Source organism: Pseudophryne corroboree, chromosome 11 (genome assembly GCF_028390025.1).
Source record: "Pseudophryne corroboree isolate aPseCor3 chromosome 11, aPseCor3.hap2, whole genome shotgun sequence".
NCBI lineage: Eukaryota > Metazoa > Chordata > Amphibia > Anura > Myobatrachidae > Pseudophryne > Pseudophryne corroboree.
In genome coordinates, this window is record NC_086454.1 from 259,764,411 (window position 1) to 259,908,589 (window position 144,179).

The window sequence follows — 144,179 nt, forward strand, 5'->3', positions numbered from 1 at the left end:
GTAGGTGTGGTGTCCTGTATACGGCAGCAGACGGTGGGCTGATGAAGCAGGAGCTGCAGATCACCGCTGTCTCTTATACAGCAGGTGAGGGAGGGACACCTGGTAGAGTAGCCAGACCCGGGAATGTAGCAGTAGATGCGGTGTCCTGTACACAGCAGCAGACAGTGAGTTAAGGATGCAGGAGCTGCGGGTCACCGCCGTCCCCCGTGCATCAGGCAAGGGAGGGACACTTGGTAGAGTAGCCAGACCCGGGAGCGCGGCAGTAGGTGAGACGTCCTGTACACTAACTACGGAAGGTAGTACACCCCTTGGTAGGGAGTGAAAGATGAGCAGAGGCAACGTGCTCCTACAGGGAATGCAGCATAGGGAGCAGGGCTTCAGCGGCGCGAACAGAGATGGAATACCATGCAGGTGTCTCGATGCATACAGGACACCAGACACGATGGCCGGACTCCGGGGATTAGAAGGTGGGCTCCACACAAAAATAGGCTTGCTCGTTACATCATTTTTTGGAGAGTTAAACCCTACACATAGAATCCAATTTGGACATAAGTAGAAGTAGGAGGACAATGGATAACGATAGTCTGTGTAAGAGCCCTGTAAAACGCGGCCATGCTGGATGCCCCATCCACCGGAAGTCGTTTCTGTTTCTTAATTGAAACACTATTTATTATTGCCTATGGCATGGTTTAGTTAAATTCATTGGTAGCTTTTAAATGGTGATGAATTTGTACATATATTGTTTATATTGTGACAAAGACTACAGATTGATTAACAATGGCCTTAAGGAACAGCTGGAGGTCAGCTGTTAGCTAGGTGGATAGAGAGTGACCTTACATACCTAAAATGGCCACTGCTCCTCCCCCTTCCCAAGCCATGTGCTTGGACAAAATGGTGTCCAGAATACAAACACCCTATCCTTTGTCACAAATAAATCACAAATTATACAAGCACTGGAAGTAGCCCAAATGGACAATTCCCACTGCATGGTAACAAAAATTTCCACACTATGCTTTTTCAGTACGAACAAAGCTTTGCTACTTCAGGCCTATGTTAGCAGTATGCGAATAGGACGTAGCATGCTAACACAGCTATAATCCAATCTGAATCAAACACAATATGACTTATTAAACCTTGTTTAGCAACAATAAAAATACGCTGTAGCATTTATAATATTGTGCGTTTTTGTCACACTCACAGCAACAAAGAAATATAGTGTCCCTTGATTCATATCAGCGCCTTACTGAGGATACAAAAAAAATGGATGTGGTTCAGCAGCATCTAGACGCGTCCATCCTTAGCTGGTAGACCACAGCAGCATCTGTTCTGCGCATCATTAAGTATGTGATATCGTGGACATAGCCCCCAACTGTGAATTTCAAGTTATTTCTAAATAAACATTTCAAATGCCAGCGTTAATATATACTGTGGATGCAAGGCGCATCTTATTACCATGGGGGTAATTCCAAGTTGATCGCAGCAGGATTTTTTTTAGCAATTGGGCAAAACCATGTGCACTGCAGGGGAGGCAGATATAACATGTGCAGAAAGAGTTAGATTTGGGTGGGTTATTTTGTTTCTGTGCAGGGTAAATACTGGCTGCTTTATTTTTACACTGCAAATTAGATTGCAGATTGAACACACCCCACCCAAATCTAACTCTCTCTGCACATGTTATATCTGCCTCCCCTGCAGTGCACATGGTTTTGCCCAATTGCTAACAAAAATCCTGCGGCGATCAACTTGGAATTACCCCCCATATACGATAAAAGTGCGCTGAACGTTGCAGCACTATATCCCATAAGAGAAAGCAAGCAGTCGCACACATTGTAATCTGAGGTCCAATGCTCAGAGATATATATATTTGATATTAAAAGGGGTATGCATACAAAATTACATTTGTACAGTATATCATTGTCAGAATCCGTTTGGATTCCCCATTGTGAGAACATATTAGCAGGGACTGACGTTCACGGTACAATAGCAAGTTTATTAAAGCAGTGTACAACAATAAATATAAACCAGGAATAACTAGAGAACACAAAGTGAAAGGGAGAGCTGAGGGGACATGGGATGCCAGGAGACTGTGAATACACGGGATGCCAGGAGACTGTGAGTACATGAAAACGGTGTAGACTGTGGAAATACTAGAGACACTGTGGACTGTGAAGGCACTTTGCAATAGGATTGTTCAGTAGCGGATATTGCACCATAGCAGGATGCACTTGAACAGGGAATGCAGGGTTGCAGGATTGCACTGTGGTAGAGTATGTAACATACCAGGATAACACGATTGCACTGTAGCTGGATCACAGGATAGCACTGTGGTAGAGTTTGCACTGTAGCAGGATAACAGGATTGCACTGTAGCTGGATCACAGGATAGCACTATGGTAGAGTGTGCAACATACCAGGATAACAGGATTGCACTGTAGCAGGATCACAGGATAGCACCGTGGTAGAGTATGCACTGTAGCAGGATAACAGGATTGCACTGTAGCTGGATCACAGGATAGCACTGTGGTAGAGTATGCACTGTACCAGGATAACAGGATTGCACTGTAGCTGGATCACAGGATAGCGCTGTGGTAGAGTATGCACTGTAGCAGGATAACAGGATTGCACTGTAGCTGGATCACAGGATAGGACTGTGGTAGAGTATGCACTGTAGCAGGATAACAGGATTGCACTGTAGCTGGATCACAGGATAGCACTGTAGCAGGATCACAGGATAGCACTGTAGCAGGATCACAGGATTGTACTGTAGCAGGATCACAGGATAGCACTGTGGTAGAACCTGGCAGTTCTATGGATAATTTAGCAGTAGAGACCAGCATAACCAGGACCAGGAACTGAGACAACCTTGACACGATGAACTGGCAACAGGGAGCCTGTGTGGCTGGCCTAAGTAGTGAGTTCAGGTGCTGTTCACAGCTGTGGTAACAGCTGATAATCAAGCTGCAGATACAGAGCAGAGTGCTGAGCACCAGAGCAGAGAGCGCTACCCCAGACATGGAGGAGAAACTGCATGGATCGTGACAATCATTAGGTATAACATGTATACATATGGTTACAGAGTTACAATTACACAAGAAGCAGTTAGTTACAAAAGAATCCGTTACAGCCAGCATACTTCACCCTGTTCTATGCTCAGTCAACAGTCATCTCCATTATTGAATCTGTACCAACAGGTCTTCCTGGGTGAGGGGAAATACCTGTATACTGTGTATTGGGGGAGGAACATGTCTGGGGCTGAGTCTTCTGCTATTGGTCCAGGGGAGGGAGGTCTCTCATTCATGATGTGTTATTAGTCAGTTCATATGCATGCAACGTCCAGTTTGAAGATGCAATTATAGGGGTTAGCCACTGGTTTTTGCAGCACACATGCTGTCTTTTAGGAAGTTCTTTTGTTCACTTTAGAATGTGGCTTCATATTCATACATTTAATCATAACTAATCGTTGCAATGTGCTACAATCTACCCATAGCTATCAAATTACTCCACACATTCTCCTGATCATTTTGACACTAAGCATGATATAATTAACTTGTTCCGTTCCAATAATACATATATATCTGATGTTACACTCTATTATCTAAATACATTATAATGTCTGGTGCTTGTCATGTTTTGTCTATATGTAATTTATGTGTTGTATGAAACATGTGTTGAATATATCTTTGTGGCTTGTCTATGTGGATGGGTATGCTACCGTATATCCTGTGCAGGATGCGTGTATGCACACTAACAGAGACCTCTCTGTTTGGAGTTTGTATGTTGTCTGTATGTAATATTTTTGACTTCGACATTGGATATTGTAGCCTTGTCCTTATTGTTCGTGGCTCCACTTAATTGTTGGTTTCACCATATAAATGAAATGAAAAATGTGTAGAAATACAATGTGTTGAATTGTATATCGTTCAATTATTGGGATTGTAATGTGTTTTAATGAATATACTGCGCACACCCATTTGGCAGTGAAACACTAATAAAGGCTGTTCTGTGCACATCTGGAGGGTTATCTACATTTTTGTTAAATAACAAATTGTTTAGTTACTTTAATCATTTACTTTTATTAGGAATGTAAAAATAATCTTGTAATCTAGAACATCGTCTTCCCTGAGGCCCATTGATCTCTGCGTGAATCAGTCTGATCTCGTAATTAATTTCCTTTTAAAAAATGAATTGATCGCTGCCTGGATTACGTCAAGGTTCTATATTTATCATTTTTCCTTTACAATATGTTTTACATTCCTAAGTAAAGCAACAAAATATATTTTCTCTCTTTATACTTATTTTTTTAGTGTGATAGAGGGGGTAATTCAGAGTTGATAGGGGGGACGCCCAGCACAGGGCTAGTCCACCCCGCATGTCAGGCCCTACCCACCCACACAGGTACAAAAGCATTGCACGGCTGGCGATGCTTTTGTACCTGACGAGTAGCTCCCTGCCAGCGCAGCTCCTGCGCACTGGCAGGTAGCTACTGGCCGCGTCCCGGGTTGCAGCGGCTGCGTGTGACGTCACGCAGCCACCGCCGCCCATCCCCCAAAATAGTTTGGACATGCCTCCGTTGTCCGGACCGCGCCCCGCCAACAGCGTTGGTACGCCCCCTCCCGCCCCTATCAGCATCTCACTGGCTGCGGTCGCCTCTGCCTGATTGACAGGCGGGGGCGATCGCAGCCAGTGAGATGCTGATAGAATCTCACTGGCCTCCCGGGGTGCACGTTCACAGAACGCCCGCTGCGCGAGCGCACTCCACACAGTAATTCAGACTGCGATCTGAATTACCCCCAAAGACAGCTGCTATACAGAAGTAGCAAACAAGCCAACGAGAAAATAACTTAATAATAAATTCTTTGCATTTAGGGACATTAAACATTGAATCACAGGAAACTGTGCACATAGGTGTTCGATGCCAGCAGATGGTTTAATTTGCAGAATGGTTCTATAAGTTTATTACCTATAACAGTCATTCCATGGGGATAAGGACTATTGTTCTGATTGGAGGAATGTTGGGAGCTATACCCCTTCATTGCAGGGTGTGCCAGCAACAGGTGGAGGCGGCATCGAAGGAGTGTTATTTGTGGGAGGCCCAGAGCTTCAGAATGGATGTGGAGATGCCATTTGCAACAATCCCTACAACTGAATGTCCTAATTCTAGAGGCAATAAAGTGGAGATGTATGTAAATGTCATGTACGGTCTCTGTTGCCACCTTTCCTTGGGAAGAAACTAAAGAAGAAATCCAAATATCAAACCCGAATCTCAGTCCTCCTTTGGTGTCTGACATCACACAATATTGCAATATCTTGTCACACACAGAATCCAAGCATAGAAAACTGAAAGCCAAATGAATGGCAAAAGGTAGCCCAGAAAGCACTAACTTGGACTTTATAATAATTTTTCTACTCAGTGTGTGCAGTTGTGCTCATAAGTTTACATACCCTAGCACAGGGATGGGGAACCTTCGGCCCTCCAGCTGTTGTTGAACTACACATACCAGCATGCCTTGCTACAGTTTTGCTATTTGGCCATGCTAAAAACTGTAGCAGGGCATGCTGGGATGTGTAGTTCAACATCAGCTGGAGGGCGAAGGTTCCCCATCCCTGCCCTAGCAGAATCTGTGATTTTCTGGCCATTTGTCAGAATATGAATGATAACTCACAAACTTTTCTTTCACTCATGGTTAGTGGTTGGGTGAAGCCATTTATTGTCAAACAACTGTGTTTACTCTTTTTAAATCATAATGACAACAGAAACTACCCAAATGACCCTGATCAAAAGTTTACATACCCTGGAGATTTTGGCCTGATAACATGCACGCAAGTTGACACAAACGGGTTTGAATGGTTACTAAAGGTAAGCATCCTCACCTGTGATCTGTTTGCTTGTAATCAGTGTGTGTGTATAAAAGGTCAGTGAGTTTCTGGACTCCTGAAAGACCTTTGCATCTTTCATCCAGTGCTGCACTGACGTGTCTGGATTCTGAGTCATGGGGAAAGCAAAAGAATTGTCAAAGGATCTGCGGGAAAAGGTAATTGAACTGTATAAAACAGGAAAGGGATATAAAAAGATATCCAAGCAATTGAGAATGCCAATCAGCAGTGTTCAAGCTCTAATTAAGTGGAAAATGAGGGATTCTGTGGAAACCAAAACACGGTCAGGTAGACCAACAAAAATTTCAGCCACAACTGCCAGGAAAATTGTTCAGGATGCAAAGAAAAATCCACAAATAACTTCAGCTGAAATACAGGACTCTCTGAAAAAAAGTGGTGTGGTTGTTTCAAGATGCCCAATAAGGAGGCATTTGAAGAAAAATGGGCTGCATGGTCGAGTCGCCAGAAGAAAGCCATTACTACGCAAATGCCACAAAGCATCCCGCTTACAGTACTCCAGACAACACAGAGACAAGCCTCATAACTTCTGGAACAAAGTTATTTGGAGTGATGAGACCAAAATTGAACTTTTTGGCCACAACCATAAACGTTACATTTGGAGAGGAGTCAACAAGGCCTATGATGAAAGGTACACCATTTCCTACTGTGAAACACGGAGGTGGATCGCTGATGTTTTGGGGATGTGTGAGCTACAAAGGCACTGGAAACTTGGTCAAAATTGATGGCAAGATGAATGCAGCATGTTATCAGAAAATACTGGAGGAAAATTTGCACTCATCAGCCCGGAAGCTGCGCATGGGACGTACTTGGACGTTTCAACATGACAATGATCCAAAACACAAGGCCAAGTCGACCTGTCATTGGCTACAGCAGAATAAAGTAGAGATGAGCGGGTTCGGTTTCTTTGAATCCGAACCCGCACGAACTTCACTTTTTTTTTCACGGGTCCGAGCGACTCGGATCTTCCCGCCTTGCTCGGTTAACCCGAGCGCGCCCGAACGTCATCATGACGCTGTCGGATTCTCGCGAGACTCGGATTCTATATAAGGAGCCGCGCGTCGCCGCCATTTTCACACGTGCATTGAGATTGATAGGGAGAGGACGTGGCTGGCGTCCTCTCCATTTAGATTAGATTTAGAAGAGAGAGAGAGAGATTGCTGTGATACTGTAGATTAGAAGAGAGTGCAGAGTGCAGACAGAGTTTAGTGACTGACGACCACAGTGACCAGTGACCACCAGAGACAGTGTAGTTGTTTGTTTTATTTAATATATCCGTTCTCTGCCTGAAAAAAACGATACACAGTCACACAGTGACTCAGTCTGTGTGCACTGCTCAGCCCAGTGTGCTGCACATCAATGTATTGTATATAAAGCTTATAATTGTGGGGGAGACTGGGGAGCACTGCAGGTTGTTATAGCAGGAGCCAGGAGTACATGATAAATAATATTATATTAAAATTAAACAGTGCACACTTTTGCTGCAGGAGTGCCACTGCCAGTGTGACTAGTGGTGACCAGTGCCTGACCACCAGTATATTAGTAGTATTGTATACTATCTCTTTATCAACCAGTCTATATTAGCAGCAGACACAGTACAGTGCGGTAGTTCACGGCTGTGGCTACCTCTGTGTCGGCACTCGGCAGGCAGTCCGTCCATCCATAATTGTATTATATACCACCTAACCGTGGTTTTTTTTTTCTTTCTTTATACCGTCGTCATAGTCATACTAGTTGTTACGAGTATACTACTATCTCTTTATCAACCAGTGTACAGTGCGGTAGTTCACGGCTGTGGCTACCTCTGTGTCGGAACTCGGCAGGCAGTCCGTCCATCCATAATTGTATTATAATATATACCACCTAACCGTGGTTTTTTTTTCGTTCTTTATACCGTCGTCATACTAGTTGTTACGAGTATACTACTATCTCTTTATCAACCAGTGTACAGTGCGGTAGTTCACGGCTGTGGCTACCTCTGTGTCGGAACTCGGCAGGCAGTCCGTCCATCCATAATTGTATTATAATATATACCACCTAACCGTGGTTTTTTTTTTCGTTCTTTATACCGTCGTCATACTAGTTGTTACGAGTATACTACTATCTCTTTATCAACCAGTGTACAGTGCGGTAGTTCACGGCTGTGGCTACCTCTGTGTCGGCACTCGGCAGGCAGTCCGTCCAACCATAATTGTATTATATACCACCTAACCGTGGTTTTTTTTTCATTCTTTATACCGTCGTCATACTAGTTGTTACGAGTATACTACTATCTCTTTATCAACCAGTGTACAGTGCGGTAGTTCACGGCTGTGGCTACCTCTGTGTCGGCACTCGGCAGCCCGTCCATAATTGTATATACCAGTGACCTAACCGTGGTTTTTTTTTCTTTCTTTATACATACATACTAGTTACGAGTATACTATCTCTTTATCAACCAGTCTATATATTAGCAGCAGACACAGTACAGTGCGGTAGTTCACGGCTGTGGCTACCTCTGTGTCGGCACTCGGCAGCCCGTCCATAATTGTATATACCACCTAACCGTGGTTTTTTTTTCTTTCTTTATACATACATACTAGTTACGAGTATACTATCTCTTTATCAACCAGTCTATATATTAGCAGCAGACACAGTACAGTGCGGTAGTTCACGGCTGTGGCTACCTCTGTGTCGGCACTCCGCAGCCCGTCCATAATTGTATATACCAGTGACCTAACCGTGGTTTTTTTTTCTTTCTTTATACATACATACTAGTTACGAGTATACTATCTCTTTATCAACCAGTCTATATATTAGCAGCAGACACAGTACAGTGCGGTAGTTCACGGCTGTGGCTACCTCTGTGTCGGCACTCGGCAGCCCGTCCATAATTGTATATACCAGTGACCTAACTGTGGTTTTTTTTTCTTTCTTTATACATACATACTAGTTACGAGTATACTATCTCTTTATCAACCAGTCTATATATTAGCAGCAGACACAGTACAGTGCGGTAGTTCACGGCTGTGGCTACCTCTGTGTCGGCACTCGGCAGCCCGTCCATAATTGTATATACCACCTAACCGTGGTTTTTTTTCTTTCTTTATACATGATTGGGGAGGGTTTTTTTGGAAGGGACATCCTGCGTGACACTGCAGTGCCACTCCTAGATGGGCCCGGTGTTTGTGTCGGCCACTAGGGTCGCTAATCTTACTCACACAGTCAGCTACCTCATTGCGCCTCTTTTTTTCTTTGCGTCATGTGCTGTTTGGGGAGGGTTTTTTGGAAGGGCCATCCTGCGTGACACTGCAGTGCCACTCCTAGATGGGCCCGGTGTTTGTGTCGGCCACTAGGGTCGCTAATCTTACTCACACAGTCAGCTACCTCATTGCGCCTCTTTTTTTCTTTGCGTCATGTGCTGTTTGGGGAGGGTTTTTTGGAAGGGCCATCCTGCGTGACACTGCAGTGCCACTCCTAGATGGGCCCGGTGTTTGTGTCGGCCACTAGGGTCGCTAATCTTACTCACAGCTACCTCATTGCGCCTCTTTTTTTCTTTGCGTCATGTGCTGTTTGGGGAGGGTTTTTTGGAAGGGACATCCTGCGTGACACTGCAGTGCCACTCCTAGATGGGCCCGGTGTTTGTGTCGGCCACTAGGGTCGCTTATCTTACTCACACAGCGACCTCGGTGCAAATTTTAGGACTAAAAATAATATTGTGAGGTGTGAGGTATTCAGAATAGACTGAAAATGAGTGTAAATTATGGTTTTTGTGGTTAATAATACTTTGGGATCAAAATGACCCCCAAATTCTATGATTTAAGCTGTTTTTTAGTGTTTTTGGAAAAAAACACCCGAATCCAAAACACACCCGAATCCGACAAAAATAATTCGGTGAGGTTTTGCCAAAACGCGTTCGAACCCAAAACACGGCCGCGGAACCGAACCCAAAACCAAAACACAAAACCCGAAAAATTTCAGGCGCTCATCTCTAGAATAAAGTGAAGGTTCTGGAGTGGCCATCTCAGTCTCCTGACCTCAATATCATTGAGCCACTCTGGGGAGATCTCAAACGTGCAGTTCATACAAGACAGCCCAAGAATTTACAGGAACTGGAGGCTTTTTGCCAAGAAGAATGGGCAGCTTTACCATCTGAGAAAATAAAGCGCCTCATCCACAACTGCCACAAAAGACTTCAAGCTGTAATTGATGTTAAAGGGGGCAATACACGGTATTAAGAACTGGGGTATGTAAACTTTTGATCAGGGTCATTTGGGTAGTTTCTGTTGTCATTATTTTGTTTGACAATAAATGGCTTCACCCAACCACTAACCATGAGTGAAAGAAAAGTTTGTGAGTTATCATTCATATTCTCTGACAAATGGCCAGAAAATTACAAATTCTGCTAGGGTATGTAAACTTATTAGAACAACTGTATATAGTATATACATACCTCCCAACATTGGTGGCCAGTGGATTTGGATCCTTGTGGTCCCTGCAGCTGCAAAGCGGGTGGGGCCTTGGTAAATATGGGTGGAGCTTTGCTGCACCCCCATTTCCATCACTGTGGGGGCATGCCCAGCACGCACGACACCAGGCTCTACCTGCACTGTGAACAGATGCTCTCACCCGTTGCTTACTCTCTGCTCTAAGGGGCGAAGGTAGCCAAAGATGTCCACCGCAGCCAGGTAAGGGTGAGGGGCACACAGCTGCTCATGGGTCAACGGCGGGAACCCCCAGCAGGTGGGGAAAGGGGGGGAGGTGGTAGCCAGCACACTGGTCCCCCTTTTAGCACCTGGCTGGGCAGAACGGCCAGTGAGGGACAGCAGGGTTAATTGCAGGGGAGGGGGTAGCAGCAGGTTTATAGGCTGGGAGCCGGTGGGGCTAAATGCATTCACCCCCCTGGCAAGGACAAGACGAGCAGCAGCATCAGCTTACCTGCAGCTCAGCTCACCTCCAGCCAGAACAAAACAGATCCAGAAACCAGAACATATTCAGCAAAAGGGTTTTCCTCCAGCCACAGCCAGGTAGACACAGGTAGCCCCAGCAGCATCAGCTCACCTCTAGCCAGAGCAAAGCAGATCCGGAAACCACCAGGACATATTCAGCAAGAGGATTTGCCTCCAGCCACAGCCAAGCAGACACAGGGAGCAGCAGCAGCTACATTATATACAGTGAAAGGACATGGAGGTTAATCACACAGCCCCAGCAGGCCAGTGCAGCAGTCAGGCATCTGGAAATACAGCAGCTCATCCTGGGAGGACAGAAATTGACCAGCTCATTACAGGAAGCATGAGGCAAGTGGGCACAAAGGGACTTCCTGTCCAGTGAGCCAGCAGCACAGCCAGAGGAAAGGGAGCAGAAGGGCGCCATCTGGTGGTCGGAGAGTGGAAAGACGGACACAGGCAGATTGGCTGGGACGTCCGAGCAGAAGCATCGCTCTGCCTCTTTACACCCGGTGCGGCGTGTTAAAATGGGCGTGGTTTAAGGGTATGGGGCGTGGCTTTTCAGGGCGGGGCTAGCCGTCCTGACCCGTTTTCATCACGCCGGGGTCCAGGAGGTGCGGGCTGCCCCTGGGAGTGCTCTTTCTGCAGACCCGGATCCTGCTCAGTGACAAGAGCCGGGTTGCTGCACTGTAATGTTACAGTGCAGCACCTGGCTCCTGTCATTGAGCAGGAGCCATCACTTTGGTGTCACCCCCCGCCCCCCCTTCTGATGCCAGTGCATCTGAGCAAGAGTGCGGTGCACAGAGGTTCAATCACATCCAGGGCAGCAGAAGCAGCGATGGAAGGTGAGAGCCAGCGCATGTTGGTTGACGTGATGCCAGAGGGTACAAAGTCAGGTGGGCACAAATTGGGGGAGGAGGAGCAAGGTAGCAGCAGGGTACAGCAGGTACACAAGCAACTATCCACAGGATCGCATCGCCAGCAGCACTCGCCTCCATCACGGGCAGTCAGCAGGCACATTTTGAAGTACAGGGGAGAGAGCAGGGGCAGCAGAGGGAGCTGACCATGGTCGCCAGAGATGCAGGGAAAGTGGGTCTTTCTTGCGGAAACCCAAAAACACAGCAGCCCCACGTGGCCCCCAGGATTCACCCCCAGCTGCCAGGGATATATGGAGCATCATCGGGCAACATCAGAGGACAACAGATCGCGGGAGGGGAGGCAGGGGTACTTCACCCATTCCCCCTGGTTTATCTACCCCCCCAGGAGGGGTTACCATGACCCCGCTACCCCTTCCAGCGGACAACAGGCAGACGGGGGACATGAAGGGCAGATGGACAGGAGAGGTTCAGCCACGGGGAAATGATACAAGCCCTTCTGACGGAAGCCAGAAGAGGTTAAACGGCGAACCAAGGCATACCCAAGAGCAAAGTGGTCCTTGCCTCATCCAGCAGGAAGGCAGCGCAGTCGGGTGCTGCGGCAAGCGCAGCAGAGGCTCCTGGGACAGAGGCCGTCGCCCAGGCAAGCGCGGTGCTGGGAAGCAACGGATCATCATCACACTGGAACGGTGAGATAACAAATGCTTGTAACGTATATGCTGTTAATGAAATGTTAGTGCAGGGTAATAGCATGCAAAGTGTGGTAGTTTCCAATATAGCGAGTGGAACGCACGGTGGTATACAGAGCACCGGGCAAAGCCCAGGGGTATTGGTGGCCAGTGTTAGTGCGCAGGCTGAAGTGGGGGAAAGCGAGTCTGAAACAGAGGATGATGAGAAGTGTAAAGAGCTAAGGGAGCGTCTGTGCTTGGCACGCGAGAATATTAAGAAAAATAAGTTGGCAGACCCAGGGGCGGACGCGGTATTCAGCAAAATAGGGCAAGCTAAGACGGTTAAGTCAGGTTTCTTGCAACAGGGAGGAGCGGTGGATCATGAGCTAGGCGCGCTAGACTCGCACCTACCCATGCAGCTCAGGAAGGAGATTGTGAAGGGAGACTTTATAGATATATGCTCCCTTAGGGTGTGTACACACGGTGAGCTATTTTCTTTCGATTTTGACTATATAGTCAAAATCGCAAGAAAAGTTAGTGCAGATCGCAAGGTGAAAGTCACCTTGCGATCCCGATTCGATCCCGATGCACGGTACCGCCAGGTCGGCATCGCAAGAAAAGATAGACTGTGCAGGCAAGTCAATCCTTGCTAGATCGGTGTACTATCTAGTTCATCTCACATGTCAATGACATGTCACATAAGCCAAAATCTCACATAAGCCAAAATCGTAAGCACACATAGTCCATATCTCAAGAAAAGTTAGTCAAAATCTGTGCTATCTGGGCTCCACGGAGTTCAAGGGAAATCGCAAGTGAAAATTGGGCATAGCAAGGATCTCACTGTGTGTACACACCCTTACTGAGGAGGGCTGGTTGGAGAACGAAAAATGTAGCGAGAAAGGGGGTTGGCAGAAAGAATCCTATAAAACCATTGAGCATTGGGTAACCTGTATGTTGGCGTACTCCGGCTGTTACGTGCTCGCGTACCCCGACATGCCGATGAATATGATAAAATACATTAACCTCATCTATTCTATGTACAAGGATCAAGGGGGACAAGCTTGCGCCAGGGCTAGCAAAGTTACTCTAGAGAAGATGCAATCGTTGCTAGGCCTTCTCAATTTTTCCTGCCGGGTAATTCCCATGGGTAGAATTTTCAAGAGACGCATGGAAAGGGCCACTGCTGACGTGAAGAGAAGGCACCACTTCATACGCATCAATAGGGACCCAAGAGACGATTTGTTGGTATGGGAGGGGTTTTGCAGCATTTCAATGGGGTACGCATATGGCCTAAGGCTGCGCAGTCAAGCCACGCTTCGGAGTTGTTCACTCACGCGGCAGGGGCCACAGGTTTTGCTGCATATTGGCAGGGCGAATGGTGTGCAGAGTCATGGCCAGACAGTTGGAAGGAAAAAGGCCTCAGAAAGAACCTGGCAGCCTTAGAGTTATTTCTCATAGTAGTAGCGGTAGGCATCTGGGTCTGTAGGCTGGCAAATAGACACATTCAGTTTTGGTGTGACAACATGGGAGTAGTGCAAGCAATAAACAATCAGTCTGCTTCGTCACCCCGGTAGTAAAATTACTGTGAGGCTTAGTGCCTCTGTCACAACACATTCAGGGCAAAGCATGTGTCCGGTGAGCAGAATGTCATTGAAGACGCGCTGTCACGTCAGAAATCTGAGCTATTTAGGGCAGCAGCACCACTTGTGCAAGAAAAATGCTTAACATGCCCCTCTCATCTTTGGCAGATAGTCAAGTCTGTCTAAGTGAGCTGGTGGAAAGGTCCCTGGCACCCAAGACATGGAAAGCCTACAGAGCAGCATGGGGGAAGTGGCAGCAATTTCAGGGGAGCGGAGCCTCGGAAGGGCAAGACCCCCTGCGGCAGTTACTCTCCTTCTTGGGTAAGATGAGGCAGGATGGGGTGTCTAAAGCCTCAGCCAGCACCACACTAGCAGGTATTTCCTTATTTTCCAAGTTGCACTGCAAAGGGGATGATACAAAAGTTTTTTTTAGTGCACACTTTGATTAGGGGATGGGCCAGGGCAGAGCCAAGGAGGCCGGATACGCGTGAGCCAGTAGCTGAGGAAAGGCTCAGGAGCATTACCTGCATCATACCGGGTGTGTGCAGCAATAAGAATGAGTTTAAGCTGTTCAGGACAGCTTTTACTATGGCGTTTGGCGGAGTGTTTACAGTGGGGGAGCTGGCACGTAATCAAGCAGGACAGTAGGAACTGGCCTGCTATTCAAAAACGTGTTGGTAAATGAAGACATGGTTTGGTGCAGGATTCACAGGTCAAAGACAGACCAAGGGGGAAAAGGGAGATGGATCCGGCTCACCAGGCAATGGGGACACAGCAGTTTGCCCGGTCATGGCAGTGCAAAAGTTCGGGGAGATCAGGCCTGCCGGGGGGGGAGAATTTTCATAATTCACACAGATAGGGCGTCCCTCACCAGGTACCAGTTTGCAGCAGTTTTTAAGAGACTCTATGAGGAAGCTCCAGCGACGAGCGAAACTAGTCAGAGGAAAGAAGGGACATCTGATGACAATACCATTCATTGCGGTTATCACCTAAGAATCACTGCACCACGCCGGACGCCAGCGAAATTACATCAGCGGCTTCACTTGGGACTGCAGCGGCATTTCATACGTTGGGGGCCGGAACCATCCAGAGCTCCCTAGCCGCACCTGACCGGCAGTGCAGTGTATCTCCAGCTGGATCCGTCTACATGTAAGACGGAGGGTGAGAACTTTTACCATTTAGCCAGCCTGATTAGGCAATCAGGAACTGTTACTATTATCTATGCAAAAGGAATTGCTTGAGACTTTGAGACGAGTGTTCAGTGTAATAACACAAGGAGCCGTTTTGAGACTTTGTAACAACAAGCGGTGATTACTATATCTGATTATTCCGTCTCTCTACAAGCAGTTAGTGGACAATCTGAGAATACTGATTTGCACATCAATTAATAAGTATATCCCCTATTGCACATATTGTGGTTATTATATACGCATGAGAGCTGATCCATATTTTATTTTAGGTGCATATAGAAAGCCGGCTTTTGAAAATAAGAATTAATTAGAGTTGCTAAATTTATATATGCATATGATAGCTTTTTTATTAGATTAAGGATTTTATTTGGTTCCATCTAGAGATGAGCGGGTTCGGTTTCTTTGAATCCGAACCCGCACGAACTTCACTTTTTTTTTCACGGGTCCGAGCGACTCGGATCTTCCCGCCTTGCTCGGTTAACCCGAGCGCGCCCGAACGTCATCATGACGCTGTCGGATTCTCGCGAGACTCGGATTCTATATAAGGAGCCGCGCGTCGCCGCCATTTTCACACGTGCATTGAGATTGATAGGGAGAGGACGTGGCTGGCGTCCTCTCCATTTAGATTAGATTTAGAAGAGAGAGAGAGAGAGAGATTGCTGTGATACTGTAGATTAGAAGAGAGTGCAGAGTGCAGACAGAGTTTAGTGACTGACGACCACAGTGACCAGTGACCACCAGAGACAGTGCAGTTGTTTGTTTTATTTAATATATCCGTTCTCTGCCTGAAAAAAACGATACACAGTCACACAGTGACTCAGTCTGTGTGCACTGCTCAGCCCAGTGTGCTGCACATCAATGTATTGTATATAAAGCTTATAATTGTGGGGGAGACTGGGGAGCACTGCAGGTTGTTATAGCAGGAGCCAGGAGTACATGATAAATAATATTATATTAAAATTAAACAGTGCACACTTTTGCTGCAGGAGTGCCACTGCCAGTGTGACTAGTGGTGACCAGTGCCTGACCACCAGTATATTAGTAGTATTGTATACTATCTCTTTATCAACCAGTCTATATTAGCAGCAGACACAGTACAGTGCGGTAGTTCACGGCTGTGGCTACCTCTGTGTCGGCACTCGGCAGGCAGTCCGTCCATCCATAATTGTATTATATACCACCTAACCGTGGTTTTTTTTTTCTTTCTTTATACCGTCGTCATAGTCATACTAGTTGTTACGAGTATACTACTATCTCTTTATCAACCAGTGTACAGTGCGGTAGTTCACGGCTGTGGCTACCTCTGTGTCGGAACTCGGCAGGCAGTCCGTCCATCCATAATTGTATTATAATATATACCACCTAACCGTGGTTTTTTTTTCGTTCTTTATACCGTCGTCATACTAGTTGTTACGAGTATACTACTATCTCTTTATCAACCAGTGTACAGTGCGGTAGTTCACGGCTGTGGCTACCTGTGTGTCGGAACTCGGCAGGCAGTCCGTCCATCCATAATTGTATTATAATATATACCACCTAACCGTGGTTTTTTTTTCGTTCTTTATACCGTCGTCATACTAGTTGTTACGAGTATACTACTATCTCTTTATCAACCAGTGTACAGTGCGGTAGTTCACGGCTGTGGCTACCTCTGTGTCGGCACTCGGCAGGCAGTCCGTCCAACCATAATTGTATTATATACCACCTAACCGTGGTTTTTTTTTCATTCTTTATACCGTCGTCATACTAGTTGTTACGAGTATACTACTATCTCTTTATCAACCAGTGTACAGTGCGGTAGTTCACGGCTGTGGCTACCTCTGTGTCGGCACTCGGCAGGCAGTCCGTCCAACCATAATTGTATTATATACCACCTAACCGTGGTTTTTTTTTCATTCTTTATACCGTCGTCATACTAGTTGTTACGAGTATACTACTATCTCTTTATCAACCAGTGTACAGTGCGGTAGTTCACGGCTGTGGCTACCTCTGTGTCGGCACTCGGCAGCCCGTCCATAATTGTATATACCAGTGACCTAACCGTGGTTTTTTTTTCTTTCTTTATACATACATACTAGTTACGAGTATACTATCTCTTTATCAACCAGTCTATATATTAGCAGCAGACACAGTACAGTGCGGTAGTTCACGGCTGTGGCTACCTCTGTGTCGGCACTCGGCAGCCCGTCCATAATTGTATATACCAGTGACCTAACCGTGGTTTTTTTTTCTTTCTTTATACATACATACTAGTTACGAGTATACTATCTCTTTATCAACCAGTCTATATATTAGCAGCAGACACAGTACAGTGCGGTAGTTCACGGCTGTGGCTACCTCTGTGTCGGCACTCGGCAGCCCGTCCATAATTGTATATACCACCTAACCGTGGTTTTTTTTTCTTTCTTTATACATACATACTAGTTACGAGTATACTATCTCTTTATCAACCAGTCTATATTAGCAGCAGACACAGTACAGTGCGGTAGTTCACGGCTGTGGCTACCTCTGTGTCGGCACTCGGCAGCCCGTCCATAATTGTATATACCACCTAACCGTGGTTTTTTTTTCTTTCTTTATACATACATACTAGTTACGAGTATACTATCTCTTTATCAACCAGTCTATATATTAGCAGCAGACACAGTACAGTGCGGTAGTTCACGGCTGTGGCTACCTCTGTGTCGGCACTCGGCAGCCCGTCCATAATTGTATACTAGTATCCAATCCATCCATCTCCATTGTTTACCTGAGGTGCCTTTTAGTTGTGCCTATTAAAATATGGAGAACAAAAATGTTGAGGTTCCAAAATTAGGGAAAGATCAAGATCCACTTCCACCTCGTGCTGAAGCTGCTGCCACTAGTCATGGCCGAGACGATGAAATGCCAGCAACGTCGTCTGCCAAGGCCGATGCCCAATGTCATAGTACAGAGCATGTCAAATCCAAAACACCAAATATCAGTAAAAAGCCTCTTTTTTTCTTTGCGTCATGTGCTGTTTGGGGAGGGTTTTTTGGAAGGGACATCCTGCGTGACACTGCAGTGCCACTCCTAGATGGGCCCGGTGTTTGTGTCGGCCACTAGGGTCGCTAATCTTACTCACACAGTCAGCTACCTCATTGCGCCTCTTTTTTTCTTTGCGTCATGTGCTGTTTGGGGAGGGTTTTTTGGAAGGGCCATCCTGCGTGACACTGCAGTGCCACTCCTAGATGGGCCCGGTGTTTGTGTCGGCCACTAGGGTCGCTAATCTTACTCACACAGCTACCTCATTGCGCCTCTTTTTTTCTTTGCGTCATGTGCTGTTTGGGGAGGGTTTTTTGGAAGGGACATCCTGCGTGACACTGCAGTGCCACTCCTAGATGGGCCCGGTGTTTGTGTCGGCCACTAGGGTCGCTTATCTTACTCACACAGCGACCTCGGTGCAAATTTTAGGACTAAAAATAATATTGTGAGGTGTGAGGTATTCAGAATAGACTGAAAATGAGTGTAAATTATGGTTTTTGAGGTTAATAATACTTTGGGATCAAAATGACCCCCAAATTCTATGATTTAAGCTGTTTTTTAGTGTTTTTGGAAAAAAACACCCGAATCCAAAACACACCCGAATCCGACAAAAATAATTCGGTGAGGTTTTGCCAAAACGCGTTCGAACCCAAAACACGGCCGCGGAACCGAACCCAAAACCAAAACACAAAACCCGAAAAATTTCAGGCGCTCATCTAACTTCCATCTACTAATTAGAGATTTATGTGATTAATCTAATCCGGAATAAAAAGGTGTTTTTATGTATACATGTGAATTCCCTTTATTTGGAGTCTGGAAGGTTCTTAAATAGCGCAGAGTGTTCTTTTCTTATATAGTTTTTAAGAGATGCATTGCAGTATTAGGCTGGAATGCAAGCAAGTACGGTACGCATTCCTTCGTGATTGGAGCGGCAATATCCGCAACCAGTCAAGGCTGCTCCACAGAAGAAATAAAGGGGCTGGGGAGGTGGAGGTCACACAGTTATAAAACGTATGTCAGGCCAGTGGTAGCGACAACATCGCAAGAGCTATTGTTGTAACCTGCTGAACTGCGTGCTTCACAGGGATCAGTACGAAGAGGAAGATTTGGATCATGGGCCATTGATACGTGCATTGGGCAGCGCAGTGTGCTGCAGTAAGGTCATATGGGCGGCAGCTAGGGCTGCAGCAGGAAGCAGGGATGGTATTTTGGTACGGCAACAAGGGCATGGCATGGGTGCAGGCCAGAGAGACATTGCGCAAGGCCGAGCAAACGAAAGGGCGGCTGTACGTGATAGTGTTGCACCTTGGCGGGAATGATCTGTGCAAGAGCAAGTCGCTAGACATTATTAGGATGGCTCGGGAGGACATTATGTGGATAAAGGGGCAGTGGGGCAATGTTCACATAGTGTGGCACTGTGAGGGCATTGTATATCTGGCACTGTGGGGGCAATGTATATCTGGCACTGTAGGGGAATTTTATATCTGGCACAGTGGGGGCAATGTATATCTGGCACTGTGGGGGCATTGTATATCTGGCACTGTGGGGGCATTGTATATCTGGCACTGTGGGGGCATTGTATATCTGGCACAGTGGGGGCATTGTATATCTGGCACAGTGGGGGCAATGTATATCTGGCACTGTGGGGCATTGTATATCTGGCACTGTGGGGGCATTGTATATCTGGCACTGAGGGGGTAATGTTGCATCATCATTGGGCATTATAGATGTATATTATACGCACAATATCCAGTGATAAAGTAATATGTTGCTCAGAGTCTGGCCCTGCCCCCGATCCCAATTCCCACATTGCGAACGAAAATGCAGGCTTTTGCGCATGCACTAGTCATATAAATAGTTTTCACCATCGAATACTTTTGATGTGATGGTTAGTAACCATCGCTTTGAAAGTTTCAATGGTGGAAGCATTGCCATCATATGATGGTTTGCTTTCGATGTCCATCCCTAGCCGCGACCCGTCCGGGACTCAGGTGACGTCAGCCGGGAAGAGTAACCCATCCATCCCAGGAGGCGGGGATAGGCGGCGCTTTCCTTCCCAAGGAGCAGCCTGAAGGAGGTGCGGCCTGAGAGACTGACAGCGGAAGGCGGAGCCAGCAGTTTACCCCAGCATTACATGAATGAGAGGCACGGAGTATGGGCATTGGGCAGACCCCTTAGCCATATAAGGCTGCAGGAAAACCAGTTACAGATGAGAGCACCAGAGAGGTGTTTTATCTGCGTTGTGAATCCTATACCTCAGTGCAGAAACCTTATTCAGCCAGGTCCTCTGCAAAATAGTAATAAGTGCACTTATTAGACACAGTCTAGAGTCTAGACTGATAAACTTAACACCAGTGGCAAACGCAGGATTTAATAAGGGGGGTTTCCACCGTGGAGTGAGTGTATACAGAGTACATACTCTGTATATATACATATACTGTGTCTGTGTGTGTGTGTATATATATATATACAGTGTGTATATATATATATATATATATATATATATATATACCCACACACACATACATACATAGCACACGCATTCATACATACACAATCACACATACATACATATATACATATATAAACACACAAGCACACACACACATACATACATACATACATACATACATGCATTCATACAAATTTCATATACAGTATACAACTATACATACTGTATATGTTATACTTACATACAGTACCACCAGGGCATAGGAGGCGGGAGCAAACGAGCGGCACTGTGTGGGGACGGAGGGAGCTGCTGTGGCTGAGCATGCGCAATCAGCAGATCCCCCGGGACACTCTCTATACTGAGAGTTACATAGCTCTCTGCTGAGACGGATACACTGCAGTCTCTGTCTCAAAAATAAAAAACTTGTCTCAACAGGGGGGGGGGGTTTCCAGGTACTCGGAAACCCCCCCTGTGCGCGCGAGTGAACACTGCAGTGTAATAATGTATTGCCACACAGTTATCGGTATAGCAGCTCAGGGACAGCTACAGCCATCAGATTTTGTACAAGGTTTGTTACAGACTTGCAGCTTACAGTGTCCTTCAATTTCTGGAAAACATCTGTTTCCCAATAAAAATCTAACTGTAGCAGCGGTCACAGTGCTGCTGAGTGCACCAAGACCCAAGTTCTGGACAATTAGTCCGTCACGTCGAGAGTCACAAGTGAGAGTATTCTTATCCTCTATTTGGATTACTCTCATAACCACGTGACTATACCTGTGTTTACCAACCCTGCTCAGGTCATGCTGGAGTCATAAATCTGTATTCCGAGTCTAGTGATGAGCGGATTCGGTTTTACTCGGTTCTCAAAATCGAATCTTATTGGCTATCCAAAACACGTGACATCAGTGAGCCAATAAGATTCGGTTTTGAGAACCGAGTAAAACCGAGTAAAACCGAATCCGCTCATCACTAATTCCGACTACCACAGTGAGTTGAAAGGGAGTAATTAATGCGTAGTTAAACAATATCTCAACTAGCATTCGCTAGTCAGAACTCCAACAGTATCATACATATACCGCCAGGAACATTCGGGATAACTCCCGTGCATTAGTACTCAATCAGACGGTACTATAGAGGCAGACTGGGGGGTTTTACCCATAGAGGTTTTCTAAAAGGGATACCATTATATCCTATATACTAGCTAGGTGGTATGGGCACTTGTGTTTATGGTACAGCTAACCTGTAATATTGTTTTATATATATATATATATATATATATATATATATATGTATTCGCTAAGTGTTATATGAGTTTGTATATGTCACATAGAGAACCAGTACGGTTTACTAACTGAAACTTAGGTATCCGCTTCTGTGAGAGAAAGACGACACGAGCCGGAGCAGTGTAATAAATACGTTTAATAATCTTATGGTGAACCAATTGGTTGACAGTCGGAATCGTATTATATGGTCTCTGTTTAGATAAACTATTGCTTACCTGAACCGAAAGAAATCCATTATACAACTTCTATCGTTATAAAATTAATAATTAGTTCAACACACCAATTAAATGTGACCGTGATTCTGTGGAAGTCGTCAGTCTCACCTCTCTGTGAAAATTGGTGAGACGATAAGACCTAGGAGACAGAGTAAAGGTAATTTCACCAACGTCTATATACATATCCACTCTTACAACAAAATGAGTACTTACCTGGGCTTTACAATCTAATTTTTGGCATGTGCATTCCAGACCCAATAGCACCGCTGAGAGGAAGTGCAGCGTGCGATCGGGTCGGAATGAGGGCCATAGTGTGTCCGTGTTTAAGGTATATTAGGGAATTTAGAGGCAGATGTACTAAGTCTTGGAGAATGATACAGTGGAGAGAGATAAAGTCCCAGCCAATCGGCTCCTAACTGCCATGTTACTGGCTGTGTTTGAAAAATGGCAGGAGCTGATTACCTGGTACTTTATTTCTCCCCACTTTATCTCTCACTCAGGCTTATGACATATGCCTCTCAGACCGTAAGCTGCAATGTGGGAAAGGACTGGCATGAATGATGTACAGTATATTCTCTGAACTGCAGTGCTATATAAATAAAATATAATTACAACTGCTATATTGATCGTTTCACTAATAACATCCTATATGTTGTCATTTTAGATGTCAGTCCACGGTTTCGATGGTGCAGAGGAGCTGGTGATTGCTGTAAAAAGCGTCTCTGCATCACTAATGCATGAGGTGTTGCAGTGCTGTTACAATTACCTGAAGATCCTGGCGATGGTGGGAGCCGGCTACGTAACCTGGAAAACTATAAAACTCCTGTGCGGGTGTTACAGCCTGGTGCAGCAGCAGATCTGCCAGTGTCTGTTTAGCAACGCCAGAATTATAAGGCAATATGGAGAGTGGGCTGTAGTCACTGGTGAGTGGGAACGATGAGTCAGACATAAGATCAAATACTTTGGTTCATGGTTCTTTATATAACTGCACATTGTATTGGAGAACACTTACACATAGAAATATTGAAATATTTCATTGGGATACTGTACATCAAAATGGTACAAACAAAAAAAACATAAAATGTGTTGCGACATACAGGGCGAGACAAAAAAAAACTCCCAGGTTAACAATATAGGCCTGGTAAATGCTATTCAAAATGTTAGTACATAATCTAAAAGTGCATGGAATACAGTTTATTTTCGATTGGTTTTGATTGAATATGATTTCGTCATTTCTTGGCGTATAGCAGCCTTCATTTCATTAATGGTTCTTGGTCCAAGTTTGTAGACCTCAGCTCTTAGATGGCCCTGTTGGTTGTGCAGAGGCCTTTCATGAGGCTGATGAGGAATGTTTTCTGCCCAGTAATGAAAATTCTGCTTGTTAACGTAACCAAACAAATGAAATTGAGATTTGTCAGGCAATAGCTATAACACCGGAAATGACCTACCGAGCGATGCGACACTTCAGAAATTGTCTACAAACCTGTATCACGAATAGTGGACACCATCTGGATATCATATTCAAAGACAATTGAAAATAAGCTGTATTCCATGCTCTTTTAGAGTATGTACTAACATTTTGAATAGCATTTACCATGCTTTTTTTTGTTAACCTTTCAAATCTGGGAGGGTTTTTTTTTGCCTCACCCTGTAGTAAAATAGTCATACTTGTACATAAAGCATGCAATACTGACCTTGGAGAAGGCTATACCTAAAATTATAAACAAATCTACCTAAGATATGAAGATTAAAACAATAGTCTAGAGCAGTGGTTCTCAAACTCGGTCCTCAGGACCCCACACAGTGCATGTTTTGCAGGTAACCCAGCAGGTGCACAGGTGTATTAATTACTCACTGACACATTTTAAAAGGTCCACAGGTGGAGCTAATTATTTCACTTGTGATTCTGTGAGGAGACCTGCAAAACATGCACCGTGTGGGGTCCTGAGGACCGAGTTTGAGAACCTGTGTTCTAGAGAAAAGGGCAAATGTTTTCTTAACTACATAGTAGCAGAGAAGATGTTAAACCCACACAGCAAATAAATACTTCATCAGATATGCTAAACCAACTGAGCCTATTTATTATAAAACAATATTAAACATATTTACATATTTATAACATTCACAAAATTCACCATAATAAGAGGGATAATAAGTATTCACATGCCAGTACAGGGATAATATTTCTAGGCTCCTCTATTTCTAAGCAGAGAAACAATATTCAAATATACTAAGCCAACTGATTGATAGAATCCAAGTGTAAATGTAAGAACGGGCACTATGGGGAAGAAGCGGTATCAGCGCACAGTATGTGGTTATGTGCACTATACCGCTTCTCCCCCTTGCAAGAAGGCTGCGGAGAGTGCCCCTGTCCATATCGGCGCTGCTATCTAAAAATAGCAGGCTGATATGGGAGGGGCAATGTATGAACGGTCAACATCGCTAACCGTTCCGACACCTTGCAGCTGTCAATTTCGACAGCTGCAGGTGGCAATGCCCCATTCACAACAGCAAGGACAGAGCTGTTCCTGCCTGAGGCGGGTGCCGGCTCTGGAGTGCGCAGGGGATCTCGCGCGAGTGGCAGGAAGACACCGCAATTCAGCACTGAGCTGAAGCGCTGTGTGCTCGGGTGACATTGCCGGAGGGGGGAGCTTCGGCAGACAAAATGTTAATAATATACATCTTGTCGATGTCCCTTCCTGCTTCGCCTCGGTGATGAGGCAGAGCAGGAAGTGTTATAGCGGCATGATCCGTACTGCTATAATATATTTACCTGATAGGGCCTAATTCAGACCTAATCGCAGCAGCAAAATTGTTCTCTAATGGGCAAAACCATGAGCACTGCAGGTGGGGCAGATGTAACATGTGCAGAGAGAGTTAGATTTGGGTAGGGTGTGTTCAAACTGAAATCTAAATTGCAGTGTAAAAATAAAGCAGAAAGTATTTACCCTGCACAGAAACAAAATAACCCACCCAAATCTAACTCTCTCTGCACGTTATATCTGCCCCACCTGCAGTGCACATGATTTTGTCCAACTGCTAACAAATTTGCTGCTGCGATCAACTCTGAATTACCCCCTTGATCAAGTAAATTCCTAGTGCAGCCAGTAACTCAAGGGTTACTCAGCGCTTGCAAAGTGTAGCGGCAAACAAAAAAGGAAATGTTACAGTGCACAGGAATGCAAATATTATTCAATTTATTTAAAAAAAAACCACATATAATATATTAAAAACAACCACCGACTGGTTTCAAATCTCAATACACACTACAAATAATTTTTCAACAATTAATCTCTATATCCACAGAGTGATTGCTTTAGCAGCTGGTGTAATAATTAAGACACAATTAGCAATACTTTCAATTGGCTTGGTATTTTCTCACAGGTTGTAAAAAGCAATGTTGCCTTTAGTTAATAAAGCAACACTATCATTCATTTTATCAATTTGTATTCAGTTTCAGAAAGACGTTGCACTTAATTCATAGCCAGCAAAATGAAAGCTTCCTAAAATTAGCACTATGGTCCGGATCCAAGATAATTGCTTTCCACATAAAATGATAATTTCACCACTGCTTTGAAGTTGAATATCTCCGGATCTCCAGAGCCGATTTAAAAAAATCTGGTACTCCTGGAAAAGGGGGCCCTCAGCTGACCATATTATCCCTTTAACCTGGGATACTCATGAATTACACAGGTTCTGTGGCTGGCTGACTACAAGCCTGCATTTCACCTGGTTTTAAGCAGCCACAGAACCTGTGTAATTCATGAGTATCCCAGGTTAAAGGGATAATATGGTCAGCCTAGCCCAGGGCCCTTATACTCCTGGGGCCCTTGCGCAACTGCCCACTGAGCTCATACGAAAAGACTGCCCTGTGTGTGCATACAGACCCCCTCCTCTCTCAAACTGCCCCTGCGCCCAACTTACTTTATTTACATTGCACAACCACCACGTAACAATACCTGTGTACACACAATGAAACACTTTGCTGTCAAGCCTGCATGAGCAGGGGCCCTTAGTCACTTATTGCCCACACACATGAGCTAGCCAGGGTGGAAGAATGCATCAGCATGGAGGTGAGCTGTCTACTCAGAAATACAGCTTTGTAGAGCGTGGATGTAGATACCAGGAACCACTACATTATGCATGACATCAGATTCATTTTGAATAACCCAATTTATTCATGAAAAAAAGAGCCTGTTCATATGCTTAACGTCACAAAGGGCATGATACAGATTAAGGGAGTGATTCAGACCTGATCGAAACAGCGGCCGATCAGCACCACAAAGTGCATGCGCGTCAGACAACAACAAAGGGCATTGCTGGTCAGCCACAGGATGGTGCGAAAAATCCGATCGCACGGGCGTTTGCAAGGTGATTGACAGGAGGAGGCCGTTTGTGGGTGGTAACTGAGCTTTTATTGTGAGTATCCGGAAAAACGCAGGCATGCCCAATCGTTTTCAGGGAGGGTGTCTGACGTCAGCTCCGGCCCCGATCAGCCTGCTCTCATCGCGCTGTAGGAGTAAGTCCTGGGCTGCACAGAGACTGCATATAGTGGATTTTTGCAGCTTGGTGTACACATGGGATCGCTCACTTGCACGGCGAATATCCACTCCCCATGGAGGCAGCGACTGTCTGAACGCAGGACAGCAAAGTTGGCAGCTCAGTGTTCAGGTCTGAATTACCCCCTAACATGCATAGGAAATCAGATTCTGTAACAAACGCTGATCTGGAGCTGCTGCATCCCTTCCTCCTAATTAGCTGGAGTATTATCGGAGCCGCATTGGTTTCACTGTGTGTCTTGACATGGCTAAAAATTGCACTGGACAAAGGAAACACTACAGGTAATGGCCAATATTGCAGATAATAAGTACGGAAGTGTCTTGGAGTGTTTAAAATGCAAATGACACCAATTAAATACATATGTGCAAGCTTCTAGTTCCCCAACTCACTATGAAGCACTGTTTATTAGTGTAAATCCACAGTGCAAAATTCCCTTTTCAACGCTGGTGCTGCAGGTGTTAGGGTTTTGCATACATGGATGCAGTGGTGGCTGCAGCTCCGACTACCTAGTGGATGGAGGTGGCGCTAAGCACATATAACCATACATATATGTAATGTATGTGCTACCAGTGTATCTGGGATCAGCAGCAGCGCTGTGTATCACAGTCGTTGTGCAGAACCCGGCACTCGGCTTCACTCTCCTAAACCCACCACCAGACTCCTGTGAAATTAGCCAATGAGAGTCTGGGGACGGGCTAAGAAGGAGAATGACTCCTAATGCTTGCTGACTGAGTCCCAGCTTCTGCACTGCGGCTGTGATATACGCGTCACTGCAGATCCCGGATACACTGCCAGTGCGTACAGCACCGTGCAAAAGTTTTAGGCAGGTGTAGAAAAAATGCTGAAAAGTAAGAATGCTTTCAGAAATAGAAGTAATAGTTTATTTTTTTATCAATTAACAAAACGCAATGTGAATGAACAGAAATCTAAATCAAATCAATATTTGGCGTGATCACCCTTTGCCTTCAAAACAGCATCAATTCTAGGTACACTTTCACACAGTTTTTGAAGGAACTCGGCAGGTAGGTTGTTCCAAATATCTTGGAGAACTAACCACAGATCTTTTGTGGGTGTAAGCTAGCTTAAATCCTTCTGTCTCTTCATGTAATCCCAGACAGACTCGATGATGTTGAGATCAGGGTTCTGGAGGGCCATACTATCACTTCCAGGACTACAGTACTTGTTATTCTTTACGCTGAAGATAGTTCTTAATGACATTGGCTGTATGCTTTGGGCAGGGACGTGCAGGCAGGGGAGGCAGTGCCTCCCCTGTCATTAATGATTACAATAATACAAAGAGATACTTATGACACATTCTGTGTCATAAGTAAATGCTTTATACTATTGTATTCATTGTAAAAACAGGTTTAAATTAGTGTAGGCGGCACCGAGAGCGGTGCCTCTTGCGGACAATTATAAAGGACTGGAAGCAGGGGGCGGGCGGGGGGCGGGGCTAAGAGATGGGCAGTAAAAAGCCCATTTAAAAAGCGCTGTAAGCGGCACTAGTGTGAGTGCCTCAGTGACAGGGGCGTGCTTGCAGCCCATATCAAAGCACGCCCCTGTCACTGAGGCAAATATGATTGGGCACCAGAATCACAGCTCCCCCCTGGGGTCCAGACCACCCTCCACCCTTAGAGAGGCTCCTGCACCAGAACACCTGTCTGCTCACCTCTAATTGATTGCCGGGTCCCGCTTTCACTGCCGCCGGGATTGCTCCAGGTAAGGGCCAGCGTCAGGGGCGCCGCAGCATGACATACGCCATCATCCTCCGCCCCTCCACATGTCTGTGTCCGCGCCGCTGTAGAGAGCCGCTGTACAGATCCGCATGTCCCGCCATCACCTGTGTCCGTGCCAAGCGCTGCTGTGTACTACAGACCATAGACTGCCCTGCGCTCTGTGTTTCAGATAGCAGGGCAGCACATGGACCGTACACAGCAGTGCTCAGCACAGAGATGTGCGCACTGTGCCAGGGTATGGGGGGGGGGGAGGGGCAGGGCAGGCAGGCAGGCAATCAATTACACCATATGTGCCAGGGGAAAAGGGGAGAGGTGTAGGGGGGGGGGTCATTGCTGGATATATGCTGGGGCATAAGGGGGGGGGGGGGGTGATTACTAGATATGTGCTGGGGCATAAAGGGGGGGTGATTACTAGATATGTGCTGGGGCATAAAGGGGGGGTGATTACTAAATATGTGCTGGAGCATAAGGGGGGGGGTGATTACTAAATATGTGCTGGGGCATAAGAGGGCGGTGATTACTAAATATGTGCTGGGGCATAAGGGGAGGGGAAGTGATGTGTGTGTGTGTGTGTGTGTGTGTGTGTGTGTGTGCGTGCGTGTGTTGGGGTATAAGAGGAGGGGGGTAATTACTGTGTGTGTTGGGGTATAAGAGGAGGGGGGGTAATTACTGTGTGAGTGCCGGGGTATAAGGAGAGGGAGACAATTACTACCATTGTCTTTATCAACCAGCCTGCAGCTGTAATCCCACTTCCAGGCAGACCCTCCACTGCTCTCCTTAACCGGCCCTGGCTGCTGCTGCTTCCCAGACTTCGCTGGCATTGGCGGCAGCATCGGACTGGGAATTAGCTCCGACAGCTAATTCCCAGTCCGATGCCGCGACATTAGCAGGCATTGGCAGCTGGCATGGGCGGCAGTACAGTAGCGGGCACTGGCAGTGGCCATAGCGGCGGTGGTAGCGGACATGCCTCACCAGCCACTGACCTCACCGCACGCCACTGGCTTTGGGTCATTGTGCTGCTGCAGAATAAATTTGGAGCCAGACGCCTCCCTGATGATATAGCATGATAAGTACCAGGGCCGGTTCTAGGCCTTTTTGCGGCCCGGGCGAGAAAAAGGGGTGTGGCTTCATACAGGGGGCGTGGTCAGTTACGCCCCCTGTACAGTAGATTAGCACAGCTGAAATGCTGTGCGGTGCGCGATGACATCATCGCACACCGCACAGAAAAGGTCCTCTACACGAAGGGAAACTAGACGAGCGTCTAGTTCCCTTCACAGCGGGCAGCGGGACACAGCGAGGGGCACAGCAGTAGCAGATCTTGCCATGGTGCGGTGCCCTCCGGAAGGCGCCGGCGCCCAACGGAAGGCGGCGCCCCAGGCAAAAGTCCTGCTTGCCCGTGGCAAGATCCGCTACTGATAAGTACCTTGTATGACCAATCGCACACAGTCATCATCATTGTTTCACTTACATCAGGGTGTGAGTACTCGCAACTCAAAGCCCTCCATACATTTACATTTGTGACTACTTGCCGGTCATTTTAGTTGCAATTTGCAATTGCTGCTCACTTATGCACTACCTGCATCTGCATGCCCATTCCAGTCTTGGTCAGTGCCTCCTACACAGCTACAAAAAAAAAATCACGCATGCACATTACAGAAAAAAATGCAACTTGTTAAAAAAAAGCCACAAATCGTGCTTACATCTCACTCTAAATATAAGACCTGAAGTGAGGAAGTTGGTCAAATAATTTTTTTGTTTGTGTCATAAATGTTTTGAAACTTGTTACAAGCTTCAATACAATATTATATTTGTACCCCAGGAGCCACAGACGGTATTGGTAAAGCATACGCTGAGGAGCTGGCGAGTCACGGTGTGAACATCATCCTTTTAGGCCGTAACACTGAGAAGCTCCAAAATGTGTCTGAGGCAATAACGGCTGCCTATGGCGTGAAAACTCGTTTCATAGTGGCTGATTTCAGCAAGGGCCGTGAAGTGTTTCCTGCCATTAAGGAGGCTCTAAATGACGTGGATGTCGGCATTTTGGTTAACAATGCTGGAGTGCTTTATGACTACCCTGCATGCCTTATGGATGTACCAGAGGATAAAAGTATGGATATCATCAATGTCAACATTACTGCAGCTGTTATGATGGTATATGTAGTGCTCCCGGGCATGGTGCAGCGTAAGAGAGGAGCCATTATCAATGTGGCCTCTGCAACGTGCTGCAAGCCCATTCCTCAAATGACTGTATATGCCGCCTCTAAGGTAAAACATTTTTAAAACAGAACTTATTCACAAGTGCTTTTTCCATATAAATTTGGAATTTGATGTTGTCTACATTAAGGTTGGTCTGTTAAGGGCCCTACACATTTACCGATTACACTGAAAGATATGACCGATCTCATTCATTAATGAACGAGATATCGTCCATATCTTCCAGTGTGTATGCACCCACGATGAATGATGTGCGGCTCCGCACTCGTTCATCATAGGTGCTGGCTCGTTTATGCCTGCAAGCCAATATGGAGAATATCGTCCATATTAGCATTCAGGGCTATGGGGCCGGGTGACGTCAGGGAGTGCAGAAACTTCATTCCTCCCGTCACCCCCCCTATCTACCGCCACCGTCCGTCGGGGCACCTTGGCGGCCAATCGGCCAGTGTGTAGGGCCCTTTAGTCACTCACAGAGTAATTGTGTTCCAGCTTCCTTGCACTCTACTGTCACCTACAGCATAATGTCATATTAACAGCTTTACTATTACATTTCATTATTGCATGCTATATTATTATGTGCATTTATATTTTTCAATACAATTAAATAATTGAAGAACATACTTTAAAGGCTATAAAATTAAACTCTATAATGTCCATAAAATGAGTAATGTGCATTGAAATCTAACACCAGTATAAAATAAAATGAGCTGCCAATGGACTCCAGATTAAAGTGTGAGTTGGAAACAGAGTGCTATAGCCAAAGACTAGGGTGACAATTTTGGCCCAAGCCCCAAGGTCAGCAGAAGTAAGAGACACAAAGCAAAGCAGACTTGCCAATTAGAGTACATTTAAATGAAGGTTTAGCATGACACACTCACATAATTCACGGTGACTCCTTCCTTTTAAACCCTCCCGACATTAGGGAGAACACACACGGGGGGGAATTCCAAGTTGATTGCAGCAGGATTTTTGATAGCAATTGGGCAAAACCATGTGCACTGCAGGGGAGGCAGATATAACATGTGCAGAAAGAGTTAGATTTGGGTGGGTTATTTTATTTCTGTGCAGGGTAAATACTGGCTGCTTTATTTTTACACTGCAAATTAGATTGCAGATTGAACACACCCCACCCAAATCTAACTCTCTCTGCACATGTTATATCTGCCTCCCCTGCAGTGCACATGGTTTTGCCCAATTGCTATCAAAAATCCTGCTGCGATCAACTTGGAATTACCCCCATTGTCACTTGAATACTTATGGGACGACCCCTCTCTATTACCCAAATTCTTGGCAAATTGATACATATGACTTCCCTACTGACTGCAGCTTTATATTAATCTTTAGTCTTTGGGTCTCTTACTTTTAGCAGCACTTCCCAACGTTTTTTTTTTGTGAGTCTAGGCAGCCCCAGCTAGCTGGAATGAATGGAGGTTTTCCTCAGATATACTGTGGCATTTCCTTACCCTGCTGCTGAGTGAAAAAGATACCCTCTAATATTGGCAAGATAAAAATCGGTACATATAAGGAAAGGGGGCATGGTCACAGGTAAAGAGGTTTGGCTAAGCGGCGCTCGCATAGGCTTTAATAGGAATGGGAGACGCTGAAAACCGGTACATAGCCCCTTTTGGCCGGTACAGACCATAAAAATGAAGTGTTATGGTAGACTTACCATGGTTAAAACTCTTTCTGCGATATACATTGGGTTCCACAGGAATACATTGGGGTGATCTTGATCCAGAGGCACCAACAGGCTAAAGCTTTAGGCTGTCCCAGGATGCATTGGGGCCTCCTGTATAACCCCACCTCCAGGCACTGAGAGCTCAGTTTCGTTAACCGGTCCAATACAGGAGCAGCCAAGAGAGAAGGCAGATGTTAGTTACATAGAACCACCTTCTCACAACAGGAGAAAGGACCAGCGGCTAATGCCATACAAACCCATGAAAGCTAGGTGCGTCAGGGTGGGTGCCCTGTGGAACCCAATGTTCTTCGCAGAAATAGTGTTAACCATGGTAAGTCTACCATAACACTCCTTTTCTGCAGCAGGGTACATTGGTTTCCACAGGGAAACATCGGGGATGTCCTAAAGCAGTTCCTCATGGGAGGGGATGCGCATTAGCGGATATGAGAATTCGGCGTCCAAAGGAAGCATCCTGGGAGGCAAAAGTATCAAATGTGTTCACTTAGGACCACGTAGCTGCCTTGCACAATTGTTCTGGGGACGCGCCACGGCGGGCTGCCCAAGAAGGTCCAACAGACCGAGTAGAATGGGCTTTAATAGCAGCAGGAGCTGGAAGTCCAGCCTGCGCATAAGGTTGTGAAATCACCATTCTAATCCATCTGGCCAAGGTTTGCTTATTCGCAGGCCAGCCATGTTTGTGGAAACCAAACAGGACTAAAAAAGGTATCTGACCTCCTGATAGAGGCAGTCCTCCCCACATAGATACAGAGAGCCTTTATCACATCCAAAGGCCGCTCTTTGGGAGACAAGTCCGAAGAGATAAAGGCCGGAACCACAATCTCTTGGTTAAGGTGAAAAAATGACTCCACCTTAGGTAAATAACCTGGTCGAGTTCGGAGAACTGATCGATCACAGTGAAATATCAGAAAGGGCAGGCGACAGAACAAGGCATCTAAGTCCGACACCCTTCTTGCAGAGGCAATAGCCAGCAAGAACAGGATCTTGGCTGTGAGCCATTTAAGGTCCACCGACTCAAGAGGTTAAAATGTAGACTCTTGCAGGGCATTCAGTACAACAGTCAGATTCCATGGAGCCACAGGAGGGACATAGGGAGGCTGAATCTGAAGAACACCCTGAATGAAAGTATGAACATCAGGAATAGACGCAATTTTTCTCTCAAACCATACAGACAAGGCAGATTTGTGAACCTTGAGGGAGGCTAGACAAAGACCTAAGTCCAGGTCTTGTTGCAGAAAGGCCAGAATTCTGGAAGTTCTGAACCTAGAGACATCATAATTCTTATCAGCATGCCAGGTGAAGTAAGAATTCCAAATCCGATAATAAATCCAGGCAGTGGCCGGTTTGCGGGCTTTCTACCTAGTCTGGATAACCGCTTCAGGAAAACCTTTGACCCTCAGAAGTGATGCTTCAAGAGCCATGCCGTCAAAGCCAGTCTGGCCAGGTCTGGGTAGACACAGGGGCACTGTACGAGGAAGTAGAAGGGGACACCCTGTCAACAGATCGTGTAGGTCTGAGAACCAATGCCTTCTGGGCCATGCCGGAGCAACTATCAGTAGAGATCCCCCTTCTTGTTTTACTTCTGTAGGACCCTGGGCAGAAGAGACACCGGAGGGAACACATAGGGCAGTCAAAAGTTCCATGGAATTTCCAGTGCGTCCACGAATGCTGCTTGAGGATCCCTTGTCCTTGCTCCAAAAACGGGAATCTTGTAATTGTGTCGAGACGCCATCAGGTCTACATCTGGTAGGCCCCATTTGTCCACTAGGAGTTGAAAGACTGCCGGATGAAGACTCCACTCTCCAGCGTGTATGTCCTGGCGACTGAGGAAGTCTGCTTCCCAGTTTAGGACGCGCCAGAATGAACACTGCCGATATTGCTGGCAGATGGCGTTCCGCCCAACTAAGGATTTTTGACCCTTTCATCATTGCCATGCGGCTTTGAGTGCCGCCTTGACGGTTTATTTAAGCTACAGTGGTGGCGTTGTCTGACCATACTTGAACAGGCCTGTTCCATACCAGAGGTAGGGCGAGACATTGAACACCGCTCTCAGCTCCAGAATGTTTATTGGGAGGAGTTACTCCTCCTTGGTCCAGCGACAATGAAAAGAGTGTTGCTCCAACACAGCACCCCATCCCCTCAGGCTGGCGTCCGTTGTCAGCAGGACCCAGTCAGGGATCAAGAAGGGATGGACCCTGCTTAATTGCTGGTCCTGGAGCCACCAGATCAGCGACAGACGAACCTCCGGAGTCAAAGTGATCATGTGAGATCTGATCCGCTGAGGTAGGCCCGCCCCATCATGCAGCAGGGTTGTCTTGTTTTGAAGCAGGCTGACGGGCCGCCCAGGATTGTTTGGCCTTGGACTTTGTGGTTCTGGGAGCACTAGATTGTCTCGGCAATGCCTGACGTTTTGCTTTCCTTTGAGGCCGAAAGAAACAAAAAGTGGTACCTTTTGTCTTCTGTGCAGAAGGATTAGTATTTGAGAGAAAAAGCAGTCTTAGCAGCTGCAAATTGAGACACAATTTTATTCAGGTCTTCCTCAAACAAAATGTCCCCAGTTAAGGGGAGTACCTCCAAGATCTTTGTGGAGTCTAGGTCCACCTTCCATGACCTCAACCACAGAATACGGCGAGTCAGGACAGATGTAGTCGACGCCCTGGCCGCCAACACACCCGCCTCAGAGGACGCCTCCTGAACATAATAGGCAATGGTGGTAATGTGAGACAGGCATTGTCTGGCAGTGTCAGATATATCCTCGGACAGCTCCTTCTCTAATGCCTGAGCCCACGCTTCAATGCCTTTTGCAACCAAGGAAGCAGCGATAGTGTGCCTATGTATAGCTCCTGTAAGGGAGTAAATAGCTTTCAGGCATCCCTCCACACGCTTATCTGTCGGTTCCTTCAGTGAAGTGAAGGTGGTGACAGGCAAAGTGGACGACACCACAAGACCGGTAACATGACCGGCGGTGGATTTTCCAACTTGGTACATAACTCTGCAGGGAGAGGATAGCGAGCCAAAAGTCCATTTAGACAGAGGGAATTTCTTCCCTGGAGTAGACCAGGGTTCCCGTCTGATGGGGTAACAGATTTTTAACCACTTTCTGCCTTTTAAGCATATCAGTTTTCTTAGCCACAGTAGTGGGATCCTCATCATCATCATCAGAGATTTGTAGGATTTGCTTGATAGCAACCACTAGGACAGGGACATCAATCTGCAAGGGAGAATCCTTATCAGTAACACCTGATTCAGTGTCTGAAAGGACCATGGGGGTCATTCCGAGTTGTTCGCTCTGTAAATTTCTTCGCATCGCAGCGATTTTCCGCTTAGTGCGCATGCGCAATGTTCGCACTGCGACTGCGCCAAGTAAATTTGCTATACAGTTAGGTATTTTACTCACGGCTTTTTCTTCGTTCAGGCGATCGGAGTGTGATTGACAGGAAGTGGGTGTTTCTGGGCGGAAACAGGCCGTTTTATGGGCGTGTGGGAAAAACGCTACCGTTTCTGGGAAAAACGCGGGAGTGGCTGGAGAAACAGAGGAGTGTCTGGGCGAACGCTGGGTGTGTTTGTGACGTCAAACCAGGAACGACAAGCACTGAACTGATCACAGATGCCGAGTAAGTTTGAAGCTACTCAGAAACTGCTATGAGGTGTGTAATCGCAATTTTGAGAACCTTTCGTTCGCAATTTTAAGAAGCTAAGATTCACTCCCAGTAGGCGGCGGCTTAGCGTGTGTAAAGCTGCTAAAAGCAGCTTGCGAGCGAACAACTCGGAATGAGGGCCCATATGCTCCACCTGCTCTTCAGATGATACATCAGAGTGGTTTGTGGATTGTGAGGAGGAAACAGCCCGCTTAGATGACCCAGAGACACGGGAGTGACCTGGGGTGGATTTTTGTCTAACCAAAGACTGATTTAATTGCTGCCGCTGGTTAGATACATTTTCTACCCAAGGTGGATTAACCATAGGGACAATTTGTGGCTGTAGTAGCACAGGAGGTCCAACAGGGAGCATAATGCGATCCACTAGAGTACCCAGTAGGTTACTGAACACAGCACAGGGTGACTCCTGAGTAGGCACAGGAGCTGCGGACTGACTGGGAGGTATATGACAATTTTTTGCACTGCGATCGCATGTGTAGCAGAGCTGAACAAACAGATCTTGTGCAGTCTCTGCACAACCCAGGACTTACTCAGCTGCTGAGATCACATCAGCCTGTCCTGGACAGGAATTGATGTCAGGAACCCTCCCTGCAAACGCTTGGGAACGCTTGCGTTTTTCCAACCACTCCCCGAAAACGGTCAGTTACCACCCACAAATGCCTTCTTCCTGTCAATCTTCTTGCGAACAGCTGTGCGAATGGATTCTTCGCACAAACCCTTCGCTGAGTAGTGATCAGCTTTGTACCAGTGCGATGCCCCTGCGTATTGCGGTGCATACGCATGAGCAGTTCTGACCTGATTGCAGTGCTGCAAAAAATGCTAGCGAGCGATCAGGTCTGAATTACGCCCTAAGTACTACAAAGCCAGACAAAGTACAATACCTGCGAATAAATCCGGTATTAGGAGACTGAGTACACAGTAAATTATACGTATTTGATAAATACTGTGAGGCACAATATTAGCGGACCTAGACGCACCTAGGCCCTCATTCCGAGTTGTTCGCTCTGTAAAAATCTTCGCATCGCAGCGATTTTCCGCTTAATGCGCATGCGCAATGTTCGCACTGCGACTGCGCCAAGTAAATTTGCTATGCACTTAGTAATTTTACTCACGGCTTTTTCATCGTTCTGGCGATCGTAATGTGATTGACAGGAAATGGGTGTTACTGGGCGGAAACAGGCCGTTTTATGGGCGTGTGGGAAAAAACGCTACCGTTTCCGGAAAAAACGCAGGAGTGGCCGGAGAAACGGAGGAGTGTCTGGGCGAACGCTGGGAGTGTTTGTGACGTCAAACCAGGAACGACAAGCACTGAACTGATCGCAGATGCCGAGTAAGTCTGAAGCTACTCAGAAACTGCTACGAGGTGTGTAATCGCAATATTGCGAATACATCGTTCGCATTTTTAAGATGCTAAGATTCACTACCAGTAGGCGGCGGCTTAGCGTGAGCAACTCTGCTAAAATCGCTTTGCGAGCGAACAACTCGGAATGACCTCCCTAGTCCCTTAGAGTACAGAATATCATGACAGTTATATCAGGAAACACTGAAAGTGAAACCACACAGCAGATACAGGCACACACAGTCACAGTCAAAGCAGAAATTATTATCACAATAAAGCTGCACTGGACTAGTGTGTGTGTGTGTATATATGTATATATATATATATATATATATATATATATATATATATACACTGCTCAAAAAAATAAAGGGAACACTAAAATAACACATCCTAGATCTGAGTGAATGAAATATTCTTATTAAATACTTTGTTCTTTACATAGTTGAATGTGCTGACAATAAAATCACACAAAAACTATCAATGGAAATCAAATTTATTAACCCATGGAGGTCTGGATTTGGAGTCACCCTCAAAATTAAAGTGGAAAAACACACTACAAAAAAAAAAGAAGTTACGGGGAGTGTGTACCCCGTTAAATCGGGCGCTAGTGAAGTATATTTAAAAAACACCTGATAAAAAATATATATATCTCTTGTAGTAGTAGCTCCTACCGGGCAACAGGGTGCCTTAATCAAAGGTATATGGTTTAATGTTCAATGAAAAACATTAAAGGAGCGCTGATATCAAATAAGAAAGCATTTAATAGTAAATATGGTAGAAACCACCACTTTGAGTAATTATTGGAAGTTTAAAAACAAAAATAGTGCAAATACATATACATATATAAGTATATTTCACATTCACAGTGGATGAATTGGCTAAAAAACGGCTTAAATGCCCATTATGTATTTGCAGTCCACAATCATGAAGTAAGCTGGTTGCTTTCCGTACTGTTGGGGGGTGTAAAAATAGTCTCAATAATTTAATTTGAAATCTGTTGTTAAGTTAGGAACGAAAAGTTGGATTGCAATTGCTCACCCCTGGTAATAGAATCCGTTCTCACCCGTTATTATGAGCGCTGGTTCCTGTCGATAGCAATCAGCGGAGGTAGCTCTCAGCAACTGACGGTGGCTGTGTTAGGATGTCCAGAAAGGAGAGTCATGCAAGCAGCATGATACTTCGGCAAAACGGGGCCTTTTCAAGCACAGCGGGGGTTTATTTGGCAGAGACTTATTCCAGTTGGGTGATAAGAGAGCATCCCGGGATCCCCAGTCTCAGAGACGGAAAGTCTATGAAGATCTCCAGCAGTGGACAGGAGTAAAAGTAAGCCTCTACGCGTTTCTCCGCCCACGATACCGGCGGTTTCCTCAGGAGGTGTGGATACCTGTTTTTCAGGTGTGCATGTATTTAAATGGTCAACAGCCAATCAGCTTTGTAATCTCTTGATTCACACCTGAAGGTTATAGTTGGATTTCACCCTGGGTTGAATCATTTGCACATGATCTGTTCAATGATTGATTTAATTGATTTGCATCAGGTGTATATATTAAATAGTTGCCAGATAATAGTAATAGAAAGCAAAATAAGCTTCATAGAGAAAGATGTAGAAATACATAAAAAAAGATGTAGAAATACATAAAAAAACAAACGTAAGTATCAGATTGCCGCTGTCAGTATACGAGGTATCAAGGAAACATATATTAAAGATCTTATAGTTTAGATATATATAAATGGTTTATATAGTTAGCATATGGAGCTCATGAGCTTTGCGCTCCTAAAATATAGAATATACAGGGGTTATCAGATGTCTACTTTTTTGACCACCCTTGATACAGTATAATTTAATTTTTTAGTTTTTTTATAGTTTTTATTATGTGATGGTAATCAACATTGTTTCCTCACCTCGATAGTGGCAGCGGCTAATAACATGGGTATGGCATCCCAGAGAGGTTAACTATATATAGAGAACAAATTTGTTCTCACAGCTGCAGTAGCCCAGTGGTTAGAGCTACGGACTTCAGCCACAGGGTCATCGGTTCAAGGATGAAGACAAGAAGCAAATTTTCACAGTCAGTTTTACGAAAGAATAAGGAGAATTAGTTAATCCTAGTAGTACTATTTTTTATATATATAATATAATAAATATCTAGTCTTATATACAGAGAGAGATAAGAGATCCTAACAATCGAACAATAAATATGATCATACACAGTTCAAATTGGGACCAAGGCTGTGTAGTACAATAGAGGAGGGAGTGATTCTAGTAAATTAATTTGGTCAGAATATGTGACCAACTCACAAGGACAAAAGCATATAAGCACCAACCTAAGGCAAATAATCTGTAACAGGTGTGTATGTGAACAGCATGCCAACATGCCTGCACGTACCAATTGCACGCACAGGCATATAGGCACGTATGCACACACCCACATGTACAGACGGTTTATTTATAAGAAGAAGTCAGATACCATTAAGTTCGATATTTTCGTTAAGACCCATAGGGTGCAGAGTTTCCAGATTGCAAATCCAAAAGGCTTCTCTATTGCATAGGTGGTTGTATCTATCCCCACCCCGTGATGTTTTGCTGATATGTTCTATCCCCTGTATTGACAGGACCCTACAGTCCCCATTATGCAGGGAATTGACATGTCGAGGTACACTGTGTTTCATTGATTTTTTGAGAACCAGTCTTCTATGTTCTAAGAATCTAGTATTAAGATGTCTAATCGTCCTACCTACATATTGTACCCCGCAACTACAGGTAATTAGATAGATTACAAAGGACGTTTGGCATGTGATGTGACCAACAATATCAAAGGTATTTCCAGTTTTGGATGAGGAGAATTGGCTACTCTCAATAATAAATCGACAGGTTATACATCTAGATCTATTACATTTTTGACATCCTGTTCTGAGTTTCCAGTGTCCAGAGATGGAGGAGGGTGTCACTGAGCTAGCTTCTAGGTTTGAGAGGTCAGGGCTAGAACCAAAAAGAGGGTTTGAAAAATGACTAGGAGACAGAAAGTTTTGGAGATTCGTGGTTTTCTTGAAGATGATCTTCACTTCCTTTTCCAGAGACCCTGCAAGGATTCTATCCATTTTAAGTATAGAAAGATTCTTATTGAGAATCTTCCTTTCCGAATGTGAGGCACTATTGTATTTCGAAATAAATATAGGTTCACTATCACTATCACTAGGTTCTAAAGGAAAGGAAGTATCAGTGGCTCTTATTTTTAATAAATCGTCTCTATTTCTTTGTTGTGTTTCAACTCGAGCTCTGTCCAAAACCTCTTGGGGATAGCCTTGATCTATAAAGGACTGTGTTAATTCATTGCTCTGTGTTAGAAAGTCAATTTCATTCGAACAATTTCTTTTTAGCCGCAAATATTGGCTCTTAGGGATATTAGTTATCCATGGACGATAGTGGCAACTTGAGTAGTTTAGGAAGGAACTGCAGTCAACTTGTTTCTTGAAAGTTTTAGTTGATATTTTACTTAAGATTGGGTCGATATGTAACGCGATATCCAGGAAGGTGATATCAGTGTGGTGAATGGTACTTGTGAAGGTGAGCCCAAAAGTGTTAGTATTAAGGTGATCTATAAAGTGAGTGACAGAGTGATAATCCCCATCCCAAATAATAAAGAGATCGTCTATATATCTACCATAGAGCACCAGGTTCACCCCAAAGGGGCCCCCCCAGATGTATTCATCTTCGAGGTAACCCATATAAAGATTAGCAAAACTAGGGGCGAACCTGGTGCCCATGGCGGTACCGTGAGTCTGTAAATAAAAATCACCACTAAATGTGAAATAGTTACGTGTGAGTATGAAGTGTATAGCTTTAAGAATGAATTGGTTGAGATTACTAGAGATGGACGGTTCAAGATCTAAATAGTGTTTAATGATTTTGATACCTTTATCGTGAGGAATATTGGTGTAAAGTGATTCGACATCACAAGTGACTAGGAGATAGTTCTCCTTCCACTTGATGTCTTTAATAAGATTTAGGAAATGTGTAGTGTCTTTGATATATGATTTAAGATCTTTGACAAAAGGTTGAAGGTATGTATCTACAAATGCTGATAAATTAGAGGTAAGTGAACCCACTCACGAAATGATAGGACGCCCAGGTGGTGAGGTAAGTGATTTGTGTATTTTGGGGAGGTGGTAGTAAGTGGGGATAACCGGATAGGTGTTAAGCAAATAATGATACTCAGTCCTGGATATCGCGCCACATTCGACAGCCTGCAAAAGTAGCCCCTTGAGTTCCCCCACAAACCTCGGGGTAGGATCTCCGGGTAATTTGGAGTAGAATTTAGTATTAGAGAGTTGACGGTAGGCTTCTTGCAGGTAATCTGAGACATCCTGTATAACTGTTCCGCCCCCCTTGTCGGCTGCCTTGATTATAATAGATTTATCTTTCTGAAGAGTCTTAAGGGCCTGTCTTTCATTGGTGTGTAAGTTATCCCTGGATTTCGCTCCCCTGTAATTATTTTTTCTTTTTTCTTTTCCCTCTCTCGTGTTTCCCACATCTCCACAGAGGTTTCTCAAATCCTGAAGAGTGGTAGCATAAAATGATTCGATATAACCGCTTTTATAGTATGTGGGATAGAATTCACTTTTGTTTCGAAAGACTTTATTACTTTTGTTTGTATCATAAATTGGAATAGATTGTATTTGGTTCCCCTCAGATTGTAGATCTATGAGGATGTCTAGGGAGGGTTGATCACTAGAGTCTAATATAATGGGGGTTCCCAGGATCCCCTTTTTCTTCAAGTTTTTATTCAAGAAGTATCTCTTTCTACACAGGTCACGTGTGAACCTATTTAGTTCGATGTAGAGGTCGAAGAGTTGGGGACCTTTGGTAGGGGCGAATTTTAGCCCTTTGGCTAATATAGCCTTTTCACTCTCAGATAGTGTTCTGGAGGAAAGATTAAAGATCCCCTTATTTCTCACTTTTGTTTTGAGTTTTTTGCGGGATTCGTTTCTTCCTCCTCTACATCCTCTAAATTGGAATCCCTCCCTCTTTTTCGTGACCTTGAGTCTAAGGGGTTGAATCTGTTCCTGTTCTTCCAGATGGGGTAGAGTTCCTGTTCTAAAAAAGACTGTGAATCAGGTACCTTCCTTCACTCCTCATGTCTAATGGACATTTGTGGTGCGTGCTTAGGTCTCGCTCCTTTTTGGGCATACTCACTTACATGCATCGGAATAGCCCTAGGTGATGTTTGTCTCAGATCTCTCCTCTGCTCTGTCTGTATATTACTTCTGGTAGAATTAGAGGTGGTTTTATTATTTTTATAATAGTTCTTGGAGGGATCTGGCTGTTTTTTAGCACCATACGGTTGTTTAAGCATATCTGATGTCCTTCTCCCCCCCTCTATTATAGGAATGTACAGTGTTATTAGAGTAGTCATGTCTATCTCTATCTAGCTTCTTGTTTTTATTAAAAATGATCTCCTTTTCAAATTCTTCTACTCTCTGATTCAGAACATAATCGCAATTGTTGAAATCCGACCTAATGTTAAATGGCTCCAACATATTTTGTACTTTTTCTATCTCAGTGCATATGTTAGTGACCTTACTTTCACGATAGGTTACAAGAAGCTCCATCAAGGAGAAAGAGCAGCTGTCCAGAATCTCATTCCACTTTTTAAGCAGATCCGCATCATCCTTAAAGGAACATGACTTATGTAGCCTAAGGCCCCTAGGAATCATTTTTTCTTTAATATATTTTGATAATGTCATTTTGTCAAGCCAATGTCTGGTTTCTGCTTTGAGGAGGCTTTCCAATCTATTAAATAGATGGTGCATATCTAAAGGATTAGCCTCCGTGGAGTGAGACTCTGCAGCTAGCCGCTCTTGTAATAGTACATTGCGTCTTTCATTCCTTTCTAAAAATCTCCTCTTGGAAGCCATAACACAAATTAATAAATAGATAAACTGCAAAGTTGCATAAACAAGAAAAATTATTAAAAAACTATTCTAAGAGCTGCCCAAACGATTTGTCCAGATACAAATAAATTCAGAAAAAAAGAAGTTACGGGGAGTGTGTACCCCGTTAAATCGGGCGCTAGTGAAGTATATTTAAAAAACACCTGATAAAAAATATATATATATCTCTTGTAGTAGCAGCTCCTACTGGGCAACTGGGTGCCTTAATCAAAGGTATATGGTTTAATGTTCAATGAAAAACATTAAAGGAGCGCTGATATCAAATAAGAAAGCATTTAATAGTAAATATGGTAGAAACAACCACTTTGAGTAATTATTGGAAGTTTAAAAACAAAAATAGTGCAAATACATATACAAGTATATTTCACATTCACAGTGGATGAATTGGCTAAAAAACGGCTTAAATGCCCATTATGTATTTGCAGTCCACAATCATGAAGTAAGCTGGTTGCTTTCCGTACTGTTGGGGGGTGTAAAAATAGTCTCAATAATTTAATTTGAAATCTGTTGTTAAGTTAGGAACGAAAAGTTGGATTGCAATTGCTCACCCCTGGTAATAGAATCCGTTCTCACCCGTTATTATGAGCGCTGGTTCCCGTCGATAGCAATCAGCGGAGGTAGTTCTCAGCAACTGACGGATTCTATTACCAGGGGTGAGCAATTGCAATCCAACTTTTCGTTCCTAACTTAACAACAGATTTCCAATTAAATTATTGAGACTATTTTTACACCCCCCAACAGTATGGAAAGCAACCAGCTTACTTCATGATTGTGGACTGCAAATACATAATGGGCATTTAAGCCGTTTTTTAGCCAATTCATCCACTGTGAATGTGAAATATACTTGTATATGTATTTGCACTATTTTTGTTTTTAAACTTCCAATAATTACTCAAAGTGGTTGTTTCTACCATATTTACTATTAAATGCTTTCTTATTTGATATCAGCGCTCCTTTAATGTTTTTCATTGAACATTAAACCATATACCTTTGAAAAACACACTACAGGCTGATCCAACTTGATGTAATGTCCTTAAAACAAGTCAAAATGAGGCTCAGTAGTGTGTGTGGCCTCCACGTGCCTGTATGACCTCCCTACAACCCACACAAGTGGCTCAGGTAGTGCAGCTCATCCAGGATGGCACATCAATGCGAGCTGTGGCAAGAAGGTTTGCTGTGTCTGTCAGCGTAGTGTCCAGAGCATGGAGGCGCTACCAGGAGTCAGGCCAGTACATCAGGAGACCGTAGGAGGGCAACAACCCAGCAGCAGGATCGCTACCTCCGCCTTTGTGCAAGGAGGAACAGGAGGAGCACTGCCAGAGCCCTGCAAAATGACCTCCAGCAAGCCACAAATGTGCATGTGTCTACTCAAATGATCAGAAACAGACTCCATGAGGGTGGTATGAGGGCCCGATGTCCACAGGTGGGGGTTGTGCTTACAGCCCAACACTGTGCAGGACGTTTGGCATTTGCCAGAGAACACCAAGATTGGCAAATTCGCCACTGGCGCCCTGTGCTCTTTCCAGATGAAAGCAGGTTCTCACTGAGCACATGTGACAGACGTGACAGAGTCTGGAGACGCCAAGGAGAACGTTCTGCTGCCTGCAACATCCTCCAGCATGACCGGTTTGGCAGTGGGTCAGTAATGGTGTGGGGTGGCATTTCTTTGGGAGGCCGCACAGCCCTCCATGTGCTCGCCAGAGGTAGCCTGACTGTCATTAGGTACCAAGATGAGATCCTCAGACCCCTTGTGAGACCATATGCTGGTGCGGTTGGCCCTGGGTTCCTCCTAATGCAAGACAATGCTAGACCTCATGTGGCTGGAGTGTGTCAGCAGTTCCTGCAAGATGAAGGCATTGATGCTATGGACTGGCCCACCCGTTCCCCAGACCTGAATCCAATTGAGCACATCTGGGACATCATGTCTCGCTCCATCCTCCAATGCCACGTTGCACCACAGACTGTCCAGGAGTTGGCGGATGCTTTAGTCCAGGTCTGGGAGGAGATCCCTCAGGAGACCATCCGCCACCTCATCAGGAGCATGCCCAGGCATTGTAAGGAGGTCATACAGGCATGAGGAGGCCACACACACTACTGAGCCTCATTTTGACTTGTTTTAAGGACATTACATCAAAGTTGGATCAGCCTGCAGTGTGTTTTTCCACTTTAATTTTGAGGGTGACTCCAAATCCAGACCTCCATGGGTTAATAAATTTGATTTCCATTGATAATTTTTGTGTGATTTTGTTGTCAGCACATTCAACTATGTAAAGAACAAAGTATTTAATAAGAATATTTCATTCATTCAGATCTAGGATGTGTTATTTTAGTGTTCCCTTTATTTTTTTGAGCTATATATATATATATATATATATATGAGAGAGAGATATATATATATATATAGAGATATACAGTATAAATATATCACAACGCGGTAACGCTGTCTGATTTTAAGACATGTAGGATACTTAAGTGTTTGTAAAAGCTCAGCGCTGTATACAGGTGGCTTTACAAGGGAGACCTTGCCCTGCAGTCCCGGAGACCAGCCATAAGATGGCGCCCAGTGTCTCAGTCAGGGAGTGAGGGAGAGTGTGAGGCAGCTCCAGGGTGTGAAAATCTGCAGTAGATGTCGCCCTGGGCCGGGGACGGGGGTACAGTTCAAGCGCCACCTCCTCTATGCTGGACTTTTACACTGGGTACTACTACTAAGAGTCTTATTAAATGGGGTGTTAGTACACCCGACCTGTACTCAGACGCCCCGGTGGTCTAGTGAGGTCCCTGCTCGGTGACATTGTCCACGCCAGCGCCGCAACCTGTCTCCCTAGGTAGTGGTCGGAACGCGTTTTAATGACGGATCCCACCTGGGGGACTCTCTTAACTCCTCCCCATAGCAGCCACGTGGACCAGGAGAGCAGACTGCGACTGTGTGCCTAAGCCGGGACGTCTCAGTCGTAAGTACCCGGGAACAGGCCAGCGGGAGTATGCGTAGCCAGCTTTTTACAAGGGAAGCGAGTTTGGTAAAAAGGTGCCCCAGTCTCAGGTGTTTTAAAATTCAATAATTACCCCTCATATTACATTAATAGCCTCTCCCACCCTGCCCACACAGTACAAAAAAACATCCTAATGACTGCTATACAGGGATAATGCTTCCCTTTCCTCTACTGTCCCTCTGTTGTCTGCTTCCGCTGTTAGCCACCACACCACAGTGATTTGAGAGAAGATTGCAGCTGGCTTGTGTCATCTTCTAGAAACAATTAATGGTGCAACTGCAAAATGGTGTCTTAGTGCTGGAGTGCTGTAGGGTTAAGGTAAGGATTTCAGTTCTGCCACTTTTAGGATGGTGCCGCCTGGTGCATGGTTCTCACCACATGTTCCTTTAACCCACTGCTCATTCTCCACTTCATCACCTGGGCTGATCCAAGTGGCTTTCCAGGATTTGCCTCCAGGCTCCTATTACATTGGGGGCTGGCCCCAATGTTTCCCGGCTACCTGGACTAGGATGAAGGTGAAATAATATATATTTCTGTTGCTCCTCTCTAATAGGTGCGGGTTTCAAATGTATTATTTCTTCAGCAGGGGGAGCGGTTGATCCCCATGAACCCTCTGGCTATGCCACTGGGTTTGTTAGGATTTGCGGTACAGTATTCTGCTGTTCTTAATTTATAAGAGGTAGTGTAGGTAGGTGGTCATCAATCTGGCTGTCGCTCAGTATCTCCACCAGTGGCGTAACTAGCACAGGACGAGCAGGGCACGTGCCCTGGGCACCCCGGTAGAGGGTGGCGCCGCCAACCACCTTACCAGAGTGACCAATTACCCTGCAGCAATTACCGCCGATCTCGACTGGCTGGAGGAAATTACCATAGAACGTTGGCACCGCACAGTAGTACTGTGTCCCCGCCGCTTCCCAGGCGCCACCATTGCGTGCAGTGCCATCACCTGTCTCTAGGCTTGTTGCTCCGGCCAGTAGAGTGTGTGAGACAGTGGAGCAGCCGGGAATTGGCTTCCCATGTGGCGGAAGTTGAGGAGCCAGCGGCTGCTGCAGGCGGTGGGGCTGAAGCTGGCTGCCCTGCTCTTCCTGCCCAACATTGGTCGGTGGTCCGGGAGCGGCACCTGGAGAATGCTGACGGGGGACAGCAGCGGCGCTCCAGCGGCAGGGCATGTATGTGTGTCCCTGTGAACTCCCTCCCCATGCGCAGGCCTGCGGAGTGTGCGGCACAGGATGGGGCAGGTGGTGCTCTTCCTCCCCGGGGCTCTTCCAAATGCAGCTCCGCAGCCGTCTTCCTCACAGAACAGAGCATGGCTTACCGGCGGCAGCTGGACTCCCGTCTGCGGCAGCGCTTTCCCAGACTGGCCTCAGCCCTGGAACACTGTGACCCTACTGTTGGGGAATGAACCCCGCTTTCTGAAGGCCTGGTTCTAGCTGGCCAAGCTCGTGGTGGTCACTGCCTTTAACCTACATCAGAAGAGGACAACAGTGGGGCCCAGGACATTATCACCAGCCCAGGTCTGTCTCATATGTGTGCATCATGTATGTATCAAGTGTGTTGTGTGTGTGATATATATGTATCATGCATTTATGTGTATCAGGTGTGTGTAAAATGTATGTTTATGTGTGATATATCTGTATCATGTATGTATATGTGTGTGTGTCATGTATACAATGCTATTCTCCATGCTATACACTGTAGGAATCTCTGAGGCTACCTGTGAGGGGGCTTCTAATGTCTATAAAAATGTCCCGTGGGGGCTGTTACTGTGTATAATACAGCTGTCCTCTAACACCCCCTATTCCTCCTCTCTCTCTCCCATCTCATACTATTCCTCGCTTCTCTCCCATTTACCCCTATTCCTCCTCTCACACACCCCGTATTCCTCCCCTCTCTCTACAGTGTCTAGCTATTCCTCCTTTCTCTCCTTATTTCTCCTCTCTTGTCTCCCCCTATTCCTTCTTTCTGTCTCCCGTTTCATCCTATTCCTCCTCTCTCCATATTAATCCTCTCTCTCTCCATCTCTCGATATTGCTCCTCTGTCTTTCGTCTCCCCTATTCCGCCTTTTATTTTTCTCTCCCATCTCCCCCATCCCTCCTCTCCGTCTCCCCTATTCCTCCTCCTCTCTCTCCCTCCTGTCTCTTCCGTCTCCCCCTATTCCTCCTCTTTCTCCCTTCTCCCCCTATTCCGCCTTTTATTTTTCTCTCCCATCTCCCCCATCCCTCCTCTCCGTCTCCCCTATTCCTCCTCCTCTCTCTCCCTCCTGTCTCTTCCGTCTCCCCCTATTCCTCCTCTTTCTCCCTTCTCCCCCTATTCCTCCTCTCTCTCTACCATCTCCCTCTGTTTCTCCTCTTTCCCACCTCCCCCTGTTCCTTCTCTCTCCCATCTCTCCATATTCTTCCTTTCTCTCTCCTGTTTCGCCTATTCCACCTCTTTCTCTCTCGTCTGCCCCTATTCCTCCTCTTTTCTTTTTCACTCCCATCTCCCCCTATTCCTTCTTCTCATCCTCCTCCTCCTCTCTCTTCCTCTATTCCTCCTCTATATCTTATGTCCTTCTAGTTCTCTACCATCTCCCACTATTCCTCCTCTATCTCTACCATCTCCCTATGTCCTTCCCCCCTCTCTCTCTCCCATCTCCATCTATTCCTCCTCTTCTCTCATACACCTCCTCCTCTCCATATTCATCCCCACTCTCATCTCTTCATATTCCTTCTTTCTCTCGCCTGTTTCCCCATTTTCCTCCTCTCATTTCTCCCTATTCCTCCTTTTTTTTTCTCTCTCCAATCTCCCCCATTCCGCCTCTATCTCTTCTGTCTCACCCTATTCCTCCTCTCTCACCCTGTTACTCCTTTATTTATTTCTGTCATCTCCCTCTGTTCTTCTTCTCTCTCCTGTCCCCTTCTATTATTTCTTCTCTCTCACATCTCCCCCTATTCCTCATCTCTCACACATCTCCCCCATTCCTCCTCCTCCTCTCTCACACATGTTCATCCTCTCTCCCATCTCTCCATATTCCTCCTCTTTCTCACATCTCCCCATTCCTCCTCTCTCTCTGCCATCTCCCTCTGTTCCTCCTCTCTTTTCTGTCTCCCCCTATTCCTTCCTTCTCTTGTCTCCCCATATTCCTCCTCCCTCCATATTCTTCCTTTCTTTCATTTTCCCCCTCCAGCGTCTCCAGATATTCCTCTTCTCTCTCACACATCTCCCCCTAATCCTTCTCTCACACCTCTCGCTATTTCTCCTCTCTCCCATTTTCCTCTGTTCTTCCTCTCTCTCTCCCATCTCCTCATCTCTATATTCATCCTCTCTCTCCCATCTCTATATTCTTCCTTTCAATCTCCCTCTATTCCTCCTCTGTCTCTCCCGCCCCCCTCTATTCTCTCAAATCCCCCCTATTCTGCCTCCTCTCTCACACATCTTCCCCTATTTCTCCTCTCTCGATCTCTCCATGTTCCTCCTCTCTCTCTTATGTCTCCCCCTATTCCTCCTCTCTCCATAGTCTTCCTCTCTCTTGTTTCCTCCTAATTCTCCTCTCTCTCTCTCTCTCTGACATCTCCTGCTATTCCTCTTCTCTCTCACATGTCTCCCCCTGATTCTACTCTCTCACAACTCTCACTATTCCTCCTTTCTCTCTCCCATCTCTCACTATTCCTCCTCCCTCTCCCTCTTTTTCTAGATCAGTGTTCTTTATAATATATACAGTGTTTGAAGTGGGCCGGTATGGCATAACAAAGTATGCACCAGTATGGCATACCGGCACTTTGAGCACTGACCCCCGCCGCCGCCTTTCAAATTCTGCGCTGTCAAGCGCTGGAACCAGCAGCCAATCAGGAGTAACCGCTCCTGATTGGCTGCCGATCCATGGGAGATTTCAAATGGTGGCACCGGGCCTTCTCCTCTTCACTGACGCCACCGCCCACATCCTCCTCCGCACTGCCGCTGCCACCCACGTCTTAACGTCCTGTTAATTAATTGGTTTGGGTTTTGGATAGCGGTGGCCACCAGCTAGCACTGCAGATTGCACACTCAGAGAGGCAGTGATAGCCAGCGGCATCAGTAGTGATGGACTAGACCATGCTCCTCCACCTGCTGGATCTCATCAAAGGTTATACACTGGGTCTTGAACCTGTTCTGGCTGGGACTCCTGAGTTTACCTTGCCCCTCAGGAGGCTGGACTGAATTGGCTGTGGGTATTCATCAGTTGAACAACTGTAGTAGGCCCTTAGATCTGATGGATAACTCTGGAGAAGGAAGGGGGGAATCACCAGATGCTTGGCATGAGGGGTCCCTGTCCTGGGTGATCTGCAGTGGGTATACTGCCATTCTGCACCCATAGTAGACTCTCCAGATTTATGTGCAATGCAGTGAGAGGGTCCAGCAGGGGTGTATCTAGGGGTCCAGGCGTCCCTGGCAAAGTAAGGGACTGGCGCCCTCCCTATTTGAAATAGGGAAGGTGCATGTGCAAAAAATGGACTTGATCTTGTGGGAAAGGGAAATTGCCATACAATAGTCCCCCAATTCAAATTATGCTACACAGTAGTAACCCTTTTACACATTATGCCCACACAGTAGCAGTTCCCTTTACACATTATGCCCACACAGTAATTCTTATAACACCGAGGAGACAGCAGCAGTGCCTGGCTTGGCTGAGGAGGCAATGCCACCCAAGGCCAGGAAGTATAATCAAATAGTAGTGCAAAGAAGTGCAGTGCAGCACACTACCCAGTAGTGCAAGTAGAAAAACAAAGTCTTAGAAGTACTGTGTGCGCGCACCTTCGGCGCGTGCACACCAAATATGGGTGTGGCCACATGCCACATGGGGCGCGGCCAATGAAAATGGGGGCATGATACACATATGACCCCAATAGTGCAGTGCCAGATACACACATGCCCCCAATAGTGCCAGATACACACATGCCCCCACAGTGCCAGATACACATATGCCCCTACAGTGCCAGATACACACATGCCCCTACAGTGCCAGATATACCCCCACAGTGCCAGTTACACATATGACCCCACAGTGCCAGATATACCCCCACAGTGCTAAATACACATATGCCCCCACGTTGCCAGATATGCCCCGACATTGCCAGATACACATGACCCCACGGAGCCAGATATGCCCCCACAGTGCCAGATAAGCCCCCACAATCATATAGTCATAGTCCCCATCCCGCTCCCAGCACATAGCTATAGTCCCCTCCCAGTAAATAGCCATAGCCCCCACCTCCCCAAGCAATAGCTGTAGTACCCCCAGCACATAGCCATAGTCTCCACCTCTCCCAACACAGTCATACAGTAGTCCCCACCACTCTCCCATCACATAACAATAGTTCCCTGCCAGAATAGATAGACATAGTCCCCCCTCCCTGCACATAGCCTCTCACCTCCCCAAGCACATAGCTGTAGTCCGCCCTTAGCACATAGTAGTAGTCTCCCCCACTCCCAGCACATACATAGACTCCCCACCCAGCACATAGCTCTAGACCCCACCCCACAACTTCCCAGCAGATAGCCGTAGTGTCTGGCAATAGCTGCTGTGCCGAGCTGCCTGGGATGGATGGCGCAGGATCGCTCAGTAGCAAACTACGTGAAAAAAATGAAAATAAATTACAGCTACCAGCAACCCTTGCCGCCGGGAGCTCATGACAGCAAGTGTTGCTGGGAGTTGTAGTTTATTTTAAGTTTTTTCCCTGTAGTGCATTGCGGTGCCGGACACCGGCGCCAGCTCATGCCTGCTGAGCGATCCTCTGCCCTCCATCCCAGGCAATGCACAGGCAGCTCAGCACAGCAGGTATTGCCAGAGACTATGGCTTAAGGGATTGATTCCACCCATTGGCCGAGGGTGGCACCGTCGGGCGGCGCCCCCTGCTTGGCTGGCGCCACTGGCGAGTGCCATCCTGGCCAATGGGTAGATACGCCCGTGGGGTCCAGTACAGTAAAGTCCATCTGCTGAGGCCAGGGTCCTGACTGCTGCTGCCTCAGCAGTGGTCCTGCTGAGAGGGAATGCTGTTGGTGGTGAGACTGCCTCCCAGCTTTATACCCTCTTCCCCTTCCCTCCCTGATGATGAAAGCATGCTCCTTTTAAAGCCTTTGACTTTTGAGTGGCCACACCCTTTTTTCCCGGGGCGCGCACCTTTGGCGCACTCACAATTACAACCTTCACTTTTCCATACCCCCACTTCAAAATTTCTACTTTGACCACTGAAAAAAAAAAAAAAAAAAGGAAATTTATGGTAAGACTTACCATTGTTAAATCTCTTTCTGCGAGGTACACGGGATTCCACAGGGAATAACATGTGGAGTGTAGAGTTGGATCTTGATCCAAGGCACCAATAGGCTAAAGCTTTGACTGTTCCCAGGATGCACTGCACCGCCTCCTCTATAGCCCCGGCTCCAGGAACTGGATCTCAGTTTTGTTAACCAGTACAATGCAGTAGCAGGTAAGAGAGACCGTAGATGTTAGCCACATAGAACCACATTCTCACAACAGGAGAAGGTGCCAGCGGCTAATGCCATACAAACCCAAAGAAGCTACGTGCGTCAGGGTGGGTGCCCTGTGGAATCCAGTGTACCTCGCAGAAAGAGATTTAACAATTGTAAGTTTTACCATAAATCTCCTTTTCTGCAGCGGGGTACACTTGTGTTCCACAGGGAATAACATTGGGATGTCCTAAAGCAGTTCCTCATGGGAAGGTATGCACTGTAGCAGGTACAAGAACCCGGCGTCCAAAGGAAGCATCCTGGAAGGCGGAAGTATCAAAGGCATAGAACCTGATGAATGTGTTCACTGAGGACCACGTAGCCGCCTTGCACAATTGTTTTAGCGAGACCGAGTAGAATAGAATGGGCCTTGATAGAAGCAGGAGCTGGGAGTCCAGCCTGCGCATAAGCTTGTGCAATCACCATTCTAATTCATGTGGCCAAAGTTTGCTTATTCGCAGGTGAGCCATGTTTGTGAAAACCAAAAAGGGCAAAGAGAGAATCAGACCTCCTGATAAAGGCAGTTCTCTCCACATATATACGGAGAGCCCATACCACATCCAAAGACCGCTCTTTGGAGGACAAACCAGGAGAGATAAAGGCCGGAACCACAATCTCTTGGTTAAGGTGGAAAGATGACACCACCTTCGGTAGATAACTAGGGCGAGTTCTAAGAACCGCACGGTCACGGTGAAAAATCAAAAAGCACCTAAGTCCGACACCCGTCTAGCAGAGGTAATAGCCAGCAAAAACAAGACCTTAAGCGTAAGGCATTTAAGGTCCACAGACTCAAGAGGTTCAAATAGAGAATCTTGTAGGGCATTCAGAACAACAGACAGATCCTAAGGAGCCACAGGAGGGACATAAGGAGGTTGAATCCATAAAACACCCTGAGTGAAAGTGTGAACGTCAGGAAGAGACGCAATCTTTCTCTGAAAGCACACCGACAAGGCAGATATATGAACCTTGAGTGAGGCCAAACGAAGGCCTAGGTCCAGGCCTTGCTGCAGAAAAGCCAAAAGCCTGGAAGTGCTGAACTTGTACGCATCATAATTCTTAGTGGCACACCAGGTGAAGTAAGAATTCCAGACCCTATAATAAATCCAAGCCAAAGCTGGTTTATGGGCTTTTAACATAGTTTAAATGACCGCCTCAGAAAATCCTTTGGCCCTCAGGAGTGAAGCTTCAAGAGCCACGCCATCAAGCCAGTCGAGCCAGGTCCTGGGAAACACAAGGGCCCTGAACGAGGAGGTCGAGGCACTGAGGAAGTAGAGGAGGACGCTCTATCGAGAGACCCTGTAGGTCTGAGACCCAATGCCGCCTGGGCCACGCTGGAGCGATTAGGAGAAGTATTCCTCCTTCTTGCTTGAACTTCCATATTACCCTGGGCAGGAGTGACACTGGAGGGGACACGTATGGCAGCCGAAAGTTCCATGGAATTGCCAGTGCATCCATGAACGCTGCTTGAGGATCCCTTGTCCTTGCTCTGTAAACGGGAACCTTGTGATTGTGTCGAGACGCCATCAGGTCTACGTCTGGTAGGCCCCACTGGTCCACTAGGAGTTGAAAGACTTCCGGATGAAGGCTCCACTCTCCGTCGTGTATGTCCTGATGACTGAGGAAGTCCGCTTCCCAGTTGAGGACCCCCAGAAATGAACTCTGCCGATATGGCTGGCAGATGGCGTTCCGCCCATTGGAGATTTTTTGACACTTCCATCATTGCCATGCGACTTTGAGTGCCGCCTTGATGATTTATGTATGCCACCATGGTGGCGTTGTCAGACTGTACTTGAACGGGCCTGTTCTGTACCAGAGGTAGGGCAAGTTTCAGAGTATTGAAAACTGTCCGCAACTCGAGAATATTTATCGGGAGTAGAGATTCCTCCTTGGTCCACCGACCCTATAGAGAGTGTTGCTCCAACACCGCTCACCCAATAGCCGCAGAATGGCATCCGTCATTAGGAGGACCCAGTTGGAGATTCATAAGGGATGACCCCTGCTCAATTGTCGGTCCTGTAGCCACCAGCTCAGTGACAGATGGACCTCCGGAGTTAAGGAGATCAGTTGAGATCTGATTCGGTGAGGCAGGCCGTCCCACTTGGAAAGGATTAACCTCTGCAGAGGGCGGGAATGAAATTGAACATACTCTACCATGTCGAAAGCCGACACCATGAGGCCTAGTACTTGCATCGCCGAGTGTATAGAGACTCATGGGTGAGAGAGGAAGCATCTTTTCCTGTCCTGAAGTTTCAGGACCTTCTCTGTAGACAAGAACAAAGGTTGGTTGTGTGTGTCCTGTCACAATCCGGGTAATTAGTCACCACTTCTTACCTTCTAAATGTCTCCTCGGACTGGCCCAGCGCTCCAAGCCTGGATTCCACCTGCGCTGTCTGTGTGCAGTGCGCTGTGCAGCATTACCTCAGCCTCCCTTCTGTGATCCCAGCAGCACTGTCATGGCAACTACTCTGTTAATCCCTACTGCTGAAGTGAATGGCGTCTCCTGCCCTCCGCAGCCTCCACCGCCATTATCGGTGACTACCACATGTTAATGTACAAACAGACTTTCCCTCCAGATGCAAACATGGGCGCTGCCATGTTTGATTTCACCACATGACATTCTACAGCCTACCCGCTACACTCTGGACTCTGCCTGAATATCCAGCCAATGCCTGCTTACCAGCTGGTATAAATATCCTGCATCTAGGCTGCTTAGTCAGTGCTTTGGTTGTCTAACCCAGTACACATGTCTCTCCTGTTTGTTGATTCTACAGCTTGTGTTTCCAGGTATTCCAGCTCCTGTGATCTTGCTCCACTAAGAGACCAGCACCAGTTACCATCCTGCGGTGCAGCCTTACTTCTGCAGTGTTCCAGTATTGCTCCCGGTTATCTGCTGCGATCTGACACCGGCTTCCAGCATTGGTCCTGCTCTGCTTCCAGCTTCCAGCGGTGTCCTGGTATCGCATCTAGCTTTCAATGTCTGCAACATCGCTTCCAGCTTCCAGTACCACTCTCTGTTACCAGCGGTATTCCAATATCGTCCTGCATCTTCTGCCACACAACATCGGACCACAGTTTCCATCAATACTCACCATTGGACTCTAACTTCACCGGTGAGTTCAGCACACCTTTGGTTTGCACCGGTTCCATCCGGTAGTGTCGGACAGTTCTTCCATGTACCACTTCAACCCTATGCACCTGAGTTTATCCCAGCTTCCTGTGCATCACCTGCTGGGCAGTACCAGCTCGTTCCTCATCACAGTGGTTAGCTGTGGCCACGGACTTACCAACTCCGGATCCTGCAAGGACTTTGTCATCTTGTTCTGCATAGCCACAGCACTTATTACCTCTGCGCTTCTAGGAACTGTACTGCTATATCCTTCTGCAGGTGTAGTATGGCTTACCGGCGGTCTCCTGACCGCCGGTCAGCTTACCGACGCCAGGATCCCGGCAGCATACCGACGCCGGGATCCCGGCGGGGAGGGGTGAGTGCAGCAAGCCCCTTGCGGGCTCGCTACGCTGCGGTCGCCACGGGTTCTATTCCCACTCTATGGGTGTCGTGGACACCCACGAGTGGAAATAGTCCCTGTTGGTCGGCATGCCGACCATCGGGTAAGTGAGCCGTCGGGCTCGTGGAGGAGGTCATGTAACTGTCGGTCAGCTGACCGGCGGTCACATGAATACCACCCCTTTCTGCACATCTACTTTTGAAGTCATTGCATTACCAAGGTGTTCATACTGTGTGTTCAATAAACTGACTTTATTTTTATACTACGTTGTTGTGGTCACGCCTTCGGGCCGACGGTGCTAGATCTCCTGTATGTCCAGGAACCCTATTCTACCTTCACGGCTCACATACACGCCAGCCCCTACACCTGAGGCTTCCCCAGGTCAGACTCAGCCCTCAGTTGTGACATGTCCAGTAATGCCCCCAGGTGTACCATGCTCTGAGCAGGGACCAGCGAGAATTTCTGTAGGAATTGGACCGTCAGTTCCAGATGACGGATGAGAACCTCTGGGGAGTTCGCCAGGATCAGCAAGTCATCCAGATACGGCAGGATCCTGATGCCTTGACGACGGAGAATGGCCGTCATGACTGCCATGAACTTGGTGAGGATCCGAGGAGCTGTAGTCAGACCAAAAGGCAAGGCTTGGAATTGATAATGTAGGTTGCCAATAGCAAAACGCAGAAACTGCTGATGCGACATAGCAATAGGTATATGTAGGTAAGCATCCTGTATGTGTAGGGATACCATATAATCCTTGGGCTCCAAAGCCAGAACAATAGAGCAAGGAGTTTCCATACCGAATTTGGATACCTTCACAAATTTGTTCAAAGATTTGAGGTTGAGAATGGTCCGAGAGGATCCATTCGGCTTCGGAACTAGGAACAGTGTTGAATAGTACCTCCTGCCTCTCTGAGACAGAGGCACCAGCACTATCACTCCTGTGTCCAGGAGGGATTGTACAACCAAATGTAGAGTTTTTGATTTTAACGGATCAGAAAAGGGATACCCGTCGAGCAAAAAACTGGCGAGGGGGATGTGTCTTGAAAGAGATGGCATATCCGTGAGAGACGACTTCCCGCACCCAGGCGTCTGAAGTGGTCTGTAACCATACCTGGGCGAACTGCAGAAGTCGGCCTCCTACCCTGGGGTCTGTCTGATTTGGAAGCAGGCTGACGGGCAGCCCAAGAACGTTTAGGTTTGGGCTTATAGGTTTTGGAAGCGCGAGCTTGTCTTGGGTACACCTGACCCTTTGCTTTACCTGGAGGTCTAAAGGAACGAAAGGTGGTACTCTTAGCCTTCGTAGCCGAAGGATCAGTACTTGGGAGACATGCAGTTTTGGCAGATGCCAAGTCAGTCACAATCTTGTTCAGATCATCCCCAAATAGTATATCTCCCTTAAAAGGGAGCACCTCCAAGGTCTTCCTAGAGTCCAGGTCCACTGACCAGGACCATAACCACAGAATCTGGTGAGCTAGAATGGACGTAGTAGACACTTTGGCCGCCATAACACCTGCATCAGAGGCCGCCTCCTGAATGTAATGGGAGGCTGTGGTAATATGATAGACACTATCTGGCATTATCAGGAAAATTCAGAGGTAGCTCTGCCTCAACTGCTTTAACCCAGGCTTCAATACCTTTTGCAACCCAAGAGGCTGCCATAGTGGGTCTATGTACAGCACCTGCAAGAGTGTAAATAGACTCCAAGCAGCCCTCCACACGCTTATCCGTCGGTTCTTTCAGAGAGGTGATGGTGGTGACAGGCAGAGTAGATGACACCACAAGATGGACTACATGTGAGTACACTGGTGGAGATAGGATAGCGAGCTAGCATCTTTTTAGACAGGGAAAATGTATTTCCTGGAGACTCCCAGGATTCCTGAAGTATGTCAATTAAATGGTCAGAATGTGGTAAGACTAATTTAGTAACCTTCTGACGTTTGAACTTATCAGGTTTCTTAGACATATCAGGAGGGCCAATCTCATCATCAATCTGAAGAATCAGTTTGATAGCCTCCACTAGGTCAGGAACATCAACCTGTGTTGCAGATTCCTCATCAGAAGCAGCTGAATCAGTGTCTCATGGATCAGTATATTCCCCATCTTCATTGGATGAAGTATCCAAAACATGAGTGGATTCTGAGGAAGAAATTGACTAAACATTCACATAGTTATGCACTTGTTCTTAACTAACACTGTCTAAACAACATGTAGAATAGTTAAGTGTCCTGTAAATGCACAGCGCTGATGATACAGGCAGCTTTACAGAGGAGACAGTGCCCAGCAGTCCCAGAATCAGCGCAGCTCTGTGTAATGGCACCCAAACGCTGTCAGGAAGGGAGGGAGAGAGAGAGAGAGATGCAGCTCCAGGGCAGGAACATATGCTGTAGATGGCGCCAGGAGCGCTTAATCCCCTCTGCTGGACTTCACCACCGGGTACTATGGAGCCTATAGCAAACAGATTTTAGAAAATCCGACCTGTGCTCCTTGCTCTGGTGGATATAGTGGGGTCCCTGCACGGTCACAGTGTCCACGCCAGCGGCGCATCTCCGTGGGCCGCGACTGGATCACGATTTCGGTAGGTCCCACCTGGGGGACCCTCTTACCTCCTCCCCGACGTGTGGCCATGCGATCCAGGAGAGCAGCAACGGTATGTGTGCCAGAGATGACCGGAGCGCCTCCGCTGTAAGTACCCGGCAACCAGGGCACGGGAGTATACAGCGCCGCTGGGGTAGGTGATGGAGCTCCAACACGGAATGTCAGTGACATCCAGCAACTAGTGACTGTGCAACGGCCCTTGAAGTCTTTTTTTTCTCAAGAAAAGCTCTTATAAGGGCTACCTAGCGCAGCCCTCCCTGTTAGCTGCCTGCCTACCAACTTACAAACAGCGCTCCAGTGCCAGGAGGCAGGGCTATAGAGGAGGTGGTGCAGTGCATACTGGGAACAGTCAAAGCTTTAGCCTGTTGGTGCCTCGGATCAAGATCCAACTCTACACCCCCGATGTTATTCCCTGTGGAATACCAGTGTACCCTGCTGCAGAAATTACACACACAAAAAAAAAAAGTCTTCCACCCCGCACTCAACCCACCAGCAGCAATATGGAGAAAGTCCCTGTTAGTGAACTTTCAAAGAATAACAAACAAAATAACCAATTGCGCTTGGTATATCTTTAAAACACTCAGATTTTAGTATTTCCAGTAGCTGTTCTTCCACGGTGTGGATTCTTATAACTGGTATCACCTGCAAGTATACCCTCACATCAGAGAACACACCCGAACAAAAAGACGGCCAGAATGGCCTAAATTAGATATGATACCAATTTGTTTTTATTAAAAAAAAAAAAAAACCATAGAATTCCATAAATTCATATGAACATTTTTTTTACAAATAAAAGGTTCCATACATTCATATAAACATTCTTAAAAGAAATACATCCAGATATAGTCAATAGGTTTTCTGTTCAAGCCTTTAAAGAACACCCTCACCCTTATAGGTGTATATTCTGTAGGGTGTACTGATGAACTAGATAAGAGACCGTAACTGATTCGACCCAACGCGTTTCGTCAGAACGACTTCATCAGGGGTTTCTGTATGGTATCACTAAAACATAAAACGGGTGATTGGATGGTCATTTAAAACTTCTAGGATAATTTTTATATACACACATATATGCATATACACATAAGGAAGGAAAATTGAGGAGAAAATGGAGAAGGAAATATATACATACCAAAAAAAGGAACAAAGGCCTTCATGGATATAAAACATCCATAGTCCATATATATAGGACCAACTTTTAATAGAGATGGATAATTCACCCAGAATGGTTGTAGGATGGTAAAACCTATGGATATTATTAATTGGTTAGAAGTCCATAATTTTTATATTCGGACATATTTTTACTGGGTGCTATCAGGAAATCAGTATCCACACACCTGATAGTTAGTTCATAGACACTTAAGTTGTTTTTAAGCACAATTCACTTTTTTCTTTCAAATTAAAATGATCATCTAAATCTAGGGATTATTCTAATCCTTTTAAGTGTAGAATTATGTTTAGAATAGGAGCAGTATCCAGGAAAAACTAATAATTAGAGCCACTAATTACAGGAAGTGAGACTTGCACTGAGATGAATAAATAGCAGTCTAAGTGCTGTGCCAGTTCATTTTGGATTTGGCTGTTACTTGTGTTTCTTTCCTGGTGGCTGCAGTAAGTATTTGGAATGCATTGTACTAGACTGTATTTGTCTAATATGTAAGACTTGTATGTTTAAATTGTAATCACTGATACAGGTTGAGTATCCCATATCCAAATATCCGAAATACGGAATATTCCGAAATACGGACTTTTTTGAGTGAGAGTGGGATAGTGAAACTTTTGTTTTTTGATGGCTCAATGTACACAAACTTTGTTTAATACACAAAGTTATTAAAAATATTGTATTAAATGACCTTCAGGCTGTGTTATAAGGTGTGTAAGAAACATAAATGAATTGTGTGAATGTACACACACTTTGTTTAATGCACAATGTTATAAAAAATATTGGTTAAAATGACCTTCAGGCTGTGTGTATAAGGTGTATATGAAACATAAATACATTATGTGCTTACGACTTGGGTCCCATCACCATGATATCTCATTATGGTATGCAATTATTCCAAAATACGGAAAAATCCCATATCCAAAAACCCTCTGGTCCCAAGCATTTTGGATAAGGGATACTCAACCTGTATTGTGATCTAAGTGAGCACCTGATTTTTTTGTATTATCATGTATTAAAATTATGAATGGAATGAATATTAAATAGATATTATGAAAACGAGTTAGATATGATGCAACTATGTGGTATTGAAAGAAACACAATTGTAATGAGATTGGATACCATTATTAGTATTATATATGAAATTAGCTCTATGTTATAGAAATCAACACTGAGTGGTGCAGTTATTCACTATATGTAAATTTATTGAACACACCGTTTATTATTAATTTTTTTGGAGTTTGTGATATAATTGCACTTTAAAGTATATGTAGCTGAAATGTTGTTAAATATTCTTTAGGGTTCAAATTTAACAGACCCGGCATACAAACTGAAAAGAGTCTGCAATCGGGTTCATTAACTAGCTGAATACCCTTAAAGGCGTATGCGTTTATGCTTGGTATGTATAAAATTATATGATAAGACACCACACCTGACAGCACCCAGTAAAAATATGTCAGAATATTAAAATTATGGACTTTTAACTAGTGATGAGCGGGTTCGGTTTCTCGGAAACCGAACCCCCCCCGAACTTCACGCTTTTTACACGGGTCCGAGGCAGACTCGGATCTTCCCGCCTTGCTCGGCTAACCCGAGCGCGCCCGAACGTCATCATCCCGCTGTCGGATTCTCACGAGGCTCGTATTCTATCGCGAGACTCGGATTCTATATAAGGAGCCGCGCGTCGCCGCCATTTTCACACGTGCATTGAGATTGATAGGGAGAGGACGTGGCTGGCGTCCTCTCCGTTTAGAGTAGACTAGAGAGTAGTAGAGACACTTGATTTACTAATTTTGGGGAGCATATTAGGACGGAGTACTACTTGCTGATAGTGTGACCAGTGACCACCAGTTTAATTAATCCGTTCTCTGCCTGAAAAAAAACGATACAGTGTGACAGTCACATACCATATCTGTGCTCAGCCTCAGTGTGCCCTCAGTGTGCTGCATCATCTATGTAATACTGTATATCTGACTGTGCTGAGTGCTCACTGCTCACACAGCTTAATTGTGGGGGAGACTAGGGAGCAGTTATAGCAGGAGTACATATTTTAACAGTGCACACTTTTGCTGCCAGAGTGCCACTGCTAGTGCCAGTGTGACTGACCAGTGACCACTGACCACCAGTATATTGTGATTGTCTGCCTGAAAAAGTTAAACACTCATCGTGTGGTGTTTTTATTCTATAAACGCATTCTGCTGACAGTGTCCAGCAGGTCCGTCATTATATAATATATACCTGTCCGGCTGCAGTAGTGATATATATATATATTTTTTATATCATTATCATCCAGTCTATATTAGCAGCAGACGCAGTACGGTAGTCCACGGCTGTAGCTACCTCTGTGTCGGCAGTCGCTCGTCAATCCATAAGTATACTAGTATCCATCCATCTCCATTGTTTACCTGAGGTGCCTTTTAGTTGTGCCTATTAAAATATGGAGAACAAAAATGTTGAGGTTCCAAAAATAGGGAAAGATCAAGATCGACTTCCATTTCGTGCTGAAGCTGCTGCCACTAGTCATGGCCGAGACGATGAAATGCCAGCAACGTCGTCTGCCAAGGCCGATGCCCAATGTCATAGTACAGAGCATGTAAAATCCAAAACACCAAATATCAGTAAAAAAAGGACTCAAAAATCTAAAATAAAATTGTCGGAGGAGAAGCGTAAACTTGCCAATATGCCATTTACCACACGGAGTGGCAAGGAACGGCTGAGGCCCTGGCCTATGTTCATGGCTAGTGGTTCAGCTTCACATGAGGATGGAAGCACTCAGCCTCTCGCTAGAAAAATGAAAAGACTCACGCTGGCAAAAGCACAGCAAAGAACTGTGCGTTCTTCGAAATCACAAATCCACAAGGAGAGTCCAATTGTGTCGTTTGCGATGCCTGACCTTCCCAACACTGGACGTGAAGAGCATGCGCCTTCCACCATTTGCACGCCCCCTGCAAGTGCTGGAAGGAGCACCCGCAGTCCAGTTCCTGATAGTCAGATTGAAGATGTCAGTGTTGAAGTACACCAGGATGAGGAGGATATGGGTGTTGCTGGCGCTGGGGAGGAAATTGACCAGGAGGAATCTGATGGTGAGGTGGTTTGTTTAAGTCAGGCACCCGGGGAGACACCTGTTGTCCGTGGGAGGAATAGGGCCATTGACATGCCTGGTGAAAATACCAAAAAAATCAGCTCTTCGGTGTGGAAGTATTTCAACAGAAATGCGGACAACATTTGTCAAGCTGTGTGTTGCCTTTGTCAAGCTGTAATAAGTAGGGGTAAGGACGTTAACCACCTCGGAACATCCTCCCTTATACGTCACCTGCAGCGCATTCATCATAAGTCAGTGACAAGTTCAAAAACTTTGGGCGACAGCGGAAGCAGTCCACTGACCAGTTAATCCCTTCCTCTTGTAACCAAGCTCACGCAAACCACCCCACCAACTCCCTCAGTGTCAATTTCCTCCTTCCCCAGGAATGCCAATAGTCCTGCAGGCCATGTCACTGGCAATTCTGACGAGTCCTCTCCTGCCTGGGATTCCTCCGATGCATCCTTGCGTGTAACGCCTACTGCTGCTGGCGCTGCTGTTGTTGCTGCTGGGAGTCGATGGTCATCCCAGAGGGGAAGTCGTACTCGTAAGACCACTTTTACTACTTCCACCAAGCAATTGACTGTCCAACAGTCCTTTGCGAGGAAGATGAAATATCACAGCAGTCATCCTGCTGCAAAGCGGATAACTGAGGCCTTGGCATCCTGGGCGGTGAGAAACGTGGTTCCGGTATCCATCATTACTGCAGTGGCAACTAGAGACTTGTTGGAGGTACTGTGTCCCCGGTACCAAATACCATCTAGGTTCCATTTTTCTAGGCAGGCGATACCGAAAATGTACACAGACCTCAGAAAAAGACTCACCAGTGTCCTAAAAAATGCAGTTGTACCCAATGTCCACTTAACCACGGACATGTGGAGCAGGGAAGGCTCAGGACTATGACTGTGACAGCCCACTGGGTAGATGTATGGACTCCCGCCGCAAGAATAGCAGCGGCGGCACCAGTAGCAGCATCTCGCAAACGCCAACTCTTTCCTAGGCAGGCTACGCTTTGTATCACCGCTTTCCAGAATACGCACACAGCTAAAAACCTCTTACGGCAACTGAGGAAGATCATCGCAGAATGGCTTACCCCAATTGGACTCTCCTGTGGATTTGTGGCATCGGACAACGCCAGCAATATTGTGTGTGCATTAAATATGGGCAAATTCCAGCACGTCCCATGTTTTGCACTTACCTTGAATTTGGTGGTGCAGAATTATTTAAAAAACGAGAGGGGCGTGCAAGAGATGCTGTCGGTGGCCAGAAGAATTGCGGGACACTTTCGGCGTACAGGCACCACGTACAGAAGACTGGAGCACCACCAAAAACGCCTGAACCTGCCCTGCCATCATCTGAAGCAAGAAGTGGTAACGAGGTGGAATTCAACCCTCTATATGCTTCAGAGGTTGGAGGAGCAGCAAAAGGCCATTCAAGCCTATACAACTGAGCACGATATAGGAGGTGGAATGCACCTGTCTCAAGCGCAGTGGAGAATGATTTCAACGTTGTGCAAGGTTCTGCAACCTTTTGAACTTGCCACACGTGAAGTCAGTTCAGACACTGCCAGCCTGAGTCAGGTCATTCCCCTCATCAGGCTTTTGCAGAAGAAGCTGGAGACATTGAAGGAGGAGCTAACACAGAGCGATTCCGCTAGGCATGTGGGACTTGTGGATGGAGCCCTTAATTCGCTTAACAAGGATTCACGGGTGGTCAATCTGTTGAAATCAGAGCACTACATTTTGGCCACCGTGCTCGATCCTAGATTTAAAACCTACCTTGGATCTCTTTCCGGCAGACACAAGTCTGCTGGGGTTCAAAGAACTGCTGGTGACAAAATTGTCAAGTCAAGCGGAACGCGACCTGTCAACATCTCCTCCTTCACATTCTCCCGCAACTGGGGGTGCGAGGAAAAGGCTCAGAATTCCGAGCCCACCCGCTGGCGGTGATGCAGGGCAGTCTGGAGCGACTGATGCTGACATCTGGTCCGGACTGAAGGACCTGCCAACGATTACGGACATGTCGTCTACTGTCACTGCATATGATTCTCTCCCCATTGAAAGAATGGTGGAGGATTATATGAGTGACCGCATCCAAGTAGGCACGTCAGACAGTCCGTACTTATACTGGCAGGAAAAAGAGGCAATTTGGAGGCCCTTGCACAAACTGGCTTTATTCTACCTAACTTGCCCTCCCACAAGTGTGTACTCCGAAAGAGTGTTTAGTGCCGCCGCTCACCTTGTCAGCAATCGGCGTACGAGGTTACATCCAGAAAATGTGGAGAAGATGATGTTCATTAAAATGAATTATAATCAATTCCTCCGTGGAGACATTGACCAGCAGCAATTGCCTCCACAAAGTACACAGGGAGCTGAGATGGTGGATTCCAGTGGGGATGAATTGATCTGTGAGGAGGGGGATGTACACGGTGATATATCGGAGGATGATGATGAGGTGGACATCTTGCCTCTGTAGAGCCAGTTTGTGCAAGGAGAGATTAATTGCTTCTTTTTTGGTGGGGGTCCAAACCAACCCGTCATTTCAGTCACAGTCGTGTGGCAGACCCTGTCACTGAAATGATGGGTTGGTTAAAGTGTGCATGTCCTGTTTATACAACATGTGGGTGGGAGGGCCCAAGGACAATTCCATCTTGCACCTCTTTTTTTCTTTCATTTTTCTTTGCGTCATGTGCTGTTTGGGGAGTGTTTTTTGGAAGGGCCATCCTGCGTGACACTGCAGTGCCACTCCTAGATGGGCCAGGTGTTTGTGTCGGCCACTAGGGTCGCTTAGCTTACTCACACAGCTACCTCATTGCGCCTCTTTTTTTCTTTGCGTCATGTGCTGTTTGGGGGGTGTTTTTTGGAAGGGCCATCCTGCGTGACACTGCAGTGCCACTCCTAGATGGGCCAGGTGTTTGTGTCGGCCACTTGGGTCGCTTAGCTTAGCCATCCAGCGACCTCGGTGCAAATTTTTGGACTAAAAATAATATTGTGAGGTGTTCAGAATAGACTGAAAATGAGTGGAAATTATGGTTATTGAGGTTAATAATACTTTGGGATCAAAATGACCCCCAAATTCTATGATTTAAGCTGTTTTTTAGGGTTTTTTGAAAAAAACACCCGAATCCAAAACACACCCGAATCCGACAAAAAAAATTCGGTGAGGTTTTGCCAAAACGCGTTCGAACCCAAAACACGGCCGCGGAACCGAACCCAAAACCAAAACACAAAACCCGAAAAATTTCCGGTGCTCATCACTACTTTTAACCAATAATAATATCCATAGGTTTTACCATCCTACAACCATTCTGGGTGAATTATCCATCTCTGTTAAATGTTGGTCCTATATATATGGACTATGGATGTTTTATATCCATGAAGGCCTTTGTTCCTTTTTTTTTGGTATGTATATATTTCCTTCTCCATTCTATCCTCCATTTTCCTTCCTTATGTGTATATGCATATATGTGTGTATATAAAAATGATAAAAATTATCCTAGAAGTTTTAAATGACCATCCAGTCACCCGGTTTATGTTTTAGTGATACCATACAGAAACCCCTGATGAAGTCGTTCTGATGAAACTCGTTGGGTCGAATCAGTTACGGTCTCTTATCTAGTTCATCAGTACACCCTACAGAATATACACCTATAAGGGTGAGGGTGTTCTTTAAAGGCTTGAACAGAAAACCAATTGACTGTATCTGGATGTATTTCTTTTAAGAATGTTTATATGAATGTATGGAACTTTTTATTTGTAAAAAAATGTTCATATGAATTTATGGAATTCTATATGTTTTTTTTAATAAAAACAAATTGGTATCATATCTAATTTAGGCCATTCTGGCCGTCTTTTTGTTCGGGTGTATTTAATTTTGCCCTGGGCTCAAAAATCCCTAGTTACTCCTCTAATCTCCACTCACCTTATGGTCCTGTAGGTCAAAACAGCAAACAGAAACAGGAGACCTTGCACATACAGGTGTAGTAACCGTAAGGTAGTTGAAATGCAGCTGTCGCAGTGGGGTGTGGTATGTAAGGTCGGCCACACTTAGGTCGACAGTGTCTAGGCCGACCACTATTGGTCAACAGCAAGTAGGTCAACATGGTTTCTAAGTTGACAGGGACTCTAGGTTGACATGAGTTCCCCCCCCCCCCCCACTTTTTTGGGTGTTTTCTCCGTACAGTGACCGGGAACCCCAATTAGTGCACCGTGTTCCCTCGTAAGGCTCACTTTGCTCGCCATGCTTTGGGCTCGGCACAGGTTACCGCTCCCAATTGTAGTCCACGTGGATCGTAAAGTATGAAAGTTCAAAAAATGAAGAAAAAAAATAGGATTTTGATAACCTACCGGTAAATCCTTTTCTCCTAGTCTGTAGAGGATGCTGGGGATGACATCAAGACCATGGGGTATAGACAGGATCCGCAGGAGACATGGGCACTCTGAAGACTTTTCATTGGGTGTGAACTGGCTCCTCCCTCTATGCCCTTCCTCCAGACCTCAGTTGTAGGAACTGTGCCCAGGGAGACTGACATTTCGAGGAAAGGAATTACTTAAACTAGTGGTGAGATATCTATCAACTCACACCCTCAACCATGCCGCACACATGGCATTCAACATAACACACGCCAACAGGCATGAACTAATTGCAGCAACATGCTGGAACCAAGATAACACAACTTGTGTAACTGTAATAACTAAACTGCAGGTAAAGTACGCACTGGGACAGGCGCCCAGCATCCTCTACGGACTAGGAGAAAAGGATTTACCAGTAGGTTATCAAAATCCTCTTTTCTCATACGTCCTAGAGGATGCTGGGGACGACATCAAGACATGGGGTCTATACCAAAGCTCCAGTACAGGCGGGAGAGTGCGGATGACCCTGCAGCACCAATTGACCAAACTTTAGGTCCTTATCGGCCAAGGTGTCAAACTTGTAGAACTTAGCAAATGTGTTTGCTCCTGACCAAGTAGCTGCTCGGCAGAGTTGTAATGCCGAGACTCCCCGGGCAGCCGCCCAGGATGAGCCCACTTTCCTAGTGGAGTGGGTCTTTACCGACGTCGGTAACGGCAATCCAGCCGTAGTATGAGCTTGCTGAATCGTATTTCTAATCCAATGTGCAATAGTCTGCTTGGAAGCAGGACAGCCAATCTTGTTGTGATCATACAGGACAAATAGAGCCTCTGTTTTCCGTATACGAGCTGTTTTAGCAACATAGATTTTCAATGCTCTAACCACATCTACAGACTTTGAATCAGTGAATGTGTCAGTAACTACTGGCACAATAGGTTGGTTTATGTGAAAAGCAGAAACCACCTTTGGAAGAAAATGTTGTCGAGTTCGCAACTCTGCCCTATCTTCATGGAAATTCAGGTAAGGGCTGTGAGACAAGGCCCCCAATTCAGACACCCGCCTTGCGGATGCCAATGCCAAAAGCATCACCACTTTCCAAGTGAGAAACATCTTTTGTAGAGGCTCATACCAATCCGATTGAAGGTACTGCAATACCACGTTAAGGTCCCATGGTGCTACTGGAGGCATGAATGGAGGCTGGATGTGCAGAACCCCTTTCACGAAGGTCTGAACCTCTGGAAGAGAGGCCAATTGTTTTTGGAAGAACACTGACAAGGCTGAAATCTGGACCTTGATTGATCCCAATCGTAGGCCCGCCTCCACACCATCCTGCAAAAAATGGAGAAAACGTCCTAAGTGAAACTCTTCCGAATCAGCCTTCTTGGGTTCACACCAAGACACATATTTTCTCCAAATACGGTGGTAATGTTTTGACGTTACTCCCTTTCTGGCCTGAATAAGGGTGGGGATGACCTCTTAGGAATACACTTCCTGGCTAGGATACGGCGCTCAACAGCCATGCCGTCAAACGTAGCCGCCGTAAGTCTTGGTACACACACGGCCCCTGCAGCAGCAGGTCCTCCCGAGGAGGAAGAGGCTGAGGATCTCCTATGAGTAACTGCTGAAGATATGGGTACCAAGCCCTTCTTGGCCAGTCTGGGGCAATGAAGATTGCTTGAACCCTTGTCTTTCTTATGATCCTGAGTACTTTTGGGAACAGCGGAAGTGGAGGGAAAACATACACTGACGGAAACACCCACTGGGTCACCAGTGCATCCACTGCTACTGCTTGAGGGTCTCTCGATCTGGAACAGTGGTGGTAATTCCTAGTTGATCGCAGCAGGATCTTTGTTAACAGTTGGGCAAAACCATGTGCACTGCAGGGGAGGCAGATATAACATGTGCAGAGAGAGTTAGATTTGGGTGTGGTGTGTTCAATCTGCAATCTAAATTGCAGTGTAAAAATAAAGCAGCCAGTATTTACCCTGCACAGAAACAAAATAACCCACCCAAATCTAACTCTCTCTGCAAATGTTATATCCCCCCCCCCCTGCAGTGCACATGGTTTTGCCCAACTGCTAAAAAAAATTTTCCTGCTGCGATCAACTTGGAATTATCCACAGCATCTCTGAAGCTTCTTGTTGAGATGAGACGCCATCATGTTTATTTGAAGAAATCCCCAAAGACTTGTCACCTCTGCGAAGACTTCTTGGTGGAGGCCCCACTCTCCTGGATGGAGATCGTGTCTGCTGAGGAAGTCTGCTTCCCAGTTGTCTACTCTCGGAATGAATATTGCCAACAGAGCTTGTAGATGTTTTTCTGCCCAGCGGAGGATTTTTGTCGCCTCTTCCATTGCCGCTCTGCTTTTCGTTCCGCCCTGCCTGTTTATGTATGCGACTGCTGTTACATTGTTCGCCTGGATCTGCACGGGACGGTCTTGAAGAAGATGTACCGCTTGTTGAAGGCCGTTGTAAATGGCTCTTAGCTCCAGAACGTTTATGTGAAGGCAGGCTTCCGGTTGTGACCAAAGTCCCTGGAAGTTTTCTCCCTGAGAGACTGATCCCCAGCCTCTGAGACTTGCATCCGTGGTTACTAAGACCCAGTCCTGAATCCCGAACCTGCGTCCCTCTAGCAGGTGAGCTGTGCAACCACCACAGGAGCGAAATCCTGGTTTTTGACGACAGGATTATCTTTCTGTGCATATGTAGGTGTGACCCCGACCATTTGTCCAACAGGTACCACTGGAATACTCTGGCATGGAACCTGCCAAACTGTATGGCCTCATAAGCCGCCACCATCTTCCCCAACAACCGAATGCACTGATGGATCGACACACTTGATGGTTTTAATATCTGTTTTACCATTTTCTGGATTTCCAGAGCCTTTTCCAGTGGAAGAAATACTCTCTGAACTTCTGTGTCCAGAATCATCCCGAGGAAAGACAACCTTGTTGTCTGTTCCAACTGTGACTTTGGGTAATTTATGATCCACCAGTGTTGTTGGAGTATTGATAGGGAGAGGGATATGTTTTGTAATAACTGCTCCCTGGATCTCGCCTTTATCAGGAGGTCGTCCAGATAAGGGATTATATTGACTCCTTTCTGGCGAAGGAGGACCATCATCTCCGCCATCACCTTGGTAAATACCCTCGGCGCCGTGGAGAGACCGAAAGGTAACGTCTGGAATTGGTAATGGCAATCCTGAATCACGAATCTCAGATAAGCCTGGTGAGGAGGATAAATGGGAACATGCAGGTAAGCATCCTTTATGTCCACCGACACAAAGTAGTCCCCCCTCCTCCAGACTGGCAATCACCGCCCGAAGTGATTCCATTTTGAACTTGAACCTTTTCAGGAAGAAATTCAGATCTTTTAGATTTAAGATCGGTCTGACCGAGCCGTCCGGCTTTGGAACAACAAAGAGGCTTGAATAAAAACCCCGCCCTTGTTGTGACAACGGTACCAGGACTATGACCTGGTCTTGACATAATTTTTGGATTGCCGCTGTTACTGTATTTCTCTCTGGCGGAGAAGCTGGCAAGGTCGATTTGAAAAATCGGCATGGGGGAACGTCTTGAAACTCTAGTTTGTATCCCTGGGATACTATTTGCAACACCCAGGGGTCCAGGCCAGATAGAATCCAATCCTGGCTGAAGAGTTTGAGACGTGCCCACACCCGAGCGGCCTCCCGCAAGGGAGTTCCAGTGTCATGCTGGGGATTTGGCAGAATTAGGGGTAGACTTTTGCTCTTGAGAACCTGGAGCCGGTGTGGGCTTCTTTCCCCTTCCCCCTACCTGCAAATAAGGGGGAACCTCTCGTCTTTTTGTATTTATTGGGCCGAAAGGACTGCATTTGCGGGTGATAGGTCTTTTTTGCCGATGCAGGCGCAGAGGGCAAAAATGTTGACTTACCTGTGGTAGCCGCCGAGACTAACGCATCCAGGCCATCGCCAAAAAAGGCATCACCTTTATATGGGAGAGCCTCCATGTTTCTTTTGGAATCTGCATTCGCATTCCACTGGCGAATCCATAAGGCCCGCCTAGCCGATACTGCCATGGTAGCGGCTTGTGAACTCAAGAGTCCAATATCCTTCATTGCTTCCAGCATGTAGGCGGCAGCGTCCTTGATATTCCCTAACTTAAGGAGTATCTCATCTTTATCAATCGTGTCAATTTCTGATGACACGCTTTCTGACCATTTTTCAATAGCGCGACTCACCCATGCACAGGCAATAGTGGGCCTGAGCAGTGTACCATTGGTAACATAAATGGATTTCAATGTCGTTTCCATTTTGCGGTCTGCCGGCTCTTTAAGAGAAGCCATGCCAGGAGCAGGGAGAATTACCTTCTTTGTCAACCTGGAAAGTGCACTGTCTAACACAGGGGGAGACTCCCATTTTTTCCTGTCTTCAACCGGGAAAGGATAAGCTATGTGAATCCTTTTGGGAATACAATTTTTTTTTTTTTTTTTTTTTTAGCAGGATTCACCCACCTCCCTTCAAACAGAGCAATTTGTTTGTGTGAAGGTGGGAACGTGACTTTGGATTTCTTTTCCTAGCATAAATAAGCTTTCTCCTGAGGTACAGGAGTGCTTTCTGTAACCTCCAACACATCCCTTATAGCCACAATCATATATTGTATACTTTTTGCCAATTTATGATCTATCTGTCTGGATTCACTATCGTCGACACAAGAATCAGAATCCGTGTCGGTATCAGTCTTTACAACATTTGCAAATGGTCTCTTATGTGACCCAGAGGGGCCGCCAGCATAAGGAATAACAGCATCCTGAAAAATCACATCTTCCACAGATTTTCTCCAGCATGCAGCCTTAGATTCAGACTTATCCAATCTACGGTTAATCAGATGCATACTGTCACGTAGCTCTTTCACCCATGCAGGCTCTTGGTGTGCCGGTAGCGCCACCACATTACACCTCTGTGTCCCTAAAATGGCTTCCTCCGGGGAGGAACTCCCTGCCTTAGACATGCCTCACACTTGTACAGCACTCAGAGACACACTGGGACTTATTTGGGGACAGACCCACAGTAAAATCTGTCAGAGGGACACAGTATAGGAGCAGTCAGCTCACAACCCCAGCGCCTGTATTTAATGTCTGTGAACACAGAATGCCCACTGACATGCAGCGCTCTTTACACAGTAAAACACATTTGTAAAGCACCCAAATTGCTTTGTGCCCCCCTATTTACACCCTGAATACTTGTAGTCAGAAGTGGAGGAGGATTAGCTATATGTCTGCAGCCTGAGGAGAGAGAGAGAAAATGGTGCTGAGCAGTGTGCTGGCTGCCTGAGGAAGAAGCTCCACCCTTTTTACCTCAGAGACTGTTTGTAATATTTATACTGGCGGGGGTAGGGCTGTGCCTGGGCATCTTATGCCCCCTATTAGCCAGTTTATAGAGGTATTTTGCTGCCCAGGGCGCTCCTCCCCCACGCCCTGCACCCTGCAGTGTCTGTGTGTGTGTGTGTGTGTGTGGGCAGCATTGGCGCGCTGCGCTCCCGCCAGCCGTGTCGTACCTCAGCCGTCACTTACTTGATTGAAGTTCAATCTTCTCATACTCGCCTGTCTTCTGACTTCTGGCTCTGTGAGGGGGTGACGGCGTGCTGTGGGAGTGAGCATCTAGACACGGGTAGCGTTCAGTTCCCTTCAGAAGCTAATGGTGTCCTGTCAGCCAGAATCGGAGCCATGAAACTCTGAGGAAGTTGGTTCTGCTTCTGCCCCCTCAGTGCCACGAAGCAGGGAGTCTGATGTCAGCAGATCTCCCTAAAAATAAGAAACCTAACATAAGTCTTTTCAGAGAAACTCAGTAGAGCTCCTCAGAGTGCATCCAGTCGACCTGGGCACATTTCTAAAACTGAGGTCTGGAGGAGGGGCATAGAGGTAGGAGCCAGTTCACACCCAATGAAAAGTCTTTAGAGTGCCCATGTCTCCTGCGGATCCCGTCTATACCCCATGGTCTTGATGTCGTCCCCAGCATCCTCTAGGACGTATGAGAAAATTTGAAAAACGCATGTCAACATTTTGTCATGTCGACCTAGTCCCTGTCAACCTACTTACTGTCAACCAATAGTGGTCGACCTAGACATTGTGGACCTACGTGTGGTCAACCTAGAGACCGGATACCGTAACAGTGTACAGTTGGAAGTGAAGAAAGGAAGGTATGCCAGGCCATCTTGATTAAATAAAATAAACAATGATGTTTTCGTTTACTTACATGCTACAACGTTCTCTTTCCATGTACAAATGTATTGTATCAACTTATTTTGCAATACAAATCACATTGCATCTGCAATAATTGTAATGCACACTGGTGGTGTCACCAGGGACCCAGTTTGCACTTCACTGTGCCCGGTATACAGCTCACAGTCCCTATGGCTGGCTTCTAGCGTTATAGACTGGAGGTAGTTCACACCAAAAGCTATATTTACTAAACATTTATAACCCTTTTTCTGTACAAAAATGAGTTTATCACTGTTTTAACCAATTTACTAAACAGGTTACTGCTGAGAGATCATAGCACAGGTTGATTACTTTGTCTAGGTGGATAGGGAGAACTACTCTGTGCATAATTACATTATTATGTGCATTGTAATAAAACAATTATAGTAAATGGTTATTACTACTGTTCAAGACCTATAATCACAGTATACATATTGTAATAAAGGTACATGCTGATAATTACTCCAAGATTGAAGAGTGAAAATGTATAGTTGCATGTAAATACAAAATTAAAACAAACTAAAACTTTGAAAACCATCTTATACTGTCACAAGTGAGGCAGCCATGTCTTTTATTTACTAAAGAAAAAAAAGTAGATACTGTAATTGAGTAAACAAGAAATGTGCTACTGACATTACGGGATTTGTTCAATTTGCCGGCTGTCAGGATACCACTGCCGGAATCCTGACAGACAACAAAACCGCCAGCCGGAATCCCAGCAAAACAGGACTGTTCCCACTCGTGGGTGTTCACGGCTCTTTGCACTCGCCCCGCTGCCAGCATTCTGGCGGGCGAGATGCCGATGTCGGGATATGGACAGCCGGCATCCCGCCCGCCGGTAAATCATACTGAATCCGACATTACAGCTACTCTGTCTCAATCTGCACCAATATTCAGTGGCCTTTATTGTACCAATATGCAACACCACCATATAAAGCAATTAAGCAGTCCTTTCATTGTCCCGGCAGTGAGTGTCCCTAAGTCATACTTACCTACTTTTGAAGTCTCCTCCTCTCCAGGAGAATCCTGGAGAGGAGACTCTGCAGGTCACTTCAGGGGCGGGGTTACACATCATTTAGCCCTGCCCACTCCATACAGAGCTGTAAATCCCAGGTGTAATCTTCTCATCCTGCTCGCTTCACTAGTAGGTGGGATGCTAGAGATCTGCCCACTCTTCCATGTGGGTGTGGGGGACTGCCTGATAAATCGTCAGTCTCCCGCAACTTGCAGGAGAGTAGGCTAGTATGGTCAAAGTATACTAGCAAAGTCCCACAATGTATCATAGATATTGCCACATAGACCTTTGTTTTTTTTGCAGTGAATGACAACCTGCATTCTCCATGGCCGTTACAGCTATGTAAGCTTCTTCTGCCCATTTATTTAAACTCCAGATCAGGCTGCATTAATACTGATTGTGCAAGTCTGCACTAACTGCAGGAGTCAGCAATACCTGAACCAAGCAGCATGGGGCAGACTGAATTTAGCAATCTACTGTATGTACATTGAGAAGGCTGAGAATATATGCAGAGAGCCAATAGACTCAGTAATGCAATTACATCCTCTTCTTTTTCCACAGTCTTTTCTGGATCGTTTCACTAGAGCTTTACAGTATGAATATTCCTCCAAAGGGATATTTATACAGAGCCTGACTCCTTTCTATGTGGTCACAAAAATGGTGGCGTATGCTGATTTCTTTACAAAAAAGTCCTTGTTGGTTCCACTGGCTAAAGAATATGCACATAGTGCGGTGTGCACCATAGGGAGATCACTGAGGACTACCGGACACTGGTCTCACTCCATCCAGGTAAGCACTGTACATGGGAAAGGGTAACATGATGGGAATATAAGGGGCCTGGTGTAATGCAGTGTGAGAGAGGCGGAGCTCTGAGATTCCGGCCAAACTCATACGTTTTTTTAAAGCGGCAAAATTTTACAAGGCAAAACCAACCTGACCTAATGTGTCAGTGGGGCATAAGAAGCAGGTCCAGAGGTGCAAACCAGGCCAATACCTGGAACACAAAGAACGATATGGAGACACAAAATGCTCCAAGCATGGCCACCTACAGGATACAAATGTACCTGTTAGCAGGGACATGGAATGCAGGCACTGAAATCTGCAAAGTGTGAGCCGTTTCACCCAATGGGTCAGATGTATTAACCTGGAGAAGTGATAAACCAGTAATAAGCGCAAGGTGATAATACACCAGCCAATCATTACGGATTTGAAAAATAACAAATAAAATAAATGATTGGCTGGTGCATTATCACCTTCCACTTATCACTGCTGTATCACTTCTTTATACCTTCTCCAGGCTTAGGCCCTCATTCCGAGTTGATCGGTCGCAAGGCGAATTTAGCAGAGTTACACACGCTTAGTCTACGCCTACTGGGAGTGTATCTTGGCATCTTAAAAGTGCGAACGAAGTTTACGCAATATTGCGAACAAAAAAAACTTAGCAGTTTTAGAGTAGCTCCAGACTTACTCTGCCTGTGCGATCAGTTCAGTGCTTGTCGTTCCTGGTTTGACGTCACAAACACTCCCAGCGTTCGCCCAGACACTCCCCCGTTTCTCCGGCCACTCCTGCGTTTTTTCCGGAAACGGTAGCGTTTTCAGCCACACGCCCATAAAACGCCGTGTTTCCGCCCAGTAACACCCATTTCCTGTCAATCACACTACGTTCGCCGGTGCGAACAAAAAGCCGTGAGTAAAAATCCTTTCTTCATAGCAGAATTACTTAGCGCAGTCGCAGTGCGAACATTGCGCATGCGCTCTAAGCTGATTTTCACTGCGATGCGAAAAAAAAGAACGAGCGAACGACTCGGAATGAGGGCCTTAATACGTACATCTGCCCAATGCGTCTGATACACACCCAGTTATAACTGTAATTGCTAAAATCTTATAGCAGCACTACAGTTTACTGAACACGTGTTTTACAAAATAAAGCAAGATACTCATTATGAGGAGGGGAAGGCTCCAGATATGTGTATGCGTTTTGTTTGATTTGCATTTAACAGGCTCCAAGTGACTTGGAAATCTCTTATCTACAGTTTTCTGACATTTATTGTAATATGTAGAATTGTATACTGAGTTTTGGGGCATATTTTGTACTTGCAATGAAGGCGAACTTACTACCTATGCAGAGTTGGTTTTATGTCACATTTGCAGACAACTCTGCATAGGTAATAAAATGCTAATTTTTCTAAGGGTACAATTTACATTTGTGCTTAGATCAGTAGTTCCAAAATTGGGGTGCCTTGGGGCACAAACTGGGGTGCTTTGGGGCAAATGCAAGGGAGCCTCGTGTTGGTAGTCCAGGACCAACTCAAATTATTTATGGTCAATATAATAGGCAAAACCAGTGCTTGTGGCTTCCCTAAGGATGACGTATAAACACAATTTATTTTATTTGATATTTTTATTCTGAATTTCTCAATAAAAAACCTTTAGCCTACGGGTGCCATGCAAAATATATTACATTATATTATACTCTAGGGTGCCGTGGCTCACATTTTTTGGAACCACTAACTTAGAAGCAAACCCTAAATATTTCAAAACACTACTAACATTTTTTGTATATCTATAACCCATTTGCCACTTAGGCTCAGCACGGCTGTGAGAAAGCTTATTTGGCAATTTCAAGCTTGTCACAATCCAACAACACATTAGTTGTTTTATTAAGAATTACCCACACAGATTACACTTAGCTTTAGTGAGACGACACTGAGTTTTCAGAATGTTTAAAAAAATAAAAAATAAGAATTTACTCACCGGTAATTCTATTTCTCGTAGTCCGTAGTGGATGCTGGGAACTCCGTAAGGACCATGGGGAATAGACGGGCTCCGCAGGAGACTGGGCACTCTAAGAAAGAATTAGGGCTACTGGTGTGCACTGGCTCCTCCCTCTATGCCCCTCCTCCAGACCTCAGTTAGGGAAACTGTGCCCGGAAGAGCTGACACAATAAGGAAAGGATTTGGAATCCCGGGTAAGACTCATACCAGCCACACCAATCACACCGTACAACTCGTGATACTATACCCAGTTAACAGTATGAATAATAACTGAGCCTCACGAACAGATGGCTCATAACAATAACCCTTTAGTTAGGCAATAACTATATACAAGTATTGCAGACAATCCGCACTTGGGATGGGCGCCCAGCATCCACTATGGACTACGAGAAATAGAATTACCGGTGAGTAAATTCTTATTTTCTCTGACGTCCTAGTGGATGCTGGGAACTCCGTAAGGACCATGGGGATTATACCAAAGCTCCCAAACGGGCGGGAGAGTGCGGATGACTCTGCAGCACCGAATGAGCAAACTCAAGGTCCTCCTCAGCCAGGGTATCAAACTTGTAGAATTTTGCAAACGTGTTTGATCCCGACCAGGTAGCAGCTCGGCAAAGTTGTAAAGCCGAGACCCCCCGGGCAGCCGCCCAAGAAGAGCCCACCTTCCTCGTGGAATGGGCTTTGACTGATTTAGGATGCGGCAGTCCAGCCGCAGAATGTGCAAGTTGAATCGTGGAGCAGATCCAGCGAGCAATAGTCTGCTTAGAAGCAGGAGCACCCAGCTTGTTGGGTGCATGCAGGATAAACAGCGACAAGAAAAAACAATATATACAGCGCTTAGGAAACTGGATATGGAAAAACCAAACAATATATTTTATTGTATAGAATTTGTTGCAACACTTAATCTAAAACTTCATAGATGTACATCAAATATATAAAAGAATTTTATGCATAAAAGAAGTATGTGTGTATGTATATGTATATATATATGTATATATATATATATATATATATATATATTAAAAATTTGGGCAAGCACAGCACAGCAATTAGTCTGGTATATTACCATGCAAGAAGTTGAGCAGTCAGTTGGTGTGTTTACTCCAAGGAACTTATGCCACAGTCCTGGGGGCAATTTACAATGCTGACAGATGAAAGTCCACAAAATTTCTTAGGACAGACCTTTGGAGTCTGTAGTGCCCAATTTCTCTTAACCAATGCGTTTCATGGTAATGTACCAGACTAATTGCTGTGCTGTGCTTGCCCAAATTTTTAATATATATATATATATATATATATATATACACACATACTTCTTTTATGCATAAAATTCTTTTATATATTTGATGTACATCTATGAAGTTTTAGATTAAGTGTTGCAACAAATTCTAAACAATAAAATATATTGTTTGGTTTTTCCATATCCAGTTTCCTAAGCGCTGTATATATTGTTTTTTCTTGTCACTCTCAAGGGGTAACTACCCCTTTCTAACAGCAACTTTAACGAGAAGCATCCCATCTTAACAAGCGCCGAATTTATTACCTTGGTAATTCCCTTCTCCACAGGATAAACAGCGAGTCAGTCTTTCTGACTCTAGCCGTCCTGGAAACATATATTTTCAGGGCCCGGACTACGTCCAGCAACTTGGAGGCCTCCAAGTCCCGAGTAGCCGCAGGCACCACAATAGGTTGGTTCAAATGAAACGCTGATACCACCTTAGGGAGGAATTGGAGACGCGTCCTCAATTCTGCTCTGTCCATATGGAAAATCAGATAGGGGCTTTTACAGGACAAAGCCGCCAATTCTGACACCCGCCTAGCCGAAGCCAAGGCCAAAAGCATGACCACTTTCCACGTGAGATATTTTAATTCCACGGTCTGAAGTGGCTCAAACCAATGTGATTTTAGGAAATCCAACACAACGCTGAGATCCCAAGGTGCCACTGGGGGCCCAAAAGGGGGCTGAATATGCAGCACTCCCTTAACAAACGTCTGAATTTCAGGCAGTGAAGCCAGTTCTTTTTGAAAGAAAATAGACAGGGCCGAAATCTGGACTTTAATGGATCCCAATTTTAGGCCCATAGTCACTCCTGACTGTAGGAAGTGCAGAAATCGACCCAGCTGAAATTCTTCTGTGGGGGCCTTCATAGCCTCACACCAAGCAACATATTTTCGCCATATGCGGTGATAAAAGCTAGGAAAGATGTGACAGCAAAGCATTATCAGCGTAGGAATGACTTCATCCGGAATGCCCTTTTCCATCAGGATCCGGCGTTCAACCGCCATGCCGTCAAACGCAGCCGCGGTAAGTCTTGGAACAGACAGGGCCCCTGCTGTAGCAGGTCCAGTCTGAAAGGCAGAGGCCAAGGGTCCTCTGAGATCATTTCTTGTAGTTCCGGGTACCAAGTCCTTCTTGTCCAATCCGGAACGATGAGTATAGTTCTTACTCCTCTCTTTCTTATTATTCTCAGCACCTTTGGTATGAGAGGAAGAGGAGGGAACACATAAACCGACTGGTACACCCACGGTGTCACTAGAGCGTCCACAGCTATCGCCTGAGGGTCCCTTGACCTGGCGCAATATCTTTTTAGCTTTTTGTTTAGGCGGGACGCCATAATGTCCACCTGTGGCCTTTCCCAACGGTTTACAATCAGTTGGAAGACTTCTGGATGAAGTCCCCACTCTCCCGGGTGGAGGTCGTGCCTGCTGAGGAAGTCTGCTTCCCAGTTGTCCACTCCCGGAATGAACACTGCTGACAGTGCTATCACGTGATTTTCCGCCCATCGGAGAATCCTTCTGGCTTCTGCCATCGCCATCCTGCTCCTTGTGCCGCCCTGTCGGTTTACATGGGCGACCGCCGTGATGTTGTCTGACTGAATAAGCACCGTCTGGTTTTGAAGCAGGGGTCTTGCCTGACTTAGGGCATTGTAAATGGCCCTTAGTTCCAGAATATTTATGTGTAGGGAAGCCTCCTGACTCGACCATTGTCCTTAGAAGTTTCTTCCCTGCGTGACTGCCCCCCAACCTCGGAGGCTTGCATCTGTGGTCACCAGGACCCAGTCCTGTATGCCGAATCTGCGGCCCTCTAGAAGATGAGCACTCTGCAGCCACCACAGCAGAGACACCCTGGCCCTCGGGGACAGGGTGATCAGCCGATGCATCTGAAGATGCGATCCGGACCACTTGTTTAACAGATCCCACTGAAAGATCCTTGCATGGAACCTGCCGAATGGCATAGCCTCGTAAGAACCTACCATCTTTCCCAGGACTCGCGTGCAGTGATGCACCGACACCTGTTTTGGTTTCAGGAGGTCTCTGACCAGAGATGACAACTCCTTGGCCTTCTCCTCCGGGAGAAACACCTTCTTCTGTTCTGTGTCCAGAATCATACCCAGGAACAGCAGACGCGTCGTAGGAACCAGCTGCGACTTTGGAATATTCAGAATCCAGCCGTGCTGTTGTAGCACTTCCTGAGATAGTGCTACTCCGACCAACAACTGCTCCCTGGACATCGCCTTTATAAGGAGATCGTCCAAGTATGGGATAATTATAACTCCCTTCTTTCGAAGGAGTATCATCATTTCGGCCATTACCTTGGTAAATACCCTCGGTGCCGTGGACAGACCAAACTGCAACGTCTGGAATTGGTAATGGCAGTCTTGTACCACAAATCGGAGGTACACCTGTTGAGGTGGGTAAATGGGGACATGCAGGTACGCATCCTTGATGTCCAGTGATACCATGTAATCCCCTTCTTCCAGGCTTGCAATAACCGCCCTGAGCGATTCCATTTTGAACTTGAACCTTCTTATATAAGTGTTCAAGGATTTTAAATTTAGAATGGGTCTCACCGAACCATCTGGTTTCGGTACCACAAACATTGTGGAATAGTAACCCCGTCCCTGTTGAAGGAGGGGAACTTTTATTATCACCTGCTGGAGGAACAGCTTGTGAATTGCCGCCAGCACCACCTCCCTGTCCGGGGGAGTAGCTGGCAAGGCTGATTTGAGGTAACGGCAAGGAGGAGACGTCTCGAATTCCAGCTTATATCCCTGAGATACCACTTGGAGAACTTAGGGATCCACCTGTGAGCGAACCCACCGGTCGCTGAAGTTCCGGAGACGGGCCCCCACCGCACCTGGCTCCACCAGTGGAGCCCCAGCGTCATGCGGTGGATTTAGTGGAAGCAGGGGAGGATTTCTGTTCTTGGGAACTGGCTGTATGGTGCAGCTTTTTTCCTTTACCCCTGCCTCAGGGCAGAAAGGACGCGCCTTTAACCCGCTTGCCTTTCTGGGGCCAAAAGGACTGTACCTGATAATACGGTGCTTTCTTTGGCTGTGAGGAAACCTGGGGTAAAAATGTTGACTTCCCAGCTGTCTCTGTGGAAACGAGGTCCGAGAGACCATCCCCAAACAATTCCTCACCCTTGTAAGGCAAAACCTCCATGTGCCTTTTAGAATCCGCATCACCTGTCCACTGCCGAGTCCATAATACTCTCCTGGCAGAAATGGACATTGCATTTATTCTAGATGCCAGCCGGCAAATATCCCTCTGTGCATCTCTCATGTATAAGACTACGTCTTTAATATGCTCTATGGTTAGCAATATATTGTCCCTGTCAAGGGAATCAATATTCTCAGACAGGGAATCAGACCACGCTGCTGCAGCACTGCACATCCATGCTGAAGCAATAGCAGGTCTCCGTATAGTACCTGAGTGTGTATATACAGACTTCAGGATAGCCTCCTGCTTTCTATCCGCAGGCTCCTTTAAGGCGGCCGTATCCTGAGACTGTAGTGCCACCTTTTTTGACAAGCGTGTGAGCGCTTTATCCACCCTCGGATGTCTCCCAACGTACCCTGTCCTCTGGCGGGAAAGGGTACGCCATTAGTAACTTTTTAGAAATCACTAATTTTTTTTTATCAGGGGATGCCTATGCTTCTTCACACACTTCATTTAACTCATCTGAAGGGGGAAAAACCACTGGTTGCTTTTTCTCCCCAAACATAATACCCTTTTTAGTGGTACCCGGGTTAATGTCAGAAATGTGCAACACATTTTTCATTGCCGTAATCATGCAACGGATAGCCTTAGTGGAATGTACATTAGTCTCGTCGTCGTCGACACTGGAGTCAGACTCCGTGTCGACATCTGTGTCTGCCATCAGAGGTAGTGGGCGTTTTTGAGCCCCTGATGGCCTTTGAGACGCCTGGGCAGGCACTGGCTGAGAAGCCGGCTGTCCCACAGCTGTTATGTCATCAACCCTTTTATGTAAGGAAACCAAAGAAAAAGATAGCAGCGCTATTCAAACTGTTAAATATGAATTCTAATGAGAAGGATTGAGTGATAATAAATTTTTCAATTTTAATAAAACATAAAAATTAGGCCTCAATAAAAATTGGATACACAATCCAAAGACAATTAAAAATGACAGTTATGGGTCAAATGTTTGTAACCGCCTATCACTTTCACATCCGTTCCTATTAGTAAAACTGGATCATAAAGCAGATGGAGACAGGCTGACGGCGCAGCCACACCAATACACTTTACCCGAAAGACCGTTAGAGGTGTAGTCCCTTTTGAGTGTCTCTGATGTTTTACTCAAAACCAGCCAGGTTTGGGATCCTCATTAGAACACGGTGTCCTCTTTATGAAGAAAGGGTGGATGGTGTTTCCAGTTGTGTAGGAATTGTCTAGTTTCCTCTGCAGATGGAAGAAAGTCCAGTAATTGGTCCGGATGTGATATGGCAGTATGAATTGGCGTAATTTATTGACCCAAGTAGCCTCCTCCTGACGCGTTTCGCTGCAGGAACTGCAGCTTTATCAAAGGTGACTTAGGTATATAATGTGTTTAAGTATGTGATGTTTACTATTTTAATTACATACCCCCGCGACCCGGAAGTACTACAATAGGTAGGGGTCGGTTTATAAGAAATTGATTCGTTTTTGGGTTTAATTCCTCCAAATAATAAAGCGTAGTTATCTGAGTCTGTCCGAGGATTACATTTAAAACATATAGAATGGTAAATATAATTGTTTTTATTAGTAATTTTACTAAATGGAAGGATTGAGTGAACAGCTGCATATTGTATGGTAATCACCAAGGGTAAATATCTGGATAGCTGCCTACCTAAGTCACCTTTGATAAAGCTGCTGGTTTTCTTTTGGTTTAATGTTGGGGTTTGACTATCCCCAAATGTTATAGCAGCAGCATTAGCAGTGAGTCTGTTGCCAGCAGCTCTCACTGAAAATAAAAAACCTAATAAATACTTTCTTTACTAGGAGCTCAGGAGAGCCCCTAGTGTGCAACCAGCTCGAGCCGGGCACAGATTCTAACTGAGGTCTGGAGGAGGGGCATAGAGGGAGGAGCCAGTACACACCAGTAGTCCTAATTCTTTCTTAGAGTGCCCAGTCTCCTGCGGAGCCCATCTATTCCCCATGGTCCTTACGGAGTTCCCAGCATCCACTAGGACGTCCGAGAAAAAAGGTTATGCTCATTGAAATTGCAAGACAGTGAATTAAAATCAAATTTATTTTTCAACAACTGACAAAAGAGGAAAAAAAACACGTGTGGGAGACTGTGCACTGTTAGCAATATTACTTACTTATAGAAATTAAACTTTATTTGTTTAACATCGATTATAATAATGGGCCTAATTCAGACCTGATCGTAGATGTGCTAAATTTAGCACATCTACGATCAGCTTCCCTGACATGCGTGGGGACGCCCAGCACAGGGCTAGTCCGCCCCACATGTCAGGCCCTGCCCCGTCCCACACCGATGATGCTTTTATACTTGAAGAGTAGCTCCCTACCAGCGCAGCTCCTGGGCTGGGTGCTGGCAGGGAGCTACTCGTCACTGTGTGGGTCGCAGCGGCTGCCTGTCAATCAGGCAGAGGCGATCGCAGGGCTGAGATGGCCTTCGGCTGTCTAGCATGTGCCGGCGCATGCGCAATTCAGACCTGATCGGCTGCTATGCGAAAACGCACAGCACCGATCAGGTCTGAATTAGGCGCAATATCCAGTGCAGATGTCTTTCTTTTTTCAATATTTTGTGGTATCTGCCCTGGTATACTATTGACAATGCCTATTCTATACCTTGAATAAAACACTCTAAAAGGCTAAAGAACACAGTACGCAATTGGCGTATGGAATACCGTAAGAGTACGCACGTAGCGTAACGAACGCTTAGCCGTGGACGAGACGCACGAGCGTCACGTTTGCTCACGGCTTAGGGCGTAAAGGCAAGCACGCTATAGGCTGCCGACTGACGTAATGATACGCTATCAGCGTAGTGGACGCTTGGGACCACGAGGAGATCACAAGCGGCGCTGACGCTCACAGTGTTAAACCTTTAAAACAATACCATAAACAATGTACTTATACTGTAAACCCTTGTGCAGTGATAAGGTGTAAATGCAACACAGTGTAACCTTGTTAGTTTAAAAGCTGTATGAGCGTATGTGACTCTCAGAGAACCCCTTAGCAATATAATAAACACTCAAATACCGGTCTAAGGGTCTAACGCCTTTTAAGGAAATGAATGAACGTTCAATCGCAAAAGAATAATACAATACAAGTTATACACTACCAAGATCATAAAATACCTAACCGGATAACTACACATAAAATACACTACAGATACAGTTACATTTAAAGGAGGGGAAGGAGAGAGAGAATGGCATATAACATTAAATAAGAGACAATATGGTTGCAGAGAACTTACGCACCAGGGGAAACAATCGCAAGCGCCTTTCTGGATATCCAGCTCCCGATTATCAGCAATGAGAACCGTTGAAGAGAGTAGAGAGCTGGCCCAGATCGGCTTGTCTTTATATACACTTACACACAGTACAGTGCAATGGTCCCTACATTCTTATTGTTCATTGGACACAGGAATTCGTCTCTGCATTATAACAAAAGGTCATAGGTTGGTTCATACAGGTGGGCTGTGACTATTTCAAACTGCTCAGGTGGGAGGGAAACTGGGTTTCCCGCCGCATGGGTAATAAAGTGCAAATATAGTAAATGTCCATAAACTTCTTATGTCCATAACTATACGCACGAGCGAGTAATCCGCTTCAAACCAACACCGGAATATTGCTAATTATATTCTCTTCCGATGGATACTAAACACCACTGTGTAACCCCTGTCTGACCCTTCGTATCAAACAAAGAGGAATCTCTCTGTCCCCGAACATGCTATATTAACTAAACTTTCAGATTCTATCAAAGGGACCATAATCTACAAAATACATTATATGACTAAAATATGTTACGATTGAGTCGCCCGCTAGACGCACACAAACTCTACCGTAAATCCGCATACCGCGCGTCCGTGAGTGCACGCGACCGCGAGTATACGCACGCACGGGAGAGCTCATGCGCCCAGCGGGCACACGCATGAGGTGCATATATGGCAGTGTGTAGTGTGATATTTTTTTGACTTTGACAGTCCACCCTTTGGCAGTCACCAATAACTGCCACTTCCTAAAACAGTTCAAAAGAGAAAAATATATGTCATGTATAATACATTTCTATGATTGGGTAGGGGAGAAGAGGAGAAGGTGGGAAAACGGTATGACCTAGTGAGATAGCAGAAGCATGTGTGTATGAATCCATGTTTGGGGGGTCATGTATCATCGTGCCGTACGTGTTTTAAATCAAGCTTCGAGGTATTGCGAAGTATACATTTGAATTCCTTCTTATCCCGTGGTACGGGTCTGTGGATGGGCTGTCAAACTTTACCGATCTCTTTTCGGCTTTTGGTTGCAACAAAATGGGGGAGCACATTTTAGTTGATGATACATGAATAGGGGGATATGTGAGTGCTGATATCTGTGCCTATATTCCCTATCGATTATGTGTGTCATTACATGAAGGTTGTAGAGATGAAGATAAGAAGCAATTATGGTAAATGCAGTGATAAACTATGTGAGTTTAATGTACATTTGCCGATTGAGGTTTTGTCTTGTGTCTTGTCTTGTCTCGATGTACATGTTGACTGTAGTCTCCTTGGGCCTTTGCCAAAGTGCGAGCAAAAGCTTTCTCAATGTCCATAGACTTACAAAAAGTGTTGGGCTAGCGTAAAATTAAAGGTACTAGGGATATGGGGGTCTATGGCATAGTCCATCAGTTGTCTGTGTAAAAGGTTGTCAAATTCTTCTTCCAAGCGGATGTCTTTGTACCTTGGAGGGAAACAAAGGAGAAACGGGTGAAAGAAACGGACCGTGGAATCACATTTTCATCACAACATTGTCTCTATCGTTGGGTCATAAACCAAATCAGTCGTTGTTATTACAGTATCTTCACTTCTTAAACTCATCACTCGGGCGCTACGTTTACACTTTGTTAAAACCCGAACGCATCTAAATATCAGACCGACCACTATGATGACACCCAGAATACACAAAAGAAATTTCCCTACATCCATGATAATTCCTTGAGTCCATTCTCCTAAACCAGAGAACCAATTTCGTGGGTTCAACCATGACACCCAACTGGTCAGCTCATTACCCACAGCGGCAAGGGTGAGATTGTGTTTCCTTCGGAACTCCCATTTTAATTGCAAAATGTCATCCATCCTTTTGTCTATGACCTCGACCGGGTCCTCGGTGCTGTTTGTAATATATGTGCAGCACTTTATTCCATACTGAGTCGCTAGGGTAACACAATACCCGCCTGTCACAGCTGTGAGATAATTGAGAATCATCCTATGCTGAACCAGTTCTGTTTTATAAGCTTGGAGCTCCCTTCCGGTATACCTGAATGTGTCATCATACATTTCAGTGATATTGTCTAATAAATTTGCAAGCGCAGATATATATTTATAATTTATCACTCCTCTGGCGGTACGAGTGATATCTAACGCGATTAGGAATTGAATCCCGGTGGATTCATGGATCAGGTCAGAGGCCGGATGCTCTGTTCTTTCTATCAGGTGCCGTTTAACGATGTGTTCGTAATGAGTGTGAGTATAAGGAGCTTGGGCACTGCGGTGAATATCCTTCATTTTAGTGTGGGATACGGTCATTACCTCAGGCAGTACTTTTCCAATGTAACAACCCTTCTGAGTTTGGGGCAAGCCACTTATACGCCTTCCTCCCGCATATGAAATATGCATCATCGGGGAGAACATATGGGACGGAGTAGGACATTACCATATTACACATTTTCCATATGAAATCTCCTAACCCTAATTCTCCCATCTGTTTAGTACACGTATCAGTTTGTACGATATGTGCACAGTATCCTGGTGATACCTCTCCAACTCTCATGGTCCTACTTCCTAGGGTATACCTATATCGGAAATATTTTCCGCTACCGGCTATGTGGCGTATAAGTTCTGTATCTGTAGGCATTCTATCGGCTCTGTATGAAAAGGTCATGGTTTGGTTATTCCATGACACTTCCCAATTTCCCGGCTTTCGGGGATTGGAAATGTTAAAACATACTAGGGATCTATCCACATGATATTGGTGGAGCTTCAAACTAGGAGGACTGGAGATATTAAACCTCCTGTCCACCGGCCTCCCACCACTTAGCTCAAGTACCTCCCCTATAGTTAAAGGGAAGGGCACTAATCCTGATTTGCTATGGCCTTGAGGTACTTGAGAGCATACCCAACAATCTGTCTGATTTAACACTTTACCCACTAAGGAGTGATAGTCACTCAATGGATGCCGGTCCATGTGGATATTAAAACTGGATTGGCATTTCTTGATACACCCATCCTCAACTACACTGTCACTGAGTCTACAGATACAGTTCTCTTCAGCTAACAATCCTTCGCAATTTCTTCTATTGTCAATGCTACCAGATCGTTTTCTGATACTCGCCTTTACTCGGTGATTATGTTGTTCTTGGAAATCTACGCCTCCATCTCTGTCATCAGAACCCATTCCAGAACCTCTCTCGACCTCCATGGTACTCTCGCCGGAACAGACTGCTCTGGTCAACATCATGGTCAACAGGAAAATCCGGATCACAGTCTCTTGGGGCAAGTCCATCTTATAGGAGGAAATGGAGAAGAATGAGAAGGGGGAAAGAAACAATTGAGGGAGATGGGATGGGAAGTGGAGAAAAACAAACAATAAAAGGGAACAGGGAATCGACAACTGCCTCCGATCTTATTATTCTCAATGCTCAGGTGCCGTTTCAGTCCTCCTGAAACAGACACTACAGTGATACAACTTCCTCTACCGTCTGTTCCTTATCACGGGACCTCTCTGGATCAGCAACCTTCTTACAATGGGACGAATGAACCCAAGTCTCTCTCTCGGCAACCTTCAATGCTGTCGTGCTAATCAATAAGACTTGGTATGGTCCTTCCCATCTGTCAATAAGGCAACCTGAGCGTAGAAAATTCCGTATCATTACATAATCCCCAGGTCAATGTCATGACAATTACTATCTGGCAGATCAGGAATCACTAACTTCAAATTATCATTCTGATTCTTTAGCTGTTTACTCATCTTAACCAAATACTTTACAGTCACTTCATTGTTACACTTCAAATCATCCTGAGGGTTAATCATGACATGCGGTTGTCGACCAAACAGAATTTCAAAAGGGGACAGATTAAGAGGGGACCTGGGAGTGGTTCTGATGCTGTATAATACAAGGGGCAAAGCTTCTGGCCATGTTAATCCTGTTTCCGCCATAACTTTGCTCAATTTATTTTTAATAGTGCTGTTCACTCTTTCTACTTTCGCACTCGCCTGAGGGCGGTACGGAGTGTGCAGCTTACTATCAATTCCCATCAACTTACACATTCCTTGAAAAACATCACCTGTAAAATGGGTACCCCTATCACTTTCAATTATTCTAGGGATACCATATCTACACACAAATTCCTGTACAATTTTCTTAGCAGTAAACATTGCGGTATTTGTGGCCGCAGGAAATGCTTCGACCCAATTTGAAAACGCATCTATACAAACTAGTACATACTTCAAATTTCGACAAGGGGGTAATTGTATGAAATCAATCAGTATTACCTGAAAAGGACCGCCTGTAGGTGGGATATGAGATGGTTCTGTTGGTATTGCCTTTCCGATATTCTTCCTCAAGCAGGTGAGGCATGACATTGCTCTCTTTCCCGCATGGGAAGAAAATCCTGGGGCGCACCAATATGCTCTTACCAACTTGCACATCCCTTCCTTGCCTAGATGAGTCAGCCCATGTGCTGCTTCAGCCAAACTTGGAAGGTATGCTCTGGGTGCCACTGGTTTACCCTGTCCATCTGTCCAGAGTCCTGAGGACTCCTGGCCATATCCCTTTGCCCTCCAAACTGCCTTTTCCTGTGTGGAACACAAATTTTGCATTTCACACAATTTCTGTGTGTTGACGGTATTAAATACCATCAGTTGTGTGGTGTCTGTCTGTCTGGGGGTACCAGCTGCTAACTTAGCAGCTTCGTCTGCTCGGCTGTTACCAAGTGATACTGGGTCTTGACTATATGTATGTGCTTTACACTTGATAACAGCCACTCTGTCGGGTTCCTGTATCGCTGTTAGAAGCCTTTTGATGTGAGCTGCATGCGCTACCGGTGTACCAGCTGCCGCCATGAAATTTCTGAGGCGCCATAGGGCTCCGAAATCATGGACTACCCCGAAGGCGTATCTAGAATCGGTGTAGATATTGGCTGACTTGCCCTTAGCCAATTCACATGCTCTGGTCAGGGCAACCAGTTCAGCAACCTGGGCTGAGTGAGGTGGGCCTAGCGGTTCTGCTTCTATGGTGCCTTGGTCATCTACAACTGCGTATCCAGTACACAAGTCTCCCGAGTCCGTCTGTCTGTGACAACTACCATCAGTGTAGAAAGTAAGATCTACATCTTCCAGTGGGTTGTCACTGATGTCAGGCCTTGCCGTGAAATTTTGGGTCAAATACTCCATACAATCATGCATGTCATCTCCTGTATTAAATCCTCCTTCCCCATCACTCTCATCCTCCACCCTTTGTGCCTGTCCAGGCACACCTGGGAGATACGTTGCAGGATTTAATGCACTGCATCTCTTTATGGTGATGTTTACGGGGGCCATTAATGCCAATTCCCATCTTGTAAACCGCGCTGATGAGACGTGCCTGGTTTGGGCAGAATTCAGCAAGGCTGACACTGCATGCGGTGTATGGATTGTGAGGTTGTGTCCTAGCACTACATCTTCGCTTTTTGTAACTAGCAATGCTATCGCTGCAACACTTCGCAAGCATGTGGGGAGGGATCGCGCTACCGTATCTAGCTGAGCGCTGTAGTATGCTACTGGCATCACCGTGCTTTTGGGTTAGGACGCCTGCCGCGCAACCAGCACTTTCTGTTCCGTACAGCTCAAAGGGTTTCCCATAGTCTGGCATACCTAATGCTGGTGCCTGCATTAGGCACTGTTTAAGTCTCTCAAATGCCATCTCGGATTCGTCTGTATGCAAAATCCGATCAGGTTTGTTTGATGAGACCATCTCCTGCAAAGGTAATGCTAGAATGGAAAAACCTGGGATCCAGTTACGGCAATACCCACACATTCCTAGAAATGTTCTGATCTGTTGCTGGGTTTGTGGCAGAGTCATGTCTCGAATTGCTTGAATTCTATCAGCGGTCAGGTGTCTCAGTCCTTGTGTCAAACAGTGTCCCAGATATTTTACTTTAGTCTGGCATAATTGCAACTTGTCTTTGGAAACCTTGTGTCCTGTGTCTGAAAGATGAAACAGGAGTTGTTTCGTATCTTTCAGGGACGCTTCCAGTGAATCTGAACATAGTAGTAAATCATCCACATATTGGATCAATACTGATCCACTCTCTGGTTGGAAAGACTGTAAACAATCATGCAAAGCCTGTGAAAATATACTTGGGCTGTCTATGAAACCTTGTGGTAATCGAGTCCATGTGTATTGGACTCCTCTGTATGTGAATGCAAACAAATATTGGCTGTCGGGGTGCAGAGGTACCGAGAAGAAGGCGGAGCAGAGGTCAATAACAGTGAAAAATTTCGCAGTGGGAGGGATTTGCATTAGGATGACAGCTGGATTTGGTACTACGGGTAACTGACTCTCAACTATTTTATTAATCCCCCTTAGATCCTGCACTAGCCTGTAACCCCTCCCCCCACTCTTTTTCACAGGGAAGATGGGACTATTGGCAGTGCTGGATGTTCTTACCAGAATGCCCTGTTGTAGCAAGCGCTCTATTACAGGGTATACTCCTAACTCCACCTCTGGCTTCAGAGGGTATTGTGGGATTTTTGGAGCTATCCTACCATCTTTTACTTGCACAACTACTGGAGCTACGTTTGCCATTAATCCAGTGTCTTGTCCATCTTTAGTCCAAAGTGACTCTGGTATTTGGGATGTCATTTCTTCTACCTAGGATGAACTCCTATTTATCATAACGGTTTGTGACATTAATTTTGATGGGGAGTCTAGCATGTCTCGTACTTCCTGAGCGTAATTCTCAGGTATGTCTAAGAATACACCCTCAGGAGTACAATAAATGACGCACCCCATTTTACACAGTAAATCTCTTCCCAGGAGATTAGTCGGTGCTGATGCAGCCAGCAAAAAGGAATGCTTGGTATGCAAAGGCCCTATTGTAATCTCTGCTGGTTTGCTAACAGGGTAGTGTTGTACTACTCCCGTTACTCCCATGGCTGGAATTGTTTTACCAGTGGTTCTCATGCCCACTGTCGAATTTATCACTGATTTGGCCGCCCCCGTATCTACAAGGAAATTTAATGATTTACCAGCTACATCAATTGTGATCTCGGGTTCACTTCCAAGACTTGCAATCAATTTCACTGGCTGCAGATTACAGGTGTGGCCACACCCCTATTGGGTATGGTGACCTCCCTGAATCGCGCTGGCAGCAATTACTTGTGGTGGGGGTAGATGGGAACTATCAGAGATTTGCCAGTCTCTTCTTGAGGGATACCTTTTTGTTTCCCCTGCATGTGGCTCATAACTCCGCCCTTTCGGTCCTTGCTCCCAGTGTCTCGTATCAGTTCGTTGTCTATAGGGTTGATATGAATTTTGTATTTGTCTTGCTTTACAATCACGTGACATGTGTCCCTCTCTGTGACAACTATAACATTTTATACCTCTTGACTTACCCACAGGGGTCACAGTTCTGGGCTGAGGTGGCCGGGTAGTGAGGGCCTGTATGCTCACAGCCATTAACTTATCACTCTGTGACTCCCTGTGTCTGATGATATTCCGATCATGCCCAGCAGCAGCCTCTCCCAATGCATCCACCGACATACCTCTCCAATCAGGCCTAGTGGTTTGTATTCTATTCCTTAAAACCTCTTTTAGACCGTCCATTAATACTGAAACAGCTACTTCCCTGTGGTGTACATTTGTTTTAATGTCATCTATACCAGTGTACCTAGCCATATCCTGCAGAGCCCGGTGAAAATACTCTGGTGTGGATTCACCTTCTTTTTGTTTTATTGTAAAGATTTTATTCCACTTTACTACTGCAGGAAAATATACCCCTAACTGTAAGTTGATTCTCTTTACATTATCCTGATTATACTCGTCTGTTAGTGGTACTTCCTCATCTAACTTGCAATCAGCGATAAACTTTAACGGATCAACACTGGGGGGTAAACATGCCCTCAAAACTGTCCTCCAATCTTTGTTATTTGGCTCTGCAGAATTTCCTAGCTCTCTAATATACTTTTGACATGCAGCTAAGTCTTTTCTAGGATCAGGGAATTCAGACATCATTGACCTTAATTCCGTTCGGGAAAAGGGACAGTGCATGGCGATGTTCCTGACTTTAGTTGCTCCTGAAGCTTCAGTTTTCCCATTTGGCACTGCTATTACCCTAACGGGATTAAGTCCAATAACATCATTCTGAGTAGATTCTACAACATGTGGTGAAATGGTTTCAGCATAGTGTATGGTGCCGTACTTACCAGTCGATACGACCTCACCTGTCCCTCCGCTAGGGGCCTTTGATGCTAATCTTACGGGTTGAGTCATGCCTACTGCTGTTTCTGATATGGTGGCTGCTAGGGAGAGTGCTGATATTGTTGTGGGCTCATCCTCTTGGTCACAATCCTGGGGAAAGTTCAAAACAGGGTACAACTTGCACGGATTAGTGTTAGCATTAATTACTTTGGTTACATTATCCTTAACTTCTACACATTTAACATGACCCTGAGTGCCATTCTCTGCAACCAATTTCTCTCCAGGTATGTATGGTGGTGGGGGAGCAGTGGCTATCAGTTTCCTGATAGGGTTAGATCCAGTGGCTTGTGCCAACCCCCTTTGTATTTCACCTTCCTGTTGCCACAATGTTAAATAATCATAATGTCTAATACGCCTTTTTGAAAATTTAATCAGGCAAACTCTTCTCCTTAAATTCTGTAACACTTCTGGGTTAAAACTACCTACCCGGGGAAACTTTTCCCCGTCATGCACAGTCATCCTCTCCCATTCATTGCACAACATTTCTGTGTGATGACCATATTTCTCACACATGATATACCTTGCCGACCCGATTGGTCGGTTTACCAAATCAACCTGAACCTGGGTTGATCGCCCCTTACCTGAACAAGTGGCCCCCATCTCTGCAGGCATTGCTTTCACTACCTCTGACTTCCAATCAGGGTCTCCGGCAACCCTCACAGATAACCAAAATGTCCGGGGTAAGGCTGCGGTGGGGGTGTTGCTTCGAAGTCCGCCCACTTAACTCCCGCCCACGTTGGCCAGTACTGCAATCACTGTTCCCAGAGCTGCTGTACCCAACCTAGGGCCCCTATGAACCTTTATTTACTGGGGCGTGTTGGACCTTCCAGTCCCCAGCAAGTATCGGTTGTTGGAATGTCCCCGAGTGATCAGGCTACTTCCCTTAAAATAAAAAAATTACACAAATCACGTTAACAATGTGCAAGTAGCGTTCTATTGAATTTAAGACACGCTAATGCACACAATCACATGCGGTACAATCGTATCTGCACACAAGCAACTAATCTTATGTGCGGAACGATCAGTGGAATCGAAAATTTCGGCTGCGAATTCCTTCAGCAATGAGCTTCTTTGGCCTATATGGGTCTAGCACCAACCCTCTTCGGTTGTGCTTCTCTACTTCTAGTCTGCTGTACCTGAACCTCCTGTTCTGTGACCTCCTGGTCTGTGACCTCCTGGTCTGTTATGTACAGCAGACTCTACTGCTCATAAATGTGTCGAGTCTAACAAGGGACGCCTCCCAAGCCACCCCACGATATCACTCTCGCTGGTGTATCTCTTTCTACTGGCCTATGGTTCCCACTTCCGTAATAAAAGAGAAATCTTATGTATACACACACTCTTACCACATGTACACTTTAATTTTTATTTCTGCGCAGAAATCCTTTCATTCGGTATTAGCCTAACCCAGAAGAATTGCAACAGAGTCTTTTTCTTTTAACTTTTAAACTTTTGGATTTGAGATAGATTTGTGTTATTTTTTCGCGTTATTTCCTTATCGCTTACTAAACAATACTATCGTGCGGTTTGTATCATGTGGGCGTATCCGTACGCTCCGTTGCGTCGACCCTTGCTGCGTACGCCCTGCCCTTGTAAGGACACGTGTACACAGACCAAGTACGTCCACAGTTACACACTACACGTTTATCAATGTGAATGATCTTTAACAGTAATCCTTCACTGACCACCACTCAAATCTCCCTTGTATTCTAGGCGAGATTGTGTGCGTGCCTTTTACAATTATTCCCTTAAATATTACTTTTAACTATTAATAACAACAAATGTCTCAACACGTTATCACTAATGTGTGGCAATCAGGAGAATGAAATACGGACAAATAATACTAACCAAGGAATACAGGTGTGTGTATTTATGCGTACGTTCGCAAAACAAAAACTAAACAGGTTTTAAAAGACAATAACGTACTGTTCCTACCTTTTTGTTCCGGATTCCTTCAGCACTCCTTACTAAGCGAAGCAGACGCTTATCTGGTCAGCACTACGAGGAATATTACCTCCCGCCTTTTGCTGACCGATAATGTCTGCTGGAATTACCTAGTGCAGATATGTGAAGAGCGGGCGAGTCCCCAATTGACAATGCCTATTCAATACCTTGAATAAAACACTCTAAAAGGCTAAAGAACACAGTACGCAATTGGCGTATGGAATACCGTAAGAGTACGCACGTAGCGTAACGAACGCTTAGCCGTGGACGAGACGCACGAGCGTCACGTTTGCTCACGGCTTAGGGCGTAAAGGCAAGCACGCTATAGGCTGCCGACTGACGTAATGATACGCTATCAGCGTAGCGGACGCTTGGGACCATGAGGAGATCACAAGCGGCGCTGACGCTCACAGTGTTAAACCTTTAAAACAATACCATAAACAATGTACTTATACTGTAAACCCTTGTGCAGTGATAAGGTGTAAATGCAACACAGTGTAACCTTGTTAGTTTAAAAGCTGTATGAGCGTATGTGACTCTCAGAGAACCCCTTAGCAATATAATAAACACTCAAATACCGGTCTAAGGGTCTAACGCCTTTTAAGGAAATGAATGAACGTTCAATCGCAAAAGAAGAATACAATACAAGTTATACACTACCAAGATAACATAAAATACCTAACCGGATAACTACACATAAAATACACCACAGATACAGTTACATTTAAAGGAGGGGAAGGAGAGAGAGAATGGCATATAACATTAAATAAGAGACAATATGGTTGCAGAGAACTTACGCACCAGGGGAAACAATCGCAAGCGCCTTTCTGGATATCCAGCTCCCGATTATCAGCAATGAGAACCGTTGAAGAGAGTAGAGAGCTGGCCCAGATCGGCTTGTCTTTATATACACTTACACACAGTACAGTACAATGGTCCCTACATTCTTATTGTTCATTGGACACAGGAATTCGTCTCTGCATTATAACAAAAGGTCATAGGTTGGTTCATACAGGTGGGCTGTGACTATTTCAAACTGCTCAGGTGGGAGGGAAACTGGGTTTCCCGCCGCATGGGTAATAAAGTGCAAATATAGTAAATGTCCATAAACTTCTTATGTCCATAACTATACGCACGAGCGAGTAATCCGCTTCAAACCAACACCGGAATATTGCTAATTATATTCTCTTCCGATGGATACTAAACACCACTGTGTAACCCCTGTCTGACCCTTCGTATCAAACAAAGAGGAATCTCTCTGTCCCCGAACATGCTATATTAACTAAACTTTCAGATTCTATCAAATGGACCATAATCTACAAAATACATTATATGACTAAAATATGTTACGATTGAGTCGCCCGCTAGATGCACACAAACTCTACCGTAAATCCGCATACCGCGCGTCCGCGAGTGCACGCGACCGCGAGTATACGCACGCACGGGAGAGCTCATGCGCTCAGTGGGCGCACGCATGAGGTGCATATATGGCAGTGTGTAGCGTGATATTTTTCTGACTTTGACAAATCCACCTTCCCATAACAGCAACATCCAATACTCTAGACAGAGATTTTCATATTGAATCATTTGTTTTGCTAGTTTTCATGAAATGCATAAAATCTTTAGTAATACGTATATTGTATCTGGGAATTAGAGACTTCCAGCTTTAGATATCTTAATACTTTCTGCCTACGTTTCTAAAGAAAAGACCTCTTTTGCCATGAGCGTGGCAGGATGGGAGACATAAGGCATATTTAGTGCCCTCCCTGTACTGAGGTTCTACTACTATGTCTGCAGTGCAGAGAGACATTGCCTAGTTATCCTCATATAGTACAATAACCAATAATGGACAACAATAGGATGTGAGAGAACATCCAGTGATTTTAGATCCCCCTCTACTTCCAGGCATTTTTTAGGGCCTTCCACACCCCATTGTGATATGTAATCAAACCCAAAGACTGCAAGCCGCAGGGGGGACTTGTAGGTTAGTCCCTCCTTTCCCCCTCTTTGAACTACTACAGTGAATAGGATGAAAGTGAACTGAGGACAGTGTTAGTTTAAATATATATATGCGGAACATGGCAGCAGTGGTGTATCTATAATGGGTGCAAGGAATGAAGTGCACACCGGTCCCTGGGTTCCAGAGGGGACCACACCGCACACTAAAATCTAAATTGCAGTGTACAAATTAAGCCAACAGTATTTATAATGCACAGAAACAATATAACCCACCCAAGTATAAGGAAAGGGGCTTGTTCACCCCGGGATCCCGGCAGTCGAAATACAGATGCCAGAATCCCGACACTCCTCGCAATGCTGGCGCCGGCATCCCAACAAATATCACAATCCCGGCACCGGAATCACGACCGCCGGGATCCCAAATGAGGGCTTGCAGGTGCTGCGGACAGGTAAGTGTGCCAGGGGTGGGGGGGTTTACGTTTAGGCTGCAGGGGGTGGGTTAGGTGTGGGCTCCAGGAAAGGGAAGTTTAGGGTTAGGCTGCGGGAAATGGAGGGTTAGGCACCCCCTGTTCACCCCACGTTCAGGTATAGGGAAACGCAAACACTTACTGATACTGTTAATAAGCACACAATTTTTAGGAAGTTCACAAATACATATCTTACTCAGAAAAACTAAATATTGTCAACCTTAAATGAGCCCCAGAGTAACTAAAAAATACTCACATGAAAAAAGAAGGGAAGAATACTCATACATGAGAGATGGAGCAGCAAGTATGTAAGGGATACTGTATGTCAATGCTTTATATGATTCTTTCTCCAATGTCTCATTTCCCTGGATGTAGTCACAAGGCCGGCGTTCCTGAACCTGGCGGTCAGGATGCTGCCTGTCATATAGTCCCTGCCTGGTGTTCTAGTCCTTGGCGGTCCTTTATGCAGTTGTCTGCTGGAGAAGGACATATACAGTATTTCAGTGCCATGACTATATCAATAAATAACCCAAGTATAGGGTAAAAGGCATTTTAAAGCAGAAGGAATATGTTCTAAACAGGAGGGAGTTAGTAAAGTCGGGATTGTGCTTTTAAGAAAAAAATTGTGGTAAGAGCATGTAAATAAACATTGAAGATAATTGATAAAGCGGGAAAACAGCATCTCATGTAACTGGAACATTCTCTACCTGTAGATGGCTATAGGATACTGGACACCAGAATGGCTTTGGATGCCTTTGTGGACTTACATTGGTGACAACATTCGAGACAAGTTCTTAGCCAGAAGAAAACACCATTGAGAAAAGTACAACTTCTTTCCAGTGCCTTTATTATCTATTGGTTACATGCTATTTTACATATAGTAAATCTGTCATGTTCTACTCACTGTGAAAGATTTAGACATATAGAACTTGTTCTGCTGTATAATGCAAGGCACATATACTGGAAACTACATTATTCAAGATATTGAATTATTATACAAGCTATTACAGGTTAATGAGGTATTCTGAGTTGCATACTGTTATTATGTACAATGGGGGTCATTCTGAGTTGATTGCTCGCTAGCAGTTTTTAGCAGCCTTGCAAACGCATAGTCGCCGCCCACGGGGGAGTGTATTTTCACTTTGCAGGAGTGCGAACGCCTGTGCAGCAGTGCGCCTGCAAAAACATTTTGTGCAAAACAAGACCAGCCCTGTAGTTACTTATCCTGTGCGATGATTGCTGCGACAAGTGACACGGTAATGACGTCAGATACCTGCCCAGCAAACGCCCGGCCACGCCTGCGTTTTTCCAAACACTCCCAGAAAACGGTCAGTTGATACCCAGAAACGCCCCCTTCCTGTCAATCTCCTTGCGATCGGCTGTGCGACTGAAAGCGTCACTAGAACCTTTGCAAAACCACAATGCTCTTTGTACCTGTATGTCGCGCGTGCACATTGCGGTGCATACGCATGCGCAGATTAGCTGTTTTTTTTCACTGATCGCTATGCAGCGAACAACGGCAGCTAGCGATCAACTTGGAATGACCCCCATAATCTCATTGGCCTTAGTGTGACATAACTGACTTTTTATATACAAACATTGTTCATCTACACTGTGATCATTGTAAAATAAATTCTTCAAATAACTGCTGTATGAATGTATCAATTACAGACTAATAATTGCGTTACATACATTTCATGACTTTGATCACTGTTTGTTCTTACATACTGTTCTCTTTAACCAATTACCAGCTAGTCATTTATATATGTCCCATGATTCAGTGCTGTGTCCTGGGGGGGACTTAACAGCAGCTGTGTAGTGTGCCTTCTCAACCTGACACTGGAAGAGCACAGTCACTGACAACCACTGGTTCCAGTGCTAGTACTGGTAACCATTCAGGGCCGGAGATTCCACTAGGCAGCTTTAGGCAGCTGCCTAGGGGCGCCGGGACCTGAGGGGGCGGCCTGCTACAGCTGCCTAAAAAGGTAGCATAGTCCTACCTTTCACAGCCACTGCAATCCCCCAGAATGCGTATCTTACAGTAGCCGTGACTGCTAAGCTCCCGTATTGCAGCCTCCAGCTCCACCTCCACCCGGCACAGGCAGTAACTTTGACAGCTCCTGGAGTCCTGGCTGGGGGTGACATGCAGCACTGCTCTTCATTCCAGGCTCTTTCACAGACTACTCAGTTCCAACTCTGCACTGCAGCCTGCAGGTAAGGTGGCTGCACAGTGCATTCTCTGCATTGATAAAGAAAGAGGGCGAGAGCAGCGGTGTGGTGGGGGGGAGGAGATAAGGAACAGGCATGCATACAGTCTGGGGGGATGAGCAGCAGCATGCACGCAGATTTTGTGGGGGGGGGGATAGAACAGCATACATTTAACAGAGTAGGGGGGAGGGGGTGAGAGCAGCATGCCTTTCATCTGAAGGGTGGGTAGGGGGAAGGGGCAGAAGGCAGAAGTTTTGCCTAGGGTGCCGAGAAACCTTGCACCGGCCCTGTAACCATTATATATGGTTAGCCAGTACGGAGTGTTACTATTAGGATATCTACTCACAGACAGTTTAGAAGTTGCCTATGGTCATTGCTCCATGCTGCATTTACCAAAGGATGTTTGTAACAACAGTACTTGTCAAAGTAGTTATTATGTTTCTTTATTCAATGCAGTATTAACAAGCATATAATAAACCGTGACTGCAATAAATGGTATTTGTCTTACTAATTATTTCAGCAAAATATTGACATCTGCTGATGGTGCGTTTAACAGTTACATGGGGATGCATTCAACATCCCAGTGGTCGGGTTGCCGGCGGTCATTTGTCCGACGTCGGAATCCCGACACTTCTTAGGAGACTGGCGTCGGAACACAAACAGCCGAAAACCCGACGGTAAGTATCATAGTTCGCCTTAGGATCAGGGCCCGAATTGAAGGGGGGTGGGTGTTAGGCTTAGGCACTAGGGGTGGGGGGGGGGTGGTTAGCCCTAGCCACCATCCCCCGAGGGTTAGTCCACCCCTGGAGGATTAAGGTAGGGGACGGTGAAAATACTTATCTCCTCCGATGTTGGGATCTTCAATGTTGGGATGCCTCTGACGGTCATATAACCACAAGCATCCCATGCCGAATCCATTACATGACTAGTTACATAATCTAGCAGGATACATTTATTTTAAATGCTTTTGTGAAAGTTAATGGCAGAGGTTAGAATGAACATGTGTCTCTTTGATAAGAGTAGAAAAGTAAGATCTGTGACTAAGGCTGGGTATACACTGCAAAGATAAAGCAGCTGATTGGCTGTTGCACCGACCGAGTGGCCGATTAGGTAGGCTACAGTATACATACTTACCAATCGACTGCTTGATATGTTGTGCCAGACATCACAACTGGGTGGGAGTTTGAATTTGCCCACCCTGCTGTGGTTAGGCTCAGTCTTTGCGGTTCCTGCAGTCAGTGTTGGTGGTACCTGCAGCCACCAACACTGGGTCGCCCGAGCACACAGCCGGACATGCCAATATATCTACAATATCTACAAAATTGCTGTGCTGCAGGGCTGATGCAATATGTCTGTGAAGAATGGCGTTTGCAGATGAATCGGGTATACACACCCGCCGATCAACACGGGTATTTCTTCTGTGTGAAAGGTCCAACCCAGATCGAAACTGTCAGGTCTTCGACCCTAGTAGAAACCCGCGAAATCCTGGGAATTTCGATCCAGGTTGACCCTTTCAAACAGAGCAGGGACCTGTGTTGATCCGGAAATTACCAGGGTAAAAGTGCTTGACCCGGTAAATAGCTTTTCTGTGTGAAAGGGGTATTACAGTGTTGATATAGTATTGATGGAAGGATGAGGTAGATTGTAATCATGCTTGTTTGTACAGCAGGGATAATTATAGTATCATATACATTTTGATACAGTCTACCAAGCCAGGCTTGACAATTATTTTACATGGTCATTTTGGAGACAACAGTACCAGAGCTTGCTTGCTACATGACCTGCATGACTCTAAAGGACCCCATAGATTACAGATGTATTTGGGCAATGTCCCAATCCCCCAACCCAGGGGAAAACGAGTTTTATGGTAAGAACTTACCTTTGTTAAAACTCTTTCTGCGAGGTACACTGGGCTCCACAAGGATAGACCTAGGGGTGTAGAGTAGGATCTTGATCCGAGGCACCAACAGGCTGAAAAGCTTTGGCTGTTCCCAGAATACATAGAGCTTCCTCCTCTATAACCCCGTCTCCCTGCACAGGAGCTCAGTTTTTAGTTAACCAGCCCAATGCAGTAGCAGGAAAAGAGACGACAACGGTTAGTAGCCACATACACCACACTCTCACGACAGGAGAAGTGTCAGCGGCTAAAGCCATACCAACCCAAAGAAGCTAAGTGCGTCAGGGTGGGCAGCTTGTGGAGCCCAGTGTACCTCGCAGAAAGGAGTTTTAACAAAGGTAAGTTCTTACCATAAAACTCGTTTTCTGCTGCGGGGTACACTGGGCTCCACAAGGATAGACATATGGGATGTCTTAAAGCAGTTCCTTATGGGAGGGGGCGCACTGTAGCGGGCACAAGAACCCTGCATCCAAAGGAAGCATCCTGGGAAGCGGCAGTATCGAAGGCATAGAACCTTATGAACGTGTTCACAGAGGACCACGTAGCCGCCTTGCACAATTGTTCAAGGGTCGCACCACGGCGGGCCGCCCAAGAAGGTCCAACAGACCGAGTAGAATGGACCGTAATGTGAGCAGGAGCCGAGAGACCAGCCCTCACATAAGCATGTGCTATCACCATTCTAATCCATCTGGGCAAAGTTTGCTTGTGAGCAGGCCAGCCCCATTTGTGAAATCCAAACAGCACAAAGAGAGAATCAGATTTTCTAATAGAAGAAGTTCTCTTCACATAGATATGGAGAGCCCGTACCACATCCAAAGACCGCTCTTTGGGAGACAGATCAGGAGAAACAAGTGCCGGAACCACAATCGCCTGGTTAAGGTGGAACGAAGAAACCACCTTAGGTAAATATCCGGGACGAGTCCTAAGAACCGCCTGGTCACGGTGAAATATCAGTTATGGGGAACTACAGGACAAGGCACCCAAATCCAACACTCTTCTAGCTTAAGCAATAGCCAGCAGAAACACCACCTTAAGGGAAAATAGATGTGGGGATATACACTTGGCGCTGTAACCTACAATGTGAAAAGCAGCTAGTCTCGGGACACTGATCCCAGTTATCCCAAGAGTTAAAGAAAACCAAACAAGAAGTGAGACAGCGCTATTTCACGTTGTATATAAAATACTTTTACTTTATATTTGTACAGAATACATAAAAAATGTATAACACACTATGACACCGGCCAGTATCAATAAATTGAAAATATATACTGTATTAAGAACAATTCCACACACAGAAAAAAAACATCCAATTGTGTCCAGCTAAAATGGCAAACAATCTTATAGCTCTATATAACTCTATGAATCTTTTAATGATGCTCTGAAGTGAGATTTTCTATCCTCTTAATATAGCACAATTATGTGATTAGTAAGCAGGTAAGTTGTTTCAAAGCTCCATATGCAGATGTTAGTCAAGCAGATATAATTTGCAACTAAATAGTTATATCCATTCGTTCAAATAGACTGTTTTGTTAGTGCACTATAGTCGTAGTTAATGATGCAGCTGTTAGTTGAGAGTCAGCTGTTAATACTAAAAGTCAAATGGTAGAAATGAACTTCTATTAATTATTACCGTCCATATATCATTAGTTATTACCGTCCATAAATCTTACCAAACTTAATGCTGTTGAACATGTATCACTATTTTAATTGTAATCAGCTGTTATGCCAAGTATAGGATTGATGTAAGAGTAAGTAACCAAAAATCCACACTTCACGAGTACAATGTGCTATGTACTCTTTTTAGTACCTCTCCTCCCAGCGCTTTGAATGTAGCAGCCTCTCCCGCAAGGGGCGATAGTGAATGGGGTTTTGGTCCCCCTCTCCAGTAGTGGGTTTACCTCCTCGGTGCAGCAAACCAGAGTGTCCACTTTCAACAGCCGCAGCCGCGGCAGTCAGCGTAATAGCGGTCACAGAAGATCTCCGCTCTCCGTAGCACAGCCTGTGCTGATCGGGGCGCTTCCGTTAGCTGCGGCAGCAGCAGTTCGTGATGTGGTTTTATCCACAGAGAGTGTCCCAAACGCGTTTCTCCGCCTACCCTCCGGCTTCGGCGGCTTCCTCAGTGTTGAATATTTCTCCTTCCTCTTTTTGACTTTAAATACCGGCATTTCCGGATCTGCGCAATCGCGCTGCGATCCAAGCATCCTTTTCAATGGTGTTAGATTACTCCTCCAGATCTCACTTGTGATTAATTTTGGATTCCTCCTCCCAATCCCACTTTGGTTGAATACAACTTAGTAAATGTGTCTCCCTATATATATATATATATATATATATATATATATACACATTTTTCCTTCCTTTACTAGAAACCATCTATACACAAAGCTGAATCACAACTAGTATATATACATAAAAACATATTATTTATATTAAAACATATATATGTATATGCATATCTATATTAATACCAATCAATCAATCAATCAATCAATCAATCAATCAATCAATCAATCAATCAATCAGTCAATAGGTTTACTCCCATGACATCTAGTGGTCAAACATAAATATGGCATATCTGAATTTTATCCAAACAAACTTTTACTTATTTATTTAAAGCAAAAATTTGCTTCCATAATTCACTTCATAAATCAATACCCTTCCAAAACCAATTTTATTACCATCAAGAACTGTGCATATTTTATAGTTCAGAATCCTTCTTAATAAATATATTCTTATTTTTTTGTTAATTTATTATAAAGTATACTTACATAAGGATAGATATATATATTCATATTTTTCTTTTTCTTTCTTTCTATCTTAACCCGTGATCATAACCTCCTATAAAAATCATGGTCTATACCGATACTTTATTGTTTCTCAATGGTGTATTTCCTTCAACATGTATATATATCAACATATCTGTTACAATCCTGAGCACTCATGTTTTGTTATTGTTATAAATTACCTTTGCTTCAGTTTGTGGAACTACAGGTCACTGCTAGCTCCTGCATAGTTGTCTTCCAGTGCCTTTGCTCCTGCACTCAGCAACTGACTTCACAGGTGTCTGGATTCTGTAATTACAGCTCGTTACCTGAAAACTACTATTCAGCTTGTCAGCCTGCTCAGTCTGCACTGCAGCTGCATGTTATATCAATTACTGGGGGCCTGTCTGGTGCTCACAACTGATTGGTCCAGCCTGTTCTTTTAAGCCTCTCAATCCCAAGAAGCTTTGCCAGTTATAGCTACTCCATGTGGTGTTCTGCTCTCTGGTTCCTCTCTGGACTCAGTTCATCTGTCCAGTGGGTATTGCCTTGTTCCAGTATTTAATTCTAGCTTCAACATCTTGCTGACGACTTTAGTCTACCGACTGCCGTTACCCTGTCTCCAAGTGTCTGCACCCCAGTCCGTCCGTGTGCCGCTACCTCCTGTGTCACCCCTGGAGTGCCTGCTGCTGTTCCATCTCCACGGCCCCAGCGTACCATCTGGCCGTGAGCACCCTGCCACCTTTTCCAGTTCCTGTTTGTTTCTGTGTATCCCTGCGGCTGATCATATACAACACCTCTACCATAACTCTAGTCCAGTTCAGGTATCAAGTGACCCAGACGGGGCCGCGACCTGCACGTCGGAAGCCGCGAAGCCCATATCCCCTTGCGGGGTTCCCTGGTGAAAACCTTCCGGCGTGTTAGACTCCGCGCCTCTGTTCTGGGTAACGTCAACTACTTGGTACCTGATTCCGGATTCTGCACCAGTTCCTGACATTATAACTGGCCCACCACTTCCTGGGCATGGACCCGTCACAGCAAAATCCGGCTCAAATCTTGGCTGGTCAAATACAAAATTTGACGCAGCAACTGCAAGATCTAAAGCTCCGAGTTTCCACCCAGGAAGAAACTAGCAGGTCATTGGTTGTAACCAGAGCTCCTGGACCTGAACCAAAGCTGCATCTTCCAGATCGGTTTACAGGTGACCGGAAACAGTTCCAGAATTTCCGTGATAGCTGCAAGCTATATTTCAGACTCCGGCCATTATCGTCTTGTTCTGAGGCTCAGCGAGTAGGTATCATCATCTCCCTCCTGCAGGGGGAACCCCAGTCCTGGGCGTTCGGATTGAAAACGGAGAATCCCGCCTTGCACACAGTGGATGCCTTTTTTAGCGCCCTAGGATTTCTTTATGATGACCCGGACCGAGCAGCTTACGAGCCCTGAGACAAGGGAAAAACACGGCCGAGGTATACTGCACTGAGTTTCGCAGATGGGCAGGTGATAGTGGTTGGAATGACCCAGCCCTCCGAAGTCAGTTCCGCTTAGGCCTCACTGAGCAAATTAAAGACTACCTTGTCCAGTATCCTACTCCTGAAACCCTGGACAAGCTCATGCAGTTAGCAATTCGAGTAGATCGTCGGATCAGGGAACAGAGGATGGAGAAAGGTGGAGGGTCACCATCTCCCTCAGCAGTAGCCTTGGAAGAAGCCGAAGATTCCAGTGAACCCATGCAGATTGGGACCTTTCGTCTTTCTGCTCAGGAAAAATCTCGTAGGCGATCGATGGGCCTATGCTTATATTGTGGAGCAAAGGGTCATTTTGCTAATGTTTGCACCCTGAAGTCGGGAAAAGACAAGACCCAGGGGTAAAAGGGGAGTTACTCCTGGGTCTGGCTGGAATCTCTCCAAAAAATTCAGTCTTGCTTCCAGTTCAAATTAGTCTACCTACTCAGCAAGTTGCAGTCAGGGCTTTTGTTGATTGTGGTGCAGCTGCCAACTTTATGGATATCTCTTTCGCCCGGTCCTGGAACATTCCTATACTAAAGATGAAGCCTTCTGTGACTATTTGTGACCTTGACGGTAATCCCCTCCTCAGTGGGCAAGTGTCTCAGCAAACTCCTCCTGTTCATTTAACTACTGGTCTTCTGCATTCGGAGAAGATTATTTTCCTCCTTGTCAATTGCCCCATGGCCTCCATAGTCCTAGGGCTTCCATGGTTGAAATCCCATAATCCATCCATCTGCTGGAAGACAGGAGAACTCTTGCAGTGGGGAACAGAATGTACAGGAAGATGTCTGTCCTTGCCAGTGCGATGCTCTCAAGTTATACCAGAGGGGCTACCGACTCCATATCATTCATTTGCGGATGTCTTCTCCAAGAAAGAGGTGGATACTCTTCCCCCCCATCGACCTTACGACTGTGCCATCAGTCTGGTATCCGAAGATAAATTACCTAAGGGTAGATTATATGCTCTTTCTCTGCCAGAAACTAAAGCCATGGAAGACTATATTCAGGAGAACCTAAGCAAAGGGTTTATTCGTCCCTCAAAATCACCAGTAGGAGCAGGATTCTTCTTTGTGGCAAAAAAGGACGGCTCCTTACGTCCATGCATTGATTATAGAGGACTCAACAAAATCACTGTTAAGAATTTTTATCCTTTGCCTTTGATTTTCGTGTTGTTTGATCAACTCCGGATGGCGGAAATCTTCTCTAAAATTGATCTTCGAGGGGCATATAACCTCATACGAATTAAGGCCGGTGACGAGTGGAAGACGGCCTTCAACACTCATTCTGGGCATTATGAATACCTTGTTATGCCATTTGGATTGTCAACTGCCGTCTTCTAAGATTTTATCAATGATGTGCTCCGAGAATTCCTGGAAAATTTGTTCTGGTCTACTTGGATGACATCCTGATATATTCACGGTCACTGGAGCAGCATCGAGTCCATGTCCAGATGGTGTTGCAAAAGCTCCGGGAGCACCATCTATACGCCAAGTTAGAAAAATGTGAATTCGAAGTGAAGGAAGTCACTTTCTTAGGATACATCATCTCTCTCAAGGGGTTCTCCATGGATCCCAGTAAGCTTCAAGCAATTCAAGATTGGGCACAACCTACTAACCTTAAAGCTATACAACGCTTTCTTGGGTTCGCTAATTATTACAGGAGATTTATTCGTTCATTTTCAGACATTGTTGCACCTATTGTTGCTTTGACCAAGAAAGGTGCGGATCCGTCACATTGGTCACCTTCAGCTCTACAAGCTTTTCTCAAGTTAAAAAAAGCCTTTATATCTGCACCTGTTCTTAGTCATCCAAATCCTGACCTGCCTTTTGTTATGGAAGTGGATGCTTCTGAAGTGGGAGTGGGAGCAGTCCTATCACAGAAAGATCCAGTGGATTCTAAACTTCACCCGTGCTCTTTTCTGTCCAGAAAGTTCTGTCCTGCTGAAGCCAACTATGATGTTGGAAATCGTGAACTGCTTGCTATCAAGTGGGCTCTAGAAGAATGGAGGCACTGGTTGGAAGGGGCGAGACACGTGATTACAATCCTCACTCACCATAAAAACTTATCCTATATTGAGTCAGCCAAGAGACTGAATCCAAGACAGGCACGATGGGCATTATTCTTCACTAGATTCAACTATGTGATCTCCTATCGGCCAGGATCGAAGAATCTTAAAGCAGATGCCTTGTCACGAAGCTTCCTTCCAATTCAAAATTCATCCTGCTCTTCTGAACCAATTATTCCTGTTTCCAATATCCATGCTGGTCTTGCTCAAGATTTAGTCTCCCAGATTCAAGCCAAACAGTCTCTTGCACCCATGGGGACTCCCTCAGGACTCCTCTTTGTCCCTAAAGAGTACAGGAAAGCAGTTTTATCTGAATTTCATGTAAAAAGAATCTCTGGGCATCCAGGGATTTCTAAGACTCTGGATTTATTGTCTCGCTCAGTTTGGTGGCCTTCTATGTATCAAGATGTTAGAGAGTTCATTCTTGCTTGTGAGATCTGTGCTCAACATAAAGCTCCTCGTAAAGCTCCCATGGGACATTTTACGCCTCTTACGGTTCCCTCAAGACCTTGGTCCCATATTTCTATGGACTTTGTGGTTGATCTTCCCAAGTCATCGGGGTACAATACCATTTGGGTTGTGGTAGACCGGTTCAGTAAGATGGCTCACTTTGTTCCTCTTCGCAAGCTCCCCAGTGCCAGGGAATTGGCAACCTTGTTTATCCAACATATCTTTAAATTACATGGATTACCACAGGACATCGTCTCCGACAGAGGAACTCAGTTTATTGCTCAATTCTGGCGAGCTTTCTGTTCAGCCTTGGATATTAATCTTAGTCTGTCCTCTGGTTATCATCCGCAATCCAATGGACAGACTGAGCGAGTGAACCAGTCTCTTGAACAGTATCTCCGTTGTTATGTTTCCAAGTACCATAACGATTGGGTGGACCATCTGGCATTTGCTGAATTTGCATATAATAATTCCAGTCACTCTTCTTCATCCATGTCACCCTTCTTTTGTCTCTCTGGGTTCCATCCTAGGTCTAATGCTTTTGACATCCTGCAGCAACAGACTTCTTCCCTTGATCCTGTAGCTCGTCTGAGGAAAATTTGGAGAAGAGTACGTCTGGCACTCAACCAAGTCTCTGTTCGTTCCAAACAATTTGCTGACAGACGACGAAGACCTTGTACTTTTAAAGTGGGTGACATGGTGTGGCTGTCCACTCGAAATATCAAGTTACGCCAGCCCTCTCAAAAATTTGGGCCTAGGTTCATTGGTCCATTCCGTATTATTAGACAGATTAATCCAGTAGCCTTTCGACTCCTTTTTACCAAAATCACTTAAGATCAATAACACTTTCCACTGTTCCTTGTTGAAACCAGCATTTGTGTCCCAGAGATTTAGAAGATCTCCTTCCAGAAGGCCTGCCGCTGTGTTAGTCCAAGGTCACAAGGAGTTTGTTGTGGAAAAGATTCTGTATACCAAGTTCAGGAGGGGTCAAGTTCATTTCCTCGTGCATTGGAAGGGTTACGGTCCGGAAGAGAGAACCTGGGTACCAGAGCGGTTTCTTCATGCACCCAGACTTAAGAGGTCTTTCTTCTGTGAATTTCCGGATAAGCCTGGTTCTAGGGGTTCTTAACCCCTCTTCAAGGGGGGGGGGGGGGGTACTGTTACAATCCTGAGCACTCATGTTTTGTTATTGTTATAAATTACATTTGCTTCAGTTTGTGGAACTACAGGTCACAGCTAGCTCCTGCATAGTTGTCTCCCAGTGCCTTTGCTCCTGCACTCAGCAACTGACTTCACAGGTGTCAGGATTCTGTAATTACAGCTCGTTACCTGAAAACTACTATTCAGCTTGTCAGCCTGCTCAGTCTGCACTGCAGCTGCATGTTATATCAATTACTGGGGGCCTGTCTGGTGCTCACAACTGATTGGTCCAGCCTGTTCTTTTAAGCCTCTCAATCCCAAGAAGCTTTGCCAGTTATAGCTACTCCATGTCTGCTCTCTGGTTCCTCTCTGGTCTCAGTTCATCTGTCCAGTGGGTATTGCCTTGTTCCAGTATTGAATTCTAGCTTCAACATCTTGCTGACGACTTTAGTCTGCCGACTGCCGTTACCCTGTCTCCAAGTGTCTGCACCCCAGTCCGTCCGTGTGCCGCTACCTCCTGTGTCACCCCTGGAGTGCCTGCTGCTGTTCCATCTCCACGGCCCCAGCGTACCATCTGGCCGTGTGCACCCTGCCACCTTCTCCAGTTCCTGTTTGTTCCTGTGTATCCCTGCGGCTGATCATATACAACACCTCTACCATAACTCTAGTCCAGTTCAGGTATCAAGTGACCCAGACAGGGGGCCGCAACCTGCACGTCGGAAGCCGCGAAGCCCATATCCCCTTGCGGGGTTCCCTGGTGAAAACCTTCCGGCGTGTTAGACTCCGCGCCTCTGTTCTGGGTAACGTCAACCACTTGGTACCTGATCCCGAATTCCGGATTCTGCACCAGTTCCTGACAATATCCATCAATACCACAATTCTATCTCTACCTCAATATTCAATCAAAAAACTATGTTTTTACCAGTAAGTGGAAATCAAATAGGATTAACAAATGATTTTGCCATCAAGCTTAACATTTCTAAAACCCATTAAGTTCAACGGTATCGTTCAGTCCATTGGGTACAAGAGTGTCCATTCTATGGATCCAATATGCCTCCCTCCTACACAATCGACTGAACCGATCCCCCCCCTCACAGTATTTTTAATATGTTCCACTGCTATCATAGAGCAATTATCAAAGTTTCCATTTTGACAATGTATAACATGGCTAGATAGTGGATGTTTTGCTCCTTTTAGTATATTTCTTCTATGTTCCATATATCTAATATGCATAGTGCGCGTAGTTCTCCCAATATACTGTTTTTTACAGTCACAAGTAATCAAATATATGACATAGATTGAATTACAACTGAGAAAATCTTTTATCTGAAATACTTCCCCTGTATTCTTTGAAGAGAATGTTACACTTTTTCTTGATAAGTTTCTGCAGGACAGACAATTCGGTTTACCACACTTATGGAACCCAGGAGGTTTTACAGGTAACCACATATCATCTGTTTTATGTTTCACTCTTCCCCTTTCAAAATGGCTTGGTACTAGAATAGACCGTAGATTATCAGCTTTGCGGAAAATCATTCCCCCCCTATGATCTAATTGTGGTTTTAGAACCTCGTCTAGCATCAGAAGTGACATATTTCTTTTTATAGTTTGTTGAATCTGATGGGCACAACAATTATATTGTGTGACAAACATCAAGTTTCTTTTTTGATCCTTTCCCATGTCTCTCTTTTTCTTTTCTTTCCGTTTGAGCAATATGGCCCTATCAAGTTGTTCTACTTCTAGCTTGGCATTTTCTACCAATATATCGGGATACCCTTGTTCCAAAAATGATGTCTTGAGGGTTTTAGCTTGTATTTTGTATAATTCTACTGACGAACAATTTCTACGAAGTCTGACAAACTGACCCCTGGGGATATTTTGTTTCCACTGTTTTTTGTGTGAACTACTGTATTGTAGATAATTATTCTGATCAACCCGTTTGATAAATGTCTTAGTAATCAAATTTCCCTCCTCTACCGACAGAGCCACATCAAGGAAACTCAATTCAATATTATCAAAGAATGAGACAGCGCTATTACTATATTACTATATGTGTATGTAAATTTTAATCCATAATCATTTTTATTTAGACCTTCAGTAAATTTAATTAAGTGCTCTATGTGCCCCCCCAAATAATAAATAAATCATCTATAAACGGCCATAGTACACCAGATTCGCACCAAATTCACCTCCCCACACATGTTGATTCTCAAAGACCCCCATGTACAGGTTGGCTAAACTTGGCGCAAATCTGGCTCCCATGGCCACACCCAGTGTCTGCAAATAAAATAGTGCATCAAATATAAAATAATTATGTGTAAGAATTAATTTAATAGATTTTAGGATAAAAGCACGTAAAGCATCCGAGATTTTAGCTTGTAATAAATACTTTTCCACTGCTTCTATGCCTCCCCTATGGGGGATATTGGAGTATAGTGATTCCACATCACATGTAACTAAATAATAATTGGATTTCCACGTGATTTGATTAATAATCTTGAGGAAATGTTGTGTATCCTTAACATGGGACCTCAGACCCTCCACATGCTCTTGTAAAAAGTGATCAACAAAAAATGACAAATTATTTGTGAGAGACCCCACTCCCGAAATAATAGGGCGCCCAGGTGGATTAGTGAGTGTTTTGTGAATTTTGGGCAAATAATAAAAAGTGGCAGTGATGGTATGTGGACATAACAGAAATTTAAATGTTTCCCTTGATATGGCCCCAGCGGCGAGGGCATCGTCTAGTAATTCCATATATTCCCTTTGGAATAGGGTGGTGGGGTTGCCCTTCAATTTTTCATAGAAGGAATTATTGTTTGTCTATAACATTCTTTCAAATAATCATCCTTCTATGAAAAATCCTTGAGAATTACATCCAAATCCGGGTGGATCAGGTGGAAATTAGCTGGAGGAGGTCTCCTAACTTGAAAGATCGGCTAGTTAGGAGTCACTTTATATCTAGGCCTCCCAAAACAGCCATTGTACAAGGTAGTTTCCCTTGTGGTACATGCAAAATTTGCAGACATATTCAAAACCAGAATACGATCATAGACAAATATGTGAGGGAACACCCGATAACAGTATTTTTCAATTGTAAGACCAAATATGTTGTATACTGCATAACCTGCCCCTGTCAAATTTATTATGTTGGCATGACCTCCAGGATGCTTAAACAACGCGCCCTGGAGCACATTGGAACTATCAGAAATATAGAATCTGATATGTTAAAATTCAAACCACTCACAACCGTTGCCAGACATTTTCATAAGGAGCATCAGGGTTCATCTGACGAACTTAAAATTTTTGGGCTGGAGAAAATACAACTTGGACTGAGAGGTGGTGACCTAAATAACGAACTCCTTAAGAGAGCGAGTAAATGGATATTTATCCTGGGGTCTCTCTCTCCTGGAGGACTAAATGAAAACATCAATTATGGTGCCTTTCTTACAGTTTAAACAATGATGAATTCCCCCTTTTTTTTCAGGTATAACTTTCCACACCTCTCTCCCTTTCTTTCCGTTTTTCTCTTTTTTTCTTTTCTTATGACCACCTATTTATTTACACATGCATGTAAATATGCATATTAAATTTTAATACATACATCTGATAAAATATTTATGACAATTCGGGTAAACACCTACACATCTGTGTCCCTATTGTTTTAGAATAGCAGAACTATTTCAATCCTCTCTTTTCAGTCAAATTTAGAGGCATAGGGGTATATGCAATTCACGGCGAATCGCGGCAATTTTTCGCCGTTTTTTAATTCGACTTAATTCGACAGGTGAATTCCGGAAGGTGGCTGCCGGAATTCACCATATTCAATGAAAAACGGATTCGCCAGAACTGCGGGCGAAAATCGGCCGATTTGGCGGATTTTGCCGCGATTTTAAAAAACTGGAAAAACCCGGAAAAAAAAATGGCATGGGGTCCCCCCTCCAAAGCATAACCAGCCTCGGGCTCATCGAGCTGGTCCTGGTTCTAAAAATCCGGGGGAAAATTGGGCAGGGATCCCCCGTATTTTTAAAGCCAGCACCGGGCTCTGCGCCTGGTGCTGGTGCCAAAAATACGGGGGACAAAAAGAGAAGGGGTCCCCCGTATTTTTAACACCAGCATCGGGCTCCACTAGCTGGACAGATAATGCCACAGCCGGGGGTCACTTTTATGCCGTGCCCTGCGGCCGTGGCATTAAATATCCAACTAGTCACCCCTGGCCGGGGTACCCTGGGGGAGTGGGGACCCCTACATTTAAGGGGTCCACCCCCTCCAGCCACCCAAGGGCCAGGGGTGAAGCCCGAGGCTGTCCCCCCCCATCCAATGGGCTGCGGATGGGGGGGCTGATAGCCTTTTGTGATAATGAAAAGAATATTGTTTTTTCCAGCAGTACTACAAGTCCCAGCAAGCCTCCCCCGCAAGCTGGTACTTGGAGAACCACAAGTACCAGCATGCGGGAGAAAAACGGGCCCGCTGGTACCTGTAGTACTACTGGAAAAAAAATACCCAAATAAAAACAGGACACAGACACCTTGATAGTAAAACTTTATTACACACTACCGACACACACATACTTACCTATGTTGACACGCCGACTGCCACGGTCTCCGACGATCCGAGGGTACCTGTGAAAAAATTATACTCACCTTCCAGCGTCCAGAGGTACATCCACGTCCAGATATAAATCCACGTACTTGTTAAAAAAACAAACCGAACACCCGCTCCATACCGGACTAAAAGGGGTCCCATGATTTCACATCAGACCCCTTTCTCCCGAATGCCGGGACATCACGTGACTCCTGTCACTGAAGTCCCTTCAGCCAATCAGGAAGCGCTACTTCCGTGGCGCTCACCTGATTGGCTGTGCGCTGTCTGAGCTGTGACAGCGCATCGCAAAGCCGCTCCATTAGTTTCAATGGTGGGAACTTAGCGGCTAGCGGTGGGGTTACCCGCGGTCAGCCGCTGACCGGCGGGTGACCTCACCGCTAGCCGCTAAGTTCCCACCATTGAATAAAATGGACGGGGCTGTGCGATGCGCTGTCTGAGTTCAGACAGCGCACAGCCAATCAGGTGAGCGCAACGAAGTTGCGCTTCCTGATTGGCTTTAGAGACCTTTGTGTGACAGCTGTCACTGACAGGTCTCATTCGTGGAAAGGGGTCTCATGTGTCAGCATGGGACCCCTTTCAGTCCGGTGGTCGGGTATTTGCGATTTGTTATTTTGCCAAGTACGTGGATTTATCTCTGGACCATGGCTGAGGTGAGTATATTGAACTTTTCTTTTCAGGTATCCGTGGATTCTACTTGGAGAAGAGGACCGATGTCGGCGTGTGAACATAGGTAAGTATGTGTGTGTCGGCAGTGTGTAATAAAGTTTTACTGTCACGGTGTGTGTGTCCTGTTTTTATTTGGGTATTTTTCCCCCAGTAGTACTACAGGTACCAGCGGGCCCGTTTTTCTCCCGCATGCTGGTACTTGTGGTTCTCCAAGTACCAGCTTGCGGGGGAGGCTTGCTGGGACTTGTAGTACTGCTGGAAAAAACAATATCTTTTCATGATCACAAAAGGCTATCAGCCCCCCCATCCGCAGCCCATTGGATGGGGGGGGGACAGCCTCGGGCTTCACCCCTGGCCCTTGGGTGGCTGGGGGGGGGGACCCCTTGATTGAAGGGGTCCCCACTCCCCCAGGGTACCCCGGCCAGGGGTGACTAGTTGGATATTTAATGCCACGGCCGCAGGGCACGGCATAAAAGTGACCCCCGGCTGTGGCATTATCTGTCCAGCAAGTGGAGCCCGATGCTGGTGTTAAAAATACGGGGGACCCCTACTCTTTTTGTCCCCCGTATTTTTGGCACCAGGCGCAGAGCCCGGTGCTGGTTTTAAAAATACGGGGGATCCCCTGTCAATTTTTCCCCCGCATTTTTAGAACCAGGACCAGCTCGAAGAGCCCGAGGCTGGTTATGCTTTGGAGGGGGGACCCCACGCCATTTTTTTTTAGGATTTTACCGTTCCAGCAATAAAAAATAAAAAATAAATAATAATATTTTAAAAAATATATAAATAATATTTGTGCCTCCAAAAAAAAAAAAAAAGTACCTAATCCCTTCTAATATAAATAGATATGCTATTCCTAAAAAAAAAAACACCAAAAAAAACGTTTAATTTTTTTTTTATTGTTTTCACCCTCCAAAGTGTGGCGGATTGAAAATGACGAATTTGCTGTCTAAAAGCACTGCTGTCGAATTTCCAAACTTGAATTGAATATGCTTTGGTCGAATTGCAGCACTTGTATCATTGCAGAAAAGTCGAATTTGCAAAAATTCGAATTTCAAAAAGTCGAATTTTGAAAGTCCGTTTTTTGGTCGGAAAGCACTGAATTGCATAGGCGAATTTTTTTTTGGGGCGAAAATGACCCGAAATTCGACAATTTCGGGAATTCGACCACAATTGCATATACCCCATAATCTTATTAATTAAGATTCTGATCTTCATATAAAATTAGAACAAAAACTTCTTTTAATCTAATTACTATTAACTACTATTATTTATTATTTATCCTACCCTATTAATATTAAGAGGTTATTTTATCTCTTTACAATTATCCCTGCATACAACACTTACTCTAGTTCACTTACTATATTTCTCAGTCCCCTTATAATAATCTACACCTGGCACCGCATTGGTGGTAGATAATTATTTTTCAGAAATTATTGTTTAGACCCTGCTATACATCCAATTATACATTTATTGTGATAATCTTGCTCATTTTATCTCTTTTTTCTTTAAATTTTCATTTCTCTCATTATGCTACAATTATAAATACAGCAACACTTGTAGTTCAGTTGATTAATTTAGAACAGACTTTTATTAATCCTTTATTATCAACTTAATTGCTGCCGTGTAACGGAGACAGTCATTGGCTAATTAGACTGTCAAACAGAATCAGTGTTCAATTTGATTGGCATTTGCCCAAATAAAAGCGTACCGAGGGACACCCACTCAGGACTGCTGGTGAACAAGCCCTGTCTTTAGGGTGAAACGTACATACAGCCAGGATACGTCATTGTGACGTCATTCCGGAATCCCCGTGCTGAGAACACGGCGCCGGACGCGGGCTCTAGAGAGACACAGGACACACGCCAGCGGCATCAGTCTTTACAGTGCAGACCTTTTCTCCACGGACAGGTATTCAGGTGCTCCTCTCATTGAGGTGCGGCGAGTGAGATTTCCCTGCAATGACCTCGCGGCTACCAGGGACGAACTGTACTCGCAGCCCTCAACAGTAGCAGACACCGCTCTCTCCTTTCCTTCTTACCAGCACCATCCGCTCCACTCTCTCACCTCCTATTCACTGTGGGAATTGTCCCCACACATAGGAAGGCAGCAGAGGTGGTCGGGTACTCGGTACTGGTACTATTCTTGATACTACACTTAATACTATTAGTCTGTACATGGATATTAAGACTGGTGTTCAGAGCTCTAATTTACAATATAGTGTCCCTCTCCATTCAGTGTTTATGCCCGATGTAGTGGAAAATTACTCCAATATTGTTTCTACATTATACAATACAGATTAAGAATATATATCACCTATGTTTATTCACCAGACAGTGATACATTGCTTTTCCCATTTTTTGTTAATTCGCGGCTTTCACATTTATGTCAGCTGAAAACTTTCGAGCATTCATCTGACGATTTATCAGATACAGCAAAATTTGCATATAGAGCACACAGCAGTGCAAAGGACATCTGATTATTGCTCTCTTAAAAACGCTGGAGCAATACGTTGAAAGTCCTGGGAATTGCTGATTTCCATTTCATCTCAATGGGTAAGCATATTCAATATAATCACGTTTACCAATGAAAAACGGTTTAGTATAAGGTTAGATTATTTTTACATTATCATTATCGTTTTTTAATGAACTTTATTAAAAATTGTTTTTAAACAATAAATTAAAGCAAGGAGTGCCCCAAAAAGAGGCTATCTTCTCTGTCCCGTTATCCTTTTACCGGGACAAAATCCCTGTATGAATCCATTTTTTCATAACCTCAGGGGAGCACCGCCAACATTATCAAATTGTTCTGTCAAATTCGTTTGAATTTTACATGTATATATTGTTGGTAAATAATCTACTACACATATACTAATTGTCAGCTGTGCAGGAATACCTCATCCTCTGTCTCTCCTGTATTTGAACAGGCCTGTTCCGTACCAGAGGCAGGGCTAGTGTCAGCGCAGTGAACACTGCCCGTAATTCCAGAACGTTTATCGGGAGGCAAGACTCCTCCCAGGTGCACCGACCCTGAAGAGAGTGTTGCTCCAACACCACTCCCCAACCCCTCAGACTGGCATCGGTCACCAGAAGGACCCAGTTGGAGAGCCAGAAGGGACGTCCCCTGCTCAGCTGCTGGTCCTGTAGCCACCCCGTTAGCGAAAGACGGACCTCCGGAGACAAGGTGATCATTTGAGATCTGATCCGGTGAGAAAGGCCGTCCCACTTGGCCAGAATCAGTTTCTGGAGAGGGCGGGAATGAAATTGAACGTAACCATGTCGAAAGCTGACACCATGAGGCCTAGTACTTGCATCGCCAAGTGTATCGACACACGCAGGCGAGACAGGAAGCATTTTATTCTGTCCTGAAGGTTCAGGACCTTCTCCTGGGACAAGAACAACCGCTGGTTGTGAGTGTCCAACAGTGCCCCCAGGTGCACCATGCTCGGAGCAGGGACCAGGGATCATTTCTTCCAGTTGATGAGACACCCGTGGGCTTGCAGAAACTGGACCGTCAGATCCAGATGCCAGGATCAGCAAGTCGTCCAGATACGGCAGGATCCTGATACCCCGATGGCGGAGTAGAGCCAGCATCACCGCCATGACTTTGGTGAAGATTCGCGGAGCTGTTGTCAGTCCAAAAGGCAGGGCTCGGAATTGATAATGTAGGTTGCCAATAGCAAACCGCAGGTACTGCTGTTGCGACATGGCAATAAGAATATGTAGGTAAGCATCCTGTATGTCCAGGGATACCATATAGTCCCCGGGCTCCAAAGCCAGAATAATAAAGTGAAGAGTCTCCATATGGAACTTGGATACTTGCACAAATTTGTTCAAAGACTTGAGGTTGAGAATGGGCCGTGAGGACCCATTCGGTTTTTGGTCTAGGAACAGTGATGAATAGTACCCCCTGCCTCTCTGAGTCAGAGGCACCGGCACTACCACTCCTGTGTCCAGGAGGGATCTTACCACCACCTGTAGAGCGTTTACTTTCACCTGATCCGAAGGGATGTTTGTTGAGCAAACCTGACGAGGGGGATGATTCTGGAAGGAGATGGTGTATCCATGAGTGATGACTTCCCGTACCCAGGCATCCGAAGTGGTCTGTAACCATGCCTGAGCAAAACTAGAAGTCTGCCTCCCACCCTGGATCCCCCAGAGGGAGGCCCGCCCCGTCATGCAACAGGCTTGTCAGATTTGGAAGAAGGCTGATGGGCGGCCCAGGCCCTTTAGGCTTGGGATTAGTGGACTTGGAAGTGCGTGACTGTTTCGGGTACCCCTGACCCTTTGCTTTACCTGGAGGTCGAAAGGAACGAAAGGAAGTACTCTTAGCCTTCGGAACTGAAGGAGCAGTACTAGGCAGACATGCAGTCTTAGCAGAGGCAAGATCAGCAATAATTTTGTTGAGGTCTTCCCCAAAAAGAATATTTCCCTTAAAAGGGAGAACCTCCAGAGTTTTCTTGGAGTCCAGATCCACAAACCAGGACCGTAACCACAGGATCCGGCGAGCCAGAATGGATGTAGTAGCTGTACTGGCCGCCAGAACAGCAGCATCAGAAGCTGCCTCCTGAATGTATTGAGAAGCCGTTACAATATACGAGAGACATTGTTTAGCATTATCAGGAAAGTCGTGATGGCTTCAGCAGCCCAAGAGGCCGCAATAGTAGGTCTACGAACAGCTCCAGCTAGAGTATAAATAGACTTCAAGCAACCCTGCACGCGATTATCCGTCGGTTCTTTCAGAGAAGTGACGGTAGCGACAGGCAGAGCAGAAGAAACCACCAGCCGTGCGACTTGTGAGTCCACTGGAGGCGGTGTTTCCCAATTTTTACTTAGCTCTGCGGCAAGAGGATAGCGAGCTAGCATCTTCTTATGAGGTGTAAACTTTTTCCCTGGACACTCCCAGGATTCCTGATGTATGTCAACCAAATGGTCAGAATGAGGTAAAACAAGTTTAGCGACCTTCTGACGTTTGAACCTATCCGGTTTCTTAGAGGCCTCTTGAGGTTCTGTGTCATCATCGATTTGGAGAATCAGCCTGATAGCCTTCAAGAGATCAGGAATATCCACCTGTGAAACAGATTCCCCATCAGAAGTATCTGCATCAGTGTCTGAGGGGTCAGTATGCGCACCCTCTTCATTAGAAGAGGTATCCGGAATATGAGTGGATTGCGAGGAAGTAAGGGCCCGCTTAGAGGGCCCCTTGGCTCTAGGCAGGCGAGGGCCAGGTATCTGCTTAGCCATTGTCTGATGGAATTGCTGTAACTGAGTGGACAGAGTATCTGCCCATGGCGGATTAAACGCAGGGACAAATTGTGGCTGTAAAGGCACAGGTGGTCCCATAGGGGGCGTGAGTCTAGTTACAAGCGTATTCAGCAATGTAGAGAAAGTAGCCCAAGGTGAGACTGAATGTGCCCCGTTGCTACAACCTGACTGGGAGGTAAAGAGCCCCCAGCACTTGAGCCCTCAGCTGCAATGTTATCCTCTAAGGCAGAGATGGGGAACCTTCGGCCCTCCAGCTGTTGTTGAACTACACATACCAGCATGCCTTGCTACAGTTTTCCTATTTGGCCATGCTAAAACTGTTGCAGGGCATGATGGGATGTGTAGTTCAACAACAGCTGGAGGGCCGAAGGTTCCCCATCCCTGCTCTAAGGGGTCCATGACGTCACCACCGCGACTGGCGGGAATCAGCCACGGAACTGTCACCCCTTGCAGCTGACATGATAGGAAGGCTAATCCAAGGGCAACGCAGTACAATTAATGCAGAAAATGTACCCAAACACAAACCCCCTGTACAGTGTAATGCACAAACAGAAGATTCAAGTGGCAAATGGTGACTGAAAAGCACAGGGAAAAATACTATACAAGTATATCCTGTGAAAATCACCTATATTAACCAAAAGTCCTGACGCACGTAGCCCCCCTCAGGGTAGAGAATATAGGGTTAGCGCTTATGAGATAGAGACACACACACACACACACACACACACACACACACACACACACACACACACACACACACACTGCAGAAGTTATGACAAACAACAATAAAACTGCACTGGACTAGCAATACTAAGTAATACTGAGTAAAGCTATATATGTCACTAGATATAACAATGCACAGTAAAGACTGGATGTATATCACAGGGAACTTGTACCAGATTACTCTGTCACAATGCACTATTTCTTTTTTTTTTAATGTTTTTATTGGATTTTTTTTATACAAGAAAAGAGAGAACCGTACAAAATATAATACACAGAATACAAAACAATTGCATACAGAAGGCAAAAGGCAGGGATATGGGCTATGTAACACAGTGATACGAAATAGGCACTGCAGCAAAATGTGTAAGAGCCACGCCATCAAAGCTCCAAAACAAACATGTCAAAGAAACAGTATAGAACGGTTTACTACAGCATGTAGCATCTTAGTTGCAATCCCCAGAAAACATACCATAAAAAAAATACAAACAAACCAGTAATATGCAATTAAAATACAGAATAGAAAAGAGAGAGAGAGGAAAATAAGGCAACACAAACAAGGTTACGAAATAAAGGTCATGGGAGTTGGGGGGGGGGGATTGCAAACATCCTACAAGGATCTTCTTCAAACCAATCAGGGGCGTTAGCAACCATTCCAAAAATTTGGAAGGATCAGACTATAGACAGGGTCACCTGAGATTACGGATAAACATTATCACTAAATAGGGATACATAGTTTGCGGTAGGAATCCCAGCTGAGTGAGTCAAACAATTTCAGTACATGTTGCCGTTGAGGGGGGGGGGGGGGGGAAGGGATTCTATATAAGGACCCCATTTATTGTAAAAACGAAGGGCGTTACGATCAAGGTCAGGGAGAGTGGACTGACTCCCGAGATATAATGTAACAGTAAGAATAGATTTAAGGTTTTCTAAGGAGGGAGAGGTCCGAAATATCCAGTGGTTCAGAATCAGTTTCTTCCCTAGGGTCAACAACGTACAGAAAGGGGGTATAGTGGATCTGAGACGGTGGAAGACACCAGGCTGTAGTGTTAAGGCCAAGGATTGCTGCTGGGTCCATAGGGAGGGAGTTTCGAAAGGTAGACTTCAAGTACCACAATACTTTATGCCAAAACCGTCGAATTTTCGGGCACTGCCAGAAGTTATGTATAAAAAGAGCATTGGCCGCTTTACATTTAGGACAATGTCCTGTTTCTGCAGAAACCATATATTTGCGTTGCCCAGGGGCTATATATGCTCTGTGGAGAAACCTAAAGTGGATCTCCTGGAGCTGGGTAGAGTGTAGAGCCTTCAAAATAGAAGGCAAGGGGGAGAGGAAGCAATCCACAGACGGAGCCCAGGACCAATCACTCGACCATTTAGAGATCATAGGGGACCACAGGGTATCAGGTTTACTTAGGAGCAGGTCTTGATACAACCAACAGACCTTATAAGAAAAGTGTTGTAGCTTCAACAGGAGAGGGGACAGAAGGTCACCCCTCCGCTCGTGCACAGGAGGGACAGGCAAGGACTGCACATAGTGCCGAACTTGAAGGTACATATAGAAATCTGATGCCAACACACCATACCTCTCGGTTAAGTCTCTAAATGACATAAGAATCCTACCGGGATCAAATACGTCCCGAATGAGATCAATGCCCTTAGACTTCCACAGAAGAAATCTACCATTGTCGAAGGGTGGGGTAAAACAGGGGTTCCCAATCAAGGGAATAAAAGTGGAGTATTCCGGGCTCCTATCAAATGCTTTGTTAGTAGACCACCATGAACGGTAGGCGTCCCAAAAAAGGATGTTTGTGCGTGATACAGGCGGGAGCAAAGGTTTGGGGGTGTGGAGAAGGGCCCTGAGATCATAAGGAAACAAAAGGGCTTGCTCGACCTCTCCATTAACGTAAGAGGATGTACCCAAAAGCCAATCCGAAATATATTGAAAGTTAACTGCTTGGAAGAATGCCAAGAGGTCAGGGACAGCCAGGCCACCATCCTTGCGAGGAAGCTTAAGTTTAGCAATGGAGATCCTCGACCTCTTGCCATTCCACAAAAATTTTGAAAACAGCTGATCACATAGAAGGAGATCTTTACGAGGGGGTTGGACAGGTATCATCTGAAGCAGGTATGATAACTTAGGAAATATAATATTTTTCAAAATGGCAACCCGCCCCAATAGAGAAATAGGAAGGGAGGACCAGGTGGTCAGTAATTGAGACACCGTTTTAATGACAGGTGTATAGTTAACTGAGTATAAGTCAGACAAGTTCACTGGGATAAAGATTACCAGGTATTTAAGCTTAGTAGTATTCAGCTGGAATTGAGTAAGGACGGGCGAGGAGGAGCATGCGCAAGCAGACGGAGTGAGTGGGAAGAGCTCAGATTTGGTAGCATTTATTCGGTACCCTGCGAAGGAACCAAAATGAACAATTATCTGCATGGCTAAGGGGATAGAGGTTTCTGGGTTTGAGAGGAAAAGAAGCATGTCATCCGCAAACAGGCTAACACGCAATTCCTGATCTCGCACCAGTACTCCCGAAAAACCCACAAGGTGGCGAATTTTAATAGCAAGGGGTTCTATGGCGATGGCAAAAAGTAGCGAGGAGAGGGGACAACCTTGCTTAGTGCCCCTGTGAAGGGGTATAGGATCTGAAAGGTAGCCATTGCACATAATTCGGGAAGCTGAGGGGGAGTAAAGAGTATGTAGCATACTGATCAGATCCAGCGGGAACCCAAACCTGTCTAGGGTAGTGTATAAATAGTCCCAGCTGACCAGGTCAAAGGCCTTCTCAGCGTCCAAAGAAAGGACATATTGGGGGTCTAAGGTCCCGCTGAAACGTAACCAGATGGCTGCCGCTAAAATTTTACGAATATTATTCGTAGAGTGCCGGCCTGAGATGAAGCCAGTTTGATCTGGATGGATAATAGAAAGAAGTAAACCCTTCATTCTGTCAGCAATAATCTTTGTAAAGAGCTTGTAATCGGTATTTAAGAGGGATATAGGGCGGTAAGATCCCGGGAGATGGAGGTCTCTACCTGGTTTGGGAAGGAGACGGATCAGAGCGTCATTAAAGTATAAAGGGATAGAATTTGAGGTTAAAATTTTGTTAAACAAGAAGGTTAGGGGATCTACCACATTAGGGAGGAGCACTTTATAAAATTCTCCAGAGAAGTCATAAGGCCCTGGAGCCTTCAAAGGTTTAAGGCCCTTGATAGCTTTCTCTACCTCTTGTGACGTTATTAGGGAACAAAGGTTATCGGTCAGTGCAGGTGGTAATCGGGGGAGGGAGGTCGCTTCCCAAAAAGAGCTTTTAGCTTGCTCGTCAATAATGGGACAAGAATAAATATCAGTATAAAAATCTGAAAGGAGTTTGGCCATATCAACAGACTTAGTAGCCAATGATCCATCAGATCGTTGCAGTGATTGAATTACTGAAGAAGGTGTCGACCCCTTCAACAGGCTGGAGAGGAGGCGACCCGTCTTGTCCCCAAACCTATAGAATCGGTGATTCTTGTGAAAAGTATGTCGGTCACCCATCGCAGCTAACACAGCATTAAACCGGGATTTACATTCTAAATAAGTCTTCTTAGAAAGAGGGGTGGGATGTTGTTTGAAACTCTGAAAGGCCTCAGTTAAGCTGCATTGAGAGTTTCTTAAGTCAGACAGAAATCGTTTCTTTCGTGAGGAAACGTATTCTATAAGCCTGCCGCGTATGACTGCTTTTGAGGTCTGCCAGAATACCAAAGGATCCGCAGTAAGAGCACCCTCGTTATCCATTTTGAACTCTTCCCAAAACTCAGCCAGCCTGCGCTCGAAATGTAAGGAGGAAGCAAAGGCAGTGGGGAAGCGCCAGCACTTAAAGGAGCCCCGGTCAAGGGACGTGGTAAGAGACGTCCAAACTAGGGCGTGGTCAGAGATAGAGATAGCCTCCATCTGAGAGTCAGAGATTTGAGGAATGAGGGAGTCAGACAATAGTAAAAAGTCAATCCTGGACATGGTGCCATGAGCAGCCGAGAGGCATGAGTATTCCCTGTCTGTAGGGTGGAAAAATCTCCACACATCAGTGAGGTGCAGTTGGTGCGTGAAAAAGGGGATACCAAAGGTAGGGGAGAGGCGTGCACGAGTGGAGGAGTTAGTGTCCATATAAGTAGAGGCGACAATATTAAAATCGCCGCCCACTATCATGGGGAGGGAGGCAAACGGATATAATTTGGTCAGGAGTCGTTTAAAAAATACTTTAGAGTAAGAATTAGGGGCATACATTGTACAAAGAACATATTTAGTGTTATATAACATAATCTCTAAAATAAGAAACCTGCCTGTAGGGTCACATACAGAGGTAAGAACTTCAATATGCAAAGATCGTTTAGCCAGGATCAGGACACCTCTAGCTTTGGAAGAATATGGAGCAACTGCCAGCCCAGGACACCCAGCTTCTGGGCCTCCGGGGAAAGAAGGTGGGTCTCTTGTATAAACATCAAATCCATACGCAGTCTGTTTAAGTAAAGTAGGATCTTCTTCCTCTTAATAGGAGAATGTATTCCCCCTACATTCCATGTACCAACCCTAACGGAAGACATATATGACTACGTTATAAGGAGTCTCATGAGAGGACGCAATGCATACCCAGAAAAGAGAGCGGACAGGGGAAGACACAAAAGGAGGGATGGGAAGGGGGAGAAAGAGAAAAACAGCAGAAACATAGAGACACAAATGAAAACAGAGATCCATATAGGAGTCTCACAATAACAATCTAAGAACGACTTCACGGGTAGAAAAAAATAAGAATTTACTTACCGATAATTCTTTTTCTCGTAGTCCGTAGTGGATGCTGGGAACTCCGTAAGGACCATGGGGAATAGCGGCTCCGCAGGAGACTGGGCACAAAAGTAAAGCTTTAGGACTACCTGGTGTGCACTGGCTCCTCCCCCTATGACCCTCCTCCAAGCCTCAGTTAGGATACTGTGCCCGGACGAGCGTACACAATAAGGAAGGATTTTGAATCCCGGGTAAGACTCATACCAGCCACACCAATCACACCGTATAACCTGTGATCTGAACCCAGTTAACAGCATGATAACAGAGGAGCCTCTGGAAAGATGGCTCACAACAATAATAACCCGATTTTTGTAACAATAACTATGTACAAGTATTGCAGACAATCCGCACTTGGGATGGGCGCCCAGCATCCACTACGGACTACGAGAAATAGAATTATCGGTAAGTAAATTCTTATTTTCTCTGACGTCCTAGTGGATGCTGGGAACTCCGTAAGGACCATGGGGATTATACCAAAGCTTCCAAACGGGCGGGAGAGTGCGGATGACTCTGCAGCACCGAATGAGAGAACTCCAGGTCCTCCTCAGCCAGGGTATCAAATTTGTAGAATTTAGCAAACGTGTTTGCCCCTGACCAAGTAGCTGCTCGGCAAAGTTGTAACGCCGAGACCTCTCGGGCAGCCGCCCAAGATGAGCCCACCTTCCTTGTGGAATGGGCTTTTACAGATTTTGGCTGTGGCAGGCCTGCCACAGAATGTGCAAGCTGAATTGTACTACAACAAATCCAACGAGCAATAGTCTGCTTAGAAGCAGGAGCACCCAGCTTGTTGGGTGCATACAGGATAAACAGCGAGTCAGATTTCCTGACTCCAGCCGTCCTGGAAACATATATTTTCAAGGCCCTGACTACGTCCAACAACTTGGAGTCCTCCAAGTCACTAGTAGCCGCAGGTACCACAATAGGTTGGTTCAGATGAAACACTGAAACCACCTTAGGGAGAAAATGAGGACGAGTCCTCAATTCCACCCTGTCTGAATGGAAGATCAGATAAGGGCTTTTACAGGATAAAGCCCGCCAATTCTGACACGCGCCTGGCCGAGGCCAGGGCCAACAACATGACCACTTTCCATGTGAGATATTTTAACTCCACAGATTCAAGTGGTTCAAACCAATGTGACTTTAGGAACCCCAAAACTACATTGAGATCCCAAGGTGCCACTGGAGGCACAAAAGGAGGCTGTACTGTGTATATGCAGTACCCCTTTTACAAACGTCTGAACTTCAGGTAATGAAGCTAGTTCTTTCTGGAAGAAAATTGACAGGGCCGAATTTTGAACCTTAATGGACCCCAATTTTAGGCCCATAGACACTCCTGTTTACAGGAAAGGCAGGAATCGACCTAGTTGAAATTCCTCCATCGGGGCCTTACTAGCCTCGCACCACGCAACATATTTTCGCCAAATGCGGTGATAATGCTTTGCGGTTACATCCTTCCTGACTTGATCAGGGTAGGGATGACTTCATCCGGAATGCCTTTTTCCTTCAGGATCCGGCGTTCAACCGCCCTGCCGTCAAACGCAGCCACGGTAAGTCTTGGAATAGACAGGGTCCTTGCTGGAGCAGGTCCCTTCTTAGAGGTAGAGGCCACGGGTCCTCCGTGAGCATCTCTTGAAGTTCCGGGTACCAAGTCCTTCTTGGCCAATCCGGAGCCACGAGTATAGTTCTTACTCCCCTCCGTCTTATAATTCTCAGTACTTTTGGTATGAGAGGAAGAGGAGGGAACACATACACTGACTGGTACACCCACGGTGTTACCAGAGCGTCCACAGCTATCGCCTGAGGGTCCCTTGACCTGGCGCAATACCTGTCCAAATTTTTGTTTAGGCGGGACGCCATCATGTTCACCTTTGGTTTTTCCCAATGGTTTACAATCATGTGGAAGACTTCTGGGTGAAGTCCCCACTCTCCCGAGTGGAGGTCGTGCCTGCTGAGGAAGTCTGCTTCCCAGTTGTCCACTCCCGGAATGAACACTGCTGACAATGCTATCACATGATTTTCCGCCCAGCGAAAAATCCTTGCAGCTTCTGCCATTGCCCTCCTGCTTCTTGTGCCGCCCTGTCTGTTTACGTGGGCGACTGCCGTGATGTTGTCCGACTGGATCAGCACCGGCTGACCTTGAAGCAGAGGTCTTGCTTGGCTTAGGGCATTGTAAATGGCCCTTAGCTCCAAAATATTTATGTGAAGTGATGTCTCCAGGCTTGACCACAAGCCCTGGAAATTTCTTCCCTGTGTGACTGCTCCCCAGCCTCGCAGGCTGGCATCCGTGGTCACCAGGACCCAGTCCTGAATGCCGAATCTGCGGCCCTCTAGAAGATGAGCACTCTGCAACCACCACAGGAGAGACACCCTTGTCTTTGGTGACAGGGTTATCCGCTGATGCATCTGAAGATGCGATCCGGTCCATTTGTCCAGCAGGTCCCACTGGAAAGTTCTTGCGTGGAATCTGCCGAATGGAATTGCTTCGTAGGAAGCCACCATTTTTCCAAGGACCCTTGTGCACTGATGCACTGACACTTGGCCTGGTTTTAGGAGGTTTCTGACTAGTTCGGATAACTCTCTGGCTTTCTCCTCCGGGAGAAAACACCTTTTTCTGGACTGTGTCCAGGATCATCCCTAGGAATAGAAGGCGTGTCGTCGGGATCAGCTGCGATTTTGGAATATTGAGAATCCAACCGTGCTGCCGCAGCACTATCTGAGATAGTGCTACCCCGACTTCCAACTGTTCCCTGGATCTTGCCCTTATCAGGAGATCGTCCAAGTAAGGGATAACTAAAACTCCCTTCTTTCGAAGGAGTATCATCATTTCGGCCATTACCTTGGTAAAGACCCGGGGTGCCGTGGACAATCCAAACGGCAGCGTCTGAAACTGATAGTGACAGTTCTGTACCACAAACCTGAGGTACCCTTGGAGAAGGGTAAATTGGGACATGTAGGTAAGCATCTTTGATGTCCAGAGAGACCATATAGTCCCCTTCTTCCAGGTTTGCAATCACTGCTCTGAGTGACTCCATCTTGAATTTGAACCCTTGTATATAAGTGTTCAAGGATTTTAGATTTAAAATTGGTCTCACCGAGCCGTCCGGCTTCGGTACCACAAATAGTGTGGAATAGTACCCCTTTCCCTGTTGCAGGAGGGGTACCTTGATTATCACCCGCTGGGAATACAGCCTGTGAATGGCTTGCAATACTGCCTCCCTGTCTGAGGGAGACGTCGGTAAAGCAGACTTTATGAAAACGGCGAGGGGGAGACGTCTCGAATTCCTTGAGACGGGCCCCCACCGTGCCTGAGTCCGCTTGTAAAGCCCCAGCATCATGCTGAGGACTTTGCGGAGGCGGGAGAGGGCTTTTGTTCCTGGGAACTGGTTGTTTGCTGCAGCCTTTTTCCTCTCCCTCTGCCACGGGGCAGAAATGAGGCGCCTTTTGCCCGCTTGCCCTTATGGGGCCGAAAGGACTGCGCTTGATAATACGGCGTCTTCTTAGGTTGAGAAGCTACCTGGGGTAAAAATGTGGATTTTCCAGCAGTTGCCGTGGCTACCAGGTCTGATAGACCTACCCCAAACAACTCCTCCCCCTTATAAGGCAATACTTCCATGTGCCTTTTAGAATCCGCATCACCTGACCACTGCCGCGTCCATAAACCTCTTCTTGCAGAAATGGACAGCGCGCTAACTCTTGATGCCAGTCAGCAAATATCCCTCTGTGCATCACGCATATATAAAAATGCATCTTTCAAATGCTCTATAGTCAGTAATATACTGTCCCTATCTAGGGTATCAATATTTTCAGTCAGGGAATCCGACCACGCCACGCCCGCACTGCACATCCAGGCTGAGGCGATTGCTGGTCGCAGTATAACACCCGTGTGAGTGTATATACATTTTAGGATATTCTCCTGCTTTCTATCGGCAGGTTCCTTTAGGGCGGCCGTATCAGGAGAGGGTAGTGCTACCTGTTTAGACAAGCGTGTGAGCGCTTTATCCACCCTAGGGGGTGTTTCCCAACGTGCCCTATCCTCTGGCGGGAAAGGGTATGATACCAATAACCTTTTAGGAATTATCAGTTTTTTATCGGGGGAAACCCACGCCTCATCACACACTTCATTTAATTCCTCGGATACAGGAAAAACTACAGGCAGTTTTTTCTCACCAAACATAATACCCTTTTTAGTGGTACTTGTATTATCAGAGATATGCAATACATTTTTCATTGCTTCAATCATGTAACGTGTGGCCCTACTGGAAGCCACGTTTGTCTCCTCATCATCGACACTGGAGTCAGTATCCGTGTCTGTGTCTGCCATTTGAGGCGTTTTAAAGCCCCTGATGGCATTTGAGACCCCTGGACAGGCACAAGCTGAGTAGCCGGCTGTCTCATGTCGTCAACTGTCTTTCGTAAAGAGCTGACACTGTCACGCAATTCCTTCCATAAGCTCAGCCACTCAGGTGTCGACTCCCTAGGGGGTGACAACTCTATAATAGGCAATTGCTCCGCCTCCATCTCATTTTCCTCCTCAAACATGTCGACACAATCGTACCGACACACCGCACACACACAGGGAATGCTCTGATAGAGGACAGGACCCCACTAGCCCTTTGGGGAGACAGAGGGAGAGTATGCCAGCACACACCAGAGCGCTATATATAGACAGGAATACCACTATAAATCGTGCTTTTCCCTTTATAGCTGCTGTTATTATTAGAACTGCGCCAAATTAGTGCCCCCCTCTCTTTTTGACCCTTTTCTGTAGTGCAGGACTGCAGGGGAGAGTCAGGGAGACGTCCTTCCAGCGGAGCTGTGATGGAAAATGGCGCCTGTGTGCTGAGGAGATAGGCTCCGCCCCCTGCTCGGCGGCCTTTTCTCACGCTTTTTGGTGAGTTCTGGCAGGGGTTAAAATACATCCATATAGCCCTGGGGGTTATATGTGGTGTATTTTCGCCAGCCAAGGTGTTTACATTGCTGCTCAGGGCGCCCCCCCCTAGCGCCCTGCACCCTCAGTGACCGAAGTGTGAAGTGTCATGTGCCTGAGTAACAATGGCGCACAGCTGCAGTGCTGTGCGCTACCTTGTTGAAGACAGATGTCTTCTGCCGCCGATTTTTCCGGACCTCTTCTTGCTTCTGGCTCTGTAAGGGGGCCGGCGGCGCGGCTCTGGGACCGGACTCCGAGGCTGGGCCTGTGTTCGGTCCCTCTGGAGCTAATGGTGTCCAGTAGCCTAAGAAGCCCAAGCTGGCTGCAAGCAGGCAGGTTCGCTTCTTCTCCCCTTAGTCCCTCGATGCAGTGAGCCTGTTGCCAGCAGGTCTCACTGAAAATAAAAAACCTAAAACTAAACTTTCACTAAGAAGCTCAGGAGAGCCCCTAGTGTGCACCCTTCTCGGCCGGGTACAAAAATCTAACTGAGGCTTGGAGGAGGGTCATAGGGGGAGGAGCCAGTGCACACCAGGTAGTCCTAAAGCTTTACTTTTGTGCCCAGTCTCCTGCGGAGCCGCTATTCCCCATGGTCCTTACGAAGTTCCCAGCATCCACTAGGACGTCAGAGAAACAAGAATTAACAATAAGCGGCAGGGAGCGCACCGCTCCTAGCCACCCACCACAATATTGCGCTAAATAGGGAGGGGGAAGGGGAGGAGGACAGGGAAGGGAAATATAAGCGTGAGCGGTCAAAATGGTGAGGCACGCTGTCTAAAGTCTAAACCCACATAAAAAATAAGCAGAAATATGCAAACGTTTAATAACAGTTGCTAGCAAGGCATTTGTTAATAATATTTTGAAACAGGTAAAAGGTATAAGCATTTACAACAATATACATCACCCAGACGACTGGAGAAACCAGAAGGAGAAACATCACCAAGAACATTGTATGAGATGCACTGTCCAGGGGGCGAAAGGGGCATGAACGAAAGGGGAATATTTATAGCACCCGGGGGGAGGGAGGGGGGTAACCATGGACGTAGAAGGCATTTGGACGTGGGCCATATATTCCGATCAGTTCGAGCCAGAGTCAGGTGCCAGGAGTTCCGAGACAAACGCAGCAGCATCGTCTGGGTTGGTGAAGTCCTTGAAAGAGGAACCCTCGAAGACTCTTAACCGTGCGGGGTAAAGTAAGGCAAACTTGCGGCCTTCACGGGCTAGTCTGGAGCAGACGGGAGAAAATGCCTTTCTGAGTCTGGTAAGTTCAGGAGAAAAGTCTTGAAAGAGGAGCAGCTTAGAATCTTCCCACAGGATGTCCCGTGTGCGGCGGCACGCTGACCAGAGTGCCTCTTTATGGAGGAAATTGAGACAGCGGAATAAATAAGAATTTACTCACCGGTAATTCTATTTCTCGTAGTCCGTAGTGGATGCTGGGGACTCCGTAAGGACCATGGGGAATAGCGGCTCCGCAGGAGACTGGGCACAACTAAGAAAGATTTAGGACTACCTGGTGTGCACTGGCTCCTCCCTCTATGCCCCTCCTCCAGACCTCAGTTAGGAAACTGTGCCCGGAAGAGCTGACACAATAAGGAAAGGATTTGGAATCCCGGGTAAGACTCATACCAGCCACACCAATCACACCGTACAACTCGTGATACTATACCCAGTGAACAGTATGAATAACAACTGAGCCTCTCAAACAGATGGCTCCAAACAATAACCCTTTAGTTAGGCAATAACTATATACAAGTATTGCAGACAATCCGCACTTGGGATGGGCGCCCAGCATCCACTACGGACTACGAGAAATAGAATTACCGGTGAGTAAATTCTTATTTTCTCTGACGTCCTAGTGGATGCTGGGGACTCCGTAAGGACCATGGGGATTATACCAAAGCTCCCAAACGGGCGGGAGAGTGCGGATGACTCTGCAGCACCGAATGAGCAAACTCAAGGTCCTCCTCAGCCAGGGTATCAAACTTGTAGAATTTAGCAAATGTGTTTGAACCCGACCAAGTAGTAGCTCGGCAAAGTTGTAAAGCCGAGACCCCTCGGGCAGCCACCCAAGAAGAGCCCACTTTCCTCGTGGAATGGGCTTTTATAGATTTAGGATGCGGCAGTCCAGCCGCAGAATGTGCAAGTTGAATCGTACTACAGATCCAGCGAGCAATAGACTGCTTTGAAGCAGGAGCACCCAGCTTGTTGGGCGCATACAGGATAAATAGCGAGTCAGTTTTCCTGACTCCAGCCGTCCTGGAAACATAGATTTTCAGGGCCCTGACTACGTCCAGCAACTTGGAATCCTCCAAGTCCTTAGTAGCCGCAGGCACCACAATAGGTTGGTTCAAATGAAAAGCTGATACCACCTTAGGAAGAAATTGGGGACGAGTCCTCAATTCCGCCCTATCCATATGGAAAATCAGATAAGGGCTTTTACATGACAAAGCCGCCAATTCTGACACACGCCTGGCCGAAGCCAAGGCCAACAGCATGACCACTTTCCACGTGAGATATTTTAGTTCCACGGTTTTAAGTGGCTCAAACCAATGAGACTTAAGGAAATTCAACACCACGTTGAGATCCCAAGGTGCCACTGGAGGCACAAAAAGGTGCTGAATATGCAGCACTCCATTAACAAACGTCTGAACTTCAGGCAGTGAAGCCAGTTCTTTTTGGAAGAAAATCGACAGAGCCGAAATCTGGACCTTAATGGAACCTAATTTGAGGCCCATAGTCACCCCTGACTGTAGGAAGTGCAGAAATTGACCCAGCTGAAATTCCTCCGTTGGGGCCCTTCTGGCCTCACACCACGCAACATATTTTCGCCATATGCGGGGTTAATGGTTTGCGGTCACCTCCTTCCTAGCTTTAATCAGCGTAGGGATGACTTCCTCCGGAATGCCCTTTTCCTTCAGGATCCGGCGTTCAACCACCATGCCGTCAAACGCAGCCGCGGTAAGTCTTGGAACAGACAGGGTCCCTGCTGCAGCAGGTCCTGTCTGAGCGGCAGAGGCCATGGGTCCTCTGAGATCATTTCTTGAAGTTCTGGGTACCAAGCTCTTCTTGGCCAATCCGGAACCACAAGTATAGTTCTTACTCCTCTCCTTCTTATTATTCTCAGTACCTTGGGTATGAGAGGCAGAGGAGGGAACACATAAACCGACTGGTACACCCACGGTGTCACTAGAGCGTCCACAGCTATCGCCTGAGGGTCCCTTGACCTGGCACAATATCTTTTTAGCTTTTTGTTGAGGCGGGACGCCATCATGTCCACCTGTGGCCGTTCCCAGCGATTTACAATCAGCTTGAAGACTTCTGGATGAAGTCCCCACTCTCCCGGGTGGAGGTCGTGCCTGCTGAGGAAGTCTGCTTCCCAGTTGTCCACTCCCGGAATGAACACTGCTGACAGTGCTATCACGTGATTTTCCGCCCATCGGAGAATCCTTGTGGCTTCTGCCATCGCCATCCTGCTTCTTGTGCCGCCCTGACGGTTTACATGGGCGACCGCCGTGATGTTGTCTGACTGGATCAGCACCGGCTGGTGTTGAAGCAGGGGTCTTGCCTGACTTAGGGCATTGTAAATGGCCCTTAGTTCCAGAATATTTATGTGTAGGGAAGTCTCCTGACTCGTCCATAGTCCTTGGAAGTTTCTTCCCTGTGTGACTGCCCCCCAACCTCGAAGGCTGGCATCCGTGGTCACCAGGACCCAGTCCTGTATGCCGAATCTGCGGCCCTCTAGAAGATGAGCACTCTGCAGCCACCACAACAGCGACACCCTGGTCCTTGGAGACAGGGTTATCAGCCGATGCATCTGAAGATGCGATCCGGACCACTTGTCCAACAGATCCCACTGAAAGATCCTTGCATGGAACCTTCCGAAAGGAATTGCTTCGTAAGAAGCCACCATCTTTCCCAGGACTCGCGTGCAGTGGTGCACCGACACTTGTTTTGGTTTTAGGAGGTCTCTGACTAGAGATGACAACTCCTTGGCCTTCTCCTCCGGGAGAAACACTTTTTTCTGTTCCGTGTCCAGAACCAAGCCCCCGGAACAGTAGACGCGTTGTAGGAACCAGCTGCGACTTAGGAAAATTCAGGATCCAGCCGTGCTGTTGTAGCACTTCCCGAGCTAGTGCTACTCCGATCAACAACTGTTCCCTGGACCTCGCCTTTATAAGGAGATCGTCCAAGTACGGGATAATTAAAACTCCCTTTTTTCGAAGGAGTATCATCATTTCGGCCATTACCTTGGTAAATACCCTCGGTGCCGTGGACAGACCAAACGGCAACGTCTGGAATTGGTAATGACAGTCCTGTACCACAAATCTGAGGTACTCCTGGTGAGGAGGGTAAATGGGGACATGCAGGTAAGCATCCTTGATGTCCAGTGATACCATGTAATCCCCCTCGTCCAGGCTTGCAATCACCGCCCTGAGCGATTCCATCTTGAACTTAAACCTTCTTATATAAGTGTTCAAGGATTTTAAATTTAAAATGGGTCTCACCGAACCGTCCGGTTTCGGTACCACAAACATTGTGGAATAGTAACCCCGTCCTTGTTGAAGGAGGGGTACCTTGATTATCACCTGCTGAGAAAACAGCTTGTGAATCGCCTCCAGCACTGCCTCCCTGTCCGGGGGAGCTGTCGGCAAGGCAGATTTGAGGAAACGGCGAGGGGGAGACGTCTCGAATTCCAGCTTGTACCCCTGAGATACTACTTGTAGAATCCAGGGATCCACCCGTGAGCGAGCCCACTGGTCGCTGAAGTTCTTGAGACGGGCCCCCACCGTACCTGGCTCCGCCTGTGGAGCCCCAGCGTCATGCGGTGGACTTAGAGGAAGCGGGGGAGGACTTTTGTTCCTGGGAACTGGCTGTATGTTGCAGCTTTTTCCCTCTACCTCTGCCTCTGGGCAGAAAAGAAGCGCCTCTAACCCGCTTGCCTTTCTGGGGCCGAAAGGACTGTACCTGATAATACGGTGCTTTCTTTGGCTGTGAGGGAACATGGGGTAAAAATGCTGACTTCCCAGCTGTCGCTGTGGAAACGAGGTCCGAGAGACCATCCCCAAACAACTCCTCACCCTTGTAAGGCAAAACTTCCATGTGCCTTTTAGAATCTGCATCTCCTGTCCACTGCCGAGTCCACAATCCTCTCCTGGCAGAAATGGACATTGCGTTTATTTTAGATGCCAGCCGGCAAATATCCCTCTGTGCATCTCTCATGTATAAGACAGCGTCTTTAATATGCTCTACGGTTAGCAATATAGTGTCCCTATCTAGGGTATCAATGTTTTCCGACAGGGAATCTGACCACGCAGCTGCAGCACTGCACATCCATGCTGAAGCAATAGCCGGTCTCAGTATAATTCCTGAGTGTGTATATACAGACTTCAGGATAGCCTCCTGCTTTCTATCCGCAGGCTCCTTTAGGGCGGCCGTGTCCGGAGACGGTAGTGCCACCTTTTTTGACAGATGTGTGAGCGCTTTATCCACCCTAGGGGATGTCTCCCAACGTGACCTGTCCTCTGGCGGGAAAGGGTACGCCATTAGTAACTTTTTAGAAATTACCAGTTTCTTATCGGGGGAAGCCCACACTTCTTCACACACTTCATTTAATTCATCAGATGGGGGAAAAACCACTGGTAGCTTTTTCTCCCCAAACATAATACCCTTTTTTTGTGGTACCTGGGGTAATATCAGAAATGTGCAACACATTTTTCATTGCCGTAATCATATAACGAATGGCTCTATTGGAATGTACACTAGTCTCATCGTCGTCGACACTGGAGTCAGTATCCGTGTCGACATCTGTGTCTGCCATCTGAGGTAGTGGGCGTTTTAGAGCCCCTGATGGCTTTTGAGACGCCTGAGCAGGCACGGGCTGAGCAGCCGGCTGTCCCACATCTGCTATGTCGTCAAACCTTTTATGTAAGGAGTTGACACTGTCGCGTAACTCCTTCCACATGTCCGTCCATTCAGGTGTCGACCCCGCAGGGGGTGACATCACATTTATCGGCACCTGCTCCGCCTCCACATAAGCCTCCTCATCAAACATGTCGACACAGCCGTACCGACACACCGCACACACACAGGGAATGCTCTGACTGAGGACAGGACCCCACAAAGTCCTTTGGGGAGACAGAGAGAGAGAGTATGCCAGCACACACCAGAGCGCTATATAATACAGGGATACAAACTACACACAGTGATTTTTCCCCTATAGCTGCTATAATACACAATTTGCGCCTAAATTTAGTGCCCCCCCTCTCTTTTTTTACCCTATTGAGCCTGGAAACTGCAGGGGAGAGCCTGGGGAGCGTCCTTCCAGCGGAGCTGTGAGAGGAAATGGCGCCAGTATGCTGAGGGAGATAGCCCCTCCCCCTTCACGGCGGACTTCTCCAGCTTTTTTCAGGATATTTTTGGCAGGGGATTTTACACATATATAGTCTTACTGACTATATTGTGTTTTTTTGCCAAGCTAAGGTATTTATATTGCAGCCCAGGGCGCCCCCCCCCCCAGCGCCCTGCACCCATCAGTGACCGGAGTGTGTGGTGTGCATGGGGAGCAATGGCGCACAGCTGCAGTGCTGTGCGCTACCTTAATGAAGACCGGAGTCTTCAGCCGCCGATTTTCTGGACGTTCTTCTTGCTTCTGGCTCTGCAAGGGGGACGGCGGCGCGGCTCCGGGACCGGACAACCGAGGCTGGGCCTGTGTTCGATCCCTCTGGAGCTAATGGTGTCCAGTAGCCTAGAAGCCCAAGCTAGCTGCAAGCAGGTAGGTTCGCTTCTTCTCCCCTCAGTCCCTCGAAGCAGTGAGTCTGTTGCCAGCAGATCTCACTGAAAATAAAAAACCTAAATATACTTTCTTTTCTAAGAGCTCAGGAGAGCCCCTAGTGTGCAACCAGCTCGGCCGGGCACAAAATTCTAACTGAGGTCTGGAGGAGGGGCATAGAGGGAGGAGCCAGTGCACACCAGGTAGTCCTAAATCTTTCTTAGTTGTGCCCAGTCTCCTGCGGAGCCGCTATTCCCCATGGTCCTTACGGAGTCCCCTGCATCCACTAGGACGTCAGAGAAATACGGCTTGGGGCCGGGACTCTGGAGAGGAAGAGCAAGCAGGACCCGTCCTGTGGGCACGTTCCACTACTAGGTCTGTACAAATATCTTGTACTCCAAGAAGTTCAGGCAATGAATTACGGAGAAAGTGGTAAAGAGCCTGTCCCTTGACTGACTCCGGCAGTCCAATGAGCCTGAGAGATTATTGCGCTATGATCTGTTGTCTAGGTCGTCGAGTTTTGACCATACCATGTTTTCCGATTTCTGTAGTTTAGCAGAGATTTCAGAAAGTTCAGCAATCTGCTGAAATTTTTCACCAGCGGTGTGCTCCACCTGCAGGACACGCTTCGCTAGCTGCTTGTATTGACTTTTGATGTCGAGTACTGCTTGCTGCAAAGCAGCAGCATGAGATTTTGCTTGTTCTTGAAACATGGGTTGTACAGTTTCTTGTACAGCCCGCACAATGTCCCCATAGGAGAGTGGCTGGACAGGAGGGGGAGCAGACAGCAGGTCTTCCGCAATGTGAGCCCTGGCAGGGGCAGCGGGAGCCGGGGGCAGAGGAGCCGGACCGCCAGTTTGCGTCTCTGCAGCCGGAGCTCCGGAGCTCAGAGATGCTGCGGCGACCATTTTGGCTGCAGGTCCGTGGGCAGCGTCTTGTTTGGTGCGGGGAGTTTTGCCCGGCATGGAGGGGGCCAGATATTTGTCCATAAAGGACAGCCCCGTGTGCAGGGGGAAAGCGGGGGGAAACGGACCGCTCAAAGGACGCCCAGGACGGGTGATTAGCAGGGTTTTGTGGCGGGAGGCACCGGAGCTTCAGGAGAGAGGTGCTACTCCATTCAGCCCGGAACCGGAAGTCACAATGCACTATTTCTTAACTAACACTGCCAAAAGACATGTAGAATATTTAAGTGTCCTGCAAATGTACAGTGCTGACTACAGGTGGCTTTGCAGAGGAGGTTTTGCACATGCAGTCCCAGAGCAGTGTGATGGCGCCAAACACTGCCACAGGGAATGAGGAAGAAGATATATGCAGCTCCAGGACGGGAACATTTATATAAAATGGCGCCTGGGGCTGGGGGAGGGGCTATAGGACGGAGCCATATGTAAAACGGCTTAAAACCCGACCTGTGCCCTTGCCCTGGTGGTCTAATGGGGTCCCTGTACCAACACAGTGTCCACGCCAGCGCGCGCGGCCCGCCTCCCACAGACCACGCTGGATCGCGGTTTGCAGCGGGTCCCGCCTGGGGGACCCTCTTTCCTCCTCCCTGATGCGGCCACGCGATCCTGGAGAGCAGCGGTGGATGTGTGTGCTATGCACCGGGAACCGGAGCCCTCCGTTGTAAGTACCCAGCAACCAGGGACACGGGAGTATACAGCGCCGCCAGGGGAGGTGATGGCGCCGCAGCATTTAATGTCAGACTGACATCCAGCACTTGTCAGTGCTATGCTGCGGCCCTTGAACCCTTCAATCTTCGGAAAAAAAGCTCTTTTTAGGGCTGCTTGGAGCAGTGATCCTGCCTGCAGGGCACCAACTTGCAAACTGAGCTCCAGTGCCTGGAGGCGGGGATATAGAGGAGGCCGCGCTATGCATCCTGGGAACAGTCAAAGCTTATAGCCTGTTGGTGCCTCGGATCAAGATCTTACTCTACACCCCGATGTTATTACCTGTGGAATACCAGCATACCTCCCAACTGTCCCGATTTCACAGTGACAGTCCCGCTATTCGGACACTGTCCCGCTGTCCCTCCCGTGGGTCGCAGTGTCCCGCGGGCGGGGGGGGGCAGTTGGGGGAGGCTTTGATCACCCGCTGCTTTGCTCTGCAAAGCAGCCGGTGATCACTGAATAGATGCCGTGCGCATCTATTCAATGCTGGGAGGGGAGCAGGGGGCTGCCTAGCTTCTCGGGGAGTGCTGGGCACGCTCCCGAAATGCAAAAAACCGGGTCCGTGGTGTTCGGCTACGCCCACTCGACCGAGGACATGCCCCTTCCACGGTAAGCCACACCCCCTTTTCGAGTCGCACGCGGCTAAGCCTAGCAAGCGTCCTGGCTTGCTGTTATGAAAAGTTGGGAGGTATGTACCAGTGTACTCCGCTGCAGAATTTCTAATGTTAAAAACAAGTTTAATAGAGCATGATCTTCTAAGCCAATGGAAGTAAGCTAAAGCCAGTTCCCACATCTGTAGATCACTGTCCTAATGACATCCAGTGCATTTTAGAAATCTGAGACTGGATTATGTTAATCTATATGACCTCTTCCTGTTTATCAAGACTTCACAATCTGCTCAGATAGAGAAGCATCTCCCTATAAACACTGTAACCAGAGACGGACTGTTGGCCGTGATGCAGCCCTGGCACGTAACTGTGTGCACATGCTGAGGAGGATGCAGCCACGGCTCACTGTGACGTGCTGTGAGTCAAGGGAGGGCCTGGCCTTGAGGCATGCCCAGTAGACCGGCCGCAGGTGGGATAGAGGGAGGGCGGCCGAGCAGAGAACCGCACTCAGGGCCTAATTCAAGGTTGATTGCAAAACAACATTTTCCGTTAATGGGCAAAACCATGTCCAGTGCAGGTGTGGCAGATGTAACATTTGCAGAGAGAGTAATGCTGGGCATATACTATACAATTATCTGTCAGATAATCTGCCAGATCTGTCTGGTTGGAATGAAAATCTGGTAATGGATGAGAGCAAATGACCATTTTCTCCCAAACACTGAAAAACGGACCAAAACTGCTGTTCATACAAATTGGTTAAATGCATGATTTAACCAATTTGTCTGAATGACAGATTTTGTCCATTGTCCAGTGTTCGGGAGCAAATGGTCAATTGCTCTCATCCATTTTCTTTCCAACCAGCCAGATTTGACAGATTATCTGACAGATAATTGTATAGGGTATGCCCAGCATTACATTTGGGTGGGGTGTGTTCAAACTGAAATCTAAATTGCTGTGTAAAAATAAAACAGCCAGTATTTACCCTGCACAGAAACGAAATAACCCACCCAAATCTAACTCTCTCTGCACATGTTATATCTGCCTCCCCTGAAGTGCACATGGTTTTTCCCATTAGAGGAAAATGTTGTTTTGCAATCAACCTTGAATTAGACCCTCAGTGTGGACAGGCTGGCCCATCTGGTCAGCAGCCCTTCTGGCATTTGCAGAGGTGCCAGGTGGCCAGACCGGCCTTTACTGTAACCTCTATACAAGGGTGAAATAGAATAAAACAGGTATGTCCACTTTTACCCTTTTTCACCTGAGAACTGGGTCTGACCCGGGATTTTTAATCCCGCTACAACCCCGGCATTTCCACTGCACTTCGACATGGGTTATTCCCGGGTCGGATCTGTTTCCACTTAACCCAGGTAAACTCTGTAAAAGCTTAATTACCGTGTTCATCCCAGGTAGCTACCGGGTAGGATTCCAGGGTCACTCAACCCGTGTTGTGCCGTTTCCACTTACTAAAAACCTGTGTTGATGCGTGCCCACTTGCAAAAACACGGGTGAATTTAGCTAGTGGAAAATGGGTATTCATTGTAAACAAAGGCGTCTCCAATTACCCGCGATGTCTTTATGGGTGCGAGTAAGTTTAGCTGTATGCCACACTTACGGTACTGCCAACTCGCAGATTTTTGTTTGGAGCCCCATAGGGCTTTGGGCAAAAATATGCGTGTCGGCCCGCGCGGGGTGCGGGTTTGGGTGCCATTGCTGGCATTTACATGCCGCTGCAATGGCAACTCATACCCTTTGTGAGTAATTGGAGTGACCCCAAAAACTCACTTTTTTAATTAAACCTTACCTGTGCTACTCATAAATTATCACCATCACTTCTATCCTTCCATCTTTGGTGTTTTCATGATCCCCTGCCAACGGTTCAGCCCTTCCTCTTAGTTCAGTATGTCAGCTCTCATAGGCAGGGCCCTCTCCCCTCTTGTTTTTCCCAAACACTATCAATGCCAACAGTGCACCACCTCTGTGCTTTCAGCAGCTCTGACACTGTTTACTCCCCAAGAGCTGGTGCAGGAACAGGGCCAGTTCAAGCCCTTTTGGCGCCCCGGGCGGAAATAGGGGCCTGGCTTCATACAGGGGGCGTGGTCATTTACGCCCCCTGTACAGTTGTAGCGCCACTGAAAGAAAATTAAAAATAAATAATGAATACTTACTATCCCCGCTCCTGATTCCCGACCGCTGCAGACCTCCGCCGGCGCCGCTCCTCTCCTCGGATCTATGGGAGAGACGTCATGACGTCTCTCCCATAACACAGCATAGACCGACACTAGAGGTCAATTATGACCCCTAGCGTCTGTGTCAGTCCCACAATGCTGTGCGGTGTGCGATGACATCACCGCGCACGCACAGCGAAGGTCCTCTCCACGAAGGGAAACTAGACGCATAGCGTCTAGTTCCCTTCACAGTGGGGGACACAGCGGGTCACAGTAGCGGATCTTGCCATGGTGCGGCGCCCTCCGGAAGGCGGCGCCCCGGCCAAAAGTCCTGCTTGCCCGTGGCAAGATCCGCTACTGTGCAGGAACTGTGTGCTAAATTACTCCCCTTACGACACACCCCAACAGCATTATATGAAGACATTTTGTTCTTAGGCTATGGCAGGCCTGACAGGTTGGCCAGGCCTGGGCTATGGTAAGCTGTTTTTTTTTTTTTCCTTTCTTTTCATTGTACTTATGATCTGTTACTTTATTTTGTAGTGTTTTATGTAGACTCCCACAGACACTTTGTGGCACCACTAAACCATATGAATATTATTATTATTAGGTCAATGGCCCCTAATGCACCTGCACAAATCCCGTTTCCCGTTGCTGATAGTTCAACCCCTGATGCAATGATTGCCAGCATTTTTTTTTTCTTTTCATAAAATATATGTAAAAGGTAGTCTCATCTGATATCCATAGCTGTGACAACAATAGCAATTGCTGGGGAAAGAGAGAAGTGTGTGTTTTAGGATAACTATTGAAGCTTCAGTGCAAGGGTATAGCTACTATCGGTGTGAGGAGCACAGCCTCTATGAGGCCCAGAGCAATGAGGGGCCCACCTTCCCTGTCACAGCTACATGGGTTATATTCAAGGGTGTAGCTACCATAGGTGGAGGGTGTGCAGCTGACATGGGGCCCAGAGCTGTGAGGGGCCCACCTTCCCTGTCACAGCTACATGGGTTATATTCAAGGGTGTAGCTACCATAGGTGCAGGGAGTGCAGCTGATATGGGGTCCAGAGCTGTGAGGGGTCCACCTTCCCTGTCACAGCTACATGTGTTATATACAAGGGTGTAGCTACCATAGGTGTAGGGAGTGCAGCGACTATGGGGCCCAGAGATGTGAGGGGCCCACCTTCCCTGTCACAGCTACATGGGTTATATTCAAGGGTATTGCTACCATAGGTGTAGGGTGTGCAGCAGATATAGGGCCCAGAGCTGTGAGGGGCCCACCTTCCCTGTCACAGCTACATGGGTTTTATTCAAGGGTGTAGCTACCATAGGTGTAGGGTGTGCAATTGCTCTTGGGCCCAGAGCTGTGAGGGGACCACCTTCCCTGTCACAGCTACATGGGTTTTATTCAATAGGTGGAGGGTGTGCAGCTGACATGGGGCCCAGAGCTGTGAGAGGCCCACCTTCCCTGTCACAGCTACATGGGTTATATTCAAGTGTATAGCTACCATAGGTGTAGGGAGTGCAGCTGCTATGGGGCCAAGAGCTGTGAGGGGCCCACCTTCCCTGTCACAGCTACATGGGTTATATTCAAGGGTGTAGCTACCATAGGTGTAGGGTGTGCAGCTGACATGGGGCCCAGAGCTGTGAGAGGCCCACCTTCCCTGTCACAGCTACATGTGTTATATAAAAGGGTGTAGCTACCATAGGTGCAGGGAGTGCAGCTACTATGGGGTCCAGAGCTGTGAGGGGCCCACCTTCCCTGTCACAGCTACATGGGTTTTATTCAAGGGTGTAGCTACCATAGGTGTAGGGTGTGCAGCTGATATAGGGCCCAGAGCTGTGAGGGTCCCACCTTTCCTGTCACAGCTACATGGGTTATATTCAAGGGTGTAGCTACCATAGGTGTAGGGCGTGCAGCTGGTCTGGGGCCCAGAGCTGTGAGGGGCCCACCTTTCCTGTCACAGCTACATGGGTTTTATTCAAGGGTGTAGCTACCATTGTGGAAGGGTGTGCAGCTGCTCTGGGGCCCAAGTGTATAGCTACCATAGGTGTAGGGAGTGCAGCTGCTATGGGGCCAAGAGCTGTGAGGGGCCCACCTTCCCTGTCACAGCTACATGGGTTATATTCAAGGGTGTAGCTACCATAGGTGTAGGGTGCGCAGCTGACATGGGGCCCAGAGCT

General features: G+C 46.2%; 1 protein-coding gene across 1 annotated transcript; it reads left to right on the plus strand.

The window, feature by feature from the left end:
* Positions 1–22,768: 22,768 nt before the first annotated feature.
* Positions 22,769–98,889, plus strand: LOC134970143 (inactive hydroxysteroid dehydrogenase-like protein 1). The gene is made up of 4 exons (XM_063946187.1): positions 22,769–23,005; positions 30,198–30,643; positions 75,220–75,447; positions 98,483–98,889. The coding sequence occupies exons 1-4, from the start codon at positions 22,816–22,818 to the stop codon at positions 98,585–98,587; spliced, it is 969 nt and encodes a 322-aa protein (XP_063802257.1). The 5' UTR covers positions 22,769–22,815; the 3' UTR covers positions 98,588–98,889.
* Positions 98,890–144,179: the final 45,290 nt, after the last annotated feature.

Coding starts and splice junctions, on each gene's coding strand:
- LOC134970143 (XM_063946187.1), top strand. CDS start 22,816: ATGCATGAGGTGTTGCAGTGCTGTTACAATTACCTGAAGATCCTGGCG. Junction 23,006..30,197: donor AGAGTGGGCTGTAGTCACTG/GTGAGTGGGAAC, acceptor TTTGTACCCCAG/GAGCCACAGACGGTATTGGT. Junction 30,644..75,219: donor CTGTATATGCCGCCTCTAAG/GTAAAACATTTT, acceptor CTTTTTCCACAG/TCTTTTCTGGATCGTTTCAC.